At 52.5% G+C, this 120800-nt stretch overlaps 4 protein-coding genes across 12 annotated transcripts; 3 read left to right on the forward strand and 1 right to left on the reverse strand.

Moving 5' to 3' along the window:
• The first annotated feature begins 25967 nt into the window (after window positions 1-25967).
• Window positions 25968-61451, forward strand: Tmem94 (transmembrane protein 94). 5 transcript variants are annotated; one of them, XM_057773542.1, is made up of 32 exons: window positions 25968-26071; window positions 38558-38687; window positions 48756-48875; window positions 49085-49212; window positions 49465-49601; window positions 50226-50428; window positions 50863-51014; window positions 51350-51452; window positions 51631-51717; window positions 51918-52034; window positions 52309-52365; window positions 52658-52762; window positions 52900-53064; window positions 53453-53662; window positions 53929-54244; window positions 54611-54784; window positions 55122-55224; window positions 55302-55519; window positions 56207-56388; window positions 56463-56601; window positions 57045-57160; window positions 57314-57413; window positions 57729-57837; window positions 57963-58152; window positions 58434-58511; window positions 58753-58838; window positions 59092-59173; window positions 59609-59757; window positions 59854-59948; window positions 60061-60154; window positions 60287-60457; window positions 60750-61451. In XM_057773542.1, exons 2-32 carry the CDS (start codon window positions 38664-38666, stop codon window positions 60820-60822), a joined length of 4083 nt encoding a protein of 1360 aa, XP_057629525.1. In that variant the 5' UTR covers window positions 25968-26071; window positions 38558-38663; the 3' UTR covers window positions 60823-61451. The 5 variants fall into 5 exon arrangements, with proteins under 5 accessions (XP_057629525.1, XP_057629526.1, XP_057629523.1 ...); XM_057773543.1 differs by lacking the exon at window positions 25968-26071 and adding an exon at window positions 37900-37904; XM_057773540.1 differs by lacking the exons at window positions 25968-26071; window positions 38558-38687 and adding an exon at window positions 41211-41486.
• A 15-nt stretch (window positions 61452-61466) lies between these two features.
• Window positions 61467-75488, reverse strand: Caskin2 (CASK interacting protein 2). Its single transcript, XM_057773546.1, has 20 exons — window positions 75372-75488; window positions 73702-74198; window positions 69491-69542; window positions 68915-69012; window positions 68388-68533; window positions 68194-68289; window positions 67991-68121; window positions 67507-67615; window positions 67122-67230; window positions 66905-66999; window positions 66175-66436; window positions 65938-66059; window positions 65791-65851; window positions 65586-65674; window positions 65362-65472; window positions 65186-65287; window positions 64772-64910; window positions 63174-64628; window positions 62866-63088; window positions 61467-62529 (listed from the first exon to the last, which is right to left on the reverse strand). The coding sequence occupies exons 2-20, from the start codon at window positions 73793-73795 to the stop codon at window positions 62439-62441; spliced, it is 3585 nt and encodes a 1194-aa protein (XP_057629529.1). The 5' UTR covers window positions 73796-74198; window positions 75372-75488; the 3' UTR covers window positions 61467-62438.
• Window positions 75489-76591: 1103 nt separating this feature from the next.
• Window positions 76592-84412, forward strand: Tsen54 (tRNA splicing endonuclease subunit 54). 2 transcript variants are annotated; one of them, XM_057776300.1, is made up of 11 exons: window positions 76592-76661; window positions 76759-76923; window positions 77017-77080; window positions 77173-77256; window positions 77544-77642; window positions 79869-79921; window positions 81484-81582; window positions 81763-82388; window positions 83023-83083; window positions 83364-83480; window positions 83971-84412. In XM_057776300.1, the coding sequence occupies exons 1-11, from the start codon at window positions 76606-76608 to the stop codon at window positions 84119-84121; spliced, it is 1575 nt and encodes a 524-aa protein (XP_057632283.1). In that variant the 5' UTR covers window positions 76592-76605; the 3' UTR covers window positions 84122-84412. The 2 variants fall into 2 exon arrangements, with proteins under 2 accessions (XP_057632283.1, XP_057632284.1); XM_057776301.1 differs by having other exon boundaries at window positions 81952-82388.
• Window positions 84413-85253: 841 nt separating this feature from the next.
• Window positions 85254-120349, forward strand: Llgl2 (LLGL scribble cell polarity complex component 2). 4 transcript variants are annotated; one of them, XM_057774487.1, is made up of 26 exons: window positions 85254-85374; window positions 96011-96115; window positions 104727-104824; window positions 106443-106524; window positions 106809-106924; window positions 107323-107481; window positions 111609-111771; window positions 111865-111997; window positions 112273-112327; window positions 112875-113029; window positions 114177-114394; window positions 114468-114535; window positions 114665-114818; window positions 114908-115012; window positions 115309-115601; window positions 115718-115868; window positions 116724-116874; window positions 117559-117675; window positions 117803-117969; window positions 118333-118597; window positions 118841-119000; window positions 119197-119225; window positions 119447-119494; window positions 119644-119686; window positions 119772-119833; window positions 120064-120349. In XM_057774487.1, the coding sequence occupies exons 2-26, from the start codon at window positions 96041-96043 to the stop codon at window positions 120069-120071; spliced, it is 3075 nt and encodes a 1024-aa protein (XP_057630470.1). In that variant the 5' UTR covers window positions 85254-85374; window positions 96011-96040; the 3' UTR covers window positions 120072-120349. The 4 variants fall into 4 exon arrangements, with proteins under 4 accessions (XP_057630470.1, XP_057630473.1, XP_057630474.1 ...); XM_057774489.1 differs by lacking the exon at window positions 85254-85374 and adding an exon at window positions 86310-86373; XM_057774490.1 differs by lacking the exons at window positions 119197-119225; window positions 119447-119494; window positions 119644-119686; window positions 119772-119833; window positions 120064-120349 and adding an exon at window positions 119094-119156.
• Window positions 120350-120800: the final 451 nt, after the last annotated feature.

A 120800-nucleotide genomic window follows, 5' to 3' on the forward strand; every position in this document is an offset into this window, starting at 1 on the left:
CCTGAGTCATCTCTCCAGCCCCAGTGAGACTCTAATATGTGTTTATGAGTGTGTGTGTGTGTGTATAATATATATTCTATAAGGTATAACTCTGTGGTAGAGCACTCATCTAGAATGCATAAGATTCTGAAGAGAGAAAGGAATGAAGGAAAGAAGGAAGGAGTGGGCTGTGAGGAGTCATCCCTGATACTGTAAACATAAAAGGTTCATCAGTCTGGCCTGGTGTGAAGGCCAAAGGAGGAGAGGTCTGGACCACAAGGATCAGAGAGAGAATTTAGACATGACCATCAGCGGAAGAAGAAAGAACTGGATGGGATTGTCTTTGGTGTTAAAGGGGGAAAGTGGGTTTGGGGAGATGACTCGGTTAGTAAAAACAACCTGCCACCCAAACAAGAGGACCTACATTCGGATCACATATAAAAATCCAGGTTCCGAGAGAAACCCTGTCTCGAAAAACCAAAAAAAAAAAAAAAAAAAAAAATCCAGGTACCGAACTGCACATCTGTCTTCTCACATCTGGAGAGGCAGAGAGAGGAAGCACTCAGGGTTGGCTGCTTAATTAGTCTAGTCAAATTGTCGACTTCAGGTTCAGTGAGAGACCCTGTCTCAAAAAAGAAGGTAAAGAACAATTATGCCGGGTAGTGGTAGCACACACCTTTAATACCAGTACTCGGGAGGCAGAGGTAGGAGGATTCTGTGAGTTTGAGGCCAGCCTGGTCTATATGAGCTAGTTCCAGAACAGCTAGGGCTGTTAAAAAGAGAAAGCCTGTCTTGAACCCCCCCCCCAAAAAAAAGAAAAAGGGCAATTAGGACTGGAGAGATGGCTCAGTGGTTAAGAGGATTGACTGCTCTTCCAGAGGACACAGGTTCAATTCCCAGCACCCACATGACGGCTCACAACTACCTGTGACTTCAGTTGCAGGGGACCCGACACCCATGTCAAAACACCAATGTACCAAATGAGGAGCAGAAGGAGGGAGAAAATGAGCAAGGAAGTCAGGACCGCGAGGGGTGCACCCACCCACTCAGATGGTGGGGCTGATCTAATGGGAGCTCACCAAGGCCAAGCTGGACTGGGACTGATGGAGCATGTGATCGAACCGGACTCTCTGAACATGGCGGACAATGAGGGTTGACTGAGAAGTCAAGGACAATGGCACTGAGTTTTGATCCTACTGCATGTACTGGCTTTGTGGGAGCCTAGTCTGTTTGGATGCTCACCTTCCTGGACCTGGATGGAGGGGAGAGGACCTTGGGCTTCCCACAGGGCAGGGAATCCTGACTGCTCTTTGGACTGGAGGGGTGGGTGGGGAGGGAAATGGGAGGAGGTGTAATTCTTTAATAAAAATAAATAATTAATTAATTAAAAAACACCGATGTACACAAAAGGAAAATAAACATATATACAATAAAAATAAATATATTTTAAAAAAGAAAAATAAAAGGGCATTTAACATTAACTTCTGGTTGACACACGCGCGTGCGCACACACACATTCTAGAGTGTCAGTGTTGTGTTCCTTGCTGGGAACTAGACATGTTCTAGCCTAGTGTGTTCAGGAAAGCTCCAAGTAGGATTTCCTTTTGTTGGAATGTTTTCATTAATTATTAGTGTGTGCAAGTGTGTGTGCACAATCTTTGTGTGTGCATACGTGTGTCATGGCTCTCTACCTCTCTCCCTTTTTAAAAATATGCTTGTTGAATGCTGGACTGTGTTTCTGAGGTTGCAGACTCGCTTTCAGTTGGGGTGATTAGGTCTGTTTGTTTGGCAGGACACAGGGGACATGTCACCTCCCTTAGCTCCCTGTATAAACACACAAGCAGTTGGCCTATTAACAGCATGATGGCAAATAGCCCTGTTTGTCCCATAAACAGGTGCCCTTAGGACTGAAACTGGGTTAAGTTCACCAAGCCCATCTAACATAAGATCTCATTTTGAAGCTAGCAAGATGGTTCATTTAGCAATGGGACTTTCCAGCAAATCTGATTGGCAGGCTGAGGTTGATACTTACCGTGGTAGAAAGGGAAAACCGACTCACCCAAGTTGTCCTTTGACCTTCCCACGTATGCTGCGGGTGCTTGTACTCACACGTGTGCACACGCACAAACACGCACGAACACGCACACACACAAACAAAACAAAACCCTCAAAGAAACGTATTCTGTCCCACAGAAATGCACCCCAACAGCCAAGGGAGAATATAGAAAGGGGCCCTTGGGTTTTTTATATAAGTTATTGTCCCCTCTACCCTCTCCTTGAGACCCTCCAGCAGCTGAAGGAGAAGCTATGTGACCTCAAGTATCTGTGTCCAAGAGGCAAGAAGAGAACCTAAAGCAAAGGGAATGTAGACAATGTGGGCTTGGCGAGCGGAGAATGTCGGGCATGAACCACCATCCAGAGTTCAGATCTGCAAGCTTGGCTTAGCCCCTCCCTGACACCCTTCTTGAAAGATGAAGCCAGCAGACTCCCCGAGAGGGGATCTATGCTCTGGGAGTTGTGGTTCCTGCTTCTGAATCATATTGCTTTTCTGAGCCCACGTGTCTTATTATAGCCAGAAAGATTTCACCCCGTCTGGCACAGGCTATAGAGAAGTAAACATGCTGTCAAAATACTCCCTGTACTCAGGGTCCGATAGGAGGGCACAGACAGCTGCTTTTATTATCAGACCACTCCGCCACAGGCTTAGCAAGGCATTTTGTTTGTATCTTTGCTTTTCTGGTACTGGGGGTAGAACCCATTGCCTTGGGTATGGTGGACAAGTACCCTCCCACAGAGTTATAACTCCAAATCTCCTTTTTCTTTTGACTTTTGAGGCCACATCTCCTTAGGTTGCCCCGGCTAACCTAGAACCCACTGTGCAGCCCAAGCCAACCTTGAACTTGAGACCCTCCTGCTTCAGATACCCAAACAACTGAGATAACAGGACTGCACCTCCAGGCCCAGCTCATGACAACACTCTGATCCAGTGCTCTTCAAGAGGAATTTCCTATGAAAATTTATTTATTTATTTATTTTGGTTTTTCGAGACAGGGTTTCTCTGTAGCTTTGGAGCCTGTCCTGGAACTCCCTTTGTAGACCTGGAACTTACCGTAGACTAGGCTGGCCTCGAACATACAGAGATCCACCTGTCTCTGCCTCCCGAGAGCTGAGATTAAAGGCATGTGTCACCACCACCCAGCTTGAATCTACTTTTAAAAAGTAATGGCTGATTTTAAATGTTTTACATTGGATTGGGTTTTTGTATATTGTATTAAAAAATTTATATATTGATACAAATTTGAGATGAACTTTGTTAGAACATACTGTGCATACATTTCTACTCGTGTTCAAGGTATTGTACCCATACAGCTCATTTAACAATGTAATGCAAATTTCTAGTCCTTGAAAGTTATTATTACTGCTTACAATAATAAGGAAATGCAGGTGAGTAGTTAATCACCTATTATAATCAAACTTGTAGTCATATTAGGTGTGTTTTCAAGGTCAAACAAAGATATATTTTAGATAGGTCATTTTCAAACACTTCAGAAATCTACAGAATATGGAATTTAAGATGTTTTTTTGTCCAAAATTTTAAAATAAGCTATAATATAAAAAAAACTATATACAATAAATACAATAACTATATATATAGGCAATAAATATATCAACAATGTCTAGTCCATTTGCATTTGTCAAATTCAGAGAAAAATACTTCATATTTATCCCATCTTGGTGAGTCCAAAATTTTGGACTAATTTACTTTCTACATAACTTGCTTTTTGCATCTGGCCACCAAGGAAAATTATATAACTATCCAGTCTTCAACTTCCTCAGAGACCCAAGAAGGAATTGATATTAGCTGAGTAAGCAGGAAGTGCAAGCAAGCAACTTCCAAAACCTGTGAGAAATGACAGAAGCACCTGGTTGCCTGGATAGTCACCCAAAGTTTCTCTGCAATGTTGGGACATCCATCTTTGGCCTACAGGCCTAGCTTATCTGACAGACTGTTCTGTGAAGCAGGAAATTTTGAAGGGCTGTCCCTCCATGTCTTGATAATGTTTGGCAGTCACTTTCTTCTGTGTCCTGCTTGTCCAATTAGGTCAGCGTACTGTCAACAGTCGAGGCAAGGGCATTTTCTTGCCCAGTTGTTTACTTTTGCCACAAAGAAAGTAAACTCCACATGGGGTTTCCTCGATGCTCATTATCTTTTCTGAAGTAGATTGGTGCTTCTGCCTCCTGAGTGCTGGAATAAAGGCATGCACCACCACTGCCTGGTTAATCTTATACTCTTTAACTCTTTATATTTTTAAAATATTTAGTTATAGCCGGGTGGTGGTGGCGCACGCCTTTAATCCCAGCACTTGGGAGGCAGAGGCAGGTGGATTTCTGTGAGTTCGAGGCCAGCCTGGTCTACAAGAGCTAGTTCTAGGACAGGCTCCAAAGCTGCAAAGAAACCCTGTCTCGAAAAAAAAAAATTTAGTTATATGTATTAATTATTCCAAAATAAATGATACATGTAAAATTCCAGGGCTGGGTAGCGGTGGTGGCGCACACCTTTAATCCCAGCACTCGGGAGGCAGAGGCAGGTGGATCTCTGTGAGTTCGAGGCCAGCCTGGTCTACAAGAGCAAGTTTCAGGACTGCCAGGCCTGATACACAGAGAAACCCTGCCTCGTTAAAAAAAAAATTCCATTTATTCATCAGTGTGTCTTCCTGCATGTGAGTGTGTGACAGTTAAGACTTTAACCTGTATCAGAATATATAACATGTAGTAGTCTGTTCTCTCCTCTTCTTGCTCTTCTTTCTGTCTTTTCTTATTTATTTATTTATTTATTTATTTATTTATTTATTTATTTATTTATTGAGACAGGGTTTCTCTGTGTAACATTCCTGACTGTCCTGGAACTCACTCTGTAGACCAGGCTGGCCTCGAACTCACAGAGATCCACCTGCCTCTGCATCCCAGTCGTTGGAATTAAAGGCATGTGCCACCACCTCCCAGATTCCTTCTCTTTTTCTACCCTGTGGGGTGAGGGGGGCGGCACTGGAGATATTATCTCGTGGTTAGGACATTTGCTTATGCAGAGAACCTGGATTTGATTCCCAACCTACGTGGCTCTAACAACTATCTGCAGCTAGCTCAAGTTCTAGCGGCTTTGATGTCCTCCTGGCCTCCTTGGGTACCAGGTAGACATGTGGTATACGTACATACATGTAGGCAAAACATTCATACACACAAAAAATAAAATATTTAGCTGGGCAGTGGTGGCACACACCATTAATTCCAGCTCTCAGGAGGCAGAGGCAGGCAGATCTCTGAAGTTGAGGCCAGTCTGATCTACAAATTGAGGAAACCCCATTCTGAACACCCTCCCCCCCCAAAAGGCTGCTCTTTCAGAGGTACTGAGTTCAATGCCCAGCAACCACATGTCAGTTCACAACCATCTAGAGTGGGATCCGATGTGGGATCTGATGTCCTCTTTCTCCATTTGGCTAACATGCAGACAAACACTCATATACATAAACACATAAACTAAGTAAATAAGATCTCAAAAGAAAAACAAAACTAAAAAAAAAAAAAGACTTTTCACACCAGCTATAGTGGTACATGACTAACCCCAGCACTTGGAAGGCAGAAGCATTCGGTCTCTGTGAGTTAGAGCCCAGCCTGGTCTACATAATGAGTTTCAGTACAGCCAGAGCTACATAGTGAGGTCCTGTCTTGAAAGAATAGCAAAAAGAAAAAAAAAGCATTAAAATTACGAAACACATTATTTCATATTTCATGTATACCCTTTGCTTGATGACAAACCTGGGGCACATGCTTTTTATGTTGGAGGTCACAGTCTATGTAAGCACAGGGCCTCTCATCCCCCCTTAACTAAATCCTGAACCAGGACCCTCTCAGGGGAACACATTGTAAGCCATATTCAATGACCAGGGGATCGTATGGACTTAGCTAGAAGACATCACCAAGAGACCTGAAAGTCCTGTGTCTGGTTTAAGGGCAAAGAAAACTCTTGGGCTCTGAGCAAAGTTCTGGGACTCACAGGGACCCCTAGGGCAAGTCCCCTCCCTGCCTTACTGTTTGTTTCTATGGACACAAGAAGAAAGAACAGAACTACAATAAAAAACTAACCAAGCAGCCTGCAATTCGAGAGGAGGCTGGGGAAAGCCAGGTGGAGTAACAGCTGATCGTCCGTCATACGCTGCACAAAGCCCCGGCTACCCCAAGATAGAAAAGGCATTTTATCAACGGTCATCAATTATGCCAACTTTTTATAGTGACAAGCCAGGCAGGAATCTAGAAATCATCTTTAAATAAACCTGTCTTCCCTCACGTAGCTTATTCACACCGTCAGGGGGACACTTTATAAGAATATCCTTGATAAACTTTGCTATTCTAAGGCATTGGCACAGGCACATAGCAGGCGAGGGCTGAGCCACCCCCTGGTCTGGCTCTCAGATAAACCTCTCTCCGCATGCGTGCACGCGCGCACACACATCCTCGTCCAGCAGCCTTGGGAGAGAAGCTGTCTTAGAACAGACCCTGGATGCTGTAGTGATCAGGGCTCCAGGTCAGCGGGCTCTGTCCAGGGTAGAGCATAAGGGGACTCACGCTTGAGTTTAAACAGTTTTAGTAAAGCCAAGCCAGGAGTGGTGGCAGTCCTTTAATCCCAGCACTAGAGTGGCAGAGACAGGCAGATCTTCATGAGTTCCAAAAGCCAGCTTGTTCTCCACAGTAAGTTTTAGGCAGGCCCGGGCTATACAACACAACAAAACAAAATGAAACAAAAACCAATCATGGTAATTCAGTTGGCATGAGAATAAAATACCAGAGAGAGTCTTATGTCTTCCTTTCCCAAGCTTGTATTCATGATGTTCTTGCTTTTATTTTAATTAGTATTATTTTAAGCTTGATGTGCATGGGTATTTTGCCTGCATGTATGTTTGTTCAGCATGTGTGTGCAGTGCCCACAGAAGCCAGAAGAGGTCACCTGTTTCCCTGGGGACTCAAGTTACAGACATTTGTGAGCCACAGTGTGGGTGCCAGCTACCCAACCCAGGTCCTCTGAAAGAGCGGTCAGTGCTCTTAACTGCAGAACCATCTCTCCAGCCCTGTATAAGGTTCTAAAATTAACCTCAAACGTTTGGGACTGGGAAAATGGCTGAGCAGTTAACTGCTTGCTGCAGAAGAATGACCGGAATTCAGATCCCTTGAACCCGCGTGAATGCCAGGTGGGCCTGCCTATAATCCTGCCTCACCCAGGGGGAGCCAGGGAGTCCCCAGAGCGAGCTGGCTAGCGGCACTTCCCCACCGGTGGGCTGGTTCCTGGTTGATGGAAAGACCTTGCCTCCCTCGTGAATAAGGCAGAAAGTCAATCAACGGTGACGATTTCTGACATCAGCATTTGGCCTCCACATGCACCACATCCACACATGTACAAAATTTGCACACACGCATGCCCAGCACACACATGAAAGTGGGAAAAATGTTAACTACATATAGTCTAGCAAGATGGCTGGCTGAAGCGCTTGGTGTTAAGAAACTGTAGGATTGCTGGGCAGTGGGGGCTCTTGCCCTACTGCCTCCCTACCTCTGGGACTAAGGTGTGTGCCACCACACCTCACTCTGGTTTACTTTAGATAGTACATATCAAGGGATCTATCTAAAACTAACTGCACTGAGGTTGGAGAGACGGCTTGGTTTCGCGCTTAAAAGCATTTAGCACTCTGTTTGTTTGTTTGTTTTGTTTTTTTAGACAGGGTTTCTCTGTGTAGCCCTGACTGTCCTGGAACTCACTCTGTGGATCAGGCTGGCCTCAAACTCAGAGATCTGCCTGCCTCTGCCTTCCAAGAGCTGGGATCAAAGATGTGTGCCACCACTACCAGGCTAGCAGTCAGTAGTACTCGTGTAGAAGACTTGAGTTTGGATCCAAGCACCTGCATGTCATTCACGACTATTGGTAACTCCAGACCCAGGGACTCTAGCGCCCTCTTCTGGCCTCCCTGGGCACCAGGAACTCACGTGGTGCATATACACACAAACAGGCAAAAGCCCTACACACAAATAGTAAAAAATAGATGGATCTTCACATTTGACCTCACAAATCTCATTCTGGTGTTAATGCATGGTCTCTTTTTACATTGAATTCATAGCTGGGCAGTGATGGCACACGCCTTTAATCCCAGCCCCCAGGAGGCAGAGGCAGACGGATCTCTGTGAGTTTGAGGCCAGCCCTGTCTATAAGAGCTAGTTCCAGGGCAGGCTCCAAAGCTACAGATAAGCCCTGTCTTGAAAAGTCAAAAAACCAACCAAACAAAAAGCAATAACAAAAAATTAAAAACAATGAATTCATGACCACCAGATGATACCAGTGTGACTTATATCAGAGTCCCCACTGTCACCACAAGTTGTCATTTCTCCTGTCATTATGTTTTTAAAACATTCCACAAGAATTTTAGTCCTTCCTAGTTAGTCCTGGAGCTACGCAACAGCCACTGCTATTGCAATCTCTCCAGGGCACCGACCCTACCCTGGTGGCTTCTGGGGTAGACACCGTCAACTAAATCTCAGTTACTTTGGCACCCGCAGAACGTCATCTTTGCTGAAGAGGCTCTTCTGCCGAACTGCCTAGCTGTTTACCAAGGATAAAGAAAGATGGTAGTGTCTCGTACCTTCAAGATAAGCCTGGCCTTTCCTTTGTAGCCTTCGGGCTGGAATGGCAGATTTAAATGGCTGGGATTACTGGGGGTGGGTGTGGTAGGCACCTGTTCCCTAAATAGCACGGCCCTTCCCCTGTAAACCCAGACAGAAAAGAGATCAACTCCTGATCTCTCCCACCGTGAAGAGGGAGATGAATGATGGGCTCAGGGTTTATTTTCAACCCAAGCCCATCTACTCTGTGAACCTGAGTAAAGGTCTTAGCCTGTTTGCCCCACATTCCTGCCTTCTAGAACACAGAGACGTCACTACTCTGCAGCTCACTCCCCTGGGATAGCCAGAGAGGAGGAACAATCATTGGGAAAAAGCCTCAGGAGCTGAAATGTGTGTAAAGTCGAGGATTTATTACAAGAATTATAAAGAGACCTGGACTTCAGCCCAATAAAGACGTTCAGGAGTTGTAAAGTCCCTGTGGCTCTTTCTGAACGTGCGCTAGCCACACCCCGTGATAAAATCAAAACAAAACCTAGGCAACAACCTCTGTTTGTTGGCCTTTTCACCTAAGAAAACGGCCAGCCTGTTGTATGTGCTCTGATTTCCCAGGGATGCTCCTGTGTTTATTACTGACATTGGTCCTTGCCAAGTGGCCTGGGGACCTAGCCTTTTTTGCTGGAGAAAGTGGCAGAGTGGAAGGAAATAGTGAGAGTTTGGACATCTTGAAAATTCCTGCCTTGATTAGAAAGGTTGCAGGGCAAAAAATGGTACAGAGGATCTGATGCTCTGGCTGGGTCTCTTGAGAAAGGAGTAACTACACCGGAGAGATTTTCAGTAGGAGTCTGTCTGTCACTGGCAACAGTTTCTCCTCTGGGAGTATCAGCGTCAGGTCTCGAGGCCATCTGTCACAACTTAGTGTACTCAAAGTTGACCAGGCTCCTGGGTCAAGCAGGTGCTGACTGTGCGAGCCAAGGCTCTGGACTGGAGACAGGACTGGAGAGATGGCTCTGCAGTTAGGAGCATGTGCTGTGCTTGCAGAGGACCAGAATTCAGTTCCCAGCACCGCATTGGGCAGTCCACACTGCCTGTATCAGACCATGGGAATACAGCAGCGTCTCTGGTCTACATCGACACACATGTTCTCTATCAATTTAGTTTTATGTGTACGGATGTTTTACCTGCATGGATTTGTGCACCATTTGCATGCCTGGTGCCAATGGAGGCCAGAAGAGGGTGTCAGATCCCTAGGAACCGGAGTTACAGATGGTTGTAAGCCACCAAGTAAGCAGTGATTTTTTTTTGGGGGGGGGGCGCGTTTTTAAGACAGCTGTTTTTCTGTGTAACAGCCCTGACTGTCCTGGAACTTGCTCTGTAGACCAGGCTGGCCTTGAACTCACAGAGATCCACCTGCCTCTGAGATTAAAGGCGTGCACCACCACTGTCTGACTGTAGTCAGTGCTCTTAACCTTTGAGCCATTTCTCCACAAATCTCTGACCTCTGTGGGGCCTGCACACACTCATGCAGGCAAAATACTCATAAATAAAATACATTAAAAAAATAACCTCTAGGAGCTGGAGAGATGGCTCAGTGGTTAAGAGCACTGGCTGCTCGTCCAGAGGACCAACCATCTGTAGCTCTAGACTCCAACACCCTCACACAGATATACATAAAGGCAAAACACCAATAAGATAAATAATTAAAAGAAAATAACCTGTAGACTAATACGTCAGCTAAACTCGTGATGGATTTATCCATTCCGGTATGCAGTAGAACAAAGCAACTGTGAACCCGGGCTTTGCACCCACACGTCCTGCAGTCCACTCCCAGGTATTTGCCTAAGAGCAGCCAGTACACGGTGCCTACAAACATTCACACATGCATGCTCACAGCGGCATGAGCCAAAACATCCAGAGAGCAGCGACAATTCAAATGCTCCTCCTCGAATTGCTGGGCAGAGTCGCTGATACACACATGCAATAGAGTATCCTTCAGAACCCTTTGTTCCTCATCGGCCATCTAAGAGCAAGGTGGGTCACCAGGAGCTCTACTGTAGTCACCCGCGGGTTCAGGGTTCTGGCTCTTGCCGAGTCTGCTCTAACCATCATGGTCCTACCTGACCTGGAAATACGGGCTGAAATGTGTTGTTACTGTTCCCACACTACTCGAAAGACTTAGGCTTCAGCAAGTTTGACTTAGCGACCCCGAATGGACTATCCAAGGCTGTCTACCCAGCGACATGGTCATGTTTGTCTTTGTACATAAAGGATATAAAAATCGAAAACCTTCAAAAACTATCATTCAGAGAAAGGAGTGAAGTAGTGCTAGATGGCTCACTATGGATGAACCTCGAAAAATATCACCGGTAGTGGGTCGTCGTGAAGGAGACCGGTCAGTGAAGGTCACCGGGTGAATGATCGCATTTGCATGGGACACCCACCCAGAGTAGATAAATCCATAAACACATAAAGTAGATCAGAGTTTGCCTAGAGCTGGTGGGGGGCGGTGGAAAAGAATGCTGAAGGATATACGGCTGCAACACTTGCTTGTGTTGAGGGCTACACAACCTTGAATATACTGAAATCTATTGAATCATTTACTTTAAGTAGGTAATTGTTGTTCCTCCTCTTCTCCCTCCTCCTCTTCTCTCCTCCTCCTCTCTTCTCCTTCTCCCTCTCTCCTCTCTTCCCCCTTCCTCTTCTTCTCCTCCTCCCCTTCCTCTTTACTGGGAACCAACTCTAAGACCTTCTGCACCCTATGCAAAAGCTCCAAGTCAGGCCCGGCGGTGTTGGCGCACGCCTTTAATCCCAGCACTCGGGAGGCAGAGGCAGGCGGATCTCTGTGAGTTCCAGGCCAGCCTGGTCTACAAGAGCTAGTTCCAGGACAGGCTCCAAAACTACAGTGAAACCTTGTCTCGAAAAACCATTAAAAAAAAAAAAAGACATGGAATCAACCTCATGCCCACTGACAGAGAAAGAAAATGTGTTGTATCTACACTGGTGGGTTACTATTTAACTGTAAAGAAGAATAAAATACTGCCATTTGCTGCAAAATCAAAGTGAGGACAGTATTCTAACTGGGATAAGCTGGCCACAGAGAGACAAATGCTATATGCGGAAGGAAATTAAACAAAGTCGATTGGGATGTGGAAGAGTGGTGGTTGCCGGTAGCAGAGAACAGAGGAACGCAGGTTATTGGTGTGTTTATGGACTGGATGTAGAATGTCTGCCCACTTGTTGAAACACTTGGTTGTTAGCTGGCAGAATTGTTTTGGGATGTGTTTATTGTCTGTTTTTGAGACAGGGTCTGTAGTCCATATCATTCTGAAACTCACGACATGACCCAGGCTGCTCTTGAACTTGTAGCAATCCTCCTGCATTAGTCTCCCAAGTGTTTGGATTACAGGAGTAGCCACCATGTAGATTTCATTTGCGCTCCACCCGGAAAGCCCTTCACTGATGTGTTTGTTAAAGTTATATGACTGTGTGCTGGCTACCGTTTTGACGGCTTGAAAAACGGCAATCTCTAAACTGCACGGAATTTCCTGCTCGTACCAAGCTTGGATCCCCGTGGAGGGAGGCTGGCATCCCATGAACACATAGAAACATATGGCAAGCAGTGATCAGTATTCTGAAGAAGAGAAGGTCAGCCTTAAGGAGACTGGGGGATGGGTGTTAGGTGGGACGTTATACGTGGGAAGGCGGCAGGAGTGTGGAATCACAGCGGAGCCTAGGGGGCTGTGCGTGAGCGTCCTCCTAGATGACACTCCGGGTAGTGACTCCCTGAGTGTTCCTCCCCTGCACTCTGTAGGGACTGCTCTGCATCCAATGACAAGAGTGAAAACTTCCCAGGAGAGAGCCTACAATACCATGAAGCTCCTGTTCTGTTCTTATGCACATGATCTTCTCAAGGGAGCCGGTACTCTGGCCTGAGGTCAGGCAGCTCTGTCGAGGGGCCAGAAGGGGAACGGAGGGGTCCTGGCATCTAACTGCATCTGGTTTTTCAAACTTCAGCAAGCTTTCAGACAGGAGCTGGAGAGGTGGCTCGGAGCTAACAGCACTTGATGCTCTTATAGAAATCGCAGGTGGGAGCCGGCTGGTGGTGGCGCACGCCTTTAAACCCAGCACTTGCCGGGCGGTGGTGGCGCTAGCCTTTTAACCCAGCACTTGGGAGGCAGAGGCAGGAGGAACTCTTTGCGTATGAGGCCAGCCTGATCTACGGAATGAGATAAACAGAGAAACCCTGTCTTGAACCCTCCCTCAAAAGGGGGGGGGGGCTGGAGAGATGGCTCAGAGGTTAAGAGCACTGCCTGCTCTTCCAGAGGTCCTGAGTTCAATTCCCAGCAACCACATGTTGGCTCACAGCCATCTGTAATGAGATCTGGTGCCCTCTTCTGGCATGCAAGCATACAGGGAAGGAATGTTTGTATACATAATAAATAAATAAATCTTAGAAGAAGGAGAAGAAAGAAAGCAAGAAAGAAAACACGGGTTTGCTTCACAGCACCCTCACAACTTCCTGGTGCCCCCTTCTCACAGCTTCAGGTTCCTGCATACGTGGGATAGACATATACATAAAATTAAATCTTTTTTTTTTTTTTTTTTAATTTTTAGAAAAAGCTTTCAGATAGCTATAGCCCTGCTAGCATCGTTTTATTGCTCAGCTTTTGTTTTGAGACAGGGTCACACACTTCCTAGATAGCTGAGGTCAACCTTGAATTTCTGAACTTCCTCCTGGGGAATGCTGGGATTGTAGGTGTGGACCACAGATGTGTGGGTGCGAGTGTGCTTGTGGAGGCCAGAGAACAATCTGAGGTGTCATTTAGTCCTTTTGTGCCATCTGGTTTTTTTTTTTTTTTTTTTTGGTTTTTCGAGACAGGGTTTCTCTGAGGCTTTGGAGCCTGTCCTGGAACTAGCTCTGTAGACCAGGCTGGTCTCGAACTCACAGAGCTCCGCCTGCCTCTCGAGTGCTGGGATTAAAGGCGTGCGCCACCATCGCCCGGCTTTTTTTTTTTTTTTTTTTTTAGACAAGGTTTCTCAACACCCTGGAACTCAACCTAGCAGGCCAGACTGACTGGTTGGCCAAGAGTCGGGGGAGCCAGCTGTCTTGCCTCCTCAGTACAGGGTTTATAAACACACCTCTACACCTGGATTTTTTTTTTTTTTGTCTTGTGTTTTTCCTTTTTTTTTAATGACTGAAGGAAAGGAACCAAGATGTCACGTTTCAGCTTCAGGGCTGGGCGTTCGCAGCGCCATTTGTGCAAGGCAGGGGCCTGGAGGGAGCTCCACTAGAAGAGGCTGAGTGTGGATTGCACACGAGAGTTTGGGCTGCCTAGTAGAGGCACGCACGTGGAGGAGTTGGAGAAGTCGCGGCACAATGCAAAAACTAGAGCTTAAGGGGAGAGTACAAGACTCACGAGTGTGGGCTCCTCACCTTGAGACCAAGAAGCAAGATGTGGTGGCTCCCACCTGTGATCCTAGCACTTGGAAAGCTGAGGCAGGAGGGTGGCCATGAATTTGAAGCCAGCTTGGGCTACAAAGTGAGTTCTAGTCTAGCCTAGGCTGGAGAGTGAGGCCCTGTCTTCAAAATAAACAAATTTTATTTATTTTTTTTTATTTTTTTGGGTTTTTCGAGACAGGGTTTCTCTGTGGTTTTGGAGCCTGTCCTGGAACTAGCTCTTGTAGACCAGGCTGGTCTCGAACTCACAGAGATCCGCCTGCCTCTGCCTCCCAAGTGCTGGGATTAAAGGCGTGCGCCACCACCACCCGACTTAGCTCTAGCTTCTTATTGGCTAACTCTTACATCTTAATTTAACCCATTTCCACTATTCTGTGCATCACCATGAGGTCGTGGCCTACCAGCAAAGTTTCAGCACATCTGTCTCCAGTGGCAGCTCCATGGCTTCTCTCTGACTCCGCCTCCTTTCTCCCAGTATTCAGCTTAGTTTCCCCCACCTAGCTCTGTTCCCCTATGCTCTGCTATAGGCCCAAAGCAGTTCCTTTATTAACCAATGGTAATCACAGCATACAGAGGGAAATCCCACATCAGATTTAGTTCATTAGAGAGATGCTAGAAGACAAGAGGAGGCCCTGAAGATGCTCACATCTTCGAGATGAATGCAGAACGGGCTGGTGAAGACGATCCCAGGACGGGCCAGTGAGTAGCATTGAGGAGTCAGAACCTGGGCTGGGGTGATATAATTCAGTTGTGCAAGCAATGGAGACCTGAACGCAGCCCTGAATTCTTGGTTTTTGCTTTCTGCTTTTTAAAAGGTGGGTATGTTGAAGTGTGTTTATAATCCTGGCAGTGGTGGGGAGGCAGAGGCCAGTGGATCCCCTGGGCTCCCTGATCTGCCAGTGTGACTAGCCTAGTTGGTGAGCTCCAGGCCAGTAAGAGACCTTGTTAAAAAAAAAAAAAAAAAAAGTGCTGGGCGATGGTGGCGCACGCCTTTAATCCCAGCACTTGGGAGGCAGAGGCAGGCGGATCTCTGTGAGTTCGAGACCAGCCTGGTCTACAGAGCTAGTTCCAGGACAGGCTCCAAAGCCACAGAGAAACCCTGTCTCAAAAAACCAAAAAAAAAAAAAAAAAAAAAAAAAAAAAAAAAAAGCCACAAAACCAAACCTGGATGGTGCTTGAGGAAGAAAGGACCATGAAAAGTTCCCTGCCCTCCACTCACAGGCACAGACACTTCTGTACCCACACGCACACAACAAACACACACCAACAAAATTTCTGGGGCTGGGGCTGAAGAGATGGCTCAGTGGCTAAGATCTTTGCCTGCCCTTCCAAAGGTCCTGAGTTCAATTCCCAGCAACCACATGGTGGCTCACAACCATCTTTAATGAGGTCTGGTGCCCTCTTCTGGCCAGTAGGCATACATGCAGATATTGTGTACATAAATAATAAACATTTTTTTAAAAAATTCTAGGACTGGAGAGATGGCTCAGTGATGAGAGAAATCACAAAATAATCCCACACTAGTTTAGAATTATGAATAAGAAATGGTTACTTATTTAAGGGAAAAACTTACAGATCATCGTCCTAGATAACAGTCCTCTGTGCCAACAGGAACAGAGTCTAGCAGACGGAGGGAGCTGGAAGCAAGAGAGGGAGTGCACGCTTTACAGCTGCTTTCACAGTATAAGAGACCACACCCAAGTGGGCTGGTATTATAAAGGCTGAAGGAGCGGAATGTGCTTCCACAGAAGCTCAGGGCTTAAGACAGTGTATCACCCTTGCAAAGGACCCAGGTTCAGTTCTCAGCAATTCATTTTAGACAGAGAAATCCTGTCTAGAAAAACCACACCCCCCCCCAAAAAATTGAAGCAGGGTCTCACTCTGTAGCCCTGCTTGGCTTAGCACTTCCTGTAATGCCCTGGTAGGTCTTGAACTCATGGCAATACTCCTGTCTCAGCTTCCCAAATGATGGAATTACAGGTATACATCAGTACACCCAATATATCTAGGAGGAAGAGGAGCAAGCTGTCTTAGGGTTTCTATTGCTGAGATGAAACACCATGACCAAAGGCCATTGGGGAGGAAAGGGTTTATTCGGCTTACACTTCCAGACAACAGATTACCGAAGGACACCAAGGCAGGAATCAGACAGGGCAGGAACTAAGAGGCAGGAGTTAATGCAGAGGCCATGGAGAGGTACTGGTTACTGCCTTACCCCCTCTCCCCTCAACCCAGATTGCTTGGCCTGCTTTTTTTCTTTTTCTTTTTCTTTTTCTTTTTCTTTTCTTTTCTTTTCTTTTTTTTATAGAACCCAGGAGGACCACCAACCCAGGGATAGCACCACCCACAATGGGCTGGGCCCTCCCCCATCAATCACTAATTAAGAAAATGCCCTCCAGGCCTGCCCTCAGTTCAGTCTTACGAAGACATTTTCTCAGCTGAAGTTCCCTCCTCTCTTGAAACCCTGTCTTGCAGTCTGCCTCCCCATCAAAATGATGGTTCTGGTTGCAGGAACTATAGTAGTTGCCCTGCATGGACCAGATAATTCACGACAGAGAGCAGCCCATGCAGGATGTTGTTTTCCTTTGATGCCGTCCATCCTGTTTTGACTGGCATGGCTCCCTTTGGAGATGAGTCAGTGTTGCGCTGGCCCGAGAGGAAGCGGGCTACCTCTTCCAGTCCCTGCTAGGCTAGAGCAGCTCAGCTTTAGAGAGCCCGTTCCTGGTGATAACTAGGCAGAAACATTTCTAATAGCACAGGGAAATCCCTTAGACTTTTTTTTTTTCTTTCTAAAGACTTCTCTGGAGGGTCTAAAGTTCCTTTGGCAGTTGCTGGTTCCCAGCCAAATTGACTGCTTTATAGATTCTTCCACAACCCCGCGAGTGCAGTTACTGATCCAACACTATTGATCAAGATAGGGAGCAGAGCACATCCTGCGTCTCTTTTCAATAAACCAGCTGCTCGCAGAGGGGCCTGCCTACATGGGCACTGATGTAGAATATTAACGATGTAAAAGTTTGTTACATTTGTTTTTGTTTCAGAATATTACTTTAACTGTGCAAAGGTGTGTTACTTTTGTTTATGCTGCGATTGTTTAACAATATAAGAATGTATGCTTAATTATGTACAGATATAAACCTGGCGGTGGTGGCGCACACCTTTAATCCCAGCACTCGGGAGGCAGAGGCAGGCGGATCTCTGTGAGTTCGAGACCAGCCTGGTCTACAAGAGCTAGTTCCAGGACAGGCTCCAAAAACCACAGAGAAACCCTGTCTCAAAAAACAAAAACAAAACAAAACAAAACAAAAAATTATGTACAGATATGTTGCATTTGTTTCACCTTGCCTGGTGAGGCACCTGATTGGTCAAATAAAGAGCTGAACGGCCAATAGCTGGGCAGAGAAAGGATAGGCGGGGCTGGCCTATAGCGAGAGAATAAAGAGGAGGGAAAATTCTATGCTCAAGCTAGAAGAGAAAGAACAAGAGAAGAAGAGAGGAGAGGACGTGGAAGATACCCTGGGCCAGAAGCCAGGCAGCCACCAGCCAGACATAGAGAAGCAGTGAAGGTATAGAGAGGAAAGGCTCTAAACCCTGAGGCAAAAGGTAGATAAACAGGTTAATTTAAGTTAAAAGAGATAGCCAGAAATGAGCCTATCTTAGGCCAAGCATTCAAGACTAGCAAGACTCCATGTCACGATGTGGGAGCTGGTTGGTGCCCCCCAAAAGAAAGCCTGGCAGAAGCCATCTGTACAGAAGGGTGGGAGAGCTGCAAGGACTTAGCCAGTAGGAAAACTGAGTGGCAGCCTGGTGGGTGTGGTAATGCACGCCTTTATTCCCGGCACTTGGGAGGCAGAAACAGGTGGGTCTGTGAGTTCAAGGCCAGTCCCAGGCCAGGCTCCTCAGCTACTGAGAAACCCTGTCTCGAAAAACCAAAAAAAGAAAAAATGTTGAGTCATCTCACCAGCCCCTGAGGGGTATTAATTTTTTTACACACCTATGGTGTGTATTTGAGCACACTTTTGCACATGCCACAATGCAGTATGGAAGTCAGAAGACAGCTTGTGGATGTTGATTCTCTCCTACGCCTGGGTTCAGGAAATCGAACTCGAGTCGTCAGACTTGGTGGCAAGTATTTAAACCCGCTGAGCTATCTCACCAGCCCCCCTTGGGGGAGTGATTTTTATCTGATTCCTGCTGTGGTCAACACTCCCTGCACACACACACACACACACACACACACGCACGCACGCACGCAGAGCTTTGGACTTCTTTCCTCCAGCTGTATTGCCATAAGAAATGACAGCCATGACAAAGAGCTGGTCGTTTCGTGTTTTTACTGTCTACTGTCAGATTGCCCCACAAAGATATTCTCACACTGCAATCACATCAATCACATGTAAATGTGCCAGTGTCACCGTAGCCTCTGCCTTGTTCAATTTTATTATCTCGTGTGACCGAAGCGGTGGGAAACAGACTCTGTCTGTGTTCTTTCCAGGTCAATCTTATTTTTTTTTTTTGTTTTTTTTGTTTTTTAAATTATTTATTATGTATACAGTGTTCTGTCTGTCTGTATGCTTGCTGGCCAGAAGAGGGCACCAGATCTCATTACAGATGGCTGTGAGCCACCATGTGGTTGCCGGGAATTGAACTCAGGACCTCTGGAAGAGCAGTCAGTGCTCTCAACCTCTGAGCCATCTCTCCAGCCCTTTTTTGGTTTTTTTGAGACAGGGTTTCTCTGTGGTTTTGGAGCCTGTCCTGGAACTAGCTCTTGTAGACCAGGCTGGTCTTGAACTCACAGAGACCCGCCTGCCTCTGCCTCCCGAGTGCTGGGATTAAAGGCGTGCACCACCACCACCCGGCTGGTCAATCTTATTTTTATCAGGAAAATAAAATCTTCCCCTCCTCCAAATCAACTCCTGACGTTTGCTTTCTTGTCTCAGCTGTCTGCTTGTGTCCTTTGACCATTTGACTTATCCCTTCAAAGAACCTGAAAGTGTCTGAAACTTTGGCAACGACAATAGACAGAGAGAGAGAGTTAGCGCCCCCAGCAGGAGGCTCCTCACCCTGCTGTTTCTGGTCAGGGACTCTGGTCTGTTTCATCAGGCAGAGTTAGAGGCTTTTCAGCCCAAAGACTTTTAATATATAGAAAGATTTTTATTTATGAGTGTCTGTGAGTGTGTGCCATGTAAGGTACCCTTGGAGGCCAGAAGACGGTGTTGGAATTATAGGCGGAGCTGGGTTATAGGTGTTTGGGAGCCACCTGGGAGCCACAAGCAGGACCTCTGGAAGCAGCCAGAGCTCTTACCCACGGAGCCATCTCTCCAGCAGCTCCGCATAAAGATATTAAGCCATGCCTGTTTCTTCCTGTCATGTTTAAGCAAATGATTAGGTGGAAAAGATGGCACAATGACGAAGGATGCTCCAGTGGGCGGTAGGAGGGGCTTGTTTCAGCTTGCAGGTGGTTCAGCATGTCGCTCCTTGCTAAAATCCTGAATCAGGCCTGAGTCACTCATGGCTTGTGACTCAATTCCACTTGGGCGACGTCCTAGAAACAAGAAGGTTCTCTAGGTGATGTTCTGTTCATCGTTTTTCTTTTTTTCTTTTTGAGAGATGGTCTCACTATGTAGCCCAGGCTGGCCTCAAATTCAAAATCCTCCTGCCTCAGCCTTCCAAGTGTGTGGATCGCAGGTGTGTGTCCCATCCCTGACTTGTTCAGTTTTATGACTGCCTTTCTTTTCTCTTTTCCTTCCCTCCCCCTTTCTCTTCCCTTCCGCTTTGGTCCTCCCTCCCTCCTTCCCTCTTCCTCTCCGTATGTGAATACAGGTATACAGTTTCCATAGCACAGATATGGGGGCCAGGAGAGTCAGTTCCCATCCCCACCTTGCTGAGGTTGGATTTCTCTCATTTCTCTTGAACTGTGTGGTCCAGGCTAACTGGTTCATGAGCCTCTGCAATTCTGTCTTCACTTCCTATCTTCCTGCTGGGCTTACAGCCCTGCCCTACAGCATCCAGCTTTTCACCCAGGCTCTGGGAATTGAACCTGGGTCAACAGCCCGATGTGGCTCACACTTGAAGCTAGTGAGCCATCCCTCCAGACTAATGGTCTGTTTATCTTTTTGTTTTGACACAGGGTCTCTCTACATAGCCCAGGCTGGCCTGGAACTTGCTATGCTCATTAGGCTGGCCTCTAATACATCCACCTACCTCTGCCTCCCTAGTGCTGGGATTAATGGCATTTGCCGCCACTCCTGGCTCAGTACTGTGTGTTTGAGATGGGGAAATCCAATATGTTGCTCAAACTGGCTTCAAACTCTTGGGCTCAACTGATCACCTTACCTTAACCCCCAACTGCTGGAACTACAGGCGTATGCCAGTCTCACCATCTGATTGCTCAGTATTTGCACTGTGTGTTAGCCTTTCCCGGGTATCTTGGCACAGGCCGCAGACAGCTTCTGTCATTGTAATTGAGGTGATATGAGACCCAGGGTTTAAGAGAGACGTTCCACCATTTTCCTAAGACATTTCAAATCAGCCATTAGGTTTTGCTTATAGCTCTCGGACACATCTATGTCTTACCACCCAGGCTGCTGAGACCTTAGCACAGGCCCAGACGGCTTACCCTACTGCTCAGTGGAACCCCCACCTCTCATAGCCCAGACGGCAACACCCCCCACCTTCCCAGTGCCATTTTCGCTTCTCTGCAATCCTGTTTTCACTCAGCACCCAGCCTGAGGATTTTTATAAATGCCAATCACAGCGTGCTGACGATCTTTTCACCGTCTTTCCTGGTCTCAGAATAGAGTTCAAAATCCTTGACATGGGATCAAAGGGCTAATGTGGCTGCTTCCAGATTTCTCCAGCTTCCAGAAGCTTCTTTCGGGTGTTTGGGTCAGGTGGGGATCTCCTTCAGTTCCTCCTCGTGACCGTCACTGATGCTGCATCCTCTGGTGGGGAGCGGCCTTCTTCCTTCCCTTCCCCTTGATAACTTGGAGTCACCATAAACATCACTGCTTCCCGGAAGCCACAGCCACACAATGGAGAAAGCTGCAGTTCTCTCTCTGTTTAGCAAACCGAGCTGAAGGCTTTGGATGCTCCTTGGGCTAGTCTGAGAGAGATATGTCACCTAGACCAGGTCACCTGATATTGAAGGCATTTTCCTCTTCTCCATCCCATATTTTTTCTCTTCTTTTTGCTTTATGTACTTCTACTTCCTTTTGTTTTAAGGGGCGAGGACACCTACGAATGCTTATATGTTTAGGGAGAAAGATGCTGGAGTGGGCAGTAACTGGGTACCTCCAGTCTCTAGACACAACCACTGCAAAGAAAATGAAGTCGGCATCCAAGAATAATTGCCACGCAACTTCAAATGCCAATGTGTTTTCTTGAGGAAGATGTCAAAGAGAATTACATAAATTAGTGAGTTGCCATGTGGATGTTGGGGTCCCATCCTGAGTCCCCAGTGAGAGCAGCCAGAGCTCTTGACCGCTGAGCCTTCTCTTCTGCCCAACTTCTTCAGTCCTGAAATTGTTTAGCAGCAGCAGAGTAGCATCTGAAACGAACTTCGTTACCCAATCAGCCAGAATGCTCTTCACTCTGTCCTAAAGCTCTCTTTCCCTCCCTTCAAATTTCCTCCAATTCTGCCCTACTTCAGACCATTCTCCTCCCTCCCTCCCTCCCTCCCTCCCTCCCTCCCTCCCTCCCTCCCTCCCTCCCTCCCTCTTTCTTTCTTTCTTTCTTTCTTTCTTTCTTTCTTTCTTTCTTTCTTTCTTTCTTTCTCTTTTTTGAGATAAAGTCTCCTGTAGGCCAGGTTGGCCTTGAACTCACTTGTTCACTGAAGGATGATCCTGAAATTCTGATTCTCCTGCCTCCACCTCCCAAGTGTTAGTATCACCGGTCTACACCAGCAAGTCAGGCTTCTGTGGTGCTTGGGATAAAATCCTGGCTTCATTAATGCTAGGTAAGCACTCTACCAACTGAGCCACACCCACAGCCCTCTTCCTTCTTTGAAAATGCATCCTTCTCTGGTATGTACTCGCTCCTGCACTTGGAAATGGTGGCTACAGTATAAACTCCCCAAAATCCAATAATGTGCAGGGTAGGGTGGGGGACAGAAGTGGCCAGGTACCCAGGAGGCAGAGGCAGGCAAATCTCTATAAGTTCAAAGCTAGCCTGGTCTACACAGCAAATTTCAGGATATCCAGGGTTACACAGAGATACCCTTTCTCAAAATAAAACAAAACAAACAAAAACAAAACAAAGCAAACAAACAAAAACCACCACCAACAAAAAGCCAAAACCAACAATGTAGGCTTGGTTACCTGAGTTGGATTCCCAAACTCACAGTGGAAGGAGAGAACTGACTTCTTTTAAATTGTGTTTTGACTTTAAAACACATACTATGGTTCCCACATGCCCCCCAAATAATAAAAAATTTAAAAAATCATCACCACAGGTAGGGCATGGTGGTGCACACATTAAATCCCAGAACTCAGGAGGCAAAGGCAGGTAGATCTCTAGGAATTTGAGACCAGCCTGATCTACATTGTGAGTTCCCAGCCAGACAAAGTTATACATGGTACCATGTCTTTAAGAAACAAACAAACAAAAAAACACAAAAAAAAAAACAACCCGCCATCACCACATCAAAAATCCCTACAACGTTCCCTCCTCTCACCCCACGTCCTATCTGCTAGTACCTGCTCCCAGCATGTGGGAGAGGGAAAGACATACGCATACTTATGCTTTATTAATATTTTCTGTCAAAGACACAACCCAGTGGTAAGCAAGGTGCTACCGTTATCCACAGGCAACTGTGAGAAAACGGACAAAGCCACCAGATCTGAAAGGGTGATGAGGAGCCAATCAGGAAGCAAGGAGGCCGGGAAGGGCATTTCACGAGCAAGGAACAGCACCAGCTGAGACCTCAAAATGGTCTCAGCATTTGAGGTTGGAAAGGAAGGGACTGAGAACACAGGGGTGGTTTTCTTTAGAATCCTAAAGGAAAAAAAGAGAGAGACGGAGATGAAAAAAAATCTCCCTTGGAAGGCCTTGGGCTCTTCTCAGGGCTGTCTTAGAGAGATTGGAGATGCTTCAGAAAAATGAAGAATTGTACAGCTAGCTGCTTGAAACTGCTAGATTAGAAAGACACAGCCAAAAGGCCCTCAGAGTCTTGGAAAAGCTATCCAAGGTGCTTTAGAGTACGCTGTTGGCGAGTCTGGGCTTGAGCCATTTGGTCTTTCAGCAGGTTTTTATGGGTGTCAGGGGCAAAGGAGTCTTTCACAGCCCTTCCATCTGGCAGGCAACCCAGTTCAGGTTCACTGAAGTGATGTTCAGAAAGTCTAAATGGTGCCCAGAGGCATGTGTGGTCCAGAGGGGCCAAGGTAGGGTGTAGTGGTGCACACCTTTAATCTTAGCCCTTGGAAAGCAGAGACAAGTGGATCCCTGTGAATTTGAGGCTAGCCCAGTCTACACAGTGAGTTCCAGGACAGCTAGGGCTACGTAGAGACCTACGTAGAAAACAATATGAATTAGGACAATGTATCGGCTGATTTTATGTCAACTTGACACAAGCTAGAATCATCAGAGAGAAAGGAGACTCAATTAAGAACATGTCTCCACGCCTTTAATCCCAGCACTTGGGAGGCAGAGGCAGGCGGATCTCTGTGAGTTCGAGGCCAGCCTGGTCTACAAGAGCTAGTTCCAGGACAGGAACCAAAAGCTACGGAGAGGACTGGAGAGATGGCTCAGAGGTTAAGAGCATTGCCTGCTCTTCCAAAGGTCCTGAGTTCAATTCCCAGCAACCACATGGTGGCTCACAACCATCTGTAATGGGGTCTTGTGCCCTCTTCTGACCTGCAGGCATACACACAGACAGAATATTGTATACATAATAAATAAATACATAAAAAAAAAAGCTACGGAGAAACCCTGTCTCGAAAAATCAAAAAAAAAAAAAAAAAAAAAAAAAAAGAATGTGTCTCCATAGGATCAGGTTGTAGACAAGCCTGTAGGAAAGACATTTTCTTTCTTCTCCTTTTGTTTTGTTTTGTTTTGAGACAGGGTTTCTCTGTGTAACAGCTCTGGCTGTCCTGGAACTTGTTCTGTAGATCAGGCTGGCCTCGGAATTCACAGAGATCTGCCTGCCTCTGCTTCCTGAGTGATGGGATAAAAGGTGTGCACCACCGCCGCCCAGTGCAGGACATTTCCTTAATTAGCGGTTGATTCAGGAGGGCCCAGCCCATTATGGATGGTGCCAGCATAGGCTGGTGGTTCTGGGTTCTGTAAGAAAGCAGGCTGAGGCTGGGTGGTTGTGGCATGCCTTTAATTCCAGCCCTTGGGAGACAGGGGCAGCTAGATTTCTGAGCCTGGTCTCCAGGTCTCCAGAGCTAGTTCCAGGACAGCCAGGGCTACACAGAGAAGTCCGGCTTAAAAACAAACAAACAAACAAAAATAGAAAACAAACAAACAAAAATAGAAAGCAGACTGAGCAAGGCCAGTAAACAGCACTCCTCCATGGCTTCTGCATCAGTTCCTGCCTCTCTGTCCCTGGACGCTTGAGCTTTTGACTTCCTTTGCTGAACTGTAATGTGGCAGTGTTAGCGGAATGAACTCTTTCCTCCCCCAAGTGTCTTTGGTCATGGTGTTTTATAACAGCATCAGTAACCCTGACTGAGAGAGGCAGAATGAATGTCCAGCATTTCCCAAAGACACCATGTTTTGTGGAGTGAAGTGGGAAGACCTAAGACACAAGCAAGGGACAGCGCCCGGGAAGGAAGTGTTAGGGCGAGACTTTCAGACAAGCACGTGTTTGCATACTGGCTGTTATTAAAAGGAAAGAAACTTATCAGCCCAGAGAGCCACCTGGCAACCTTCTCCAGCGTGTTTGAGACTGTAGTGAGCGCATGTGGCAGTGAGCCCTGTAAATGCATACATATCTCCATCATGTCAGGAACCATCTATGATTACGTGGCGAGATTTAGACTTCTCTGTGGAATCTGTAACGATAAATTGCAGATATTTGGGGCAAGTGACATGATTCTATGGGTGTTTTAGGTAACAGCTGAACTGGTTTAAACAGAGCTAAATCAGTAAAATGATTTCTTGTCTAACTGAGAAGAGGAATTTTAATTACATGATTAAATTTATTAATATAAGGAAGGGAAGTCTTTCTTCCCAGGACCAGCTATGACCCCTTCTGATTTCATAAACAGATTTTTTTTTTTTTTTAAAGCAACTCTTCCAGACTTAGATCTCTGGGAAAACGAAAGTAAATACTGACACAGGCTTATTTTGTTTTCCCAAGATAGGGTTCCCAGGCGATTTCTTTAATTATCTAGAAAAAAAAAATTTAACTTGTTTTTCCCTTTAGATTTCAAAAGAACTGAGGGTGAAATAACAGTATTGCTTTAGATTCTCCAGCTTTGGCTTGGATGCAGCATTAGTCTGGTGGGACTTTAAAAAAACAAGGAGGGAGAATTTAAAAAAATAGAGATAAGGCGCTCTTGCAAGGGGCTTTTTAAAAAATAATAAAGGACGGAAGGTATCGCCTGCCCATGGCTTTAAAACAATTTACTGGGAAAACTAATGGGGAAGAACTTGTGTGATCGCTTCTAGGCAGATTCTCTTTAGCTGAAAACGCCAGAGCATCGTGCCAAGGTAGGACCCAGGCTCCCGGCTTCAGAGCAAGTTATCGCATAATTCCGCCAGGCTCCCTGAGGGGCAGTTAAAGCTACATCTTAGCGCACCCAACGTCCAATAAGAAATCCAGAAACTGCCGCCATCTCGACTTTCAACCAATCAACGTCCGGATGTTTAGCAGGTCTGCCCGCACCTTTGTTGTCGCGGGAAGGAGGCAAGTCGCCTCCGAGCTGCCCGTAACGGACATGGCTGCGGCCCCTGGAGGCGGGGACGTGAAGTGAGGAGGGGGCAGGGAGGGGAGAGGACGCGGGCGAGGAAGACCAGTCCGGGGGTCCCCCGGTAAGTACGAGAAGGCCGGCGGCCCGAAGTGGGGAGCAAGGGGGCGTGGGGCCCGACCTTCCGCGTCCTCTGAGTTCTTACCCGAGCCGAGGAGTGTCTGGGGTGTGCACCCAGCAAGTGGCATCAAAGGGGACATCCCTCTGTGGGGGAGTCGAGGGGCCCGCCTCCAACTCCCGGCCGGCTCCTTCCCTCACGTCCTCAGGGTGTTTTTTTGTTTTCTTATTTTCCCTCCCTGTCCTGGTTTGCCCCTTGCCTGCGGTCCCCTCGTCGGAAATAAAGGTTGTGTCCAACAAAGAGTCCTTGGCCCAGGTTCGTCGTGGCCGGGCCCTGGGCCAGAGGGCTCCCCATTCTGATGCCACGAGTGTTTGTTTGTAGGCCTCTGGGTTGTCCCAGCCCAAAGGAAGACGGTTGTCACCCACTGCGCGCGCTGGGCACGCCGGGGCCCCGGAGCTGACAGTAGCTAATGCACCCGGCCGGCCGGTGGAATTGCGAGGGTCTTTTAGTTCATCTGCAAGATTGCGATGTTGCAGTTGGGGTGGGCTTCCCCGCTTTCAGAGTCATACCAAGGTTCTTCAGAAGCAACCCTAGCCCCGCTGTGTTTGCAATTCTGTAGAGCAATTGCCGTGTGACGCCCTCCGGTGAAACCCTGAAGGCAAAAGCAGAGCTGAGATTCAGTATCTTAAAAGTCAAATAAGAGTGTCTGAAGGGATAAAGAAGTTTGAGAGTCACTTTCCGAATAAGCCCACCGTACCAATGTGGGCTTAGCCTGGAGCAGGACGAAGCCATGCGGATAGAATCTCATCTGCTTCATTAGCCCTAACTTCTGTTAGGTTCCCTCTTGGCAGACTGATAGGCAGGGACACCTAGATTCTGGGGAGCACTGCACTGACCAGCGAGGGGCAGTACAAACCCCTTTGATAGTCAGCCCCCAGCTAGCTGGAGAGTTAACTGCCCAGCAGTGCTCACCTCTGCTCACCCCCTTTGGTATCCAGACCTCATAGATGATTAGACCACAAAAGGCTGACCAGGCAGTGAGATTGAGAGAAAACAGAAAACACTTGACGTTTCTATTTTAAGTGGCTACAGAGTGCCAGCTCGCAGCTTTTGGAAGGGTTACCTCCTGGAGAACAAATGAGATCTAAAGGTCACACAGTCTTTGGTTCCTCCCTGCTCCTTTCCCCTAAACTGGACTTCAGAATCAGTTTCTGTACAGGGAGGGAGGAGCTGTCAAACAAATACTGCCTACATCCCAGGTGATATTTAACTCAACCGGGGCTGTCAAGTGCAAGCTGGAAAGCCCCTCAGCGCCTCTAAGGCCATTCCTGGTTTTCAGGTAAAAGGCTCCCGTGGCACCTCTGGTGAACGTGTCCGGTTGCTCTCCTGTCTGTGTGACTTTTACCACAGTGTCTTCCATGGCTGAAAAGTCAGGGTTTTTTTTTTTTTTTTTTTTTTTTTTTTTTTTTGGATTTTCGAGACAGGGTTTCTCCATAGCTTTTTGGTTCCTGTCCTGGAACTAGCTCTTGTAGACCAGGCTGGCCTCGAACTCACAGAGATCCGCCTGCCTCAGCCTTCCGAGTGCTGGGATTAAAGGCGTGTGCCACCGCCGCCCGGCATCAGGTTTCTTTAAAACGGTTTTAAACCCGAGTTTCCAAACAGGCTTGGGTGAAATAAAGTTTAGGCCACGGTTGGAACCGGGATGTTTTCCTTCTGAAAGACCCAGTGTGTGGTTTGATGATCAGGGGTTTGAGTAATAATCAGCTTTGCCTGCGGCTGCTGAGACAGTAGTAAACAATGCGGGTCACGTGACGTGGCAAGGAGAGTGAGGGCAAGATTTTAGCCCAACCTTGATGCTCCCTAAACCTGGCAAATCTCACTGATGGCTTTGAGTTTCAGCATAATCATGTGATCTCAGTTTTTATAATTTTAGCTTCCACTTGAAAATGCTTTTGATAGCAGTCTTCCTTTGTAGGAAGATAAACAAAAAACTCCAGGAATCATAGGAAAGATGTTACTGGAGACTCAGGTGAGCTCCCAGGGCATAACCCTGCCCTGAGCTGACAGCAAACTCCAAAGAGAACATTGCTTTGGTAATGTTAGGCAGAGCCGGAAATTCGCTGATTTTTTTAAATGGTGATAAAATACATATATTGCAGGAAATTTGGCATTTTAACAAGTTCTGTAGCACTCAGTAGTCTGTGTTATTGTGTAACCATCACCACTACCCATCTCTAGAAGTTTCTCATTTTCCCTACCTGAAACTACCATGAAAAGCCAACTCTCCATTCCTCAATGTTCCACCCCTGGTAACTTTCATTATACTTTCTGTCTCTGTGGTTTTTGAACATTCTAGAAACCTCGTGTGAGAGAAATTGTATGGTGTTTGTCCTTTCTGACCGCTCAGTCCATTTAGCATAATGTTTTATTTTTTGGTTTGGTTTGGTTTTTTGAGACAGGGTTTCTCTGTATCTTTGGTGCCCCTGGAACTAGCTCTTGTAGACCAGGCTGGCCTCGAACTCACAGAGATCCGCCTGCCTCTGCCTCCCGAGTGCTGGGATTAAAGGTGTGCGCCACCACCACCTGGCGTAGCATAATGTTTTAAAGGTCCCCCTCAGCTTGACTGTTTTCTTAGGAAAATTTTCTTTTTCTTTTTTCTTTTTTTTTTTTTTTGGTTTTTCGAGACAGGGTTTCTCTGTAGCTTTTAAAGCCTGTCCTGGAACTAGCTCTTGTAGACCAGTAGACCAGGCTGGCCTCGAGCTCACAGAGATTCACGTGCCTCTGCTTCCTGAGTGCTGGAATTAAAGGCATGTGCCACCACTGCCCGGCCTTTTACTAAAATTTTCATTGTGTATATTCATTGTACCTACTCCTGTGTTATCTAAGGACACACTCAAGTGTCTATCATAGAGGGAGCACATTGTCCCCTGCTCGTTCCCTCCCATCTCTCCCTCTCCTAGCTGTATCCTCTGTTCTCCTGGATAGGTTTGCTTTTCCTTTCGTGTCATTTGTGTGTGTGTGTGTGTATGTGCATGTGCATGTGATTTTTGTATCCATGTAAAATTTAGGAGCCAAAAATGAGAGACAAAATGCAAACAATATTTAAGACGGGCTTAATTCACTTGATATATTCTCTCCAGTTATATCCATTTCCTGCAAATGATAAAACTTTGTTCTTCATGGCCGAAAAAACCCCATGTGTACATGGGGCACATTTTCCTTCTCTGTTTCTCTGCTGTTGGTCACGGAGGCTGGCTCCATGACTCAGCTGTTGTGAACAGCACTGTGGTCAACACGGATGTGCAAATGTCTGTGGTGTTGACTTGGAGACACAGGAACCATGTAGCTGTGTCTAGCTGTGTCATACGGTAGATCTGTTTTGAGGTTTTGATTGTTTTGTTTTGTTTTTTTCAAGGCAGGGGCTCAGTACATAGCCCTGGCTGTCCTGGAACTATGTTGACCAGGCTAATCACTAACTCACAGAGATCCGCCTGCCTCTGCCTCCTGAGTGCTTGGATAAAAGGGGTTGCCACCATGCCTTTTGAGATTTTTGTTTGTTTGTTTTTTTGAGACAGGGCTTCCCTTTATAGCCCTGGCTGTCCTGGAACTCCATCCTAAAACCAGGCTGGCCTCGAACTCAGGGATTCACCTGCCTCTGCCTCCTGAGTGCTGGGATTAAAGGCGTGCACCATCATGTCCAGCATTATTTTGAGGTTTTTGGCAGGCTTCCATATTGAATTCCGTAGTGACTGGAGTGCTTTTCGTTCCCACCAGCGGGTGGATGTCTTTTTGTCCATGTCTTTGCCAGCACTTGGCTGTTACTTGTGTTTGTTTGTTTGTTTTAGTTTTTCAAGATGGGTTTCTCTGTAACTTTAAGGCCTGTCCTGGAACTAGCTCTTGTAGACCAGGTTGGCCTGGAACTCACAGAGATCCGCCTGTCTCTGCCTCCCAAGTGCTGGGGTTCAAGGCGCGCGCCACCGCCCCTGGGCTGTTACTTGTTTCTAGCTGCCACTCTGACTCAGGTGAGATGGAATCTCAGTAGTTTGGGTTTGCATTGCTCTGATGGCTGGTGGGTTGGGCGATTGTCTGTGTTTACCGGCTGCCTGCAGTTCACATTTTGAGAACCAGCTCTTTTGAAAGCTCTTTTATTGACTGGGTTGTTTGATCTCCTGTTGGCTAGCTTTCCTAGTTCTTACTCTAGTCTAGATGTTAATGTTCTTCTGTCAATGGTATAGCCTGACAAGATTCGTCTGTCATTTGTCTCCATTCCGTTAACAGTCGCCTTTGCCACACAAAGACTTTTGGCTGTCAAGAAGTCCCATGTGTGATCGGCAGCATTCTTCTTTGTTTTTCGGATTGGAATATTTGGTTGTTCCGACTGCCTTTGGTAAACACTTTCCTTCCTCTACTGAATCCTTTTTGTACGTTTCTTAAAAATCAATTGTCCAAAAATGTCTGGATCTATTTCTGGCCTCTCAAATACCAAGCCAATACCACATCGCTTTGAGTGCGGTAGTGTTATAATCCTTGACGTCACGTGGCATCTTCTAACTTTTGTATGCTTTTACTCCGTCCTTGCTCCACCCTCCCTCCCTCCTCTCCCCTCTCTTCTTTTTCTGCTTTTTTGAGTCTCATTATCACTTGATAGATCAGGCTGGCCTGGAATTCACTGTGTAGCCCAGGCTGGCTTCAGGCTTGGGACAATTCTGTTTCAGCTTCCCAAGTGCTGTGTATACCACTGTATCAGGTTAAGCAATCCTAATCACATAGAAAAATATTTCTCATACTGCTTTTGTTTGTTCTAGTTTTGTGTGTGTGTTTGCACACACGTTCACATGTTGAGAAAAAGTCTTCATTTGCAGTCCAGGCTGGGGTTGTGGGCATGAGGCACCACAGCTGGCTCTAATCTTTATTTTATAGGTGTTTCCCTTCCCCTGGAGGTCCTGGTCCCTATTGGGGGGCTTCTCACAGCAAGACTGTCTCCTGCTGCCATAGATAGCACCGTTCGTCTCTAGCTGTTTCATCCGGTGTGTGCTTTTGGTGTCGGATAAGCACCTTCTCTTCTTCGCGTTTCTCCTGTCAGTTTCTCCTTCTGGTTATTGCTCTCCAGAAGCCTGCTGTATTCTCCTCCTCTTCCTTTTCTTCCCTCTTGTTGGCTATGGCATTCCTCTGCAGCCCAGGCTGGCCTGAACCTTGCTATGTAGAACAGGTCGTGGCACTCTTGGAGATCCTCTTGCCGCAGGGTCCTGAGTGCTGGGATTACAGACGTAGACCACGGGACCTAGCTTCTCAGTTTCCCTCTCTGTGTTCTGTATTGCGGGGACTGCTGAGACAAGTCAGCCGGTGAGGAGTCTTTCTGTCGAGCCCCGCCACCTGAGTTCAGGTCCCGACCCCACGTGACAAAAGATAGAATCAACCCCTGCAAGCTGTCCCCTGACCTCCTCATCTATGTCATGCATTCACGTCATAGCCAGAAATGATGGCACGTGCCAGGAATCCCAGCAACTGGGAGGTAGGTGGATCTCTGTGAGTTTCAGGCCAGTTTGGGCTACAGAGTGAGTTCCAGGACGGCCAGTGCTATGTACCCTCTCTCAAAACAAAACAAAAAAATGCTTGTGTGTTGTGCAACTGAATGAGGTATTCCAGACTCGCTCTGGTATAAGCAGAGATCAGATGTCTTTCTTGTTGGGAAGAAGGATGTCTGTTAACGGTTAGCCAGGAGATAATGAACTTTAAGTGTCATGCGCACGCTCACGTGTTGGAATTGGACTGAGCCATTTATGGTAGTTTTTGAGCCCGAGCTGAGGGCATATTATTCTTTTCAGTTAAACTGAGCTATTGGATTTGGCTCGTCTTTGCAACCTGTTGCGATCTCCTTGGATCCTGTCTTTGATATTTTTCCCCCGGGTTACACTATCTAAGAATTTGATTACCATGCCATCTGCTTCCTTCTTCAAGCCATTGATAAAAATATTGACTAGGATGCAAAGGTTGAAGCCAGATAGCTTGCTGTGGAGACCTTCCGTTCATCGTGGCGTTAACACACCAGTTAGTTCCTTCTGGTTACAGGTACTTAACTAAGTATGGGCCCATCAAATACTGTTTGGTGTGTTGAGCAAGGCCGCCGTGCAAGCGTACCTGATGCAGATTGTATCAGAAGGGTCTAGAAGGACAGGCAGCTCCCAGCTCATCCTCAGCTTGAGCCTTGGACCTGTACTTGTTTTTTGGCCTCCGTTCTGAGCTTGGCAGCAGGAGGGCCATGCACCCCTTCTTTCCGTGGCTGTTGATGTAGTCGTTTTTAGCTACTTGTTGTGGCAAACCAAGGTTATTATTATTTTCTCCTAACTCTCCTGCATGTCATGTCTTCCCCTTCTCCCTCTTATTTTTTTTTAACTATTAAATACTCGAGTCTCCTGAGGAACTGTCAGCAATTCCTCACGGCCTCACGGCTCTGGCCTCTGGGGCCATGTTGGTCTGAGTCCTTTCCTGTGTGGGTGGGAGCTCTTCACCTTCTTCTTCACTTTCTGCTGTCTCCCAAGAAGGCTGTGCGCCTTTCTCCTTGGTGCCCTCTTGAGACTGGTAGCCTCTGTGTGGATTGCCTCTTGCCCAGCCTTAGCCTCACCTCAGTTCTCCTGAGAGACTTTCCTGATCCTGCGTCCCACGCTGCCCCGCTACCTGCAGGCCCCTGCAGCGCCTGTTGTTTGGAAATTCCTGTTGAATACTTCAGGGCCAGCCGGAATCATAGCTGTTTTTAAAATTACATTTTTATTGTTTTATTATTTACTGACTTTCTGCGCGCGTGTATCTGTGCAGGCTCATGGAGAATCACGGTGGATGTGGAAGTCGGAGGAGTTGGCTGCCTGCAAGCACGTAGGTCCTCAGTTGGTTAGCTTGGCAGCAGGTGTCTTTATCGGCTGAGCCATCTCACCAGCCCTTAGCTATCTGTTTTTATAATAGCCCTCAAACTGTTTGTTATACATTTCTCTGTGGCTTGTATCTGTAGTCCCAGCTGTTTGGGAGGCTAAGAACAGAGGGCTAAGAGTTTGAGGCTGATCCGTGTAACACAGTGATGCCGTTCTGTGTACAGTAGCATATGCTGATAGTCCCAGACCCTGAGAAACTGAGGCAAGCAAAGCAAATCTCTTTTCCTCAGGAAGAGATGTTACGTCTTATACTTTGAAGGCCATCATTCCTTACCTTCTTTTCTTTTGTTTTGTCTTATTTATTATTATTTATCTATTTATTATGTATGCCTGCAGGCCAGAAGAACATATGATCTTGTTACAGATGGTTGTGAGCCACCATGTGGCACTAGGAACTGAACTCAGGACCTCTGGAAGAGCAACCAGGGCTCTTAACCACTGAGCCGTCTCTCCAGCCCTTTCCCTCTTTTGTGAGGCATAAGGAGTGGAGCATGGTGGTCAGCTTTCTGTTGCTGGAATACAATCCCAAGATAACCACTGAAGAAGAGGGAAGGTTTGCTTTTGGCTCCTGGGTTCATGGATGGAATCATATACCAGGAGCTGTTTTGCGCCTGGCTTGTGTCACACAGCAACCATTTGGAGATCCAGTTAGATGGTTGTATTATCGGTCCTACCGTTCCCTTATCTACCGGTGGTCCCACTGCATCGGGAGACTGAATTTGTTCACCCATTCTCTTGTGAATGGGCACTTGAACTCTTGCTGGTTTGGGGCTATTTTGAATAAAACTAAGGGTAACTTTTCTTTCTGCACATGTATGTGTATGTATGCGTCTCATATGTATGACAGCATGTGTGTATTCATATTCGTGTGTGTGTGTGTGTGTGTGTTAGAGTTGATGTGTCTCCCCGTCTGCTTTTCACCTTGAATATTGGAGAGAGGTGGACCTTCTCACGAAGCTGAAAGTGTGACTGTTTGGCTGGTTGAGCTAGTCAGCTTGTTCTGACTTTGCTTTCTCTGCCTTCCAAATGCTGAGGTTACAGGTAGGTTACCATGTCGTGGGCATCGAGACTCCAGTACCCACACTTACATGGAAAGTACTTTGTCTTCTGAGCCATTCCCCCAGCCATGTCTGCTTTATTGTTGTTGGGTTTTTTGTTTGTTTGTTGTTTGTTTTTCAAGACAGGGTTTCTCTGTAGCTTTTTTTTTTTTTTTTTTTTTTTTTGGGATTTTTCGAGACAGGGTTTCTCCATAGCTTTTTGGTTCCTCTCCTGGAACTAGCTCTTGTAGACCAAGCTGGCCTCAAACTCACAGAGATCCGCCTGCCTCTGCCTCCGGAGTGCTGGGATTAAAGGCGTGCGCCACCACCGCCTGGCTTCTCTGTAGCTTTGGAGCCTGTCTTGGACCTAGCTCTTGTAGACCAGGCTGGCCTCGAACTCACAGAGATCCTCCTGCCTCTGCCTCCTGAGTGCTGGGATTAAAGTCACCACCCGGCTCTGTTTTTTGTTTTATAAAATATTTGGGACTAAAGAGATGGCTTCATGGTTAGGAGCACTTGTTGCTCTTCCAGAGAGTCTGTTTGGTTCCCAGCACCCACACAGTGGCTCCCAATCATCCCCAACTCCAGCCCAGGGAATCTGATGCCCTTTTCTGACCTTTGAGTGTGCATGGGGCACGCACATAATACACATACATACATGCAGAAAAAACACCTATATACATGAAGTCAGTCCGTCTAATTTAAACAGATTTATTCATGTGCTTAATGCGCCTGAATGTAGGTTTGTGCACCATACACTTGCAGGCGCCCACAGAGGGCAGAAGAGGTTTGTTCCTCTGGAACTGCTGTTACAGGGGCTTGTGAGCCACCATGTATGTGGGTGCTAGGTATCAAACCATGGTCCTCTGCAAGAGCAACAAGGGCTTTAAACCGCTGAGCCATCTCTCTGGCCTCTGCATTTCTCTGTGTGTGTGTGCGCGCATGCCGTTTCACGTGTGTGGAAGTTGGAGGACAGCTTGCAGGAGTTTGTTCTCCCTTTTTACATGTGGGTGCCAGGCACTGCACTCAGCTCATTGGGCTTGGCAGCAAGGGCCTTCTACCTACGGAGCCGTCTGGCTGGCATGAGAAATATAATTTATATTTGTATTTTAACCTTACAACCTCGTGCTTGCAGACCTCATACCGTTTTCTGGAGACTGTATTATTTAGTCTGTAAACAGAGGCGGTCTTCCTTTAACATTTTTTTTTAATTAAAATCTAAATACATCATTTTTCCCCTTCCCATTCCTCTTTCCAGCTCTTCCCATGCACCCCATGCCCCGTTCTCTCTCAAATTCATGGCTTCTTTGTGTGTGTGTGTGTGTGTGTGGCTGTTTGTTTTATTTTGTGTGAGACAGGCTGTCACTGTGCAGCCCTGGCAGCCCTAGGACTCATCCTGCCCGCCAGGCTGTCGTCAAGTTCATAGAGACCCACTTGACGCCGTTTCCCAGGTGCTGGATTTTAACTTAAAGGCATGAGCCACCATACCTGGCAAGGTCTCTATTTTTTAAATTGTTTCGCGTGCGCACACACACACACACACACACACGGAGAGGGAGAGAGAGAAATAACTATATATTCCTAAGTATTTAAGTACAACCTGCTCAGTCCCTATGATGTTTGTTACTTGTATGTATATAATTTTAGGGCTGTTGGTATTGGGTAACCAGTTTGGGGGCTCTTCCCTGGGAAAGTCTATTTCTCCCACATGCGGTAATCCTTGGTTGCCTGTAGTTCTAGGGTTGGGGCCCCATGAGATTCCCCCTTCCTTGTTGGCATGTGTGTTGCGGGCGTCCTTGCTCAGGTCTTGTGTAGACAGTCATGTTAGTGAGACTCGATGGGTGCAGCTTCCCTGACATTTCTAGGAGATGAAATCTCGCTGCAAGCTTCCTGCTCCCTTGACTGTTACGGTTTTCCACGCCCTGTTCTGCTATGATTCTGAGCCCTGGGTGCAGGAGCTGTGTTGTAGATATGTCAGGGGCACTTGCTCTCCACATTTTGACCTGTTGTGGTTTTTCTGTGATAATTTCTGTCTGTTGCAAGGAGACTTTTCATTTCAATCTCTATACCTTCTCTTTCCACTGTGCACACATGGAGGTCAAGGGACTTCTACCGTGTGGGTCCCACGGCCCAGACTTAGGCTTGGCAGCTTGAGTCCTTATTCCTTTTTCTTTTCTTTTTTTAAGATTTATTTATTTTTTATGTATATACCGTTCTGCCTGTATATATGCCTGCATGCCAGAAGAGGGCACCAGATCTCATTACAGATGGTTGTGAGCCACCATGTGGTTGCTGGGAATTGAACTCAGGACCTCTGGAAGAGTAACCAATGCTCTTAACCACTGAGCCATCTCTCCAGCCCCTTGAGTCCTTATTCTTTTTTTTTTTCTTTTTTTTCGAAACAGGGTTTCTCTGTGTAACAGCCCTAGCTGTCCAGGAACTAGCTCTTTTAGACCAGGCTGGCCTCGAGCTCACAGGGATTCACCTGCCTCTGCCTCCCGAGTGCTGGGATTAAAGGCGTGTGCCACCACCACCTGGCCGCGAGTCCTTATTCTGGACCTGGATGAACTTGATTGTCATTTCTTGTTGTTCATCATAGTAGTGGCTGCTGTTTATTGAACACCAAATACTGTACCAGGCCCAGCACATATGCTATTTTACATAATTCTCATGGCACTGCTGTGGGACAGGTGTTGCCACATCCATCCTAAGGACAATGAGCAGAAGCCGAAAAGGACAGATAATAACTTACCAAGACCCTTCAGTATCTGATACACGTTGGAGCTGAGATCTGAACCCACAGGTGTTCATTTAGCTGTGATGCTTCTGCTTTTTTTTTTTTTTTTTTTTTTTTTTTTGGTTTTTCGAGACAGGGTTTCTCTGTGGTTTTGGAGCCTGTCCTGGAACTAGCTCTTGTAGACCAGGCTGGTCTCGAACTCACAGAGATCCGCCTGCCTCTGCCTCCCGAGTGCTGGGATTAAAGGCGTGCGCCACCACCGCCCGGCTGATGCTTCTGCTTTTTGCAGCGAGATATAGGCAGAGCTGGCCCTTTAAGGGTTCTGCTCCTGATTTCAGGTCAGATGTTAAGAACAGTCCTCTCCCAGAATCCCATGTATGGAATGATGGGAATACAGAGACTCTTAGAAAAATGTCATGTTCCTGGCTGCCCTCTGCACTGCTGTGGTTCCAGCTGGCCACAGTCATTTCCCTCTGGTTGTGTTGGCAGAAGACGTTAGTAGGAACAATCCCCTTCTGGACCCTGGTTCCTTCCCCTGTGTGGTGAAAACCTTATTCAGCCCCTGCTGGGATGGGGTGTCATGGGGACCTCAGCCATAGCTGTAAACAAGGCTCAGGCCGCTTGGTCAGAGTGGCCTTGGGGAGGAGTGATTTGGCCTCTCAGGATCCCATTTCAGCTGGCTGCCAAAGACTGAATGTCACCGCTTCGCAAGGCCACTGCCAGTGTCACTGTCTCTGACCCTGAGGGGGTGTCTCAGCTTTGATTGAAGGTCCTGACTGAAAGGAAGGGGTAGGGAGAAACTTGGCAGCCTGGCAGGTGACATCAACATGGGTGCCGCTCGGAGGAACTGGGTGGGATTTGGGAGTGGAGTTTGTGGCTTCAGACCCGAGTTTCCTGGCTGGCCCTCTGGACATAGATTTTTAATTGTTTCTCGACAGCTCTTTTATGGGTCAGCTCTCCGAGGCCTCTGATTCCTCGTAATGAGGTTGGCCATGGCCCTGGAGAACTGCCCTCATCAGCAGGTTAGCGCTTCTCCGAGAGGCGGCCTCTGGCACCGGGCCAGATTACTCAGTGTCACTTTTTACTGAGAACATGCCCTGAGCTGAGATTGTGAAAGTTGTGTTGGCTGCCAGGACGGGAGGGTGAGGATCAGGGCTCAGGTGGGGCAGGTGGGACTGGTGTCAGGGTCACAGGGCTCTGTTTTTGAAGCAGGAGGGCTGCTGAGATCCAACCCGGGCTATGGCCCGCACTAAGCGCCTTGTTCTGACACGGCTGCATTCCAGCCCTTGGGCTGGTTTCGTTGTCCAGGCACCTAGCTGACTTTTGTCATACTGTTTTCAGATCGGCTTGCTCACCCTGGCCGACCTCTGCCCAAGGTGCCTGTCCTGCACTTTTGTCACCCACACAAGAGGCTCAGAAGACCTGTGGGCATGCATGTGCCGGCAAGTGTGGCACCCGCTCAGCCCAGAGAGCATCGTGTGCCTGCTTCTGCCTGGTCTCTTTCCAGCCTCCCTCCCGATGTCCCTGATGACTTGGCTTGTGGTAGATTCCAGATGACTTTACTGCTGTCTTCAACCCTAGTTGTGAGGCGGCTGATTAGCCGGGGCTCGTCCAGGAACCCCCCAGGAGTGGGCCTCATCCAGGGCTGACTCCTGAGGGACGCCACCAGAGGGCCAGGCCAGCAGGGTGCTGCTGGTCTGGGGCTTAGTTGAGGTCAACCTGTCGCACAACAGTCTCCCAGTCCTGTGACCTTGTGACCTTATTTACGGGATTTCTTTCCTCTTTTTTTCCCTAGATGCTGTGACTGTGGCAGACTCACCGGGGTTTGTCCATGTTGGGGAGGAAGCTTCCTTCCAGGTGTGACTGTGTTCATCTGGGCATGTCTGAAGTACCCTGTGCCCATGGACCTGAAGGAGAAGCATCTGGTGGGCCCTGCTCTCTTGCTGTGTGTCTGTCTTGGCGAGGTGGGGGGTATCTCGGGGTATCTCTATTGGGCTCCCCTCCCCTGGGTTTCCTGGGAGATCTTCAGCTTGAGGTTTTACACTGAGTGTGAACAAAGGGGGTGTCGTGAGGCCTGTGGGGGATATAACTGTGACCCCTCCTCAGAGGTCACTACTGCCAGGCTGCGATGAATACAGGTTAAGGGGAGCCCAGCTAACATGGCTGCATGACAGCCGGCTTTCTGATTGGGTTTGATCCCAAGCCAGCTTTGCCCAGAGCTGTGTAATTTGGTTTGTTTGCACTGTGCTAGGGCTGTGCCCCAACCTGCCTGGCCATGTTGAGGACTGCTGGGCACCCTGTCTGTGGTTAGGGACAAGCACCTCGTCAGATTCCAAACACAGCTGCGTACTAATCAACAGGACTGAGCTGGGCCTGGTGGTGCGGGTCTGTATTGTCACTTACTGTAGAGGCTGAGGCAGGAGAATTGCGAATTTGGGGCATGCCTGGACTACAGAGTGAGTTTGGCAGTTGCCAAACTGGGTGAGGCCTCAGAGGAGGCCAGTGTCCATCGAAAGTCCTCGGGCCTGAGTATTTCAGGCAGGGAAGACTGGCCCTGCCTTCAGGCACTCTCGCTGTCTCTGGATGGAAGTAGATTTAGAGTATTCTCCTCCTGTGGCAAAGACTGCCCCCCCCCCCGCGAGTGCTTTACCCACTAAGCAGTCTCTTCAATAACACGCTGGGCTCCAAAGGTGAACTCTAATGATAATACTACCCAGGACTCTCAGCCGGCTTCTTGGAGAAGAAGGATTAAGGGGAGTTTGTATGGTGACAGTTGCTCCTCAGGTGGTCTATAGCCAGCACCTTAGTCCAGGACTGGTTTGCCTGTCCCTGGATGACTTTTAATACCTGGTCCCCTCTCTTTCGGACCCACCGATTCCCAGCCTCCCAGCCTGTCTGGAAGCACATGGTGGATGAACTGTGGCCATGCCAGCTTGGGCCCTGTTTCTGAGCTAACAGGGCTGTTCTCCTGCCTTTGAGCAGGCAGTGCGGGAGTGGGTCAGAAGGGAAAGGACCGTGTTGCTGTCTACACAGCACCCTGTGTGCTCTGGTGTGCCCTGGAGCAGGGGGAGCTTTGCTGCCTGGTTCTGTCCTCACAGAGACTGGTATAGAGGCTGACCCCGCCCATCCCTCTTTCCTGCTCCCAGCAAAGACTTCCTGCCCTTAACCTCTGGACTGCCCAGTCCCTCCTTTCTGTCCCCATTCTACTGTTTGGCAGGGGCCCCACAGGGAGGTACATAGGCCAGCGAGGGGGAGGGGAGAGGCCGGCTTGTGCTGGGAGGTGCTCTCTTTCCTCTCAGCAGCTGGAGAGGGTGTAGTCTAGGAGACAGAGGGCCCTGGAGAAGCACGCTCAGCCTCCAGCCTGCTCTCCAGCCAAGGGACCCATTAGGCTGTCCTCACTCCCTGGGGTGTTGTGTCACCATGCTGAAGATGGCCTATCCATTAGCAGAGGAATGTGTCTTACCTCTCCTTACCCAGAGTGCCTGGGTTGATTTCTTTTATGTCAAACTAGGGACCAGCGTCACTCGGGCCAGGCTTAAAGTGCAGCCTGGGAGCCTTTTTGCCTGTACCTGGGCTTGGTGGCACATGCCTTTAGCCTGAGCACTCAGGAGACAAAGGCAGGCAGATCACTTGAGTTCGAAGCCAATCTGGTCTACATACACACTGAATTTCAGGACAGCCAGCGCTATACAGAGAGACTCTGTCTCAAACAAACAAATATACAAAAAATCAAACCAAAAAGAGATCCCGGTGTACCCAGGCAGCCCTGGTCTCTACTGTGCCTAAATATAATGCTTCCCTTTGTGGGTCAGTGACTTGTGGGGTCTCTAGATCTCCTGGAAAGAGGGCATTAAAATCCTAAGAAGCCCTTTTAGATGGCCTGCTCTCTCCTGGTCTCTTCCTCCAGACTCCTCGAAGTCTCTGCTGGAGCCCCTGCTGGCCACCCCTCCCTGCTGCAGGATGTGCCGCTATTAATAAAACCCCGGTTCTCTGCCCTCCTCCCTGCGGCTCTCACGGTGGAGGTCTGCTGTTGCCTGGGCTCTGCTAGCTAGGCTCTCCGAGAGGCAGGGAGCTCAGCCACGGTGGGATGCTTACTAGTGTCCTAGGGGCGGTGGACAGGTAGTCCGGCAGGAGATTCAGTATCTGTCCCCCAGGGTACTCCTGGATGCCAGCATTTGCCCTGGGGGCTCCAGGCCTTTGACAGCTCCCTTCGTTTGTCCAAATGTCCCTCTGTCCGTCTGGCTGTCCTCTAGCTGGATCTCCCCTCTGTGCTCACCCTGCACTGGACTCTTGGACATCAGGCAGATCGGGAACCAATTTTGGCCTCTCAGCCCTCCTTTCTTCACCCTCCTCCTTCCCTCCCTCCTCCCTCCCTCCCTCTCTGCCTCCCTCCCTCTCTGGGCTGCTGTTGCTGCCTGCTGCCTCCTCCTCCCTCCCTGAATCTGCAGCGTGACTGGAAATAGGCTGAATTAATCAGCAGATTGAAGCTCTGCTCCACTGCGCCCAATTCTCCGCAGCCACGGCCTCTCACTCACACACGGTCCAGCCCTCTCCCCTCTTCTCGCTCACACAGTCTCTCGCTCCCTCGTTCTGTTCTGCGTCTCCCTCTCTCCTCAAGGGTGGTGTTGGGAGTGACCATACCTGACTGCTTGTCCCTCGGGCTCTGCCCCATGCTCTTCAAGCAGGCAGAGCTATGGATGCCCCACTGGGGCAAGCACAGCACGGTGAGTATGCCAGCTTGGCTTCCACAGCTCCTACTGCCTCCTGCCCTGCTTACCAGGGCGTCTTTGGGTTATGGCTGCTAGAGGAGTCCTGAAGATGCTGCAGGGCAGGATGAGCCTGGGGTAGCCAGGGCTTTGGAAGGAGATTGGGACTGAGAACCGAAAAGCTAGCGTGTCTTGGAATGGCCAGCCAGATTTTCAAGTTATCCAGAGCAGCCTTGGGGACTGAGTTTCCCAGAGGGAAAGAGGATGCTGGGACCCAAAGCTCCATGTGCAGGTGATGAAAGCCCAGGGCCTGGCTTCCATTCCTTCTCTATAATGAGGGGACTTTTTCCCCTGCTGGATCACTCAGGTAACCGAGTCAGGGGTCAGGGCTGGGATAGTTTCTGGGTTTCGGTGGCTGCTGAAGATGCAGAAGCAGGTGGGTGGAAATGCCGGGGCCTGTGTGAGTCTACGAGGAACGGAGAGGAGTAAGCGGTGCTGCTCTGCCTCTGGCCGGCCAGGCTGCAGATGAGCCCAGATGTGCCGGCTGCAGACGAGCCCAGATGTGCCAGCCAAACTCAGAGGGATTCCTCTCCGTCTGTGCTGACTACAGCAGCTCTGATGGGGTGACTGGCGAAGGGACCCAGCTGATTATAACTGGTGGCCGTCTGTTGTCAAGGCAACCAGTCAAAGTTTATTTTGTAACCTGCCTTCCTGAATATATAGCCATAATTTTGCTGCTTCTGAAGCAGGTGGAGTAGGAAGAAAAGTGGAGCGAGTCTCAGAAGTGCCCGACAGGGACACGGGCTAGGTGCTGGGGGCCGGGTGCTGGGGCCGGGTGCTGGGGCCTGGGTGCTGGGGCTCTTTGCTGAGGTGGGTGCACCGGCTATTGGATGCTGAGTTATACACCTTGGCAGTGGGGTCCCGCTCAGTGTTAGATTACTGCTGGCGACTTCCAGTCATCTTGCCCTCATTGTTCCCCACAAATGCTCAGTCCTGCTGGTGCTCCTCCTCAGTGGTGGAACAGAGAGAACCAGCCCAGCTGGTGAGGGCATCCAGCCTCCCAAGCCAAGACTTCCTTTTTGTCCAGCGTGGTGGGCAAATCTCAGCGCTTAGGAGGCAGAGGCAGGCAGATCTCTGACTTTGAGGTCAGCCTGGTCTACGTAGTGGGTTCCAGGTCAGCTAGGATTACATAGTGAGACCCTGTCTCAAAAAAACAGCAAAACAGAACCCAACCAAACGACAGCAGCTGCCTTTCTGAGTCAGGTTGTTCCTCTTCACTCTGGCTGAGTGTGAGCGCTGACAGTAGTGGGGAGGGCTGGCTCTGCCTGGATGACTTCAGCGCCCTTCTGTCCTGGTCCCTCCTGGCCCCCACAAGTCCGTCTAGGGGTGCCAGTGCCAGGGAAGGGGTGAGTTTTTAGCATCAGAGAAAGAGGAGAAATCTCTCATTAGCCTTGGGAACTTAAGGCACATCAAAATGTTCCTCACCCTTCTTGACCTCAGTAGGTAAAGAGAAGCAGACCTTAGCCCGTGCTGACTTAGTTTATTTATTGTTCAGATAATAGGAACTTGCTGCGTCTCTCCAAGGCGCCCAGGAACACGGAGTGCCCTGTGTCATTCTGCCTGTTCCCTACCAACTGGTCCTGCTCCTCCTTCAGAAAGTACGATGGTTTTCCACTGAGCACCTTCCCTCTGGATCTTCTGCCACCTGGGGAAAAGCTCAGGCAATGAGGGTAGCAGCGATCTGACCCTGAACACTAGCTCTCCTTCCACAGAAGGGTGAGCCGAACAGGCTTGGGAGTTGGATCAGCATGGTTGAACCCTACAGAGAGTAGACTGGCTCAGAAGGCCCAATCCTCACCACAGGGCCAGCCTGTGTGGGCAGGCACTTCCTTTGGGCAGCATGTAATTACAGAATAGCTTATTTTCCCTCTGCTGCACTGTCTTTAATCCCCTGTCTGGAGTTGGTGCCCCCGGCCAGACACAACATGCGGGGGCAGATGGGCAGATGCGTGCAGGCAGCTCTGCAGGTGTCCTGTCCACGGAGCATCTGTCACCTTCTGACCATGCCTCTCTCCCCCGGAGAAGAGCAGAGTACCTGGGACAGGGAAAGCAATTGATGACGAGGCGGTCGGTCCTGGGTTCGAGGCTGCAGAGAAGGAGGCAGGAGATGTCTGGGTGGTAACGGTGTAACCTGGGAGTCAGTGAGTGCTCTGCAGGCCTGGCTAGAGGAGGGACGTCTCTCTGGTTCCCTAGCTTCTCATAGACTTCTCTCAGTCCTGCAGGGAACTGCTCCTTCCTGGGCAGAAGGTCCTAGCTTGAGGTCCAGCAGCTTCCCATGTTACCTTACAGCCTGTGCACGTCTCCTGGACCCTTTTACTGCTTGTCCCATCTCTTGGGCATGCAGCCCTTACCTCTTGCAATGGTCCTCTCTCCCTCCTCTGTTTTAGAGGTATGGTCTGTGAATCCTGTCCTTCCCAGGAATTCTTGTATCCGACTGTGGAGAGGAAGCCCAGAGAAGATGGAGTTCAAGAGGAGAGGCTAGTGTGAGGGAAGATGCCGGGGGCACAGGCCTCTTACTCTGGCCCCAGGTCCTCTTCCTTCCTTCAACAGGGAGGAACAGGTCCAGCCTGCCCTTTGGAGCCCTTTGCCTTACTTATCTAGAGCCCCCAAGAAGGCCTCTGCCCTTCTGGGAAGTTGTATAATGGATCCTAGCTGCACTGAGTGCTTGATTTGGACCTGGGCTCTGGAGGGTCAAGATCCTACTGGCTTCAGGCAAAGGAGCTAAGAGTCGCCAGGAAACGGTGGCACACACCTTTAATCCCAGCAATTGGTGGTAGAGGCAGGCACATCCCTTGTGAGTTCGAGATCAAGCTGGTCCACAGAGAGAGTTCCAGGACAGCCAGCCAGGGATATACAGAGAAACCCTGTCTCAAGCAAACAAACAAACAAACAAACAAACAAAAAAGAAGCTGAGACTCTTGGGGTGAATGCACCCTGGAAAGCTGAGGTGGCCAGTGGTGAGGTGGACACTGGGGACTCTATGTGTATCTACAATTCAAGGTGTGTAGCACTGGGCTCCTGCCCCTCAGGCCTGGCAGGCCCTTAGGGTCATGGAGGTGTGTGTCCCACCAAAACCAAATGGCCAAGGAGAAAGCCAGGGGATACATCTGGAACTAGTCAGGAAAGAGAAGTGCAGAGTGGCCTGCTATAGGCAAAGCCAGAACAGGTCCCTGCAGAGGACAGAAATGGGGCCATTGGAGTGGCGAGGTAGGACAAGGAGTCAGAGTGTCCCCACAGCCCTTTGTTCTCAGTAGACAGTCTTGAGATATCTCGGGCCAAGAGTTTGCTGCTTTTGCTTGGACTTTTCCTGGTGGAAGCTCTTCAGGTGGCCTCTGGGGAAAACTTGTTGCCCATTCAGAACTCTGTTTCTTGGTCCCATTGCCTTGTATTTTACAGTTGGAGATCTATCCACTGAATTCACCCTGACATCAGCTTCATCCCAGAAATTTTAAAATTTTAAGTTTTGGTCAGTGGGGTCAGGATGGTATCCAGACAGGCTCCTCCTCCTCCTCCTCTCCTCCTCCTCCTTCTCCTCCTCCTCCCCTCCTCCTCCTCCCTCTCTCCTCCTCCTCCCCTCCTCCTCCCTCTCTCCTCCTCCTCTCCTCCTCCTCCCTCTCTCCTCCTCCCCTCCTCCTCCTCTCCTCCTCCTCCCTCTCTCCTCCTTCTCCTCCTCCTCCTCTCCTCCTCCTCCTCTCCTCCTCCTCCTCTCCTCCTCCTCCTCTCCTCCTTCTCCTCCTCCTCCTCTCCTCCTTCTCCTCTCCTCCTCCTCCTCCTCTCCTCCTCCTCCTCCTTCTCCTCCTCCTCTCCTCCTTCTCCTCTCCTCCTCCTCCTCCTCTCCTCCTCCTCCTTCTCCTCCTCCTCTCCTCCTTCTCCTCTCCTCCTCCTCCTCCTCTCCTCCTCCTCCTTCTCCTCCTCCTCTTCCTCCTCTTCTTCCTCCTCCTCCTCCTCCTCCTTCTCCTCCTCCTTCTTCATTTTTGTTTTTTTGAGATACAGTTTCTCTGTAGCTTTGGAGCCTGTCTTGGAACCCACTCTATAGACCAGGCTGGCCTCAAGCACACAGAGATCTGTCTACCAGCCTCTGCCTCCCCAGTGCTGGGGTTAACAGCATGTGCCACCATCACCTGGTCTTTTTTCTTTCTTTTTTTTTTTTCTCTTTTAAGACAGGGTTTCTCTGTGTAGCTCTAGCTGTCCTGGAACTTACAATGTAGACCAGGCTATCATCAAACTCACAGAGATCTGCCTGCCTCTGCCTCCTGAATTCTGGGATTAAAGGCATGTACCACCACCCAGCTGGCATGTCTTTGAAAGCTGCAGGTACCACTGCAGGCTTTGTTTGATGTCCCCTAACTAAGGTGCCATTGGGATCGTTGAATCTATTTCTGTGCTCATCCATTCAACTCATTCACTGAGTTTGTGTGTGTCTGGCATTGTCTGCTGTGGTTCAGTGGGGAGGGCTTGTGGGAATAGGAGTATTCCTCTTCAATTCTGTACCAAATACTATACCAAATTCAAGGAATTTAAGGTACAGTAGGAGAACCAGACATGCAAATCCAGAATCAATTCCATAAGGTACAAGCTGAGAGCCAGGTTGCCCTGATGCCCTTAGACCACAAACCTGAAGAGCAGCTCTGGGCTTTTGGGAACTGTTTGTCCCTCTCACAGGAGATGATATTTGAGCTATCTTGAAGAAGCAAGAGTTGCCTGGTGGCAAGTATGTCCTTGGTCAGGAAGTACACGTCCCTTTGCACGTGAGCTGAAGGAGCAAGGGCTGCAGAAGGAAGAGCAGGGAGAGGCTGGGAGGCCACAGGCTCCTAAGGCCTCACAGAGCAGGCGCAGGACTGGGCAGTAGAGGAGAGGAGGCTGCAGAAATGGCTCAGTGGAGAAACATGCCTGCCATTAGCCTGACGACATGAGCTGGGTCATGGGCACCCATGTGACGGAAGGAGAGAACTGACTCCCGAAAGTTGACCTTTGACACAGTCAGTCAATCAAATATCATAAAAATGTAAAGATAGCCGGGCGGTGGTGGCGCACGCCTTTAATCTTAGCACTCGGGAGGCAGAGGCAGGCAGAGGCAGGCAGATCTCTGTGAGTTCAAGGCCAGCCTGGTCTACAAGAGCTAGTTCCGGGACAGGCACCAAAGCTACAGAGAGACCCTGTCTCCAAAAAAAAAAAAAAAAAGAAATGTAAAGATAAAGGAGTTGGCTGTTGAGGGCTGGGGTATTGCGGTAGGTTTGGAAAAGGTAAAGAAGGGATGGGAAGGAAAGGTGTGGGGGCCAGGTTAGAGCCTGGGGTGGTGCAGAAGTGTGGGAGGAGGAGAGGTGATTGGCAGAGATGAGTTTGGAGTTTGGGATATTTCCTGTTTCCTGTAAAGCAGCTCTGAGGCAGCCAATAGAGTGAAATGTAGGTCTCGGAGCGGGGGGGGGGGGGGGGGTGGCAGCTGTGGCAGAGGTCTCCTGGGAACATCCACCAGCTGGCAAGGAGGGCTGTGCAGTGAGAGAAGGGGAGAGCAGGGATGAGTGGTTCTCAACACAGACGGCCCAGGTGGAGGTCCCTGTGGAGAGGAGAGGGGCCGAGTGGCGGTGCAGTCTGTAAGAATGGCTAGCTGTCCCCCCGAGATTATGTCCTGCCTAATTTCTAGTGTCACAGGCCCTGTCTTGCAAAATAGCGGTGCTAGAAGGTGAAGGTGGCAGGGTCTTCTTTTTTTAATTTTTAAACGTCATTATGTGTGTGTGTGTGTTGGTCAGAGGACAGCTTGCAGAAGTTGGTTCTCTCCTCCCACCACGTAGGTCCTGGGGCTTGGGCTCAGGTTATCATGCTTAGCAGCCTACACCTCTACCTGCAAAACCATTTCACCAGCCTGCTGTGGAAATTCCTACCACCAGCAGCCTTTAAGTTACCTGCCCACTTGGGCGTGGCCTCTTATTTATGCCTATGTAAAGCGTGCAACTGGCCTCTTTTCCGGCTGTGGGATTTGGTTGCTGTTCTCCGTTCCAGCAGAGGATTGTGATTTGTGAGTCTACCCCTAAATAAATAAACCAGTATTATTCTCAATTCTGAGCTAGTGTGGGATTTCTTTTAAGTGTCCTTCTTCATCTGGTGCCCCACGTTGGGCGCCAATTTGTAGTAAGAGGGGCCGCTTGTTAGTTCCCAGCTGCTTAATCCCAAAATAATCACACAAAAACTGTAGTAACTAAATCACTGCTTGGTCCATTAGCTCTAGCTTCTTCTTTGTGTGTGTGTGTGTGGGGGGGGGTTTCGAGATAGGTTTTCTCTATAGCTTTGGAGCCTGTCCTGGACCTAGCTCTTGTAGACCAGGTTGGCCTCGAACTCACAGAGATCCACCTGCCTCTGCCTCCTGAGTGCTGGGATTAAAGGTGTGTGCTACCACCACCCGGCAGCTCTAGCTTCTTATTGGCTAACCCTTACATATTAATTTAACCCATTTCTCTTAATCTGTGTATTGTCATGTGGCAGTCTCTGGTGGTGGCTCCATGGCTTCTCTCTCACTCCGCCCCTCTTCCTCTCACCAGCCAAAAGTTTTTCTTACATGCCTTCCCCAGGAATGATTAAGAACAACATCTGAGTTAACTCTCTTAAAGAAAGAGATATATTCCAGGTAGTGATGGCACATACCTTTAATACCAGCATTTAGGGGGCAGAGGCAGGCAGATCTCTGAGTTGGAGGCCAGCCTGGATTACAGAGGGAGTTCCAGGACAGCCAAGGGTACACAGAGAAACCCTGTCTCAAAAAACCAGAGAGGTAGGAGAGCAGAAGAGAGAGAGAGAGAGAGAGAGAGAGAGAGAGAGAGAGAGAGAGAGAGAGAGAGAAACAAACAGAGCAGGGTGATGTACGTCTTTAATCCTAGTACTTAGGAGGCTCTGTGAGCTCTAGGGCAGCCAGAAATAGATAAATAGATGGACAGACCTGCCTCAAAACATAAAACAATAAATAAGAAATAGATACCCTCTGGTCTGTGAAATATTGAAGTAAAATGGGGTAGGGGATGGGGCTGGGAGCAAGAAGATTGGATGGGGCAGGAAGACCACCCGGCTCCATGGGTCAATGGTCTAACCACCAAATTGAGTTGAGAAAGTCCTTTTTTTGCTTTTCTTTTTTACTTGGCTATAAGGAGTGTGGGGTTAGGATGGGGAAGAAGACCTGCAATCAAAGAGTGAGTCTGGGCAGGGCCCTGGGAGATGCTGACTGTTCCTATCTCCCTGCAGGGAGAGCCCCCCTTGGCCCTGGGCCTGTCTACCCGGAAGGCCCTCAGCGTCCTGAAGGAACAGCTGGAGGCTGTGTTGGAGAAACACCTCAAAGAACGGAAGAAATGTCGCACATGGAAGGTGACGCTTCCTCTGGGGTGACAGGAGCATGGCTGCGTGGGCAGCGAAGCAGGGAGGTCCTGTCTTAGGGACATACTGTGCTTGTCCCCTGGACAGCAAAGACTCCACTGACACTTCACATAGTCCTAAGTTCCACCCTACTTGCTGGAAGAGGTGGGCATACTGGGGCGAGCTGGGAGACTCACTGCCTGCCTGTCGTGTTGCTCTAGGAGACATGGAGAAGCAGCTTCCTGCACCTTGGTAACCGCTGCTCCTGTTTCCACTGGCCGGGGGCTTCTCTCATGCTGTTGGCTGTGCTGCTGTTGCTGTGCTGCTGTGGGGGCCAGCCAGCCGGGAGGTAAGCACGGACCATGGCTTTTCCCAACTCCGTTCTAACCCCTCGGCCATCCCAAGGCTCTGAGGAGGCTGTTACCTGAGCTGCCACAGTGACCTGAGTACAGAAGAGTCCCCTTTCTATTGACTGGGGACAGAGGTGCAGGAAGCAAGCAAGACCACTTTCAAAAGTGGCTAGAGGAATGGGCGGAGGGAGCTTGACTGGGAGGCCTTTTCTCTGGAAATGCATGCCATTCTCTGTGTCCCTCAACACCAGCCATGGAGTGGAGCTGGTAAACGCCTCTGCCCTGTTCCTGTTGCTCCTTCTGGATCTCATCCTTATTGGGCGGCAAGATCGGCTGAAGCGCCAGGAGGTGGAACGCAGGCTCCGGGGGATCATTGACCAAATCCAAGGTGAGGCCGAGGATCAGAGCAGTCTCTAGGAATGAGGCTGTGACGCGTCAGAACACCGCCAGTCCAGACCCAGCCAGACACCACCAGTCCAGACCCAGCCAGGCAGGTCTTGGGTGACAGGTGCCTTCTGTGGCTCCCTCTTGCCTCTCCAGGCCATCCCAGATGCCACACACAGCTCCTGAGAGCTGCTGCTTCTGCCCAGGCTCCAGCTGTCCAGTCCAGCCTTTCCTTGTAGCTCATCTCCATCCTAGAGCCCCTCTGTCCAGCCTGCTTCCTGCTCCTCTCCCCCTGGATTGCTTCTCCTTCTTTGTCTCTAACTCATGAAGTCTTGTCCATTCTTCCCGGCCTACTACCCATGCTGTCCCTGCCCTCCTGGTCTCTTCCCATGCTGTCCCTGTCCTCCTGGTCTCCTCCCATGCTGTCCCTGTCTTCCTGGAAGTCATCTCTTGTTGCCTGGCAGACAGGTTCACTCCTTCTGTACTGCCTCCCCACAGTGCTGGAATCATTCTTTATTTATTGGTCACTAGGGAAGGATTCTCAGGGCAGGTGTTGTTGAAATATGGGGTGCATTTGCATGCATGGAATAGGTGTGCAGAGCCAGTGCTATTGTTTTGTTCTCGTTAGATGCTCTCAGGGACGGAAAGGAGATCACATGGCCGAACGCCATGTATCCAGACCTCCACATGCCCTTTGCACCGTCCTGGTCCCTGCACTGGGCTTACAGAGATGGACACCTGGTGAACCTGCCAGTTAGCCTGTTGGTAGAAGGAGACATCATAGCCCTGAGGCCTGGCCAGGAGTCCTTCGCCTCCCTGAGGGGCATCAAGGTAGAGGGAGCAGCTGGGAGAGGATCTGAAATCCATTAGGAGTCCTGAGGCTAGACCTTGAAGCTTCCTGCCCAGCGTGGGGGTTACCAGGGCACCCGGGGCAGGGTTGGGACCTCCTCCTGCTGTTGCTCTGTCTCTTCCTGGAAACCCAAGTCCCATAGGGCCCACCCCAGCAGGCTTATTGCTAGAGGAGAGACCATGACCTTGGGAGCTATTTCTACTTTGACTGGCTCTGCTCAGAAAGAGTGGTCTTGCCAATCACAGTGCTGGTCATTTATATTCCTAGCACTGTAGAGACTGAGGCAGAAGGATTGTGGGTTCCAGGGCAGTGTGACTGTCTCAAGAAACCCAAAACAAAACAGCCCACCTCCCCATTCCCAAAAGACCCACAATGCACTCTGATGGAGCCTTTCTCTCCGCATCACTGCTGGCAGGACGACGAACACATTGTCCTGGAGCCGGGAGACCTGTTCCCCCCCTTCTCTCCACCGCCCTCCCCGAGGGGGGAGGTGAAGAAGGGACCACAGAACCCCCAGCAGTACCGGCTCTTCCGTGTCCTGGAGACTCCTGTGATTGACAGCGTCAGGTAGCACTGCTTTCCTCCTGTCCGGCCCTGCTGGGTTATCCTCCAGTGCTTCCTGGGACAAGGAGGGGGCCTCATCCTACCTGCCCTGCTGGTGAGAGGCACCTGTTCATCCTCTTGTGAGCATTTTTAGGCTGAGGGAATAGCCATGGTGGTGGCCACAGCCCCTCTCTCATGGCACTGTGCAGCCCAGGCTGGGGCTAACGCTGAATAGGGAATTTCAGGACCTGGAGGTATTTGGTGATGGTTTGTCCAGGAGAGAGGCCCAAAACCCTTTCGAGGTGTGGCTGTCTGGCGTATTGCCCTCAGAAAGACTGAGGGTTGCCATTTTTTTGCAGATGGTGCCTGGACATGGCCCTGTTGCGCCCGGTCACCGCTCTGGACAATGAAAGGTTCACGGTCCAATCGGTGATGCTTCACTATGCCGTGCCGGTGGTCCTGGTGCGTGAGAGACTGCAGGGCGGGGAGAGGGCCAGACATGGGTGAGCTGCGGGCCCAGCCCAGGCGAGACGGCATGGAGGGGTCAGAGTGAGCCGGCAGTGAGAATACCAAAGGAAGGGCCTGCAGCTCAGTCCCTCTCCGGGGAGTCACTAAGGCTATGCCCCTCCTGTCCCCACAGGCTGGCTTTCTCATCACCAATGCCCTGCGCTTCATGTTCAGTGCTCCTGGGGTTACTTCGTGGCAGTACACCCTTCTCCAGCTCCAGGCAAGGACGACCCTTTCCTCTCTGTTGAGCTTCTCTGTTCTCCCCTCTTCTGCAGCCTGGGGTGTCTCAGGGTTTAGCTTAAGATTGGCTCCTGTGCTTCCCTTCCTTCCAGCTCCCTGGGGGATGGCATCCCTCCCCTTCTTCCTCCCTTTGGAGCAGCATCTCCTTAGGATCCTGGCATGTGGTTTGCTCTTTCTCAGGTGAATGGCATGTTGCCCATCCTCCCTCTGCTCTTCCCAGTCCTCTGGGTCCTGGCTACCGCCTGTGGAGAAGCTCGTGTCCTGGCCCAGATGAGCAAGGCCTCACCCAGCTCCCTGGTAGGTTGTTCCAAAGCATCTAGAGGGCAGTGGCAGGAACAAAAAGAGTTAATTGGCTGTGCCAGGAAGTGGGGCCGAAGTCCAGATCCACCTTGGTTTTAGCATGTTGAGGCCGTGGGAATCTCTGCTGGTTTCAGGTACTTTCTGTTACCAAGGAGGTTCCAGGCCAGGCCCAGGGGTGGATCCCATCAGTGAGCCCAGCTGTATAGACGTGGAGGTCTTTGTGAAGGTAGCCGTCTCCTCACTGATGCTCACCCTGTCTCTCTCTGTGTAGCTGGCCAAGTTCTCAGAGGATACTCTCAGCAGTTACACTGAAACCGTCTCCTCTCAGGTAAACTGCTGAGATAGACGGGGTTTCCTCCAGGCCCCTGCAGGTGCGAGGACCTCTGTGATTCTGTGATTCTCTGGCTTTGACCTCTAGCTGAGCTCTTGGAGCGCTTGCCCCCTCCCCCATCCCTGTTGAATGTGTGCACGATCCAGACCCGATCCTGTATCAGTATCTTGTCCCACAACTCCACTTGCTGGCGTCTCCTGGACTTCTCTTGATTTGGGCCCCACGGGCTGTCGCCAAGGAAATAAGACTGAGCCCCAAATAGCCTCACAGACTGTCTGTCTCCCACCAGGAAATGCTACGATGCATTTGGGGTCACTTCCTGAGGGTGATCCAGGGGACATCGCCAACGCTGAGCCACAGCGCCAGTCTGCTGCACAGCTTGGGCTCTGTCACGGTAAGGAGGCCCTGCGGGGAGGGTAGGCCTGTTGACTGGGCCTCCTGCTGGGTCCGGATGGTCGTCTGTTTTGTGTGTGGCACTGGGCAGTTAGACTAACACTGAATCCTTTCCTAACCCTGCTTCTTTTCCTCCAGGTGCTGTGCTGTGTGGACAAACAGGGAATCCTGTCATGGCCAAACCCCAGCCCAGAAACTGTGCTCTTCTTCAGTGGGAAGGTGGAACCCCCTCACAGCAGCCATGAGGACCTCACAGACGACCTGTCCACTCGGTCCTTCTGCCATCCTGAGGTAGAGGAGGAGGTATGGCCAGCTCCCATGGAGGTCGGTTAAGATGCTTAGTCTCAGAGCTAGGCCTGTAGCCTTTGGTGAGTGAGGCTTAGGAAGGAGAGAGGAGCTCTGGATTCCTGGGTCTTCTGAGTGGTTAAGATGAAGGATGAGTGGCCAAGTGTGGTGGCACACATCTTTAATCCCAGCACTTGGAAGGCAGAAGCAGGTTGATGTCTGTGAGTTCGAGGTCAGCCTGGTCTACAGAGTGAGTTCTAGGGCTACCTAGAGAGACCCTTGTCTCAACAATCAAAACCAAAAAAAACTAAGGCTAAGACAGTTAGGAGCCCAGAACTGCCCCGTCTCCCTGATCCTCAGGAGCCATGGGACTCTGGTCCGAGACCTGTGCTCCTGTTCTCCTCAGCCCCATGAACGAGATGCCCTCCTTGCTGGCTCCCTGAACAATACCCTGCACCTTTCCAACGAGCAGGAGCGTGGTGACTGGCCTGGTGACGGTCCCAAGCCCTCGGAGCCCTACTCTCATCACAAAGTACATGGCCGCAGCAAACACCCATCGGGTTCCAACGTGAGCTTCAGCAGGGACACTGAAGGAGGGGAGGAAGAGCCCGGCAAGGTAAGAGGAAGGAGACAGCATAGAGAAGCCACCTTGTCTGTCCCAGGCCTTCCTGCCCCTATCAAAGGGAAATAGCTCAGTCTGAACCAGCGGGGTTGGAAGAGCAGAGGAGGGAGGCACAGGCAGCCTTCTTCCTGAAGGAGGAGAACGAGAGCACTGGCACCCGGCTGGGGAAGATGGGCTCTCCTGTGGGGCTGGTTGTGGGCCTGCTTGGGCATCGGGGCCTTTCCCCACCTCCTCCCAGCCTTACCCCACATTTCCTCCAGGCCCAGCCTGGGACAGAAGGTGATCCCTATGAGGCCGAGGACTTTGTGTGTGACTACCACCTGGAGATGCTGAGCCTGTCCCAAGACCAGCAGAACCCTTCATGCATCCAGTTTGATGATTCTAACTGGCAGTTACACCTCACCTCCCTCAAGCCGCTGGGCCTCAACGTGCTGTTGAACCTGTGTAACGCCAGCGTCACCGAGCGTCTGTGCCGCTTTTCCGACCACCTGTGCAACATCGCTCTGCAGGAGAGCCACAGTGCGGTGCTGCCCGTGCACGTGCCCTGGGGCCTCTGCGAGCTGGCCCGGCTCATCGGTACGGCTCTGTGGCAGCGGTGTTTGGGGCGACCTTTCAGGATGGGCCTGGCACTGACTGTCCCTAGCATGGCATCCATTTGTCATGAACGTAGCCAACCTTAGCTTTCTAGTCCTGCACAATGACTAAATGTTGGGATATAAAGATGGCAGGGGCCGGCCAGGTCAACTGGATTCTGTCTTTCCACTTTCTGTTCCGCAGTGTAGCTTTGGAGCCTGTCCTGGAACTTGCTCTGTAGACCAGGGTGGCCTTGAACTCACAGAGATCCACCTGTCTCTGCCTCCGAGTGCTAGGTTTAAAGGCGTGTGCCACCATTGCCCAGCTTGTCTCCTCTCTTAAGGCCCTTTGTGCTGTCATTGTTCATAGGCTTCACTCCAGGGGCCAAGGAACTCTTCAAGCAGGAGAACCACCTGGCGCTCTACCGCCTCCCCAGCGCTGAGACGGTGAAGGAGACGGCGCTGGGGCGGCCCTCCTGTGTCACCAAGCGGCGCCCCCCACTCAGCCACATGATCAGCCTTTTCATCAAAGACACTGCCACCAGTAAGCCTCACCTGAGCTCACCTGGCATTCAGACAAACCTTCTGGCTTGGTGGGCAGAAGACTATACCCTGTCCCATTTATTCAAGTGGACTCTAGACAGCTCCCCAAGTTCTCTGATGTGGCAGGGGCTGGGCTTGGGGACCAGAGTCACAGAGAGTGGGATTCTCCAAAGGATGGGGATTGTAACGCCAGCATTAGTAGTCTAGAAGGTTCCATGGTGACTGACTGGCCAGGAGGTCCCTTCCTCTACCAGGAGTACTTTCCGCCCTCTGTAAGGGTCAGGATGAGGCGGGAGCTGGTTTGTGGCCTCACGATGTGGTCTCTTTCCCCGTCCCAGGCACAGAGCAGATGCTGTCCCACGGCACTGCTGACGTGGTGTTGGAGGCCTGCACAGACTTCTGGGATGGCGCTGACATCTACCCTCTCTCGGGTTCTGACAGGTGAGTGAGGGGTTCTGCCGGTTTGCCTGCCTGTCTAACGGTCCACTTGTCTTACGTCCTCCCTACTTCTCTGGCAGAAAGAAAGTGCTAGATTTCTACCAGCGAGCCTGCCTGTCTGGTTATTGCTCTGCCTTCGCCTACAAGCCCATGAACTGCACCCTGTCCTCCCAGCTCAATGGCAAGTGCATTGAGCTGGTGCAGGTACCCGGCCAGAACAGCATCTTCACCATGTGCGAGCTGCCCAGCACCGTCCCCATCAAACCCAACATCCGCCGCAACAGCTGGAGTTCTGATGGTACCGTGAGCCTGCGTTTCAGTGGGGATGACACGGGGGCTCCCTGGGGCTGGGAAACCCAGAGCCAACGAGCTTCAGAGGAAAGTGCCCCGGGCAGTCCAGGGTGGCATTCACTAGCCTGTGACGTGGGGCATCCCTCAGTTTCTCCGCATCTAAAGCTAGATGCCTTCTCTCCCTTCCTCAGGGTTTTCTCCCGGTGCTCAAGAGGATCAATGTATATAAAAGTGTTTCCTTAGAAAGGTTTAGAATGACGTGTTTATAAAGCATTACCTTCTCAGAATTAGCTCAAACTGTTAGAACAGAGGGACATAGACCCTGCCTTCCGTCCTAAGCCTGCATATTTGGCCATATCTTATAGGCCCAGGAGACATGTGTTAGGGGCCTGGAAGAGGGCTGGGCAGCTGAGCCGTGTTTAGCGTGGCTCCCAGCATGGCTGCCTTGCTGATGAGCACTCTCATTGTCTCTTCTCTTGTGTGTGTTGGCTCGTATGTATCTTGACTGTGCACCTGTGTGGCTGTGTGTGTGGTCCCCTGGGGCCTTTACACTCACTGATTTGGGTGTGACCTCTATGTGTGTGGCCCCGGGCTGCCTCCTGGAATCTGCTGGTTCCTCCACGTCCTGACTGGGCTGTACCCTGATTGTCTTGCCACATGCCGGCTGGCTCTTGTGTCTTGTGCCCGCCTGAAGAAGGGATCGGGGAGGTGCTGGAGAAGGAAGACTGCATGCAGGCCCTGAGCGGTCAGATCTTCATGGGCATGGTGTCCTCCCAGTACCAGGCCCGGCTGGACATCGTGCGCCTCATCGATGGGCTGGTCAACGCCTGCATCCGCTTTGTCTACTTCTCTCTGGAGGACGAGCTCAAAAGCAAGGTGAGGTGTGCCTTCCCGTGCGTCCCACCGCTCTTCCCGAGCCTGTGCCCCTCATCGCCATCCTCCTTCCACAGGTATTTGCTGAAAAGATGGGCCTGGAGACAGGCTGGAACTGCCATATCTCCCTCACACCCAATGGCGACATGCCTGGCTCTGAGATCCCTCCCTCCAGCCCCAGCCACGCAGGCTCTCTCCATGACGACCTGAATCAGGGTGAGGGCAAAAGCGCGAGGCAGGACTGGAGTGAGCATGGCAGGATCCCCTTGTTGGGAAGTACAGCTAGAAGAAACTTGCTTAGAGCCTGCCTAGAAGCACACTCCCTCGCGAAACAGCCCCATGTTCTTGTGGGCAGTAACAGGGGGCTGTTAAAAGTGGAGGCCTGAGCGGGGTGGTGGTGGTGCATGTCTTTATTCCCAGTACTTGGGAGGCAGAGGCAGGCAGATCTCTGTGAGTTCGAAGCCAGCCTGGTCTACAGAGTGAGTTCCAGGACAGCTAGGACTGTTACACAGGGAAACCCTGTCTCAGTGGAGGGGGCGAGGGGAGTGCAGGAGAGGGCCGGGAGTGGAGGTCTGGAGACAGAAGGCTGTACCGTCTGCAGGGCATGACTTGGCCTCCCGGGAGGCTGGCCCAATGTGAGCACAGGCTTTCATCCCCAGTGTCCCGAGATGATGCAGAAGGACTCCTCCTCTTGGAGGAGGAGGGTCACTCAGACCTCATCAGCTTCCAGCCTACGGACAGTGACATCCCTAGCTTCCTGGAGGACTGTAACCGGGTATGATGGTGGAATCTGTCTATGCCCTCAAAGTGGTCAAGAACTGATTTAGGAAGTGAAGGGCAGGAGGAGGAGGAGGAGGAGGAGGAGGAGGCAGGAGAGGCGAGTCTCTGCTCCATATCTTGAGACTACTGACATCTTTGCTTCCTCCAGGCCAAGCTGCCCCGGGGTATCCACCAGGTGCGGCCCCACCTGCAGAACATTGACAACGTGCCACTGTTGGTGCCCCTCTTCACTGACTGTACCCCTGATAGTGAGTACTGGGGCCCCTCCTTCCGAGCTCTGGTAGGAGTGGGCACTGCGTAGCTCACAGGGGATGAGAGTTTTCTAAGCAAAGTGAAAACCTGGGCTGTGCCTAGCTGGGGTCTAGTGGGACCATGCAGTGGGCATGCTCATTTCAGGGAGCCTGGAGTGAGTGGTCACGTGATCTGTCCTGCTGCTGGGTGGGGTTAACGCTCCAAAGAGGGTCCTCCTCCTCACTGCTCCTGGCCTTTTGACCTGTGGGTTTCTGCTAGCACCTGCCCAGGGCTCTGCCCACCTGACTCTTGTGCCTCTCTCTTCGCCTCAGCCATGTGTGAGATGATAAAGATCATGCAGGAATATGGGGAGGTGACCTGCTGTCTGGGCAGCTCTGCCAACCTGCGGAACAGCTGCCTCTTCCTCCAGAGTGATGTCAGGTCAGGGAGAGACACGGACACTGTGGGCCTGGGTCTGGTAGGAGAAGAGGGATGGGAGGCTCCAGTCTTGTGGTCGACAGTTTTGACAGTACAGTTCATGGGTGGATTTTCCCTTTACTGAGCAGCATTGCCCTGGACCCCCTGTACCCATCCCGCTGCTCCTGGGAGACCTTTGGTTATGCCACCAGCACCACCATGGCCCAGGCCTCCGATGGCCTTTCTCCCCTGCAGCTATCAGGGCAACTCAACAGCCTGCCTTGCTCCCTGACCTTTCGCCAGGAAGAGACCATCAGCATCATCCGGCTCATTGAGCAGGTGGGCCTCAGATAGGTACTGGGGGTAGCACAGGGCCCTCTGGGGTAAGCAGCCTTGAAGGTAGAGCTGCAACACGTGATACTTATGGGCCTCTAGACCTCGTGCTTCCTGCCTTCCCGGCCTGTGGGAGGAACAAGTGAAGCTCCCCAAGGCAGTTGAATTTGTTTCTGCTCCTTCCTCATAGGAACACCTGGGCATATGGCTCTTGACTGAAGCTTGCTTGTAGGACCTGAGAGAGGCCAGGCAAGACTGGATCATTAATTGTCCCTCTTGGTCCTTAGGCTCGGCACGCCACCTATGGCATCCGTAAGTGCTTCCTCTTCCTGTTGCAGTGCCAGCTGACCCTTGTGATCATTCAGGTAAGCCAGGGCCTGCACAGGCATTGCCTCTCTCTGTAAGGGAGGGACAGTTTATGGGCTGAGGAGTCTGGGGTGCAGTAGTATAGCCACATGCCTTGTGTACCCCTCAGCTTGGGAGGTGGCCCCACTGCCAGAAGTGTTCTCTCCTCCCTGCTCCTCAGTCAAGATGTTGAGTCTGTTGGGCAGGGGAAGGTAGCCTTGGGGGTCTACAAATTTGGCGATGTTTTCTTTCCTGGTTTAGTTCCTTTCTTGTCTGGTTCAGCTGCCACCACTCCTGAGTACCACAGACATCTTATGGTTGTCCTGCTTTTGTTACCCTCTGCTCAGGTGAGAGGCCTTGAAGCCACTCGGTGCCCAGCCAGTAGGGCTGGGGTGTCAGTGGGCATCCCAAGGGACCTAGAGTTTTCTGGCAAGATGGCTCAGGGAATCACCTCGGTGCTAGGAGGCACTGGGGCACGGTCCCTTTGTCTTATTCTGCCTCACTAGACTTGACCTCATCCCAAGGTTCTCTGTAGGTGTTCCCTTTGCGAGTTGGGAGATAGGAAGTAACCACTGTCCCTTTACCCACACTGAATTTCAGCATCTCTCTGTTGGGGAAGCCACCACATAGTTCCATCATGTCTATGGCAACAGGCAAAAACCTTCAATCCATTCCTAAGAAGGTAAGTAAGCTCAGCTTACCAGGGCTTCACAGAGAGTCTGGGGGTTGGTGCTGGGAGTCAGCCTAACCTGGAAGACTCTGCAGAGGTCAGGAACCTGGAGAGCTGGTACTTGGCTAGTGGAGGGAGGTGGTGGTCAAAACTGAGAAAGAGCCTTGCTGGGAATGTTGTCCCTGGTCCGTAGTATCTCCTGAGGTATGACCATTTACTGAACATGAGAGAGATGAGCAGGCGCCAGGTCTGCCTTGTGCCCCTCAGAGGGGCTGCCCACTGCAGGGCTGACAGTCCTTCTGTGGCCCGCAGAGGGGCTGCCCACTGCAGGGCTGACGGTCCTTCTGTGGCCCGCAGAGGGGCTGCCCACTGCAGGGCTGACGGTCCTTCTGTGGCCCACAGGGGGGCTGCCCGCTGCAGGGCTGACGGTCCTCCTTTATGCCACAGACCCAGCACTACTTCCTACTCTGCTTCTTGCTCAAGTTCAGCCTCACCATCAGCTCGTGCCTCATCTGCTTTGGCTTCACACTGCAGAGCTTCTGTGACAGTGCCCGGGCCCGCAACCTCACCAACTGCTCCTCAGTCATGCTTTGCAGGTGGGCCCTGGGGCTTCTTCTTTCCCACCCATTTCCACCCCAGCCCATTCTCCTGTGGATCCTCAGGAGGGTGAGCCTTTTTTTCCCCTTTGGCAGCAATGATGACAGAGCTCCAGCCTGGTTTGGAGATTTTGCCAATGGGTTGCTGTCAGCTCAGAAGCTTACAGCTGCCCTGATCGTTCTGCACACCGGTGAGGAGGCTGTCTCAGTGGGGCTGCTGGCTGCTAATGCGGAAGCCCCGAGGTGGGAGGTAACGCTTTGGGCCCGTGGAAGCCTTGACACCCCATTGGCCAATCTTTCTAGTCTTTATCTCCATCACCCATGTCCATCGCACTAAGCCTCTGTGGAGGAAGAGCCCCTTGACAAACCTCTGGTGGGCGGTGACCGTGCCTGTGGTGTGAGTAGTGTTTGAGGGGGGCTGCGGGACAGGGCTGGGACAACAGGTGGGAGGAAGACGGGTCTGTCCCGGGAAAGCGGGGAGGAAGCCGATGACTCCGGGGTCACACAGGGCTGTTCTTTCCCTCCACAGGCTCCTAGGTCAGGTGGTCCAGACAGTTGTGGACCTGCAGCTGTGGACACACAGGGACACACGTGTCCACTTCGGTCTAGAGGATGTGCCCCTGCTGACATGGCTCCTGGGCTGCCTGTCCCTGGTCCTTGTGGTCGTCACCAATGAGATTGTAAAGCTGCATGAGATTCGGTGAGCTTGCAGCCCGGCACTCCAGTGGGCCTCGTCCCCAAACCTCTCACCCCTTGTTGGCGTCCTGCTCAGTTCTCTTGTCTAAGGGGGGTGCCAACCTCTTCCCCTGGTGCTGGAGCCAGCTCTTCTAATATGCTCTGCCCTGGCTACAGCCCTAACACTCTTTCTACTTTCTGAGACACGTTCTCGATCTTAACCTTATAATCCTCCTGCCTCAGCCTCCAAGAAGCTAGAATTACAAGTGCGAAGCCCAAGGCTGAGTTGTCAACTGTATCTTAATCTGTTTCACCAGGGTCCGTGTCCGCTACCAGAAGCGACAGAAGCTGCAGTTTGAGACTAAGCTGGGCATGAACTCTCCCTTCTGAGCCATTGGCCACGGTGGCCGTCGTTGCCCTGGTTACTGGGGCTAGAGCCAGACCGACCCCTGAGTCTGGGGAGTTGGTATCACGAATGTTTCAGGGTTCGTCTTTGTGCCTCGTGGCACTGGAGGCTCAGCTCCGGTCACTGGAGACCCTGCTGTCTTCCCGACTCTGGGGCTTTTCACGAAGGAGCCCAGGGGCCATTGCCATGGTTTGACAGGACTGCCCTGGCTCTTCCCTGGTCTTGCCAGGGGCACTCTTGAATGTATGACCTCAGGCCCTTGGTAAAGGGACCCTTAGCCCCCTCCCCTGTGAGTGGCCTCTCTTTGGGGTCCCCTTACCTAACACACTCCTCTCACATCTGTGGCAGCCTCAGAGTGAGCCTCAGGCTTTGCTGGAGCAGTGGCTGCTGCTGTGTCCTCCCTGCCACCCATCCTTATCCTGGGGCAGCAGCCTGGCTGTGGTCCTGGGGCCCTCCCCTTCCTCTGGGCCGGAAGATAGAAAAGGGTCCACCTCACCCTGGAGCCCCTGCATCATCAGCTGGCCATAAGTCATCCATGGAGGACCCAGCCCAGGCGCTGTCCTTGTTCTGGGAGACCTTTTTTTACCTTTTTTTTTTTTTTTTTTACTGGAAATGAGCCTTTTAGGAATGAATGTCAACTGGTTTATATTAAAATTGTAAATTGCTTAAGAAAAACCTGTGGCGGATCCATGAAACAGCCATGAAAGGCTCCCCTCCCAAGACTGCAGCCGTCACCCTCCACACTGATAAGTGCCCCGGCGGTGTGTGGGTGAAGGGACAGTCCCGGATGTGGAGGTCTGATGCACAGATCCAGACACAGCCCAATCACGTGGAATGACACTTTCATTGATGTTAGCTGGGGAAGAGGTTAATAGTCACAGGGCCTGGACCAACAGGGCCCTCCAGCAGGAGGTGGGCAGAGGGTTCTTCTGCAGTCTGAAGGCCTCCCCACTGCATTCTCTCAGGCAGTTAATAGATAGAATAAATTCCATTTAAAATATATGCATCTCTCTCTGCTTGAAAAATATTATATACAGTTGTAAGAGTTTGGGCATTGGGGATCTGTTAGTTGCACTGCCTCTGCCCCGGCCTGCGCTGCCTTCCCCGTGTGGGATGGCCAGACAGGGCAGGAGATGACAAGGCCATAGCCACGGGCAGAATGGCATACCCCTGCCGTGTATTTACATCTCCTATGTACACTTGCAAGGAGGGAAGCAGCCAAGTACACAGCCTCCACTCAGCCTCACGGAGCCTAGAGCAGCTCGGTGGGTGGCCAGAGGAATTCCTTAAGCACTGAGCCGTTAGACATGGGCCGGGTGGGGAGGTGCACGCATCCAAAAAGCCCTACCGCCACCTCCTCCTAGAGGAGAAGGCTCTTAACGGGTCCCTCTCCAGGGGCCAAAGCTGAGCAGTCAGCTCTACACGGGAGGAGCTTTGTTCCCACCCAGCTGAGGCCCCTCAGTCAGCTTCTAACTCCAGCCCAACCAACCCTCAGCCTGTGCCCTGGGTGGCAGGGTCTTCTTCCATGTTGGGCCACAGGCCGTGAATGCTGGCAGGCCACTGTGGGTACCAGGAAAGGAGGGTCACAAGCCGGTCTTGTTCAGTCCAGCATGGCATCCAGCTGGTCAGCCAGGGCATCAAACATGGTGCTGATGTCATCCAGAATGTGCTTGGTAGAGGCCGCTGTGGGGCTGCATCAAGAGAAAGCCTTAACGAGATGGGCCGTGGGCCTGCTACCATGGCAGTCCTGTCTGATGGCAAACACCTTGTACCTCACTCTTACTGCCTACAACCTCCCCGTGGCAGGAGTTTCCGTCCTTCCCTTACGGGTGAGTTCAGAGGCTCGGGGACAAAGGACTGGGCTAAAGAATAAGTGATAGTCCCCAGGAATCTCCGTAGGCCTCTCTAAGACCACTAGGCCCGGGCATCCCACTAGAGGCCTCCCTAGCCGCAGACTTGGCCCGCAGTCGCCTTCCAATGCTCCCAAGCCCAGCCTTCCCTCCCTCCGCACCCAGCACCCAGCTCACCCCTCTCGCTCCTCGGTGCTGATGCTCTTCTCAGCTGCCTTCAGTGCAGCTGCCAAGGACGAGCTGGTTTGCTCCAGTCTCTGTTGGGCCTGGCCTGGACACACAGGCCCAGTGCTCTCAGGCCTCGGAGGGGGTACAGGGCGGGGGCCGAACCGGGGAGCCAGCTTTGGGCCAGAAAATGCCAGCTGCGTACAGGCCACGGACACAGGCTTAGGAGCTGCTCCTGAGGAGACAAAAGGTTACTACGTGACTTGGCGTGACGTGACCCTGCACACAGCAACCTTCCCTCCGCGGGCCTCACTTCTTACCTGCTCCGGGCACTTTGAGGAGGGCAGCAGGGGCAGCTGGAGGCTCCGTCTCCACATTCAGCGCCAGAGCTGGCCCAGAGGCCCCTTGGTGGCCGGGGGGCTGAGATTTGGGGCTGAGATCTGGGGCTGGAGTTCCTTGAGACGGAAGGCTGCTAGGCTCAGACCGTGGAGGGTTAGAGGAAGTTGAGGGAGATTCACAGGGGGCCTGGGAGGACAGGGGAGCGGAGGGGCTAGGGGTGTCACCACCCACTACCCCAAAGGCCACCAGTGCAGTCTGGAGTGGCTCTCTCTCTTTACACCTGGGCCTCCGTTTGACAGTATCGGACTCTGTGAGGTTGAAGTCAAGACCAGGGAGCACAGGTGCCTCCCGGGGCGGGGGACCAGCTGGCTTTGGCCGCTGCTTGATCGTCAGGTTCCCTTCCTCTGCGAATGGCAGCCCTTCTCCTGAGCTGCCCCGAGATGGGGGTGTCCCCTCAGGCCCAGGCTCCTCCTCTTCTGTGTCAGACACAGGGCCAGTTGGGGCAGAAGGACCAGGGGCCTCTGAGGGGCCGGCTGGTTCACTCAGTGTTCTCCTCCGAGGGCCTGTGGCCCCTTCCTTGGGTCCTGGGCTTCCTTCTAATGAAGATGGCTCGGTAGGGCTAGAGACGGAACTGAGGCGCTTGGGGGGTGGGGGTGGGGGGCCTTTACGACGGGCACGGAGGGCAAAGGACTGACTTCGGGGTGTCCCTCGAGTTGGGGTCAGGCTAGGGCTAGTCCGGGCAAGGGTGCTGCGTCCTGGTCTCCGGGTAAGGGTGGCATAGCTGCCCAAGGCACTGCCCACTGGCCCTTCAGCCTCCCCTTCAGCTTCCCCCTCAGCAGGGCCAGGGCGGCTCAGGCTGTGGGACCGGCGTTTGGGCCGAGGCGGGTCTGGAGGAGCTGCAGGAGAGCCGGCCAAGTAGGAGAAGGCCCGAGGAGCACCAGGAGGTGGCCCTGGGGCTGGGCTAGTGGGTGAACTCTGTGAACACATGAAGACATAAGGGGCAGGTCCTTGGCCAGGGAGTGAGGTACAAAGCTTAGAGGGGCGCTCTGTACCCTCTGGAAGGTTCCTCTCCTGTGGGGTGATGGAATCACCAATACTGGGCTGAGAGACAGGCTGCTCCTGTGAGTGACCAGAACCCCGGGAGCGGGCGCCAATGCTTTCCTGGCTGGGAGAACGGGCAGGGGGAAGAGGGAGTGGCTCTGGGCCACCCCCTGCCATAGCTGCCTGTAGCTCTGGGCTCAGCTCACTGCCCTGAAAGGTGAGGAGGCGAGGGCCAGCCATAGCTGGACTTTCCCCGTTCTCCAGGCCTTCAATGGCCATCAACTCCGGACCCCTGGTCAGCCGGCGTCCGCCTTCACCTAGAGCCTCCCCATGCAGCAGGCCCCGCCGAAGCTCTGCCAGCCGTCTCACCCCCAGCATGAGCTTCTTCTGATGCCCTGGAAGGGTAGACAGAAGCAGATGGGTTAACTGAGTCTAGGCTTGTCCCCTTTGCCCTGGCTAGACCTCCTTCCCCTCCTCTCAGAGATGCTAGAGGTAGCTGGGGTCAGGGGCTGCCAGGAGGCCTCAAAGTGATCCTCACCCAGCTTGTTCACGCCTATCTCCTGCAGCTCCTCCCAAGTGAGGTCGGCGACCAGCCCCATGGAGTCGTAGCCGCTGCTCACCAGCTGCTTGTGATACTGTGGCAGCCCCAGGGCACACAGCCACTCCAGCAAGTCCACCTGGATGAGTGCCACCATCAAAACCTGGCGCTCCCCAAGTGTGAAAGGAAGCCCCGACCCCTCCCAAGGCCACAGCCCTGGGTAAGCGCCCAAAACCCCACCCTGCCAGGCGGTGATGACACACACCTTTAATCGCAGCACTTGGGAGACAGTGCTCTGTGAGTTCGAGGCCAGCCTGGTCTACACAGCGATTTCTAGGACAGGCTCCCAAGTCACAGAGAAACCTTGTCACCAAAACAAACAAACAAAAAACCCCACCCTGTCCACCTGCTCACCGGGATATAGTTGGGCAGCCACTCAGCGATGCTGAGCTGGGCAATCTCTGAGGCGATCTTCTTCCGGTGTCCAGGTTTGGTCACCCCAATGGCTGTCAGATCCTGTCACACAGGGCATGGACATCAGGGCCCTCCCGTGCCTGCTGGGCCCTCGCGTCACGTGTGACAGTGCTTACCTCGGGCGTCATTCGACTGATGGTTGGCACGTCATAGCCGGCCTGAAGGAAGTGGGCAGTGTAGCCCTCCAGCTGGAATTCACTTAGCCAGTTATGAATGGCCTGTGCATCCTGGGGCGTGGAGCAAAACGGGGAGGAGAAGCTGGATACTAAAGCCCTCTACCCTCTGCCGAGGCCTGAAACGTATTTCTGGGCGGGGGGGGGGGGGTGGGGGGACACCTCACCTTCCCTTCCAGCAACTGTTCTGGCCTCACATCCTGAGTGAAGGTCTCCCCAGAGCGATAACTGGCCAGGGGGCGATGACTCAGGTTGTCTTCAGGGAAGGAGAGAGACGGCATCAGGGGCGGTTGGAGGAGGGATGGGTGGGGTCATGGCTTTACCTCCCCACCTGTACTCCCCAGCAATACCAGTCCCATTTACTCTTCTTACCTGACACAGATGGGGCACGCAGGCCTGGCAGTGCCTGGTCCTCACTGGCAGAGGGTAGTGGCTGGAGACAGAGAAAGAGCTTACTCAGTACATGGAAAACAGACAATGGGCAGGCCATGCCCAGGCCTAGGTGCCCTCCCCTCCTACCTGAGCATTCTCAATAAGGAGGCCAGTGCCATGGCCATTGGTGCCTTCAGAACTCTGCCCACTGCCAGCACTGCGGATGCTGCCCACACTGCCCTCGCTGCCCACGCTGTTCCTGTCACCTGCTGCAGGCGGCAGAAGCATAAAGGTCAGAGTTGACACCGCTAACAGCTGACTGGCAACTTGCCAGCGCCCAGGGACACCCCCCCCCCCCCCGCACTACCTCCTGAGAGGATATACCTGGACTGTCTGGGCTGAGGCCTCCCCGCGGGAGCTGGCCATAGGTAAGAGGCTGCAGCGAATCGTCAGCAGAGGACTGTGATATCCGGGGGAAGCTCGGCCGCAGCGGGGTGGGCGCAGAGGGGAGACGGGCCACAGGTATGCCCACCCGCTTGCTGACCACCTCGACGATCCCCGGGGGGAAGTAGCCCACACGGTCAGTGCCCCTTTGGCTCTCATGGATGTGGCCCTTCCAGCGGCCGTCAGGATGTTGTTCGAGCACCTGTTGTGACAGGATGTGGACGGAAAGGACAGTCACTACACCAAGCAAATGGCAGTAGCTGTCTCTGTAGTGATAGTCCAGCACGCCTGGTCCATCTCTTCCCGGCAGAGCTGACTTCTACCCGAGTTTGGTCACCGATTCCAGCCCAGTCTCTCTTTGTAGCACGAGGCATACAAACAATGATATTCTATAGAATAATGATATTCTACATTCTCTGTTTACTAGATATGAGACCTGGCCCAGTTCATCTAATTCTCTAAGTCTCAACTTTGTCATCTCTTAAAAAAAAAAAAAAAAGAAAGAAAAAAGAAAAGAATAAGGAAAATGATAATGGTACCCATGTTTCCTAGGTTTAGAGAGGATTATATGAAAGAATATATAAAGATTTAACTTGGCCTAGGACCACAGCAGATGCCCAAGTGAGTCATAGCAATTGCTTGTCTTACAAAGGATGTGTGGGCCCCTCACCGTGATGACATCTCCTGCCCGGACATTGAGAGCGGTGGGGTCATGAAGGTTCCAGAAATCCTTAAGTGCTCGGACTTTCAAGATCCCTGAAGCCTCTAAGAGAAGGGATAGGGCAGGTGTCCATGATGGACCCTCGATTCCCCAGCGGACTCTCCCACCACACCCTGGTACTGACTCTAAAGCCCCACCCACTAGGTCTTCTCCCAAACCCACTCACCCCGAAGTAGCTGCTTGATTTCCCGGCTGGCCTGGGAGGTGGTGAACTGATTCACTATGTCCAGCGCCGTCTGGTTATACGTGTTCCGGATATTCACATCTACACCTCCCTGGGGTTCACAGTACCACAAGAGCATTGAATTTTGCTTGACATTTCTCTTCAAGTCCTCCCTACTACCCAAGAGGTGGGTACTGTTACCATTTTCAGGGCTTAGAGGGGGGAAGCATGACACTTTGGACATGGGTTAAGATCGAGCTCGTAAGAGACGGACTTGGTGTCTAACCAGTTGGGGCTCCTGCTTTCCAGCCATGAGGCTTTAGCACCATTCGGAGGGAGTGAGACCCCCTTTCCCAAGCCCCACAAAATAGACAGCACCCACACCCACCTCTAGCAGTAGCCGCACCACCTCGGTTTTGCCGTATAAGGCGGCCTCGTGCAGTGCGGTGCCGGTCTTGGTCTGGCGGTTGATCTCAATACCAGCTTTCAGCAGTTGCCTGTGGTGGGCAGAAGTTGTGAGGTGGCTGGGACGGGAAGAAGCTCATTGCCAGGGGTGTGGGGACTGTGGTGTTGAAACCAAGAATGGAGACAGCAGCAGGGGACTGGGGAGATGACTCGGTGGCTAAGATAAGGGTGTGCTGCTCTCAGAGAGCTCTGGTTCAATTCCCAGCATGCGCATGGGGTAGCTCATCTCCACCTGGAGCTCTGGCTCTGTGGTCCATTGCAGGTAGCTGTGCTCACGTGCACACACCCCACACAGAACACACGCGTATGTGTCATTTATTTTTTAAAAAAGCAGCAGGGAGATATTGGTTAGAAACCAATGGTCCCTCAGGAAGAGGCTGAGGAGGCGGGTGGGTCCCTTGGGGTACCTGATGACTTCTCTGTGGCCATTCTTAGCAGCCAAGTGCAGGGGTGTGGTGTAGTTGGGGTCGCACGGGTCCTTTGCTTCTCCTTCCAGCAGTGCCACACACAAGTGGCTGTTTAGAAGCAACTGGGCCACCTACAGTGTGCAGCACCCAGTTAGAGCCTCCTCCTGACTACAGCACCCAGCACCCTAGGGCTATAGGCTCACCTTGAGCCGCCCGAATTCGCAGGCTAGGTCTAGGGGTGTCTTCTTCAGCTTGTTGACTAGGCACGGGTTGGACTGATGCTGGAGAAGCATTTCTGACTGGGATGGGGAAGCCAAGTAAGGGAGGCTACCTGCGAGACACAGGCCCCTACCTGGCTCCTCCTCGCTCCCACATCCCCTCAGGCAGGCTCACTTACCACCTCATAGTGTCCATACTGCGCAGCCAGGTGCAGAGGGATCTGGCCGTCCAGTGAGGCAGCGTTGACAGCCGCAGAAGCCCTCAGCAGCAGCCTCACAGGCTCCAGCCGGCCCTGCCAGGCTGCATAGTGTAGGGGACGCATGCCTGGCAGGGGGAAAGAGATTCTAAGAGGGCTCACAGGGGGCTCAGCAGAGAACGGAGCCACCCTGGCGGGACGGGAAGACTTCCACACAGCAATGCTAGCTTCACCCGGGTTTGCTCGGGAAAAGGTCCTACGCAGCTCTGAAGTCAAGAGTTCTAACTGTGCCCTCCACACAACCCCAGGACGGGACTATAACCTCTCTGAGCTTCCTCGTCTAAATAATGGGAAATCTGAACTACACACTCTCTCCAGAAGGAAGCTATTCACGATTTCAGAGAAGGAACCCAAACGCCTATTGGTGTGTCCTAACAGGAGACGCTCCGGCCACAGGTCTGTAGAGAGGCCCTGGCTTCCCCACATGGCGGGATACATTGGGCTCTCACCATTGCTGTCTTTGATGTCGACAGTGGCTTGCGCCTCCAGCAGCAAGGCTATGAGCTCCAGGCTGCCCCCCAAGGCAGCATGGTGGAGAGCAGAGAATCTGGCATGGGGGACACAAAATAGGGGGTGTCAGTGAACAGTCTTCCACCCCAAGCTCGTTCTGGGGGCCGGCAGTGAGGGGTTACTTGCCCCCCTGTGCCTGCCAGCCCTGCCGTGGGAGCGCACAGCAGCCAGGCCACAGCATGAAAGGGCTCAGTGTCTTGGCTGAGAGGCCCGTTTGTCTAGCGTCCCCCACCCAGCCTGCCCAGAGGAGGGGGCCGTGGGAGCAGAAGCCTGAGGGCTCCTACCCTCCAGGGAGAGAAGGGGCCCAGGAAGAATCTGACCCAAGGGGGGCCCTCCTCTTGCTCAGGGCTAACTCCACAGGCAGGTGGGTGGGCAGGACCCCCTCCTTCTGGCCCTACACAGGCAGGACCCAGCTCTGGGCAGACATACTTCAAGGACCTAGTCTGAGGGAGGAACTGCGGGCCCCAGTTCCTCTCACTTCCTCCCTGGGTCTCTTCACCGCAGCACACACTTACCCATCAGCATCCTGGTAGTTGATGTTGAGTCTCTTCGTGGAGCCGAGGAGCTCTGGTGGGGGGGAGTCAGGGGAGGACACATCAGGGTACATGGCACCACCTGCCCTGGCTATGCCCTCACCCAGCACTCCCACTACCCACCTCCAAGGACCCAACCCACCTTTCGGTATACAGAAGGGCACCTGCCCCATGGCTTTTTACAGGTCCTGTCCCTATGGCTCGAGGGCAAGGAGCACTGGAAGCCACCGCAGCAGCCGCCTGGCTTCCCTAGAACCCCTGCCCAGCTTGTTTATAGAGCCAAAGGGGGCGGGAAGGGGTACTGGCATGACATGCCTTCAATAGGACAGGCCCACGGGGCGCATGGTTGGCATTCCTGCCTGAATGGGTTAGGGAGAGAGTCATATTGTCCTGATGGGCCACGGGGAACAGGCATTGAAAGAAGGGGGACGGTCTTAAGTATTCAAGGGCAGAGAGAAGGTTGTTGACAAGGCTGGGCTTGGAGCATCCCTGAGCAGGACCTGGTAGGCAGGGACATATGGAATATACTGATCCTAGCCCAGGTCCAATGTGCCAACCCTGCCAATTTGGGCAGGTCACTTAATCTGCACGACTTGGTCTCCGTAGCATCTGCCCCCAGAAGCTGTCGGGACAGTGTCTGTCCCCTGTGAGCACGGAATGATGATGATGATGATAACGATTTCGCACTTCTCCCGTGCCGGCCATTACACTGGGGTCCCAGACCCAAACTGCCTTCCGGCCTCTTCACAGAGCTCTGTCTGTGGGGGGGGGGGGGCACACCTGCCGACTCGATACTCACAAGCTTTGACTTTTCGCCCCCCCCCAGAGAAGCAGTGGGCACTGGCACCGCCTCCCCGGGACAGGGTGCAGGCAGGTGAGAACCCAGGGGCACACAGACCATGATGGGCAGATCCTCGAGGCGCTGAGGAAGGACAAGCCTTGTCACCAGCAGCCCTTGCGCCCTCCTGGAACCCACCCTGCTGGGAAGGAGTGGGCCTGGCTCAGCCCGGGCTGGGCAAGGTGCCAAACATGCTGGTCCAGGCCTGCCCCCAGGCCCTGGTGGGCCCCCAAATACCCTAGCAGCCTGGGAAAGGCAGGGCCTCATTCCATCAGGGAGGGAAGCAAGGGACAGGGAGGGAGGGGACAGACACACAGGTGAAGCTGAAAGACTCTATACTGAGAAGGTAAATACAGAGCCACAAAGGGGCAGGAGAGAGACCTCTGACCTGACAGTTCTTACAACACAGAACCATTTTTGGTGGGGTGGGGAGGTGGGGGTGGAGTAGGGAAAGAACAGAAGCTATGGAAGCAGGAAGTGCACAGCTCAAAGGCTACTCTGTCTTTCCTGGGCTGTGTGACTTTGGCTGCCAAGGTGCCTTTTAAGCCTCCGTGAAGACAAGGTCCCAAGAGAGGAGCACCAGAGTCCTTGAGGGAGGCTTCCCTTCACTTGCACAGAAAGTCTGGGATGGGACAGTTCGTGGCTGGATGTGTCCCTTCTAGGGAGGGGCAGACAATGTGACAGGAGGGGACACAGGAACAGGGGCAGGGCCAGATAGGTGGCTCTGTTCTTTCTAGAACAATAGCCGGAAAGGTGGCGGAGAAGAGGCCCACAGAAACTGGGCTTGGGATCCTGGCGAGTGGGCGGAGGGTCCTGTAGAGGCACCAGTCACTTCCGACGTGGCAAAACCTTCTTCCCCAGCCTGGCTTTGGGGCTGGAAGGGTCACCCCGTCTCAGGCCCAAGCAGAGGATATGAGTTCAGCCAGTCACCCTAGCCCATCCATTTCCTCTAGCCAAGGAAGGAGACCTCAGAAAAAGATGGGGAGGGGCAGAGGGAAGAGGCAAGGCCGGTGCAATGGCACCCCTCCCAGCAGCCTGCTCCTGAAGAGGGCCTGGGACAGGGTGGATCAGGACGAGGCGGAAGGAAAGAGTCATCGGCTAGAGGCTCCCAGCCAGTGGGGTGAGAGGAAAAAGGGGCGCCCCATGACTTGATTTTAGTGGTTTGCTTTGGTCCAGGGGCCCTGCATCGCTCTCTGAGACTGCATTGGAATCAAATAAACTGTATCATTCACAGAGTCCCAGGCTCGCTTTCTCTCTCTCTCTCTCTCTCTCTCTCTCTCTCTCTCTCTCTCTCTCTCTCTCTCTTGACTTTTCGAGAAAGGGTTTCTCTGTAGCTTTGGAGCCTGTCCTGGAACTAGCTCTTGTAGACCAGGCTGGCCTCGAACTCACAGAGATCCGCCTGCCTCTGTGCCACCACTGCCCGGCTGAGTCCCAGGCTCTTTAGCACAATTTTAATTTAGGGGACTCTATGTGTGTAGAACATCCCTTAGGTGATACTGACCGAACAGAAATCAGTGGTCGCTATGGAAACACAAGGAAAGCACACAGGCTTCTCAATCTCTCATCTGACCCCAGGGCGACATGACCTTGGGTAAGTCACTAACCCCAGAGTGTCATTTTCCTTATCTGTGCAAGGGCCGTAGAAATTCCTACCTGACAGGAAGCCAGGGGGTAACACTGTTTCACAAACCCCAGGGTTTACAAAGGTCACCTGTGATCTCACCTTTGTCACTGGTCTCTCAGAGGACAAAGAAGGGAATGACGGTGCAGGGACCTAAAAGGACACTCAGGCCTGTCACCGTGTGTCTGCCCCTGTATAGGGGAGTCCACATCTTGGACGCAGGGAAGGAACTTCAACCCCTAGAAGCTCTGTCTCTGGTAGAGAAGACAAGCCTAGTTGTGGGGGTCTCGCCACCAGCCGACCCTGCTACTACCCTCCAATGGGCCTCACTGTCTAAGGCAGCCAGGCCGGTGAGGCCAGCAGCAGTGTGACCAAGGCCCCACCGGGCAGGTGGCCAAAAGCAACACAGAGGTGAGCGGGGAGGAGAGTAGGCTCCCACTCAGACCTTCAGGCCATCTCCTGGGGACCACTTCGGCCCCTTCCTCCATCCCGCTCACCGTCATACCCTCATTCGCTTCCCCACGATGAAAGGACTAGGGGTACAGCTCCACCCCATGGCTGGGTCTCCACCCCGCTCGCTGTGCAGGTGGGTGCACGCCACTAACGTCTTTCCTTTTGGCACCCAGACTCCAAGGTGTGGGCGGGAATAATAAGATGTCTCCAAGTAGCCTGGGGATTCCTTCCTGTGTACAAGACCCAGGTGTGGCTTGGGGTTAAAGCCCCAATGTTACAGAGAAGACCCTCCCCTCAGGGAACACTTTCTCTAACCCCAGAGGAGCCGGAAGAACTACTGGCTCATGCAAGTCCTGGAGGAGACAAGCCTCGGGGTCTGGGAGAGCCCAGGGTGCTCGCCTGAAGACCAGAGGTCCATTTTCCTGGGGTGGGTTTGAGAGGTCCCTACCATCACAGGGTCCTGAGAGATGGGGCTTAGTGGCCACCCATGTATCCAGCCCTGACTGCCCTGTCAGGGATAGAGTCCTCAGGGCTATGGAAACCTCTAGAAAATTAGCATCGGCTATACACTCCCAAGAACACCAGCAGGTGACTAGCAAGGAGCTTTAGTACCGGTCAGATGGTGCTATGAGTCCCCAGGAATCTGCTCTCTTTGGGGGCTGGGAATACCCTGCCAGCGATGATAGATCACTGTGTGCCAAGTGTGAGGTCCTGGGTTCTAAGCCTCGTAGAGCCCCAAACCAAACAACCAATGACACCAGAAACCCAACCGCTGTTTCCAAAGAGGTTTTACAGACATCCTCATGAAGTTCGACACAAATACAGGGACACTCTGGTTTTATGCAGATGGGACTGGGGGTGGTCACAACGCTCTCTTCCTTCTTTCCCATCCCGCAGCCAAGTCCCACAGAGCCAAAGAACACATCTGAAAAGCCAGCTACCAACCGCCAACCTCCAGCGCTTAGAAAAGAGCCTGACGCACAACAAATGATAAAAACACGCAAACGGAATGCGCTTCAATATGCGCCCTTCGCAGGCCAGGATTCCGTGGCTCAGAGCAGCTAAGTGACTTGTCTGGGGACCCAGAGCAAGAAGGGACCCCCCTTTCCTCTCTGGCACTCTTACACAGAAGCACTCCTTGTCTACAACAGGACAGTCCTTCTTCCTCAAGTCTGCAAACCGAAGCTACCCTCCCCCTCCCCCTCTGAGCATCCCTCTGTAGCCTCAGTACTCAGAGAGCAGCCTCAGCTGGAATGGCCACCCCACCGAGGGAAGACTCACTTGTTTTTGCAGCCTTGACTTTAGCCACCAGTTTCTGCACACATGTCACATCTCCGTTCTTGACAGCAACGATCAGGTCCTGTTCACGACCCATTCTGACTAGGGCGCCGCCAGGCTCTGGGCTTCTGAGTCCAGGAAGAAGCAAGACGCTGGTCCAGCCAAATGTCAGTTCGCCATGCCTCAGTGCTTCGGAGGACTCCTGGTCCCAGGGGCACAAGCCTGGTGTCCCAGGCAATGGGCTCCTTGTCAGGCAGAGATATAGTCCCTCAAGGTGCTCCGGCAGCTGCCACCACAGGCAGGAAAGTCAGTCTCTAGGGGGTGGAGGCTGCGTGGAAATCTGGACTAAGATCAGCCTGCTGCTTCCGACGGCCTTGGGATGGGCTGAGACTGGACCGGCCAATTTTCCTGGGTTAGCTCAGAAGCACCGATGCCCATCCAGAGAGCAGTCAGCATTCCCTCTGGCATGAGGCAGCAGCTGTGGACAAGTCCCGGGGGGTCTGGAAAAGGTATGGGTTCTCCGCTGAAAAGCTGGGTCACGGCCAGGAAATAGGACCCAGACGATGACCAAGACAGGACCTTTAGAGAGCCCCAAATCACTTTGGGTGCCCTGGGAGTCATGGAGGGTCTGAGCCACTCAGGGGGAGGGGAGGAAGGTGCTGTACTTGAGAGAAATATATAACTATAACACGCAAAGGGAGGGGGTAGTATTCCAGGAGGGAGGGGCTGAGTTGCCTGTGCCCCATGGCACTGGGCAGCACCTCAACCTTGGGCAGGAGGGGCCCTGGCAGCAGGAGACACTGGGGTAGGCAGGGCCAGCAGCCCATTCTCCACAGCCCCAGGCTCTGACACCCACAGACAACAGGCGGGGCCGAGAGGTAGGGCCTGGAAGAATAGCACAGGCAGATGGGCAGGGGTCACTCCCTGTCCAAGGTGTCTGCCCTCAGACTCCTCACTACCTAGGCTTCATTAATAAACGAACATCCCAGCTCCACTGAGAGGGTGGAGTGGGGAGCTATGGCCCTCATTTTCCGGGGTGGGGGAGGTCTACCTGTAGGATAGGCAAGTTCTACAGCACCTGTTGCTACCCCTTCCTTGCTGCTTCTGGGGTGTGAGGGAACAGCTGGGTAGAGCTCCAGGACAGGCTTGGACACTGCTAACCAACTGCCTCCCAAGCCTGAACCTGAAACCCCAACCCTCGACTTCCCGCACAAAACCTTAAGTCAGTTCCTCGGTGGCGGTGATTTTGTTGCCAGAATCTTGTGGCATGAGACTCGTGCAGGCCTGGGGCCCAGGTAGGGAACCCCTCATTCCTCATAAGTCCAAGCCCAAGCCGGAGGGCACTCCTCCTCAAAACCCGCGACCCGCACCGGAGGAGGGTGCTCCTGGCAGTGCCTGGGGTCGGCTGGCTCCCCCGCCCCTCGGAATGCCCCTCTAAGCGCCGCGCAGCTCCCCGCAGCCAAGCCCAGCTCCGACCGATCCCGGGAACAAAGCGGCAAGAGGGACCCGGAGAGTCAAGAGTCCGAGGGATAGATAGAGGAGAACGAAAAGGGGGGGCTCAAGGAAGGCGGAAGGAGCAGAGAGATGGAGGCGCCCGCCGATCAGACAAGAAAAGTTAGTTTGCGTATGCTCTCAAGGATTCTGACCCCCCAGCCGGGGCCCCGCAGTCTCACCTCTCCCGGCCGCCCCGCCGGGGGTCTGGCTGGCGGTGCTCAGTCCCAAGCACTCCTGACGCTGGTTTCCACTGTCGCCCCCCCAACCAACCCCTTTCTCCTCCTTTCCAAGGCCGGCTCGGCGCCTCCCGCAGGAAATCCCGCCCCTCCCCCCTCCCTCCCGCCGGATCGGGAGCTGGGGGACTGTCCCAGCCGCACAGTCGGATTGTCAATCAGCACCCTGAGTCCCGCCCCAATGCTCGCTTGGTCCCGCCCCCGCCAGCCAGCCAGGATCAGAGCCCCTGGGATCAGCGCATGCGCGCAGGTGAAGCTGCTTGGGGTGCCAAGTGGCTGGTGAGAGGGCGGGTGGATGAAGCTACGTGCCACTGTGTCCTGGCTGGGGAGCCCGAGGAAGTTGGGCTCTAGTCTAGACCAGAGAATGAGGTGTGAATAAGTAGAATAGGGGACGTTTTGGCGGTCGAGCCTGAGGACCCCACTAGGGGCGGGGATCCCTTCCTTTTCGTCCCCTCTTCTCCCGGCTTGCCCGCAGCGACCTTCGTCCACGAGCAGAGTCGCTGACCCACGGCGGCTGGCTGGAGCAATGGTGCCACCTAGTGGTGAGCGTAGGAACGACCCACGGTGTCACGACGGGGACCCCAGCCTTGAGGAGGTGCTTTTGGAGGCTGGAGTGGCGATTCAGCACCAGTGTGAGCCGGACAGCGCCTCCCACCCGTGGCCTTTGAACCCTGCAGCCGAGCTCTTCTGGAGAGATTCTTTTGGCTCATCCCGAAGGAGCTCCGAATGTCTCTGGACCACTCCTGACCGTCCCCACGTGGCCTCCAGTTTGCAAAGCTGGTATTCGAGGACTCACTGCTCTTCTCCCCACCTCGCATCTCTTTCCTCTTAGTGGAAGAGCACGAGGCAGTTCAGGGCTGGAGAGAGGTCACACACGTGATTATTCATACTCCCCAGTAGCCAGGGGAGGTTTTACTAGAGCGAGGTGCCCCCAGGAGCGCTGCAAAAAGAATAGGTGTGTTTCTGCACGTCTGGAAACCTGCAGATTAAACTCGGCCCCGCCGACCTAGGGACACGTGTGCAGACAGGTGTCTGAGGGACACAGGGCAGGTAGGAAGGCGCGAAGCCAGGTGGATTTGCGCTCGGGTGTGGAGCGCCGGGCGCTAGGACCGCACGGACGTCACGTTTCCGGGGAGGGCGGGGCTTGGGTGGTGCGCGCGCAGCCGCAGCCGGCGGCCCGATGGAGCCAGACTCCGAACCCGCGACCGTGGAGGTTCCCGCGGGGCGTGTGCTCAGGTGCTCCCCGGCACTGGGGTGGTGTGGGGGGGTGGCGTGGGCCCGGGGTCGCGCGGAGTGGCCGTGGTGCTGACCGCGTGTCCCCGGCTCGCCCCAGCGCCTCGGAACTCCGGGCGGCTCGCTCGCGGTCCCAGAAGCTGCCCCAGCGGTCGCATGGCCCCAAAGACTTCCTCCCGGACGGCTCGGAAGCCCAGGCCGAGCGGCTGCGCCTGTGTCGCCAGGAGCTGTGGCAGCTGCTGGCAGAGGAGCGCGTGGAACGCTTGTGAGAGGGGCCGGGGCCAGGGCCGGGGCCGGGTGGGCGGGGGCCGGGAACTGCTCGTGTAGACCGAGACGCCCCCAACCCACTCCTCGCCAGGGGCAGCTTGGTGGCCGCGGAGTGGAGACCCGAAGAGGGCTTCGTGGAGTTGAAGTCGCCAGCGGTGAGCGGCCCGAGCATCTCCGCGGCTGGGGGGTGGATCCCCTTCCTCGGTCCCCTTAGCTGTTTGGTGACACTTGCGCTGATGCCCCACAGGGGAAATTCTGGCAGACCATGGGCTACTCAGAGCAAGGGCGGCAGCGGCTTCACCCCGAAGAGGCCTTGTATCTGCTGGAGTGTGTGAGTGGGCTCCTGGGGCTGTGGGAAAGGGGTTCAGAGTAAGGAATGGGAAGGACCAGGAAGAATTCAGAATTACGTTTTCGGTGAACTTAAAGGTGGACTTGGAGAACAGAAGAGAATGCCACACAGGCAGCAGGGATGATGCTAGTCCTCTCTCCTAGCTGGTCACCGTCATGCAGTGATGCTGGGGGTGTAGAGGGGAGAGGGTCAGAGGCAAGAAGTTGACCGCCTTTGGCTTGGGCGCTGAAGGAAGGTTACACACAGCTAAGCCCTTGGTCCACTTCCAGGGCTCTATTCAGCTCTTCTACCAAGACCTACCACTGTCCATCCAAGAGGCCTACCAGCTGCTGCTGACTGAGGACACCTTGAATTTCCTACAATATCAGGTATCAGTTGCCTCGCAAGGAGCCTCCCGTTGGTCAAGCCAATGGACGGTGACAAGTACCTCTGAGGTTGCAAACACAATATCACAGCTATAGGAGAGTTAGGAGCCTGTGCCGGTCAGACTTATGGTCAGAGGAGGCAGTTGGGTAATAAAAAGTTACTAAGTAGCCAGGCACGGTGCACACTTTAATCCCAGTGCTCAGGAGGCAGAAGCAGGAGAATCTTTGTGAGTTCCAGGCCAGCCGTTACGCTATATATTTGGAGACTCTGTCTCAAAACAAAAAGTACATTGTGCTTCTCATGGTTAACCACGCATGTAATTCCAGCACTCTGGAAGCTGAGGCAGGACAATCTCAAGTTTAAGATCAGTTTGGGCTACATAATGAAACCCAGCCTTAAACAGAACTACTAAACAAACAAGAACCAAATAGAGAATTAGTGCTTGGTGGAAGATCAAATTAGACAAGGAAAAAGATCTGTTCTGGACTATCCTTCAGGTGAAAGAAGGTATAGCCTGGGCTAGGGGCAGTGAGCAGGGAAAGTTATGGCAGGAGTGTTTTGGAAGAAAGGTTGGATGACTGAGAGACTCAAGGCTTGTGACCACCATGGTGTCATCTAGCTGGGAAGACTGAGGTGGGTGTTTATATGGAAGACTGGGCCCACTCAGGGGTTCTGTTTGATACAAAGTAACGTTGAGGTACTTCCTGGACATCCAGCAGGATTTCAGGCACACAGTAGATACAACCTAGAATGTAAGGTGAGGGCAAAGCTAGGAATATAACCTTGGATGTTTGCATGCTGTGGATAGTGTAAGCCATTGTCTCTGAGGGCGTGCAACCAACAGAGGACTGTCACTGTCCCCTGGAGCTCACAGATGTGGGAAGGTTAGTGGAGAGATGGGACCCATCCGAGATCAGGAGGAGAAGAGGAAACCGCACTGAAGCCTCTAGTACAATCTTCCATTCCTCTCTTTTTCTTCTTTTCAGTGTTCTGTTTTGAAACAGGATCTTACTGTGCAGATTTGTCTGTCCTGGAACTCACTATGTTGACCAGGCTGGCCTCTAACTAAGAGATCTGCCTGACTCTCTCTCTCAGGTGCTAAGGTTAAAGGCCACTATGCCCTGTGCTCGCTTTTAAAAGGAGAAAACAGTCAGTTGTGTTGAATGCTGGGAGGAGGTTGAGTGAGATGGGGACACTTTTGGGTTTGTTCCTCTGCTGTGGGGACAGGACACAAGCAATAACGTGTGGCTACTTAGCGGAGACTATTCCCATCAAGTCTGCGGAGGGTTGGATAGGTGGGGTGATGTCTGACACTGTCTACCACTGTTTTGTCTAGACTTTAATGTCAACATATTCTATGATGTAGGTCTTTCCCAGGAGGCCCACCCCTGTTTGTGTTTTTCTTTTGAGATTTGTATTGTCGATAAATTATTAGATGTCACTTGTACCCAGAATAAGAGACAGAATTCAAATAGTGAAACTTCCTTGGAACATGGTGTTTGCTAATTTACTTTTAGTACTACTGGGGAAGAATCCAGCAGCCCATATGTGCTAGCAAACTCTCGCATTGAGCTGTGGCCCCACCCTCTCTTTAATTTCTGAGTCAGGGACTTTGGAAATTGCACAGACTGACCTTGAACTCACTCTGTACCCCAGACTGACCATGATTTTGTGATCCCCCTACTTTAGCCTCCCTAGCAGCTGGGATTACAAGCTTGAACCAGTAGGCCTGGCGGGTAATATTTATAATAGAATGTGTTCCAAGCAGTCCCGAGGTTGGAACCTGGAGCTCTATAGGAGAGAGAGTTTCGGGAGATATAGGAAATGACTTGTGTTTAGAGAAACCATTATGTTACTGTAGAGAACGGACATCGAAGTCAGGCATGGGGGCACACGCCTTTGATCCCAGCACTGGGGATGCAGAGGCAGGTAGATCTCTGAGTTCAAAACCAGCCTGGTCTACAAAGCAAGTTCCAGGACAGCCAGGGTTATATAGAGAAACCTTGTCTCGGAAAAAAAAAAAAAAAAAGAGTGGACATTTAAGCCAGGCATGGCAGTACCTGTCAAAATTCTAGCACATAGAGGTTTAGAGGGAGAAATACGACTTTTGAGTAGTGTGAGGCTAGCTGGTATACGTAGTTCCGGGATAGCTAGGACCGTATAGCAAGAGCCTTGCAAACAAACATGCAAACAAAAAGCATCTAAGAGTTCCTTTTTCTTCTCCTGAGGTCTTCAGCCACCTGAAGAGACTAGGCTACGTGGTTCGCCGGTTCCAGCCAAGGTAAGTCCTTTGACGCATCCACTGCGGCTGGGGGACCTGAATGACCGTTATAGTGGCCTCCACTTACCTGGGACCTTTGGCTTCAGTGCAGCATGTGGGGGTGAATTCCATGCCTGCACCTTCTCCTGGGTTGTCAAACTGGGCCCTGCTCAGGTAATGACCAAGTACCTGCAGCTCACTGTGAGCGCAGAACCGCAGTAGCCAGCGCCTGGCATGTAGGTGTGCAGGCCGGTTTGTGGAGCGCATGCATGAGCGAGGGGCTGGGGAGGGATTTATAGTTGAGGTGCCGTTCACATTCTTAGGCCAGGCTAGATCTCCCTCTGTTACCTAGTGGTCCAGCTCTGCTGAATGCCACAGCCACTTTCAGACTTAGTAGAAACTGGTGTTGCCTCTGCAGTCTGTCCCCAAAACCCTAAAGCAGTTCCCCAAAGTGGGATCTGTTCTAGGGAGACAGGCATGGCTGTGTGCAGAAGTTCCTCCTGAGAATTGTTCCGTCACTCAGCAGTGTTATTGAGCACCTTCTGATGCCAGACCCTGAACTTGTGGCTGAGGAAGAACAGAACAAAATCGCAGCCGCTACCTGCTTATTATGTAGTAAAGAACAGTCGCAAAACGCCATCACTTTGTAGATTCAGTACTTGAGAAGCTCGGGCTCAGCTGCGGAGATCTACCCACACAACTGGCTGCTCTTTTAAAGCGGTCGTCACCTAGGATTTGTGCAGTACAAAGATGCCCTCTGCGGCAATGACAGGACGAGGTCTCATTTTGTAATTTTAATTGGCTTGGATTTAATGTGAATAGGCACTCGTGGCTATCCACCGTGTTGTGCCTGAACCATGCAGCACGGGGAGCTATAAAAATACAGAGTGGTGGGAGGGGATTCACAGCAAGTACAAGGACCTGAGCCCAGTCCCTCAGTACCCAAGGCCATGTGTTTGTCCTTATATTCCCAGCACTGGGGAGGCAGAGACAGGCAGATTCCTGGGGCTCAGTAGCCAGCCTGGCTTAATCAGTGAGCTGTAAGCCAACTAGAAACCCCCTCCTCAAACAAGATAGACAGCTCCCAAGAGGCACTCTGCTGTTGGGTGCTCTCCCCTCCATACCCCTCTCTCTCTGTCTCTCTCTCCCTGTCACATGCCCTCTCCCCTTCTCATAGCAGGAAGAATGCTATGGTGCTAAGTGATGAGGGTCTGAGCCCACAGTGTGTAACTGAGTGGGGAAGAAAAAAGATTTAAAGTAGTGTGTTAGTACAATGTCAGTTTTGTCAGGAAACAAAACAGAAACAAGCAGAGAAACAGTAGTATGTATGTGCAAGAAATAAAAGTGTACCTGATGGCACGTTCCAGAACAGCCAGGGCTACACAGGTATTATTGCTGACACTTGGGACCTGGACAGAGGTGGGTGACTAGGCCCCTATGGCTGTTCCCAGGTACCCTTCCTTTGGGTATGGATCTGCCTCTGGCCTCTGGCTCATCCTCTTGGCCACTCCCTCCCAAACCCTGCCGGCAGCACCGGTCTGAGAAGGCGGATCTGTTGCCTGCCTGCTGTTCTCGTCCCACAGCTCTGTCGTGTCCCCTTACGAGAGGCAGCTTAACTTGGATGGCTATGCCCAGTGCCTGGAGGACGCGACTGGCAAGAGGAAGAGGAGCTCCAGCTGTCGGTAATGCCCCCTGCTGTTGCCACCCCAGGGTATCATGAGCTCTGGGCTTAAGAAGGGACCTGTGATGCTCTCATACAGGCTTTGGGAGACAGCAGGGGTCCACCTCAATTCCAGTGGGACACACCTGTCCTGGTGACAGTAACAAGGGGAATACGCTGCTTTTCCTCCCATGTCTCTAAGGTCTGTTAGTAAGAAGGCTAAGGCTCTGCAGAACTCCCTGCCCCCCATGAGCGGGACAGCCTCCAGCCCACCTGCCTGTGACCAGAGTAGCCAGTACTCAGAGAAGTCCCCGGAGTCAAGCCCCAGAAAGGGCTCAGGACTCTCCTTTCAGGCTCAGGGGTCTTCAGAGCCTTGCCCTGTTCTGGCCAGGGAGGATGTGGAGTGTGGCCAGGAGAATGATAAAATCAAGAATGGAGCCGAGGGGGCTCCTAAACCACGCTGGAACTTTGAGCAGATCTCCTTCCCCAACATGGCTTCAGATAGCCGCCACACCCTCCTGCCTGCCCCAGCCCCAGAACTGCTCCCTGCCAATGTCATTGGGCGAGGGACAGATGCTGAGTCCTGGTGCCAAAAGCTGAACCAGCGGAAGGAGAAGCTTTCCCGGAGAGACCGGGACCAGCAAGCAGAGGTGCAGCAGTTCCGGGAGGATGTGAACGCAGATCCCGAGGTGCAGGGCTGCTCCAGCTGGCGGGAGTACAAGGAACTGCTGCAGAGGCGACAGCTGCAGAAGAGCCAGCCCCGCCCTCCACACCTATGGGGCCAGTCTGTTACTCCCTTGCTCAACCCTGATAAAGCAGATTCCCCAGGTATCCCCTCACTCTGCTATACCATAGGCCACTGGGAGCAGAAGGATCATGAGACTTGAAAAGGGCTATTTTGACCAGGGCTGGCTGATGCCTAAGGTATGAGAGGAGAAGGCTGCAGTGGCGTGGGCCCCACACAGGCTCCTCTGTAGGTGGGGATCGTGGCCCCAGCAGAGCCCAGATTGCCCAGGGACACTTGCAGGGTGTACCCGCATCCTTAAGACCATACCCAAGAATGCTGGATGGTTTTGCCAGCAACCAGTTTCAGGTCCCTCACCTTTACAGCCTGTTAGCCAGAACATGGTGGTGCCACAGAGGTTTTAGCCAAATAAGAGGAAAGTTCACTGTCTGTTCTTGGTTTTAAACACAAGGAACTAAGTCTGTGGTCTGAGCTAAGTGTAGTAACAGATTCAGAACTCCGTAAAGGCATCATGGGAACATGGTAGAGTGGTGGGTGAGGAGAGCAGGGTTACCAGATAAGCGTGTTCTAAATACTGCTACTGTGTGGAACATACCTTACTAAATACATTCTGGTAAATCTGGTGGTCCTAACCTGGTTAGCAGATTTGGTAGTACAAGAGGAGCGTGTAGGAAGTTGACTCCCCTTCTCCATATCTTTTTTTCACTGCCCTTGTAGCTGCGGTCCTTGAACTTGTCTCTGTGCTGCAGACAACACACCTTGCTGATGGAGGTTACCGGTGAGTCTCAGCTGCGCTCGCTGTCTCCATGACACTGGCTGCCAGGTGGAGCGACAGCTGGGATTTGATTCCTGGAGTTGGGTGTGAGTCAGAGGATCACCCCAGGGACACCTGCCCACATACTTAGCTTCCAGTGACAGCTACTCTCATGTGCATCAGGGAAAGGGAAGAATGACAAGATGCTGGGTCTATCCCATGACGAAGCTGCTGGTAGTAGGGGAGGGTTTGGTGTGGAGGGAGGTAGGAGAAGTCCTTGTAACGTTTCTTACCTGGTCCTCAGGCTGCTGGAGAAGTCGAGAGGCTTGGAGATCAGCTTCGATGTTTACCAAGCTGACGCTGTGGCTACGTTCCGAAAAAACAACCCTGGCAAACCCTATGTCCGAATGTGTATTAGTGGGTACGAGATGATTGAGCAGTACCCTGCCTGCTGCTAGCCCCTCGCTTGATCCCTGCCACCAGCTTGCCAGTCCCTGAGAAGAATCTGAGGTCCAGAGGGCTAAGTGCCACCTATCTTAAGGCCATATGGCCAGTTGGTGCCATAGGAACCCAAGCTTTTGAATCCTTGGCTCCTCGTTACAGGCATTTTGCAGTAAACTCTCTTCTCTTCCGCTTTAGTCCTGGGCTCACTCAGCAGGAGGGAACTGATGTGAAGGGATTTCTGGCTAAGAGTGGTGAGAACCCACTCTGTCCTGCTGACCCTCTACTCTGGGGTTCCTGAAAGCACATCAAAGCCATGGAGTTTGTAGACAGCAGAGCCCGGGGCCAGTATTCTTGTATTCCTAGCTTTTGTCTTAGAGCCTTCCAGCTCTGGAAGTCTGGGAGGGGGGGCAGCCCAGGGGCCATGGGTGGGCTGTGACTAGGCCTCTGTTTAATCTTTATTCCTACAGATTTGACGAGCCTGTCCCAGACCTCTGCAGCCTCAAGCGGTTGACCTACCAGAGTGGGGATGTCCCCCTGATCTTTGCCCTGGTGGATCACGGTGACATCTCCTTCTATAGCTTCAGAGACTTCACACTGCCCAGGGATCTGGAGCACTGAAATGCAGCACTGGGGATGGGAGCTGGGGACTTGGATGCTCTCAGGGACCATGTCGGCTGACTCCTGTACAGGACTCACCAGGAACTGTCTGGGCCAGTGTGGTCTATAGCCCTGGGTATCTGCTGTTTGTGGGGGAGTGAAGCCTTGCCCCATGCCCTCTTGCCTGGCAGTGACCCCCTTGGAACTCAGGACTTGATTTCAGAGGCCCAGGAGATGGGGCAGAAGAGAGGACTCTGTGCCTTTTAAACAGTGGGGTGCCTGCTTCGTGCCATAAAGCCAAAGCCATTAAAAGAAATGTTCTCTGCTGTGGTTGATATACTTACTGGACTACTCCTTCCTTTCATTCCTCATTTGTCCACACTGAACTTGTCTGTCTGACTTCTAACACCGAGGTCTGAAGGACGCCTGAGGAGATGGTCCTGTTGATCCTAACCGGGGTGCAGCTAGCTGGGTGGTGGCTGAGAGGCCTCTGTTGGGTTGGATTCGACCCCAGCCACTCAGAGGGACCACCCCATGGTTCTTTCCCCCACATGCAACTCCCAAGCTTGAGCTAAAAAAAAAAAAAAAACTAGCCTACCTGCAGTGGCTAGCCCTTTGGACCCCGGGCTCCAGTCAACCACTGAAGACAGAAGTGGGGGGCTCCCAGCAGTGTTTAAGCATCTCGCCATTATGCCTTCGTTCCCACACGGCCCTACTCTTGGGTCTGAAACCTGCACCTGCGGGTCATTCTAGTTGGAAGGAATGCTCTTTAAAGGAGCCCGCCTGCTACAGCTGCGAGAGTAACATATCCTGATACCTGGCATCCATCCTAGAAGGCACCTAGGGACTATTTCCTGTTCTGGGAGGTGGTGGGACACTGGCAACAGGGAGCAGTCCTGTGACCAGATGCGCGCAGGTGAGGGCGGGGTCGGGCTGGCTACACTAGGTGAGTCGCCTCGCTGCTGCCCCGCCCCGCGCTCCTGGGGCCCCGATTGGCCAGAGCGCGGTCCCGGCCCTCGAGGGCTCGAAGGCTGCGCCCCCGCCCCATTGGCTCCACCTAGGGGGCGGGTCCAGGGGCGGGGCGTGAGCTCGGCAGGCTTGCCCTGTATGTAAATCGCGGCGGCTCCGCCCCCCCTCCCGCTCGCAGCGCCGGAGGTGAGCAGGAAGGAGACGGCCGCCCTGCAGCCCGTGGGCCGGCGCAGGGAACCGGAGCGGCGGGTGACGGGCGCCGAGGAACGCCGAGGCCTCTGGCAGGGCCCGGCCGGCGATTGCAGGTGAGCCTACCTGGCTTTACACGGTCTTCGAGGGCGCGGACCATTCGGGGCGGCGCGGCGCGAGGGGATCCGAGTCCCCTGGGCTTCCCCGGGCGGGTCGGAGAAGGCAGCGCCCAGGTCTGCCTTCCTTGCTCGCCCAGATCTCCGACGTTTGGCTCGTCCCGGAGAAAGACACCTGTAGAAAGTGGCTCTGAGAACTTGTCTTTTCCTGTTTCGCCACACGGATTACCAAACTTGGGACTCGGGTTTGCCCAGTCGTGTTGGCTTTCGGGAGCAGGGAACAGGTGTCTGGCCTGGCTGGGTGCAAGGGGACACGGTGAGCGGAGACCCAATCCCGGACCCTCGAGCGAGGCGCCTGGACTCAGAGCCGGGCGACACGGCTTCCCGTGACCCGGCGTCCGCCAGCGGCGTCTGGAGAGTGTTACCTTGACGGCTTAGCCCTTACCTCTGCCATCTGGGCTCTCTCCCTGCCCGCCCTTTGTGCCTCCTAATCCTCCGACGCAGGAAGTCCGCGGGTGGGACTTGGTTCTCTCGTAGAAAGGGGGCCACTTCTACGCTCCGGGCGGCTTTGGACACCTTTAGGCGACGGTATGGAGACCCAGACTGTTTTACACGCTGATGGCTGGGGGTTGCACTGTGGGACTTGGCAAGGAGTGGAAAATTCTTGTCAAAGAAAGTGTGCTGTGCTTTCACTGTGTTTGGACAGTTGGTGGACACACTGGGCCTTAGCTGTGGGACGTGGCCGTAACTGGGGTAACCGCGGTGTAGCTCTTACAGGTTTTCACCTGAAACAGGTGAGCTTCCGGTAAGGAGGGCGGGGCTTAGATACCGCGTCCCTTCCCTTGGGTACCTACGTTGGTGCAGGCTCTGGAGACTGAGGCCGTTCTGAGCCGGGAGAGAATGGGTGTGTCAGGGTAACAAGGAAATGTTTGTGGGAAGAACTGAGTTGTGCTGCACGGCCGAAGAACTGTGGCCTCCCTAAGAGAAAGCAAAGTTACAGTGAGTCTGGGAGAAAATCCCCTAGGTCCCTGTAGTAAGCTACCCACAGAGGCGGGAGGATGGAGGAAGAGATGTTTCTACTGTACAAGACCGGTAGGTTTGTTTGTTTGCTTGTTTTTTGGTTTTTTGGTTTGAGACAGGGTTTCTCTGTGTAGCCCTGGCTGTCCTGGCACTTGCTCTGTGGAACAAGCTGGCCTTGAACTGACAGAGATCCCCTTGCCTCGGCCTCCACAGTGCTGGGATTAAAGGCGTGCACCACTACCACCCAGCTAAGTTCGGAAGTTTTAAGTTATCTGCATGTAGAACATTTGACAGGACTCAAAGCAAGCTTTCCGTTCTCTGATCAGTTTGGGCCAGTCCCTGGAGAGCATTTCCAGGTCGTTGGGACATTCTGCATCTCTACTCTTCCTTGAGGCATTGATGGCTCCTCTTTAGATATAGATTGGGATAATTTTAATTATATCAAAATATTTAGTCTCAAGCCAGGCATGGTGGCATATGCCTTTAATCCTAGCACTTGGGAGGCAGAGGCAGGTGAATCTCTGAGTTCGAGGCCAGCCTGGTCTACAGAACAAATTCTAGGACAGCCAGGGCTACACAGAGAAACTGTCTTGAAAAACAAATTTAGTCTCTTATTACATTTAAATTTTATTTGTATGTGTGCATGTGTATATGTTTGGGCGTGCACATGTTGTGTGTGTGTGTATGTATGTATGTATGTATGTATGTATGTCATAGGACAACTTAGGAGAGTTTTCTCCTTCCACCATGCAGGTCCTAAGGATTGAACTCCGGTCATCAGGCTTGTTGCCAAGTGCCTTTACCTGCTGAGCTGTCTTGCTGGCCATAAAATAATATTCAGTGAACAAGAGTACCGAAAACAAAAAAAAAAAGGAAGGCTCATATGTTCATTTGAAGAACAGACAAGGAGCTGGATGGGCAGCTTACCCCTGCATCCCAGCACTCCTGAGACAGGCAGGAAGATTGCTACAAACTGGAGGGCAAACAAGGCTACAAGACCAGCCTCTTGATTTTATTTTATTTTTTTCAAGACAGAGTTTCTCTGTGTAGCCCTGGCTGTCCTGGAACCCCGTCTGTAGAACTGCCTCTGTCTCCCAAGTGCTGGGATTTATTTATTTATTTATTTATTTGTTGGTTTTTCAGGACAGAATTTTGCTGTTTAACCTTGACTATCCTGGAAGTCTCTGTAGACCAGGCTGGCCTTGAACACACACCTTGAACTCACAGAGATCTGCCTGCCTCTGCCTCTCTAGTGCTGGGATTAAAGGCGTGTGCCACCACCACCTGGTGTGATTTTACTTTTAATTTATGTGTGTGTGTGTGTGTGTCTGTGTGTGTCTGCGTGAGTGTATGCCACATGTAGACGAAACCAGATGACATCAGAGCTATAGGTAGTTGATGAGCTGCCAGATGTGGGTGCTGGGAATGGAATTGAGTCCTCTAGAAAATGTTAACTGCTGAGCCATCTCTCCAGTCCTAAGACCCTTTTCCAAAAACACAGTAACCTCGTTCCCCAACATCAGATGGCTCTGAACCCTGTCTTCCAGCTCTTGCCAAATAGTCTTAGGTCTGACACTTAACCACACTGGGCCTGAGTTTCCTAGTGGTTGCTGAGAACATGTAAACACGAGATCAGATGACCTAGTACCTAGCAGGTATCCCCCCACCAGAATCTGTTAACTTTCCTAGAAGGATTTAAAAAGAAAAAGAAAAAAGAAAAGTGCCAGTTAGCCCCATGTAGGCTTTTGGTCACTGAAGCTGAAGGTCTGGATTTTATCATGAGGATTGGTGTCATGGGGGAGAGGGCATTGACCTTTCCTAGTCTGACATCCTCCTTTCTCTGGTCCTTAAAAATTAATTCCCTTATTCTTTTGGGAAAGCCAGGGTGGAGGGCTGATGGGCAAGACATTCTCCCTGTCCGTAAATGTGCGCTTGCACGTGTGTCCATTTGTCTGTGGCTCTGAGTCTGTCTTCTGAGTGTAGAACCCATGATCTGTTTCCGCCCAGGCGTCCCCTCTCCACTACACCCTGTGGGGGGCAGGCAGGGGAGTGAGAACAATCCTGCGCTGCTCCATGTATCCTCAAGACACTCGAAGGGAAGGTGCCCTTCCTGTCCTCTTTCTCCCTGCCCCTGCCTGCCCTGGGAGAAAAGATTTGTAATCAACCTGTGGCTCTTAGCTCTCCTGGATGGGTCTGGCAGAACCTTGGGGCCTTGTGGGGAGACTGAGCTTCTTGGTTTTCTAAGACACCCAGGAGCAGCTGTTGAGACACCTGAGTTGGGTACCACTGGAGGCTGGAAAAACTGACGCTATCTCCAAGGTGGCTCCTGGGAGCAGCATTGGCAGCTAGATGCGCTCAGGCTGGGGGGGGGGGCTCGGAGTGGGCTCTTATCTCCCAGTGATACTGTTATCTCGCTCCTCCTGGGCTGGGCATGCCAGGTCTGCTCAACAACCTTTGTTTTCCTCTGCCCAGGCAGGATTCAGAGTAGGAGATGGGAGCTGCCCTGCCCATCAGGGCCACTTGTACTCCGTGGCCTCCCCAGACTTGGCTTCCTAGAGATCCCAGGGAAACCCTTCCTAGCTGTGCCCGACTCTCTTAGAGAGGGCTTTCTCTGTCTGCCCTGTCTCAGAAAGCTGGTCCTGTGAGGAGTCAGTGCCCTTCCCAGGAACTGTGATGATGAATTCTTGAGTTAGGAGAGGCTCCTTTGGGCGTGGGGACAGGGAAACTGAGAGGTGTCTGACTCTACCCTTTAGGAATTCAGCAAGAGACCGGAGCCCTCTCTTGAGGGACTTGACTTGGTGCTCCCAGGAAAAATAATATTATTATTTTATTTTATATAATATTATTCTGGGATATTCCTCACCAAGGAGTTGGTATCCTGAAGCCACAATCTGTGGCAGGGTCTGCACAGATATCCTCAGAGGATGTCACACATGACACCCATGTGACCTTTGCTTGGGTCTTGAGGACAGAAGAGGAAATTTCTCTGAGGACCCTGTAAACTCCTTCTCAGCATTCTTTTTTCTTTTCTTTTGTTTTTCAAGTCAGGGTTTCTCTGAGTGACAGTCTTGTCTGTCCTGGAACTCGATTTGTAGATCAGGCTGGCCCTGAGCTCACTGAGATTCACCTGCCTCTGCTGGGATTCTAGGTGTGTGTCACCACTGCCAGGCCGCCTCAGCATTCTTAAGGGCAATGACTAGGGAAGACTGTGCCTACCTAATCTTCGGACTGTCTGCTTAATCACTGATTTAACAATAAGTTCTCATTGTTTCTTGGTCCTGTCTTGGAATTTTCTTTCTTTTGAAGTGCTGGAGATCCCGGATGACAGAAAATAAACAGCATTAGCAGGTAATACGAGCTGTAGAATAGAAAGAACCAAAGAAGGGATTAGGATGTCCCTTGGTGGGTAGAGCTGTATGTGGCTTTGCAAGGTTGACCTTGACAAGAGGGGGCATTTGAGTTAAAGACTTGAGGAGACAGGAGAGTTCTGAAAATAAAATCTGAGTGCCTCAATTGCTGTGTGGCCCTGGGGACGGAACTCCTGTCCCTGTAACTGCTGGGACAGCCATTCTCTTCACACTTAGGGGCTGATAGCGGGTCCTAGGATAAGGCTGGCCTGGGGCTGGGTAACCCAGTCAACTGTCTGCCTCCCAGAGTGCTTTTGTTTCTCCATACACTTTACTGCATTTCCGGGGAGCCTGATGTGGGGATGTCGGAGAGGACACTGGATAGAACCCTCAGAGGATCCTGAGTTCTTCTGTCTGTGTTGTGGGACCAGGAGTAAGAGGCAACACCAGTCCTTGCAGAGTAGCCATGGACATCTGAGTTGGCACAGACAGAAAAGCAGCTGCCTCGGTACCTTAGCCCTACACTCTGTCAGTGGGAGGTGCATGGGTGTTCTCACATCCGCCAAGCAAGAGGCTAAAGCCACACACACTGGCCTCACACAGGATGTTGGGGAAGGGAGGGGGCCAGTCCCTTGATCAGTGACTGTTGTGGGAAGCCCAAGCACGGGGGACAGGTGAGGGAAGCTTGGATTCCACAGTGTACTCCTGAAGAGCCCGAGGGATTCTGGGTGAGGCTCCAACAGGACAGATGGACTCTGCTGGGCCACACGTTGTTTGCGTGGGAACACATTAGCCCAGGCACCCCATAGGAGATGTCCGACTTGGAGATCCCCAGTCCTACCCAGGCGTGGCTAGATCCGAATCTGAGACAGGGCCACCCCTGCGGTCACTCTGCACACTTCCACTGCTCTCTCCATTAGGGTCTTGAGATGGAAGGATGGAAAGCCCAGTGCATAGCCCCGTGGGGTAGCTGAAAATGAGAGAGGAAGACAGGGTGTGAGCTGTGTAGACTTTCTTCAAGTCTTTTTTTCCAGACAGGTGCATTATTAGATCTAGTTGGGGGCCCAGGAATGTTCTGCTAACAGGGGGCTGTGGGAGCTCATAGTAGGAAGGAAAGGAAATGATCAAACCACTGCCCACAGGTCACTCTTGGGCTCGTTCCACACACAGGGGCAGTGACTTATGTGGATAATGGTCCGCATGGCTCACATGGCCACCCCCAAGTCTTGAGTGCCTGCCCCTGTAGGAGCCCAATAGGGCGATGGCCCAGAGGCTGGTCTGGTTCTGAACAGGGGGTGTGACCAGCAGGGTTAGAAACGGAGACAGATTCATCTTTAGAAGTTAGGGGGCAGAGGAGCCATTTTCCTACAGAAGCCTGGCCTCAAATAGCCATGTGGTGACCCGAATTACCGCCTCAGTTTCTCGTTAGCATCTGTTTTCCTCCCAGCTGACGATTGCATGCTCTCAGCTTTGTGTCTATACGGGTCTGTAACGGGGTGTCCCATCAGCTGAGGTCAACGTGGCTAAACAGGAATCCTGTGTTCCCCGAGCGATCGCATCTGCAAGATGGAGACAGACAGACAGACAGACAGACACACACACACACACACTCTGGGGATACATCTCTTCCCCTTTGATCCTCCTATGTCCCTGAAGACAAATCTAACATAAATGTCATAACCTTTTCATCGTGTGTCTGTGTGTCTTATTATTTCCAGTAGATTCTACCTTGCTTCAAAACCCAGTATACTACTCCTTTCTCAGTAAGTAGACTTCTGCTGCAGGGTTGAGCCCCTTGTCATTTAAGGTTGCTACTCGTTCTCCTTATAGCTTACTAACACTGGAGCTGGATAGGTGGCCCACCCATGTGATTCTAAGTAATCATTTCATTGTATTATTTTTAGGTGTATGTGCGTGTTCATGCATGTGAGCGGGTACATATGACGTGCACATGTATGGGGGTGGGACGTGGGCCGGGGTCACCATCAGATGTCATTGCCCAGGTACTTTCTACCTTGTTTTTGGAGGCAGGATCCTTCACTGAGTTGGAACCTGCCAAGTCTGTTAGACTGGCCAGTGGGCCCTAGAAATCCTCCTTCCTCTGCCTGTGTGCTGAAATTACAAGCACACAGCTCCACGCCCAGCTTTTTCACCTGGACTTTGGAGGTCAGGCTCAGTAGGTCCTCAGCTTGCACAGCTGTCTCCCTGGCCGAGCTATCCCCATAGCTTAGGGGCAGCCAGGCATTGCAGACAGGATCAGGGTCAGCTCAGGTGAGGAATGTGTATTTGAATCCTGCTGCTAAAGGGGCGTGAAGGTTCTTCAGGAGGCAGAGGCAGGCATATCTCTGTGAGTTCCAGGACAGCCAGGGTTGTACAGAAAAAAGGGGGGGTCAAAGAGGAGAGGGCACGTGGCGTGGTGGGACAGGTGATGTCCCCGAGGCCCTGCCTCTGGCTGTCCCTTTCATCTTTCCAGTGTGTCATCTGTGCTATGCTATGCCGCGCTGTGCGGGTCTCTATGATCTCAGCTTAGACTTGCCCCAGTGCTCCTGGAATGTGCTTCTTGTTCTGGCCTGAGGCACTATGCTCCTTCCACCTGCCTGACCGTCTGACCCTTAGCCCTGCCCTTACCTGTGTGGCCCTCACTTCCTCCACTGAGGTCCTCCTCCAGTCTTTCAGCCAGCCAGCCAGTTGTCAGCAGGTAAGGAATGTCCACTCCTTGCCGGCAGAATTCAACAGGGTAAGGGGCCACAGGAATGTCCACTCCATGCAGGCAGGATTCAACAGGGTAAGGGGCCACAGGAATGTCCACTCCATGCAGGCAGGATTCAACAGGGTTAAATCAGTAATTGCTTCGCATCTTCAGCTCCTCAGGCCAAGGTTTGAGGAGAAAAGTCAGGAGGGAACCTTAGGGAGCCACCAGTTTCAGCCTGAGGAGGTAAGGGGCATTTGAGCAGTGAGGGTTGTGTGTGGGCATCCAAGATAGTGTCCCCCATAGAGCGTGGTGACCGTGTCAACACTGACCAAAGACACTCCAGCCAGGCTTCCCCTCCTGCAACCCCTGGGCACTTTGTTTTCGCCATAGCCCTGGACTAAAGATTCTAAAGGATCTGCTGCTTCCTCCCCGCTCCTCCACCATCACTGAAGCATCCTTGGACCCAGCACAGGGCTTGCTGGGTGCCAGGCACTGTACCACAGACTCAGCCTTTGGCTCTACCCTCTCTCCTTCCAGATTGCCTCCCTCATAGCTTGTCTGCCCAGGAGTCACCAGGCTTGGGGGCTGTAGGTATGCACCCCTATTCTTTTTACCTCCCCATTTCCCAGGAGTAGGCTAGGCAGGCGGGATCTGCCCAGTATCAGGCTTCACAGCCCCTGCCTGACTTCCTCGGCTGCTCCAGAGAACTTGTTTATCTCCAATAAATGGCCTGGGGTGGGAGGAGGTGGGGGCTTCCTGAACTGAGTCTAGCCAGGCCTAAACCTGTCCTCTGAGAAGAGGTGCCATGTTTTCATGCCTTGCCTTGGGGCAGTTACATTGCCCCCCATGCCTGTCCCGCCTCCACCTTGGTTCCAGCTCCTAAGTCCTTCTTCTATCTCCCAGGCCACTGGGGTCCTGGAGGATGAGCAGCAAGACCCCTGCAAGGTCGCTGAGTCCTGCCAGTCTAGTTTTTACCAGCTCTGAAAGCAGTGGCCAAGTATCCGGTTCCAAACTGCTTGGCTAGCTTTGAGCTCATGGCCTGTGGGAGTATGTGCGCGTGCCCCTGCCTTTTAACTGCGGGCGTGTAATTAGGCATCCCCGCTCATAATGACCGTCCCTCATCCACTCCTTTATAAGCCCTTCGATTCCAGGGTTAGTCACCCTTGGTCAGAGCTGAGTTCTGCCGCTTCCTATGCAGTGGTGACCTTGGGTGAGTTGCTTAGTCTGTGGCCTGGCTTCCTCTGTCAGGTGGTTGTTCCGCTTGCCCTCTCAGGTGGCTTCCGCCTGAGCTGACGGTAGTGTTTACTCTGCCATCACAAACAACAGAGGGCAGGGGGTACTCCCGACTGCACCCACATATTCCTGAGGTTATCTGGAGTTCCCTCTGTGACTTGATGTTTTACAGTGAGCAGAGACATGATCAAAAAAATATTTAAAACTATCAACAGGTACATTCTGGGGAGTCTGGAACGGTCCCTGGTGGGCAACAAGAGCTTAAAGGGGCACTGGGGTTGGTGGCCGCCGCGGAGTGTTCTGCCCTCCTGACCAAGAGGGGCATCTCCCCTCTCTCCTGCCACCTTCTGTCTTTGAGCTCCTGTGGGGGTTCTTAGTACAGATGGCTGGTCTGTCTCTCTTGTCCCTTCCCTTGAGTTTGTAGGTCTCTTTCCCAGAGAGTCACTCCCAGCTTCCTGTGCCTTCTGACCCAGTGACCCCGACTGGGGAGGGGAGAGCCTGCACCCCAGGAGCCGGAGCTGCTGATTTACGAGCTTGCGCCACCCTCCCCCACGGCTGGAATGTTCAGCTAGCCAGCTCAGCTGTCTGTTCAGAGGCAGAGATGGCTGCAGTCTGGGGGCCTGTTTTCACTTCCAGCCCCAGGAGCCTCCAGGACTTTGATGCCCCATGCTTGTTCCCTGACTTGTGGAGCTTCAGATGAAGTGCGCACCCAGATTTTCCCAACCTCCCGCCACCACCCCCACCTCCCAGAGTGGTTTGGCTTCTCTACGACGTGGAATCTCTAATCTCCACCCCCATCCCCCACTGCAAATAATGACTTTTTGGTTGTCCCCAGAGGGTGACAGTTCCCCCGGGACTGGGGATGTTGGCCACTGCCTTTCTTCCACAACCTCAATGTGATGTGTAGCAAGTCCTAGTTACCCACCCACCCGTGGAGGCGGTGGGAGTGGTCTCCAGCCACTAGGACTCCCAGTCTTAAATCCACAGGGTCCTTTCATGAGGAAAGTCCTGGCCATTTGACTGATTGCAGAGCCGAAGATTAAGGGCCTTGTACGCCAGACAAGTACTCCACCACTGAACTAGATCCACCCCGCCCCCAGCCTTCGGGATATTCTTATCTTAGATAAGAAGCACCCCCACCCCGGTTGAGGCTGGTGTCCCACTCTGCCCCAGGGTAAACACTTAGCGTACTTTGCTGGCCTGTCTCTCTGTCTGCCCCTCCCCACAGTGGGCTCCTCGCTGAAGGGTGCTGGTTGTGTTTGTTTTCTTTATTAATCAAGAGCGGAACGAAGCCGGTCCTGTAATGGACCTGGGCCCCTGTGTTCCTAGGGATAGGCCTGAGTGTTCTTTGGTCAGCGGGAGCTGCTGCTACTGGAAGCTGGAAGTCAGTTAGGTGCTCATGTCCCCTCCCCCAAGGAGTCAAAAATAGTTTCCCCTTGGGCTGGGAGCACTTCCTATGGTAGGTGGGTGGTTTGGGGGGCCTTGATCTGGTTTCTTTATTAGGTACAGGTGTCTTCTCTTGATTTGGGCTCCACTGCAGCCCCTGGGAAAAGGAGCCTCTTTAGGGAGTGGCAGGAAATAGGGTCTCATTTCGTACCCCTCACTGGCTTCAAACTTTTGGTCCTCTGTCTGTCTTCCCAGTTGCCTAGGTTACACATGTGCCACCATACACACCTGAAAAGGAGCCTTTGTAGGTACACGGGGAACTCAGGGAGCTGCAACTGGGGATCAGCAGTGGGGTGAAGCTAGGATTGACCTGGGGACCCCAGCAGCCTCATGGAGCCAGACCTTGGTCCCCTGCACTAGCTTTGATAGGCTCCCTGAAGGGCTGGCCCAGGTGCATGCTGACCCCACCCCAACCTGGGTGGTCCTGTGGAAACTGCCCCAGGTCCCTCCTTAGCTTGTCCCATTGGGGCTCTGACCAAGGAGTTCCACAGGACTGCCTTGCCTCCACCAACCTTGCAAAGTTTCCCTTTCTGGAAATTTATGGTTTTTCAGAAAACAGGTTAACAATTAAGCTAATTAACCTTAGGGCTGCTGGCCCACCGTGTTCCCATAAAGCCAGGCTAAATGGCTTCCTCCCCCAGCTTCTCCTGCTCCCATTATGGTATCTGGTGGCATTAGAACATCAGCCAGGGAAAGACAGGCCCAGGCCTCCAGGAACCAAGGTCTCACTAACTTCCTGTTCTGAGCCCACGCAGGGAAGGGAGCACCGGAAACTGCAGGTGAAGCTGGGTTTGGGCAGAGCAACTGGAGGCTGCCTGTCAGGGATGACTCTGGGTCTGGGCAGCTGTGGCCTGGGTGATCCTGGGCCTGGGTTCACGGGCACCTTTGTCTTCGGCAGGGCTCTGGTGGAGTTTGCAAACTGAAAAAGATGAGACGGTTCCTGAGAACCGGACACGACCCTGCCCGGGAAAGGTTAAAGCGGGATCTGTTCCAGTTTAACAAGGTGAGTGGTGAGGGAGAGCAGGGGTGCTCTGGGTTCCTCACTACCCAAGAGACCCCACTGCGGTGTTCTAGGAAGAGATACATTGTTTGGAAGAGATACATTGTTTTTTGTGAGACGGGGCTCACTGTCTATGTAGCTCAGGTTGACCTGGAACTCACAGAGATCCACCTGCCTCTGCCTCTGTCTGAGTGCTGGGATCAAAACGGGATGTGTCACCACCCTGTCTAGGAATGACATTTTTCTGTGATTTGGAATTCCTTGTCCCAGGTCTCTCTCTGGCTATCTCACTCTGCAAGTTACTCTATCAAGTCTCTGTCTTTCTACTTATAATGGGCACAAAAACTATCGGCCCCACCTGCATTGTCACCGGGTTGTGCAGGGCGCTGAGGGACAGAAAAGATGAAAGCACCTTGAGACCTGATATTATAACATCCTTATGACGCTACAGCCCCTGGGGCTGAGGACCGCCCCAAAGGAAACAAAAGCTTTCCCTGCAAGCTGGACACAGACTCCAGCCTGGGAACCATCAAGTGCAGGAGGGGGCCAGAGTTGACATCTGAAGGGCCAGGAGCTTTGCTGGACTGCTCAAGGAGACCTGGCCTTGGAAGGCCTGCACAGGCTCATAAAGAGGACTGTGGCGTGGTTCATTAGCTCCTAGCTCCTGCCACCAGCAATCTGGAGCTGCCTGGGGCCAATTAGCCTTCGCCCTCTGCTTTGATCTTTGTCCTAGTAGATTGTAGGTTGGGGTCAGCCATCCTCTCCCCTGGGGTCTGAACCTCCAGGACAGGACACATCTATAGGTGGAATTCTGACCTTTTTTTTTTTTTTCTTTAAATGGTATTGTGGATTGAGCCCAAACCTTTAATAGTAGGCAAGCCCTCAACTGAGCAGCCCCTCCATCCAGGAAACATGCCTTTTGTTGTTAGGTTTGGAATCCCCTCACCCTGAAAGGAACAAGTAAATGCAGACTCGTCCTTTCTGTGTTGTCTTGATTTGTTTGTTCATTTGAGAAGTGTAGAAGTCGGCTCACCCAGGTCCAAAGCCACCTCTACCACTTAAGGACTGGGAAAATGCGCGTCACCTATGCAGTGAGCTTGTATACAGACATCACTGGGAACAGGGGAGCTTTGTGTTAGCACCGTGGCCCAGAAAACTTAGCTGCTGTGTCTTGTTTATTGGCCTGTGCCTCCTAGATCTGTCTCCAGAAAGTTGCATGTCAAGGTCCCGCTCACCTGCTGTTTCCCAGCCCCGTGGGAGGTGTCACCTAGGAGTTTTTCATAACACCTGTCCCTAGAATCAGGGCTCCCCAGAGATTGCTTCTTTCCCTGGCTGGCTTTTAAGCCACAGGCCGTCATCTGGTGCAGGTGTTGGGAACAGGGTGACACCCTTTCTCCTGGGTGCTGGGTGTGAGTCTTAGAACCAGTCAGTATCCGTCAGCTGGCCCGAGTGACCCCCAGGTGCCACTGCTGTCCTTGGTGATGCTAGAATCTCTCACTGGGAAAAGGAGGCCAATTCTAGCAGAAACCAGACAGACTGGCTCAGCAAAGGGATAAACCTAGGCCTCAAGTTCCTCTGTGCTATGGGTGAGGCTGGGGTGGGGCTGGGATGAAGGAGTCTTACCCCTGCCTCTATTGTGCCCCACTGGTGGTCCCCAAATAATGTGGCCTCATGGGATATGGGGGTGGCCTGGAATTCCTCGACCTCTTACTAGTAAACCTAACCTACTCTATACGTCGACCAAGGCCTGGGTCTATAAGACTTGAATTGGTAAGGTCTTTGCCCTTCAGTCTGGGTGGAGAGGGGCTGATGGGTAAACAGGAGGAAAGGCCTGGATACACCAAGACCTCGAGGTTCTGAGAGTGTGGTGAATCTAGTAGGGTAGGATTGGAAGGTAAAGTCAGATTCTGGGGGATTTGAGACTCAAGAGTCATACCCATGGCAGCCCCTCCCCATGGCCCAGGAGAAAGCTGTACCATCGGAGCCTGTTAGATTCTGATCGTGGCAGGCAGTGTCCCAGTGACAGTTTAGAAAAGACAATCCAGGTTTATTGTTCCCTGAGTTGAGAGGACGGCCTGAGCAGGGCGTCTCATCCTCCACAGTGGTGACGTCTGGGATGGGCTGTGCTGAGAGGACTGTCCGGGCCACTGCAGTTAGCAACACCCTGGTTCTGACTAGATGCCAGTCTCGTGCCTCTGTCCGGATGTGACAATACAAATGTCTCCAGACACTGTTAGTTGTCACCTGGGGATTGCAGTTGCTCTTGGCTGGGAATTCATTTAGGGGATCCTGGTTTCTGAGACCTGCTGAGAGATGTAAGAGGGGAGAAAGGCAGAAGAAGGACCATGATTTCCCAGCATAACACTGATTTTAGCCTTCACGCTATGGTTCCCCTAAGTTCTACACGAATGGTAACTGCCCAACCTTGTTTAGGGCCCTGAAAGGGTGAATGTAGATGGCTTTTCTCAGAGATGCCCACAGGGTACCATGGGGTCTCCCCTATAATTCAGAGCACCACATGGGCAGCAGGTACAGCCTCGGGGAGACTGGGAGTATAGGATTCCCAGACCCCAGAGAACTCCAGCTCAGGACTGAACTAGGCAATGGATGGAAGCTTGGCAGCTCCTCCTTCATCTCCCCAGCCCCTGTCCTGTGCTGTACCTTGAGCTCAGGTGACCGCTGCTGAGGGAGCCGAGAACAATGGGCTCTTTTGATGTGGAGAAGCGAAAGGTGAGCAAAGATGGACAGGAGCCGCCAAGACTGTAATATCAGCCCAAGTCCCTGTCAGATCGCGAGAGGCTGGAGGCCTTTCCCCTACACTCAGCTGGGAAGGACTTCTCTAAGCACGAGGCCTTGGGGGAGTCTGGAGTATCTGTCAGGGGCTGAGAAGAAAGCCCCAGGAAGCCGCTCAGAGCCACAGGAGGAGGGGGCACACCTACCTGGTTAGCTAGATGGCTCTGCCAGGCACTGAGTGTGGTAAACTCAGATTCTTGGCCCAAGCAGCTTGGTCCTCTCTGTGTGCCTGACACCAGACACTGGGGCGCAGGTAGGAAAAAGCCACAACAAAATGACCTGGCACTGGGCAGGGTAACTGGTTAAGAACATGCTGTGCATTCAGGGGGCTGGCAGGGAGACTCTGGACGAGGCTGCAGCCCAGGACAGGCACCTAGGTCCTGGTCTGCTCACACCTGGGTGTGGCTATTCTGTTCCTGTGTGCCTGGGTTTCACCAGAGAAGCAAGCAGGCCCCAAGCAACGCTGAATGAGGGGAGTTTCATTCTGACTAGGAAGTCCAACCCCTGATGTTCCTGTAGCTGCTCTTCAGTGGCTTTATGCAGCACTTAGGCTGTCTTACTGGGTTTGGGGACCCGCCACAAGTGCTAATGGCAGGAAAAGAAACTGAGACTCCAGGCGAAGTCACCTCAAGCCCCCCAGCCAGGAGCCGATGGGACAAGACCTTGACCGTCCCTGGAAGATGCCCTCTGGAATACGCTTAGCCTGGCGATGCCTTGAGACTTCAGTTTCCTGCCTGTGGAGTGGGGACAGCCCCCATCTGCGAGTCCTTGTGAGAATGAGGTCATGACAGGACAAACCCTGGTACGGGATGCTGCCCATAAGAAGCCATTAAACATGGGGCAGGCAGTTAGAAGTGCCTGCTGTTCTTGCAGAGGGCACAGAAGCTGTTCCCGGCACCCAGATGGTGGGACACACGATCCCTAACTCCAGTTCTAGGGGATGTGGTGGCCTCTTCTGATTTCTGGAGGTACCAGGCCTGTGTATGGTGTCCATACATACATGCAGGCAAAACACACATATACACGCACCCCCCCAAAAAAATCTAAAAATACAGATAAATAAAAACAAAGCAATTAAACTCACTTAGCACAAGCGTGCTGTGGCAACGCCCACTTCACAGAAGAGGAAACTGAGGAACAGACAGGCTGAGCAAAATATCCGCAGTCACACGGTGCAAGCTGAACCAGAACCAAGGCCCAGACTGTTTGGTTCCAAATCCCTGCCCCAACCACTGGAACACCCAGCCCTAACAGCCTGGTGCCCAGTCCCTTCTCTGGTTATGGTAACAACTCCTGCCCAAGTACAAGCACAGCCCTTGTGGCCCTAGGGCAATGTCCCTGCTTCCTGTGAGGCATCTTGCTGACCCGGTCTAAAGGAGTTTGGCAGGAAAAGGCTGGAGGGAAAAGCCCAGAACTGGTTTAGAAGCTGGTATCTGTAAGCTGTCGGGGGCCAGGCTTGCCATGGCGCCACTCACTGTTCCATAGCTGCACACCAACTCGGCCCTCAGGACAGGGCTCTCAGAAGTGGTGCCCACAGCTCCTGGGTAGACACAGACCCTAACCTACACGTGGGGGGTTCCTGTGTCTAATCTACACAACAGCATACATTCCGCTTAAGGTCCAGCGTGGTACATCAGTCTGCAGGACCCCCCTCACCTGAGGGTCCCCAGGATCCTCAAATTCAGCAACACCTCTAGATCCAGGTCACATGATTTGGCATCCGTTAGCCATGCACACATGTGCACAGCCCTTTAGAGTATGCTGGATCTGTTTAGCTCTCACCCAATCTATGGACTAGCTTCTAAAATCATATCCATTCCAGAGATCTGCTGCCTGCCATGGCCACATACTGAGTACATGGAGCCAGCAGGTGCTGGAGTCTATACTCACCGTTAGACCAGATGCTTCATCATTAAGAAAGGTCACTGCTTTCCCTTCTATCCTAACCAAGATGGTCAGAGTGACCGGGCATGGTAGGGTGTACCCTGAGCCTTTAATCTCAGCATTTGGGAGGCAGAGGCAGGCAGATCTCTGAGTTCAAGGCCACCCTGGTCTACATAGCAAGCTCCAGACTAGCCAGGGCTACAGGAGACCCTTTCTCAAAAACAAAACTAACAAACAAAGAGGCCAGGTAGACTATTTCTCTCAATGGGCCCCTTGCTGCTCCTGGCAATACAGTGAGCAATTCCCCCCCGACACACACACACTCACTGTATTCCCAAGATGCCTCGTGTTCGGTCCAAGAATACTCCATGCAGGGCATTATGGGTATCATCCCAGCGGGGCTTGGTGAGCCTTGTTCTAAATTGACCTTTGGAAGAACCGGGAGAGGATGGCAGGGAGGAGTGGTCAGGTGTCCACCAGACTGCAAAGGACGCGAGGAGTGAGTTGTGGGTGATGGAGGGGGATGCCCAGGCTTTGCAGAAGGACAGGGGAGTCCAGCAAGACCGTAGGAGAACGTTAAGAGCTGATGGGATAGCATACAGCCTCACATCTGTTCTTCTTTGACTTTATATCCTTGCTGATGAGAACACAAAATAATCTAGGATAGTGTGATGTGTGTTGGTCCAGTAAGAATGGAATAGGAACAGCCGGACAATGGTGGTACATGCCCTTAATCGTGACACTCGGGAGGCAGAGGCAGGCAGGTCCCTGTGAGTTTGAGGCCAGCCTGGTCTACAGAACAAGTTCCAGAGCTGTTACAGAGAAACCTTATCTAAAAAAATAAATAAATAAATAAAAAGCCCTTTTGGGCTGGAGAGAGGTGGCTCAGTGGTTAAGAGCATTGGATGCTCTTCCAGAGGACCCAGGTTTAGTTTCCAGCACCCGAATTGCAGCTCATAGCTGCTTGTAACTCCAGTTTCAGGGCATCTGGCATCTTCACAGAGACATGAGTTCCTGCATTGCCCCTGGAACTGGAGTCAGAGATAGTTGTGAGCCGCTATGTGGGTTCTGGAAATCGAACCTACGTGCTTTGTCTGACACGGAGTCTGTAAATTTAGGTATATTTTGCGCTCCTGACACGTCTCAGCTGTAAAACAAGCTCTTGAAAATACCTGGCTCTAGCACCTGTGGTGATGTGTGCCTTTAATCCCAGCCTGCAGGCTGATCTGCCAGTTCCAGGCCAGCCTGGTCTACAGAGCGAATTCCAGGACAATCAGGACTACTCAGAAAAGAAAGAAAAACCTGGCTCTGCTTTAAGAGTTTGAGACGTCCAGCTGAAGGTCTGCAGTTGGCTGGCAGAGCCCTGCCCTGTTTCTTTGGAATTCAGGCTGTTTCAATAAAGACACTTGAAATGTGGTTCCCTGTGGTGGAACTGAGGGTACATTCTTTATTCATTTGTTTGTTTTTTTAATTTTTTGTGATGTCTCACGAAGCCCAGGATTTACTGTATAATGAGGCTGCCCTTGGACCCCTAACACTCCTGCCTTCCTTTGCCCTGAGTGCTGGGGTTGCAGTTTTTTTTTTTTTTAAATTAATTTATTTTTATGTGCATTGGTGTGAAGGTGTCAGATCCCCTGTTACAGACAGTTGTGAGCTGCCATGTGGGTGATAGGAATTGAACCCAGATCCTCTGGAAGAACAGCCAATGTTCTTAACTGCTGAGCCATCTCTCCAGCCCTTGGGGTTGCAGTTTGAATCCCCATTCATACTTTAAGTTGATGGAAAAATAAGGGAACTTTAAAAGTTGGCTCCTTGGTATGGCAGCTGCCACACTGCAGGCGAGGAAGGGCTATGGCTGCTCTCAGGGCTGCTCAAGGTGTGGGGCCTCCTACTGGGCTCAAGCCTCTGAGGGCATTCCCAGCCCCCAACAGTCCCCCAAATTCCACATTCCAAAGGCTTTGGCCTAAACTGCCACTGCCTGTGGTAATGAGCAAAATGCTCGTTTCTGGAACCTTCTCCAGGCCTCAGCAACCTGAGATCAGCCAAGGCCCAGCTGAGCCCTGCAAGAGCTTATCCCACCCACACAGCCAACCTGTGTGAGTTCTATGCTCTCCTTTTTCTGAGAAATGTTTGCATTCCAGACACTCAGCTATCTACTCAAGGCTCTTCCAGGGTCCGCATTCTTCACATAGCTGAGCGGGGACTGGGGCTGGCTGGGGGCCTCTGACTGGGTCCCCTCTGGGTGCCTGCTTTCCTGGCTGACCCTCCAGGTATATGCCCTTTACAAGGCTGAGTGTGTTCCTCTCCGTCCACCCATTCAGCCCCAGGGATTCTCCAAGGAGGCTTTTGTTAGAGTTCTCCCTGCCTGACCTCCTCCCTGGAGCCTCTGGGCTGGACTGTGGGGAGGTGCAGCCCTTGCTCCAGCTCTGAGGCCTGTTGTCACCAAAGCTTATCTCTGTCCTGCTTGGAGGCCTCATAGGGCCTCTCAGGAAAGCCGACCAGAGGGCCAGAGGGGCCGCCTCAGCACCCTTCTGCACACCGCGAGTCCCAATTTAGCTAAGAAACTGAGTGACTGATTGCCATTCCTGTACTCAGCTCCTTCCCAGTTCGCCAGAATCTGTGCCCCCTGGGGTAGGTAGCTGGTTAAATGCAGAGCCCCAAGTCTCCTGAGGGATGCTTTGTCCTTCTATCTTTCACACCCTCTCAGTCTGTAGTTCCTTCCACAGACACCCGGAGCTTCGGGCAAGCACCTGATCACCAGTGCGGCTCTTGTTCAAAAACCCTGGGAGTGAAACTCTTGGGAATGCTCTCCAGCCGCTTGCTGTTCATTTTAAAGCTTTTAACCATAGGCTGATTTCATGCAGATAAATAACCTGAAAAGCTCTATCTGTTCGTGAACACGTGTGGGAGTGTTGGTGCGATGCGGTCCAGTCACATCTCTGTTTTTTTCACAAATAACCAGGTGTAGTGGCACGCCCCTTTAATCCCAGCATCAGGGAGGCAGAGACAGGGGGATCTCTGGCCAGCCTGGTCTACATAGTGAGTTCCAAGGCATCCAGAGCTACATAGAGAATCCCCCACAAAAAAATTACATATATGTGAATTTATATATGTGTGTCATGTGTATAGTTAAATGGCGTGTGAGCTCACATGTGGGTGCACGTGTGGGGGTCAGAGGGCAACTTTGTCAGTCAGTTTTTCTTCTTTCACCTTTCTGTGGGCGCCAAAGGGCGAATTCTGGTTTTGAGCAAAACCAGGAAAAGGCTCCTGCCAACAAACCTGACCACTTCACTCTGATCCCCAGGACCCACAAGATGGACGGAACAAAAAGACTTCCGTGGGTTGTCCTCTGACCTCTGAATATGCCCCATAGCCCTCGGGCACCCCCCCCCCCAGCTGCCCACATAGACACACAAAATAAATAAATGTGAAAGCGTTTGGCGAAAAGGGACTGAGCTAAAGCATGTAACTTTAGGAGTTTCCTGTCGGGGAAGACGACTAAGGAAAACACAATGGCGTGGGTAGACCAGAGCCAGGCAGGGACGCCGGGGCATCCTCAGACTACAGGGCGGGCCTGGAGCTGTGACATCTCCAGGCCTCCTTATTAAGGGACGGTTGTCTCCAGGAGTTCACCCTTCCTCTACCCCCTCCAGCACCTCCCAGAGACTCAGGAGGGCTGGAGTGTGACCCAGAGTGCTCTCGGTAGAGGCACAAGCTCCTGGAGATTGTCAGGTGGCCTGGGTGAACTCACAGGAGTGGCTGTGTCGCTAGGGGTGTAGACTACAGAAATAAATGACCCCAGTACTCTGTGTCTGGGAAGAGCCAAGAAGGTGCAGTTCTCTGAGCCCCTTTTCCTGCTGTTCTGATTGATCTACGATTCTGCAGCCTGGCCCCAACCCTAGGGTCACAGGCCCAACCCCCATGGCTCTCTTTACAGACCGTGGAGCATGGCTTCCCTCACCAGCCCAGCGCCCTTGGCTACAGCCCTTCGCTGCACATCCTGGCCATTGGCACCCGCTCTGGAGCCATCAAGCTGTATCCTTTCCAGTGCCTGCCGCCACAGGGAGAGGCCAAGGTGGGGTCTGGGGCATGGGGTGGGTGAGATCTGGATGGGTCTGTCTTTCCCTGCTTGATCTTGGGCAGTTGGCCCAAAGGCAGGGCAGAGCTTAACATGGCAAGCAATGTGTCCTTCGCTGGGGCGGTGGGGGGAGGGAGGGGGAGGAGAGGGTTATTTTCTGTTCTCTGACTGCTCGGGTCCCCCTCCTAGCCGGAGGTTTCAGGACTTGAGCTAGATGTGATTGTGGGCCCTTTGTGGCTAGCACCTTGTCTAGAGGAGTCGGGCTTGGCCTCAGCATCTTTTCCTTCTGCCTTGACAGGATATGGGCCCAGAGAGCTGGTTTAGGGGGCCTAGGCTAAAGGCAGGAGGTCCTAAAGGAGTCTGTGCCCTTTCACTGTGTAAGATGACTAGTAAGTCATGGAGGATGCCTTCCCAATGTGCCACTCAGGCGACAATGGCAATGGGACTTGTGGGAACGCACCTCAACGACTGGTCGGCACATCTCTAGGGAGGCCTGGGCTCTATTTCTCTGCTGCCCTCAACTCTGTGCCCCTGCCAAAAGCTAGTTTCACGTGATCCATCTTGTTCCTGGGAATGGCGCGTGTATCCATCCTCTCAGGAGCCTGCTCTGACGGCAGGGAGGGGAGATGGGCAATGCATTTTTAATCGTTCACGCTTCTCCTCCATAAGAGGCTGGAGCAGCCTGGCCCTGGGCTCTGTCATGTCTGCAGGTGAAGGTGGAATGACCTTAGGTGAGCAGTGGGGTTAGCACTTGGGCAGCCACACACATCCCTGAAAGGGGACTGGACATTGGTTAGCAGAAACAGGCCCTCCCTGACCCGTGACTAGAATCACCTAGCTGTGCAGTCTTTTGTGTCGTGTGCCCCCCCCCCCCCCCCCGCACTGTGTGGCTGGGATACCAGCGGCTCCACCCTGGGGACAGTTCTTCTAGCTGGCCTGAGATGAGTTGGGCCCTGAGTCCTAGACAAAGCCCCTCACTTCTGATGTCTGACTACCTGAGCTGGCACCTCCTCCCACAAAGTCCTCCCCCGAGTCCCCAAGTACTGGTGCCAGGTGGGCTGGGTTAGTGTATACACAGGAGGCCAGGGCCCCGAGCCCTGAAGCAGCCAGCGCTAGTCCAATGTTCCCCCAGCTGGTTAATCATTACCAGCCAGAATCACGTCCTGGTTGCTAGTCGCTGGTGCCAAGACTCAGGGCAAAGCTGCTGGGGGTGCCCCCCCCCGCACTGTGCCCATGTTCTGGCAGGTGCCACCAGGTGACAGGTGATACGCCTGTTGTTACAGCTCAAGTTGCAGGGGAGGGGGAAGGAGGGGGCAGTCTAACTGTTGCCAGGATGGGGAGTTTACCTTTCTGGGGAATTGCCCCTGGCCTGTCCTGCTGGGGGAACTGTCCCCAGGGTCAGATCACTGACTGAGTGCACCTGGGGCAGGACCACTGCTATCCCCCCCATCCCACGCCCCTAGACGTGACACCATACGGGCACTTGCCTGAGCACTCCTTACCACCCAGGCTACGGACCACTAGGGTTGGGGAGGGCTGGTGTCCAGCTTTCTGAGGTTTTCCTGAGCCTTCTAGATATGGCGCCCCCGGGGTAGAGTTCATGGGGCTTCACAAGGAAAACAACGCGGTGATGCAGATCCACTTCCTGCCTGGTCAGGTGAGCACCTGCTTGGGGAGGGGCCATGGAGGGGAGGGGCCTCCGTGATGCTAGGTGGGGCTGGGCTTGGCCCCGGGTTGACCCTGGGTTTGGTGCTTTTGGAACACCTAGGACTTCCCCCTCCCCCATTTGTCCACTTGGAGGCTTGTGGCCACCCTGAGAGAGAGGGGTGTTTGTCCTGGGGCTTCTTAAAAACGCATCACAGGCTGGGCTGCCCAGAAAGGAAAGGCCTTGAAGAATGTTGGCTCTTTAGCCAGCCAGCTCCCGTCCCCATTCTCTCCCAGTGTCAGCTGGTCACTCTGCTGGACGACAACAGCCTGCACCTATGGAGCCTGAAGGTCAAGGGTGGGGTGTCAGAGCTGCAGGAAGAGGAGAGCTTCACGTTGCGTGGTGCCCCAGGGTAAGGGTGATGGTCCCCTTGCTTTCCTGGCCCCTCCTTACCTTATTCTCCCCCAGTTCTAGGGCGGACTCATCTCTTGAGAGTCCTATCGACTGATCGGCAGTGCCTAACTTGTGTCCAAGCCGCGACCTCATGCTCAGGGGCCCGGTCCAAGCTGTGGTGGGCTGTGCCCTCCCATGCCCACACCCTCTTGTGTACAGGAGTGCTAGGTCTTTCTCTTGCCCCACAGCTCATGTGCCCTGCCACCTGGTTCCCACCATAGTAGAATGTAAACCGGGATACTCAAGGCCCTTATGGGCCTGTCTTCCCTAGACAAGATCTTCTGGGGTCTGGTAGAGATTCCGGGAGGTCCCACCTGTCCAGACCTCGGATATCTCACCAGCTGTCCCTGTTCACAGGGCTGCTCCCAGTGCCACACAGATCACCGAGATTCTTCCTCACTCCTCCCGAGAACTGCTCTACCTGGGCACCGAGAGTGGCACCGTGTTTGTGGTGCAGCTACCAGGTTTCCGCACGCTGGACGACAGGACCATCAGCTCTGAGGCAGTGCTGCAATGGTGAGCTCCAAATGGGCTCTGGCCTTCTCCAGGTGGCCCCCAGCAAAGGCTCAATTTGTCATTTTATCCCTAGGAAGTCTGGGGGCCCAGAAGAAATACCCTCAACTTTCTACCCACCTCTACCAAGCCCAGATTGCTTATCTGTCAGCCTCTGCCTGCTAACATCATAGCAGTAAAGGGGGGAGGGGTAGAAAGTGGGGGCGGGTCTTAGAAGTAATTTTGTCACCTCATTTAAAGGTGAGAGAAGTGGCTGGGTGTGGCGACACTCGCCTTTAATGCCAGCACTCAGGAGGCAGACATAGGCAGATCTCTGAGTTTAAAGCCAGCCTGGTCTACGTAACAAGCTCCAGGCCAGTCAGGGGCACACAGAGAAACCCTGTCTCAAGCTAAACTAAAAAGTGGGCTGAAGCAATGGCTCGGGAGTTAAGAGCACTGGATGGTTCAGAGGACCCAGGCCCATCTCCAGCACCCGCATGGTGGCTCACAACCTTGTCTGCAACTCCAGTCCTAGAGGATCTGACACTCTCTTCTGGCTTCCAGGGGCACTGTATGAATGGGGTGCACAGACATACACGAAGGCAAAACACCCACATATCAAATGAGAATAATAATTAATAATAATAATAATGTAAAAGAAGTAAGACCCAAAATAATGGTATGCCAGCAACTCCTCAGTCCAGTGTCCACAGCACATGGGACCACAAATCTCAGAGTCCTGACGACCTGTGCCGTGGGGGAGCTGAGCCTGCTCCCGCTGACACCTGAGGTTTGGGGGGGCTCTACTGTGGCTGAGAAGCTGCAAGTTTGTTAAGGTCACTTCAGAGACTTGCTGCTTGACCACAGGAGCTAGCAGGGAGGCGAATTCAGAGCAGCGCTGAGAATGCAGAGGGGAAGATGGTTCTAGAAAGGCAATAGAGTCCGTTGCACAAGAGCTTGTTGGGCCAGTTTGAGGGTACTGGAATATGCCACACTTCCAAGGCGGGTGGCCAGTGTCTAGGACTCGGCCCTGAAGGCTCCGGACCAGGCTCAGGACACAGGCAGCTGGCAAACCAGGCTTTCCTACTTTCCATGTGGACCTGAAGCAGGACCTATTTGTCCAACTGTGGAGGTGACGGCTAGGGAGGATTCCTGTGTGGGGTGGGGTCCTTCTGACTCCAACCCCTGTTCTTTCCAGCTTGACAGGACTGGGCAGAACTAGGCTAGGGCAGCATGCCTGAGGTCAGAGCACTTTGTGAGGTGACCGGTGGGATGGCTGGTGTCTAGCCTGGACCAAGTCTATGGGCAGGACATTAGGAGGACCAACTCCTACACAAATGCCGTCACCCCATGGTGAGCTGGGGGAGCTATCAGGGAGGGCTGGAGCACCTGAGACCCCCCCCCCCTTCTTGCTGTCTTAGTCTTTGTTCACCTTTTACTCTGATACTTAAATAGCTTTTTATTTTGTTTTGGGGGGGGTTAGAACAGGGTATCACATAGCCCAGGCTGGCCCCAAACCTGCTCTGTATTAAGGATGGTGTCTAGATCTTTCTGTCTCCACTTCCAGAGTGCTAGGATTACAGGTGCCAGCCACAGTGCCTAGGTTTTGTCAGTTGTCCATCCCTTAACTCTGGTGACATCACACTTAATAAGGTCTCCATCTATTTATCTAAAGAGATAAATACTACAAATACAGAGGTTCTCTGTTATCATTGTAGAGTGTTCTGTGTGTGTGGTGTTGGTGTGTGCTGGAGACCTCAGGCATACTGGGAGAGTGCTCGGCTGCTGAGCCGCACCCCACCCATAGTGCTGTTTTTAATAAGATTGGAAACCGTCTAATTGCCCAGCAGTTTTTATGATGATATTGTTTGTGTTCATTAGGAAGGTCTTAGCCAACCTGGCAGTAGTGGCACACGCCTTTAATCCCAGCACTTGGGAGGCAGAAAAAGGCAGGTGGGTCTCTGAGATCGAGGCCAGCCTGTTCTACAAAGTGAGTTCCAGGACAGCCGGGGCTACACAGAGAAACCCTGTCTTGACAAAACAAAAACCCAAGAAGAACCTTGAGCTGGGCTGTGGTGGCACACACCTTTAATCCCAGCCCCTGGGAGGCAGTGGCTGGAGGATCTCTGGTTAGAGGCCAACCTGGTCTACAGAGTGAGTTCCAGAACAGTCAGGATTATACAGAGAAACCCTGTCTTAACACACCCCCCCCCCAGTTCGAGACCAGCCTGGTCTACAAGAGCTAGTTCCAGGACAGGAACCAAAAACTACGGAGAAACCCTGTCTCGAAAAACCAAAAAAAAAAAAAAAAAAAAAAAAAAAAAAAAAAAAACCCAAAAGAAAAAAGAAAAAAAGAAAAGAAAACAAAATCCAGTATAATAGTATGTCTGTAATCACAGAACTGGGGATGTGGGGACCTGAGGGACTGGCCAGCCTGTCTAGCTGAACCAGTATGTTCCAGGTTCAATAAGAGATCTTTTCTCAAAAAAGATTCTACAGCAGAGAATGATTGAGGAAGACACTCAATGTCAGTTTCTGGGCACCCTCCCCCTCCCCCATACATGCATACAGGATTACATACACACACGTGCACCATACAGCAGCATCACAAAAGGGCCATCAAGATGACCCAGCAGGTAAAGTTTAACACTGGTCTCTCAAACCTGACATCCAGTATTTGATCCCTGGGACCCGGTTAAAAGCAGGAGAGAATTGACTTCAAAAGATTGTCTTCCAGGGGCTGGAGAGATGGCTCAGTGGTTAAGAGCACTGTCTGTTTTTCTAGAGGACCCAGGTTCAATTCCCAGCACCCACATGGCAGCTCACAACTGTCTGTGTTCCAGGGGATCTGACACCCTCACACAAACACACATGAAGGCAAAAGCACCAATGTATATAAAATAAAAATAAACTTAAAAAATAAAAGATTGTCTTCTGACCACACACATGCTATGGTGTGTGCATGCCCATTTTCATAAACATACATCATGCACACACCCATAATAAATATAATAAAATTATTAAAAAAAATAGATAAGGGGCTGGAAAGATGGCTCAGAGGTTATAGGTACTGACTGCTCTTGCAGAGGACCCAGGTTCAGTTTTCAGCACCCACAGGGTGGCTCCCAGCCATCCATAACTCCAATTCTAGGGGATCTGATACCCTCTTCTGACCTCTGTGGGCATACATACATGGTATACTCATACACATAAAATAAATACATCTAATAAAATAAAATTTCAAGAAGACATTTAAAACAAGCACATTTAATTGTTCTACAACTTAAATTCCTGTAAATGTTACTTGCCTTGATTAAAAATGTCTTTGAGGCAAGACAGAAGAAGCTAGAGGCACCATGGATAAGCACTTGCTGCTCTCGCAGACAGCCAGGCTTCCGTTCCCAGCACCCTAAGTGGGTGACTCTCAGCCTCCTTAACTCCCACTTCATGGGATCTGCTGCCTCGGGCCTCCGCTGGCACCAGCGCTCTTGTGCACATGCTTACACATATATGCATAATCAAAACAATAAAAATCGGGGCTGGAGAGATGGCTCAGCGGTTGAGAGCATTGCCTACTCTTCCAAAGGTCCTGAGTTCAAGTCCCAGCAACCACATGGTGGCTCACAACCATCTGTAATGGGGTCTGGTGCCCTCTTCAGGCCTGCAGGCATACACACAGACAGAATATTGTATACATAATAAATAAAATAAATATTTTTTAAAAAAACAATAAAAATCATCTTTTTAGTGGGGTGGATTGAGGTAGGGTGTCTCTCTGCAAGCCCTGACTGCTTTGGACCGGGTAAATAGACCAGGCTGGTCTTGAACTAACAGAGATTCATCTGCCTCTGCTGGGATTAAAGGCGTGTGCCACCACACTCAGCAGACTTTTGCCTCTGAAGATTTGAGCCTCATGTGATCCAGGCTAGCTTCAAATTACTGCACAACTGCATTTGATCTTGAACACCTAGTACTTACTATTATACCTCCCTCCCCCGGGGGGGGGTTTAATGTGTGTGTGTGTTTAAATATATAACTACCATGTCTTGTTCGACATGGCCCTCACTGTGATGTGGCTGGCCCTACCGTCTTCCCAGGCTGGCATGTGGGGTACCCACTGTCGCATGGGCTCATGGCACTCCCTTGCCTAGGCTGCCAGAGGAGGCGCGCCACCGGCGGGTATTCGAGATGGTGGAAGCTCTGCAGGAGCATCCCCGTGACCCCAACCAGATCCTCATTGGCTACAGCCGAGGCCTCGTTGTCATCTGGGACCTTCAGGGCAGTCGTGTCCTTTCCCATTTCCTCAGCAGCCAGGTAGGTGGTGTCTGGGGGAGCGGCTCTCCCAGGCCCATGTGTAGACTGCTGCCCTGATCCGCTTCTAATCGCTTCCTTTCTCCCCCCTCAAAGCAACTGGAGAATGTCAGCTGGCAGAGGGATGGCTGCCTGATCGTCACCTGCCACTCCGACGGCAGCCACTGCCAGTGGCCCGTGCCCAGTGACACCCAGAACCCAGATCCCCTGCGCAGCTCCATACCTTATGGTCAGTGCTTCTGCCTATAGGATCTCTCCCTGTCTTCTGCCTGAGAAGCACCTTCAGTCTTCCCTGGCCTCAGGTGGAGGCTGCCTAGTTCGTAGAACCTGAATCTGGACCCAGAGAGGTTCAGGATTTAGTCTAAAGCCATGCAGCTGGTTTCCTGGTTCCTACTGTGGCTGCCTCGGGGATGTGCAGAGAGAAAGCCTCCCCGTAACATGTGATTGGAGCGAGAAGACTAGACCTTGTGGGAAACCCTCTCAAGATAACACCTTTTCTTCCAGGTCCCTTTCCTTGCAAGGCTATAACCAAAATCTTCTGGCTTACCACCAGGCAAGGGTGAGTGCCGATGCCCTGTCATTCCCGCTTAGTACAGCTTCCCTGGAAAGAGCCCTGGGCTCAGCCCTGACCCTGGGGAGTCAGGGCCTAATGAGGATTTCTGTGGTCTTGGTCCCAGGGACACGGTAGGGTAGGGTAGGGTAGGGTAGGGTAGGGTAGGGTAGGGTAGGGTAGGGTATCAGATTTGTTATTCCATCTTTTGGTAGATAGTTCTTGCAAAATCCATTCCCATACCTTCCTTTAGCCTTCCCAGAGAGAGTCCGTCAGCCAGGGTTCCGTACTCTGGTGGCCACAGCGCCGTTTCTTCAGAAGGAACTGTATCTAGCGAGGCCTGGCGTGGGAACGTGTAGGACACCACTCTAGAAGAGGGGGGGGGATGGCTTCTAGCCCGGGTGCCCCATTTCACCCCAAAGCCCTCCTAGGCTGTTGCAGTTGGGAAGAGATGGGAATCTATCTACTCTGCCCCCTCCAGCCATCCTGGGGACTGGTTTCCTTTCAGGCTCTGGGGTCCCCCAGCCCCCAGCCTACCTTTCTCCTGTGCCTGCAGGTTGCCCTTCACGATCTTCCAGGGCGGTATGCCACGTGCCAGTTATGGGGACCGCCACTGCATCTCTGTGGTCCACAATGGCCAGCAGACAGCCTTCGACTTCACCTCCCGTGTCATTGACTTCACCGTCCTCACAGAGGCTGACCCTACAGCTGGTGAGCAAGCATGAGGAGTTGGGGTTCTGGAAAAAATGAAGAAGGGTGCTGGGGTAGATGCTCCCACACCTGCCACCCTTCCAGGTCTCTTGGCCTTATTACCTCTTCTTACTGTCACCAAGGCCAGTGACACCTGTGATCCTGCTCTGTCCCTCCCTGCCCTTCTCCCAGGTGGAGACCCAGTCTGGAATGTCACCATTCCAGGCTACACCTCTTACCTGTCCCAAGCTCTCTTTAAGGGATTTGACCCAACTCGGGCAGATCTGCGTTGCTGGGTTTATGCCCGTCCAACTTGGCAAGAGGGTCCTGGCTTAGATGTGGTGAAGTCTGGGTGGGGTAGCGGGTGGCTGTGTGGGGCCAACCCTGAGTCTGCCCCAGAAACAGGAACACTGACAAGCCTAGCAAGGGCTGGTGTCGAATCAGGGAGGAGGCCTGGGAACTGTCCGGGAGGGGAGGGCAGACCTGCTTGGCCAGTGACCATGACTTAACCAGCCAGCATCCTCAGGGATCGCAGCTGGGACTGTTCCGATTACTCCTGGCTTTGAGTCTTCTGGTCTTCCCCCACCCAGGGAGACCCCAGGCCTGTGTTTCCTCTTTCTCAACCTCTCCTCCCTCCTCCATCCTCTCATGTTTGCCTCAACAAGCAGTCTATAGGTTAATGCCTAAGGGCCACTCTGTGAGGACACAGACACTTGGTGACTTGCCACCTGTCCCTGATTTGGGCCTACAGAGCAAACTGAGGTGCTGTGGCAGACAAAACACTCACCGTCCCAGCCTTGACAGATCAGGTCATCAGTCAAGACCAAACACTACAGCTTCCCAAGCCAGCACTTCTAGCTGCTTCCGTGCCAGACGGAGCTCTTGTTCAGTTCCCGGTGGGACTGGTCCCTAGGGCAGCCGTGCAGAGGCCTTGTGATACTTGGAGCTCTTCAGGTTTCTGTGTAGTCCTGGCTGGCCTGGAACTCGCTCTGTAGACCAAGCTGGCCTCAATCTCCTCCCGTGTGCTGGGATTAAAGGCGCATGCCACCACTGCCCGGCTTGCTTGTAGCTCTTAGACCTTGATGGATCCTGCTCTTAACCCGGAGCATTTTCTGCAGGCCAGATGGGGCTGCGGCCTCCTGGCCCTGACTGTCTGTCTGTACTCCAGCCTTCGATGACCCCTACGCCCTCGTGGTGCTAGCAGAGGAGGAGCTGGTGGTGATTGACCTGCAGACGCCAGGCTGGCCACCAGTCCAGCTGCCCTACCTCGCCTCCCTGCACTGTTCCGCTATCACCTGCTCTCACCACGTCTCCAACATCCCCCTGAAGCTGTGGGAGCGCGTCATGGCCGCGGGCAGCCGCCAGAACTTGCACTTCTCCGCCATGGTAGGTCCAGTCCTAGCACCAGGCCCACTCCTGACTTGGGCCCAGGTTCTCTTGGACTTCTGATCTCTTCTAGGAGTGGCCCATAGATGGCGGCACCAACCTGGCCCCACCTCCACCCCAGAGAGACCTGCTGCTCACAGGGTAGGTGACTTTAATGGCTACTTTCCCTTTGCCAAGGAGACCATGGTGGGTAGGAACAGAGCCCTGGGTTGTGCGTTGCAGACCCCCGGCATCCTGGCTGGCATAGCCCTCACCAGGCTCTGCCTGCAGGCACGAAGATGGCACAGTGCGGTTCTGGGATGCCTCGGGGGTCTGCTTACGGCTACTCTACAAACTCAGTACGGTGAGGGTGTTCCTCACAGACACAGACCTCAGCGAGAACCTCAGTGCCCAGGGTGAGGATGAATGGCCCCCACTCCGCAAGGTGAGGCCAGGAGCCCGGGTGCCAGGGGTTAGGGGAACCAAGCTAGGAAGGCCCTGTGGCCACTCACAGACCTCTCCCTACCTCGGCAGGTGGGCTCCTTTGATCCCTACAGTGATGACCCCCGGCTGGGCATCCAGAAGATTTTCCTCTGTAAATACAGTGGCTACCTGGCTGTGGCAGGCACGGCAGGGCAGGTAGCAGGCTGGGCAGGGTGGGGGTCGAGGGCAGAGTGGTTGGGTGGCTTTGCAAATCGGGAACAGGATCCCCTATCCCGCAGCAACATTGGAAGCGCACCTGCAGCTTTTCCCGGCAGGCGCAGGATTGCTTGATCCCCATAGTGAGTGGCCCCCAGAGTGGCTTGTGCTTCCGCTCCGGAAATAAGGATCTGGGCCGGAGTCAGGCAGAGGACTTCGGCTTGGTTCCCAAGTCCTTTGCCGCGCTGTGGTGCCTGGGCTCCGCTGAACTGTCTGCCGCCCTCGCCCCACCCCAGGTGCTGGTGCTGGAGCTGAACGATGAGGCGGCAGAGCACGCTGTGGAGTACGTGGAGGCTGACCTGCTTCAGGACCAGGAGGGCTACCGCTGGAAGGGGCACGAGCGCCTCGCCGCCCGCCCGGGGCCCGTGAGCTTTGAGCCAGGCTTTCAGCCCTTTGTCCTGGTCCAGTGCCAGCCCCCAGCCGTGGTCACCTCCTTGGCTCTGCACTCTGAGTGGCGGCTTGTAGCCTTTGGCACCAGCCATGGCTTCGGCCTCTTTGATCACCAGCAGCGGCGGCTGGTCTTTGTCAAGTGAGCAAGCGGGGCGGCCTTTGGGGCTGGGGATCGGGACCGGGACCTTGTGAGGCTCCTGGGGGGCGGGGGGCCTGTAGTGTTGATGGCCTGACATGACATCCCCCTCTCTGAAGGTGCACACTGCACCCCAGTGACCAGCTGGCCTTGGAGGGCCCACTGTCTCGAGTAAAGTCTCTCAAGAAGTCTTTGCGTCAGTCATTCCGTCGGATGCGCCGCAGCAGGGTATCCAATCATAAACGGCGGCCTGGTGGCCCCGCAGGAGAGGTGAGGCCCAAGCAACCGTCTACAGGACCGTACAACTCTCTCTCTCACTCTCTCTCACTCTGGGCTATGAGCCCAGGATCTGAATCCAGGCCAGGCCAAGTAGGTTCACCACCTACTTACTAACCAAGTGGCTTATATATGCCATGCTGTCATTATGCCTCAGTTTCTCATATCCAAAAAGCCATAGCTGTGATGCTTAACCTTAAAGACAAGTCCCGAGTAAATATTCATGATGACTGTCAGGGTTACCATTGCTGAGATGAAACACTGTGACCAAAAGCAAGCTGGGGAGGAAAGGGTTTATTTGGCTTACACTTCCATATCATAGTCCATCATTGAGAGAAGTCAGGACCAGAACTCACAAAGGGCAGGATCCTGGAGGCAGGAGCTGATGCAGAGGCCATAGAGGGTACTGCTTATTGGCTTGCTCCCAATGGCTTGCTCAGCCTGCTTTCTTAGATAACCCAGGCCCATCTGCCCAGGATTGGCACCACCCACTATGGGCTGGGCCTTCCTCCATCAATCACTAATTAAGAAAATGCCCTACAGGCCTGTCTGGGACCAGTCTTATGGAGGCATTTTCTCAGCTGGGGTTCTCTCCTCTCAGATGACTAACCTGTGTCAAGCTGACAGAAAATTCGCCAGCACAATTGTGTTATTTTTCTGTCCCTTTCTACCCATGAGATGCTGAGAAGTCAAGCGATTTGTCCTCAGGAAACCTCTTATTTGGACAAAGTCCTCTTGGGCCCAGGCAGTCAGGTGGTTGGCTAGGCTATGGTCAGTCCTTTCCTGGAAAGATTAGCATTGAGGAGCAGAGGCAAGAGCCCACCCTTAGACCCAGCCAACTTCTTGCAGGCTCAGGCTACAGGCAGCAAGGCGGAGCGAGCAGGCCTGCAGAACATGGAACTGGCACCGGTGCAACGCAAGATCGAGGCCCGCTCGGCAGAGGACTCCTTCACTGGCTTTGTTCGGACCCTCTATTTTGCTGACACCTACCTAAGGGACAGTGAGTAGCTAGCCTGAGGTTGGGGGTGTGGAACACATCGTGGCAGGAGATGCCCCTAGCATGACGGATGACTAGGTGGACTCTCTGGCATGAGGAAACGGTAGATGGGTACTCCCAGTGTGAAATCGTATAGGCAGTGCTGCATGCCTAGAACCCTCGAGGGGCTGGTCTGTTGGTGCAGACAGAGCCAATACCTGTTTCGTTCCCTTCTCTTCCTGGACGTGACAGTCAGTTGCCCAGTTTGATAGCCTCGCTCCTCTGCTCTCTAGGAACATGGCCTTAGGTGTGTCACCTAATACGGGGACTGCTATGTTCTCCCTCCATAGGAGCTTGGGGTGGCATAGTTCCGTTGCCACCCAGTAGGCATGTGGCAATGTTTATCCCTAGCTGGTTCTTCCCTGCTGAAAGTGAGTGGCCACACTATGTCCCTTCAAGGGCAGCCCTGTCCTAGGTTCAGTATCCTCTGTGTGGGGAGCCCCGTGAGATTGTGGGAGTACTTTTCCAGGAAGCCGGAGAGGCCCACAGCATGTCTGTTTGACAGAGGAGGAACCTGAGCTTGAAGAAGCTTGCCAACTTGACTTTAGGTTTTCAGGAGCAAGGCTTGGGGTGGAAGCCCAGGTTGCCAGCCCCGCTCAACTCCCAGAGCCCAGGGTTAGGTACCCAGGCCTTTTTACCTTTCGACAGGCTCCCGCCACTGCCCTTCACTGTGGGCTGGCACCAATGGAGGTACTGTCTACGCCTTTTCCCTGCGCGTGCCGCCTGCAGAGCGGAGAATGGATGAGCCAGTCCGGGCTGAGCAGGGTGAGTGATGGACCGGGAAAACCCAGGGGACCTGACCTACTTGGGTTGGGAGGTGTGTGGTGTCCCCTAGCCACCCATCATAGCCCGGTCCCCAAACTGCCTCTTACCCAACCTGCCTCTTCTGTAGCCAAGGAGATCCAGTTGATGCATCGTGCACCTGTGGTGGGCATCCTGGTGCTTGACGGACACAATGTACCCCTGCCCGAGCCCCTGGAAGTAGCCCATGACTTGTCGAAGAGCCCAGACATGCAAGGGAGCCACCAGTTGCTTGTGGTGTCAGAGGAACAATTCAAGGTGCCACATGGCTGGATGTCCCTGAACATAAATGATAGTTGGGATTAAGGATCTCATTTGGAGTTGGAACGTGTGTTTTGGGGTCACAGGAAAGAGGAGGGGTAGTGGATATCTTGTGTGTGTCAGGTCAGAGGTAGACACACTGGGGCAAGCCCCACATCTGTAGGAGGTACAGAATGCACAGATGTCAGTGGCCTTGCATCCTCCTGGCCCAAGATTTGCATCTGAGAGCTGATGGACGATAGGACTCAGATGTACACCATGCGGTGCCCGCTATAGGACAAGATCCCTGTGCTAGTAATGGGTAGGAGAAACACAGCCTAGTTATGGTGTGACTCATGACCAACTGCCACGTGTGCCCAGGTATTCACATTGCCCAAAGTGAGCGCCAAGCTGAAGCTGAAACTGACGGCCCTGGAGGGCTCACGGGTACGAAGAGTTGGCGTTGCTCACTTTGGCAGCTGCAGGGCCGAGGACTACGGGGAGCACCACCTGGCGGTGCTCACCAACTTGGGTGACATCCAGGTGGTCTCAATGCCCCTGCTCAAGCCCCAGGTGCGGTACAGCTGCATCCGGCGGGAGGACGTCAGTGGCATTGCCTCCTGTGTCTTCACCAAATATGGCCAAGGTGTGTTGTGCAGGCACAGACTCGGGCCTCAGTGAGCGGGGCGGGGCTGGGTGAGAGGGTCTCTCAGGCACTGTCAGGGGGTGGAGAGGCAAAAGCCACTCAGATACGCAGCTCCGCCAGGCTGGCTCTGCCCTGAGTGACGAGCATCAAAGGAGGCTCTGTCCCTGTCCCCCAGGGAGGGAGGCCCCGCCACAGCCACAGGAGCCCAGGAGCCCTGGGCTGACTTTCTCTGCCTCTCCTCAGGTTTCTACCTGATATCACCCTCAGAGTTCGAGCGCTTTTCTCTCTCTACCAAGTGGCTGGTTGAGCCCCGGTGTTTAGTGGATTCAACCAAAACCAAGAACCTCAGCCATCCCAGTAATGGCAACAACACAGACCCCAAAAGGACCTCGGGCCAAGTCAGGTGAGGATGAGGGCCCAGAGGCCTTTCCACAGCCTTGCTCTTTCTGAGGCAACTGCTGACTGACTGGGCGAAACACCCTTCTTCCTGGGCCAGCTGCTAGTGCAGACCTGGTCAAGCAGGTTGGCCTCACCCATCTCAAGGGACCAAGATTTTCAGAGCCTAGTGGTCCCAGCCCTCACTGTCTGCCTCTCCACAGGAGCTCCAGAAGCCAGAGTGACGGGGAAGGTAAGACAGGCCTCTCCTGGGCCCCAGCTGGCTAGCCTGGGGTAAAGGGAGGCAAGGGGCTTAGGGTTAATGAGAGGGAAGAGCTTAGACAGGCTGCAGGAAGGATGGTCGGTTTCCTACATCTGGGGCTCTGGCTTCCAGCACTCGCTCCCTTTACCCCTGTAATGGGAGGGCTGGGCAGAGGGCCCAGGACAGGCCCACCTGACCACTCTGCCTTCCAGAGAAGAAGCCCGGCCCAGTGATGGAGCACGCACTTCTCAACGACGAGTGTGAGTCGATGTGGGGGTTGGTGAGACTCACGGTGCGGGGAGCATGTCTTGGGGTACAGGGCAGAGCCTGGAGGCCAGAGGAAGCCAGGCGACAAGCCTGTCTGGCACTCCATCCCTGCAGGCCTCACTGGGTCTCTCCTACCTAACAGGGGTCCTAAAGGAAATCCAGAGCACGCTGGAGGGGAACCGGGGGTAAGTCACTACAGCGCCAGGAGAGTGTGGGGACATGGAGGATGAGGCCACTCATGGATGGTGATACCCCTCTGTTGCCCCTCAGGAGCTATGGTAATTGGCGTTCTCACCGCGTGGCCGTGGGATGCAGCCTCAGCAATGGGGAAGGTAGGGCTCTGGGCACTGCAGAGGAGGAGAGGGCCTGCTGCCCGGGGCGGGGGTGGGGAGCACGGCAGGAAGAAGGGCCTTAATTGCCACCCTTTCAGGGTCTAGCAGGCCTACAAGGCTATCCTAGCCCTGGAAAACACCAGTGGTATGGGGGGCTCAGGGTGGTTGACTCTGGCACCCTATCCTGCCCCGGTGGTCCTGACCCACTGTCTCCCCGTGTCCTTCCACAGCAGAGTGAAGGGACAGCATCCAGGCTGTGATGAACACACTACTGAGGGCCTTTCCAGCCCGAGCCTGGCCAGGGTCTACCCTGGTCACCACCCTGTTGCTGCTCCTGGCCTCAGGAGAGGGGAGACCCCACCCTGGGCTGCCCCTCCTGGGCCTTTGTGTGTCTTGTCCTTTTGTTGTGCACAGTTTTTATTCCCTGACCCCCACCCCCTTTTGTAGCGGGTTGGTTTTAAATTATAAATTGTAACTGCCTCTGAGTAAAACAGAGTTTTTAATAAATACCTTGTTATGTCTTCACTGGAACAGCCTGAGGACGAGTTTTTCGGTGGCTTAAGTCCATCCCCAGCTCGGAGATGCTCAGAGAACCTCCTCTTTACGTATTTGAATCATCAAATGTTGCTAAAATACCTTCCAGGGGTGGCGGTGGGCATGCAAACATCATCTATCCCTCCTCCTAAGGTCCCAGTAACAGAGACATGACCCGCCAAAGTCCGCCCTGGGCGCACTAATGCAGTTTATTGGACTTTCTTATAAAGCACAGGTGAGGGGTTACCTACAGAGGTGTGGGTGCTCCTCCTCTCAATAGACCGCCCCTAAAAAGCCTTTACCCAGCAAGGGTGAGAGCTTCCCTATAGTAATAAAGACTGCATGCTGGTGGGGACCCCAGAATGGTTTCTCCTCCAGGGATAGTAGGGGCAACTGGATACTTGGACAAGAATCTCATACCCCACTCCACCCT

Source organism: Chionomys nivalis, chromosome 7 (genome assembly GCF_950005125.1).
Source record: "Chionomys nivalis chromosome 7, mChiNiv1.1, whole genome shotgun sequence".
Taxonomy (NCBI): domain Eukaryota; kingdom Metazoa; phylum Chordata; class Mammalia; order Rodentia; family Cricetidae; genus Chionomys; species Chionomys nivalis.

Excerpts from the sequence above, each read along its gene's own strand:
- Llgl2 (XM_057774487.1), top strand. The coding sequence starts at position 96,041 with ATGAGACGGTTCCTGAGAACCGGACACGACCCTGCCCGGGAAAGGTTA. Across the intron at positions 106,925-107,322 it reads ACGTTGCGTGGTGCCCCAGG|GGCTGCTCCCAGTGCCACAC; the intron begins GTAAGGGTGATG and ends CCCTGTTCACAG. Across the intron at positions 111,998-112,272 it reads GCGCAGCTCCATACCTTATG|GTCCCTTTCCTTGCAAGGCT; the intron begins GTCAGTGCTTCT and ends CTTTTCTTCCAG.
- Tsen54 (XM_057776300.1), top strand. The coding sequence starts at position 76,606 with ATGGAGCCAGACTCCGAACCCGCGACCGTGGAGGTTCCCGCGGGGCGT. Across the intron at positions 79,922-81,483 it reads GTTCGCCGGTTCCAGCCAAG|CTCTGTCGTGTCCCCTTACG; the intron begins GTAAGTCCTTTG and ends CTCGTCCCACAG. Across the intron at positions 83,481-83,970 it reads GTCCGAATGTGTATTAGTGG|ATTTGACGAGCCTGTCCCAG; the intron begins GTACGAGATGAT and ends TTATTCCTACAG.
- Caskin2 (XM_057773546.1), bottom strand. The coding sequence starts at position 73,795 with ATGGGTCGTGAACAGGACCTGATCGTTGCTGTCAAGAACGGAGATGTG. Across the intron at positions 68,290-68,387 it reads AGTATGGACACTATGAGGTG|TCAGAAATGCTTCTCCAGCA; the intron begins GTAAGTGAGCCT and ends TCCCCATCCCAG. Across the intron at positions 64,629-64,771 it reads GATAGGCGTGAACAAGCTGG|GGCATCAGAAGAAGCTCATG; the intron begins GTGAGGATCACT and ends CTACCCTTCCAG.
- Tmem94 (XM_057773540.1), top strand. The coding sequence starts at position 41,433 with ATGCTCTTCAAGCAGGCAGAGCTATGGATGCCCCACTGGGGCAAGCAC. Across the intron at positions 58,153-58,433 it reads TCATCCGGCTCATTGAGCAG|GCTCGGCACGCCACCTATGG; the intron begins GTGGGCCTCAGA and ends CTTGGTCCTTAG. Across the intron at positions 59,949-60,060 it reads CCTGATCGTTCTGCACACCG|TCTTTATCTCCATCACCCAT; the intron begins GTGAGGAGGCTG and ends CAATCTTTCTAG.